The 118,086-nt window shown below is 46.7% G+C and overlaps 4 protein-coding genes, 1 long non-coding RNA gene and 1 other non-coding gene across 7 annotated transcripts; 2 read left to right on the top strand and 4 right to left on the bottom strand.

Moving 5' to 3' along the window:
* Positions 1-12,155: 12,155 nt before the first annotated feature.
* KCNJ4 (potassium inwardly rectifying channel subfamily J member 4) lies at positions 12,156-35,847 on the bottom strand. The gene is made up of 2 exons (XM_019734565.3): positions 34,830-35,847; positions 12,156-14,317 (listed from the first exon to the last, which is right to left on the bottom strand). The coding sequence occupies exon 2, from the start codon at positions 14,276-14,278 to the stop codon at positions 12,953-12,955; it is 1,326 nt and encodes a 441-aa protein (XP_019590124.1). The 5' UTR covers positions 14,279-14,317; positions 34,830-35,847; the 3' UTR covers positions 12,156-12,952.
* A 6,583-nt stretch (positions 35,848-42,430) lies between these two features.
* On the bottom strand, positions 42,431-44,165 carry LOC109448790 (uncharacterized). Its single transcript, XR_002137598.3, has 3 exons — positions 44,034-44,165; positions 43,675-43,739; positions 42,431-42,535 (listed from the first exon to the last, which is right to left on the bottom strand). It is a non-coding gene; the product is annotated as an uncharacterized LOC109448790 (long non-coding RNA).
* A 1,002-nt stretch (positions 44,166-45,167) lies between these two features.
* Positions 45,168-54,379, top strand: KDELR3 (KDEL endoplasmic reticulum protein retention receptor 3). The gene is made up of 5 exons (XM_019734476.3): positions 45,168-45,436; positions 49,695-49,795; positions 51,712-51,870; positions 52,491-52,743; positions 53,578-54,379. Exons 1-5 carry the CDS (start codon positions 45,346-45,348, stop codon positions 53,616-53,618), a joined length of 645 nt encoding a protein of 214 aa, XP_019590035.1. The 5' UTR covers positions 45,168-45,345; the 3' UTR covers positions 53,619-54,379.
* DDX17 (DEAD-box helicase 17) lies at positions 54,377-73,417 on the bottom strand. Of its 2 annotated transcripts, none has more exons than XM_019734475.3 (13): positions 73,042-73,417; positions 68,600-68,750; positions 67,837-67,936; positions 67,496-67,629; positions 67,161-67,226; positions 65,281-65,422; positions 64,745-64,905; positions 64,489-64,661; positions 64,063-64,173; positions 63,754-63,815; positions 62,455-62,514; positions 58,324-58,566; positions 54,377-57,384 (listed from the first exon to the last, which is right to left on the bottom strand). In XM_019734475.3, the coding sequence occupies exons 1-13, from the start codon at positions 73,089-73,091 to the stop codon at positions 56,879-56,881; spliced, it is 1,959 nt and encodes a 652-aa protein (XP_019590034.1). In that variant the 5' UTR covers positions 73,092-73,417; the 3' UTR covers positions 54,377-56,878. The 2 variants fall into 2 exon arrangements, with proteins under 2 accessions (XP_019590034.1, XP_019590033.1); XM_019734474.3 differs by having other exon boundaries at positions 58,330-58,566.
* A 13,637-nt stretch (positions 73,418-87,054) lies between these two features.
* DMC1 (DNA meiotic recombinase 1) lies at positions 87,055-117,801 on the bottom strand. Its single transcript, XM_019734560.3, has 14 exons — positions 117,632-117,801; positions 116,148-116,231; positions 115,509-115,553; positions 114,445-114,591; positions 113,443-113,525; positions 112,684-112,736; positions 111,588-111,629; positions 110,403-110,475; positions 106,755-106,846; positions 106,271-106,344; positions 106,031-106,145; positions 105,615-105,675; positions 94,334-94,450; positions 87,055-88,602 (listed from the first exon to the last, which is right to left on the bottom strand). The coding sequence occupies exons 2-14, from the start codon at positions 116,196-116,198 to the stop codon at positions 88,533-88,535; spliced, it is 1,023 nt and encodes a 340-aa protein (XP_019590119.1). The 5' UTR covers positions 116,199-116,231; positions 117,632-117,801; the 3' UTR covers positions 87,055-88,532.
* On the top strand, positions 89,319-89,419 carry LOC148759010 (small nucleolar RNA SNORA21). The gene has a single exon (XR_016019595.1). It is a non-coding gene; the product is annotated as a small nucleolar RNA SNORA21 (small nucleolar RNA).
* Positions 117,802-118,086: the final 285 nt, after the last annotated feature.

Genomic DNA, 118,086 nt, shown 5'->3' with positions numbered 1-118,086 from the left:
CTTATCTGGGTCAAATCACTTCCAAACTACCAGTTGGCCTTCGTGAGAGGTGACTTGATTTATTATTTTAAAAATATTTATGTTATGGAAACTTTTTAACATATACAAAAGTACAGAATCATATAAAATGGACCCCCATGAACCCATCAACCAGCTTAGATATATACTAAAGCAGCGTGTTTGTCCCCACAGGCTCCCCATCCCATATTATTTTGAAGCAAATCCTATATGTCATAGGAATTAATCCCTAAATATTAAAATATGTGTATCTAAAAGAAGATGGCAAACAATCTTATTACCAGCCTATAACAGCAACTCTCTAACATCATCAAATGTCATTTTTCACAATTTGTTTGAATCAGGATCTAAATAAGGCCTATGAGAGTAAATGGTCAATTTTCTTTTAAGTCTCATTCAATTTATAGGTTCCCACTTTATCTCTTTTATTTTCCTTGTAAGTTATTTGTTGAAGGAACCAGGTCATTTGTCCTTTATATAAAAATATTGTTTGATGTGATTATTGAGATAATGTTCTTTAACAGTAAATTGGACATCTTTCCTCTCCTTAGTGATTCTTTTAGCTTTTTGATATATCGGTCATTGAAAAAGTTGTGATAAAATCTCTAATTATGACCATGGATTTGTTCATTTCTCCTTGTTTTGTTTTCTATATTGAGGTCATATTAAAGGACATAAAGGTCAATTTGGGTTTTCAGCTGGTGCACAAAAACTCCGTAGTTACTATTAATATTTTTTAAAATGTCTTATCTTCTCTACTTACTTACCATGAGCTTTGGATGAGATCATTCATTCAGCAAATATTTAAGGAGCACCTACTTTGTGCCAGGCCCCATGCCAGATCCTGAGAACGATAATCGTGAACAAGCCAGACACAGTCCTGGAGCTTAAACCAGACCTTGGTGGTCCGCAGAATCCCTGAAGAGACCTTGTTAAAATGCAGGTCCTTGGGCCTCACCTCAGGCAGACTGTAAGGGGTCTCGGGTGGGGCTCAGGATTGGGGACTTTGGGTCAGTTTAGTCCAATGCTGTCCTGTGAGCACTGAACTATGTGAGCCCCATTTGTCAATTAAAATTTGCTAGGAATTACATGAAAAGGTAAAAAGAAACAGGTGAAATGTTCCTTCTAGAAATTTAAATTATATCTTTATATATTTTAAGATATAGAATACATATATATTTAATAAATAGATTGAATATATAAATAAAATGTGTTTAATTATACATTTTACTTAACCCAATCTATCAAAAATCCTTTAAATGTATAATCGATAATAAAAATATTAATAAGGTATTTTGTATTCTTTTTTACTAAGCCTTTGAAATCCGGTGTGTGTTTTACATTTACCGCGCATCTCAACTTGGACCAGCTACGTGTCAAGGGGCTCAGTGTGGGTAGTGGCCAATGCACTGGACGGCGCGGTCTGTGAGTAGGCTCTGGGTGGACTGGGGGCCACAGGGGAGCAACACTGGGCTGGGTAATGCCTGTGAAAAGCACTTCACAAACTCCGATGCTCCTCCAACATATGGGGACGACGTCACACCTGGACTCAAATCCTGCCTCCAACCCTTCTGTCTTGTCCTGGCTGCACGTGACCTTGGAAGTCACTTCACTTTCCGAGCTTGGATCTCCGCATGAGCGGGTGAGTCCTGCCTGGAGGTGGTGAAGGAGCCCTCTGGATGTTTGCGCTGGAGAGGAAGAAGGATGTGGGCAGGTATGGACACAGAGATAGGGCCGGGCAGGGCGCAAGCCTCAGAGACCAAGAGAGCAGAGGGGCAGGGGCCACGCCCGCAGCCTGCGGTCCCCAAGGCCGCCACGGGGCGGCGCTGTGGGAGCTCCCTGCACCCCACCCTGGGGACGTTGCAGAACCCTGAGGACCGCACCAGGCGGAGGAGGCGAGGCGAGAAGTTCACTTGTCTGGCGTGGACTTCCCTGGGAAGGGGAGAGTGAGAGCATTGTGGTGCTCTCTGCGGCAGGAGGGGAAATGGAGGCCAGGAACTGTCCCCTCCCCCGCCTTCATCCAATTCAACCAGCAGCTGCTGTGGTGGAAGGAACTCAAGCCTCAGGGTCCAGGTGAGGGCCTGCGCTGATCAGCTGAGGGGCCTCGGACAGGCCGTTCACGCTGCGAGCCTATTTTCTCACTTGTCAAACTGGGTCCCAGTACCTCCCAGGGCAAGAGCTGGGCCACTACAGGTGATGAGTAGAAAGGGGCTTTGCCAACTGTCTGGTGAGGACAACATGTGCACAGCACTGAAAGGAGAACTGAGAAGGATGTGGATAAAAATAACAACTGCCATTAGCTAAGCTGAGTGCTACTATTGCCGCATCCTACAGATAAGAAAGCTGAGACTCAGAGATGTGGGTGGTTTGCCTGAGGTCACACAGCCTCAGCAGAGCCCGAGTTCTGTGCTTGCATCTGACGAGAAGTTGGCGGAGGTTGGAGAGGGTGGACCTTTTCCTCCCCGGGCGCCTTCTCCCACGCCTGGTTCCCGGTTTCCTCCCTCCCTTCTCCCTTCTTTCTTCTCAGCCCCTCTGGACTTCCACCTGCCCCCCCGCCCCCACCGCCCACCTCCCACCCATCTCCACCCCTCCCCACCACCAACTCACCAGACCTAGGATCTGAGGATTGAAGGGTCCCAAGATGTGGGCTTCCCCAACCCCTGGGGAAGTTCTCAGCTCCACTGGGACAGGTGAGGCAGCCATACTGAGCGAGGGGATTTGCGCCACGATGCACAGCTGGTGAGCAGTGGGCGGGCAGGCGAGACTCCCATCCGTTCATTTATTGAACTCTCATCCCGCAAACCTCTTCTGAGCCCCTGCCCAGAGGCCAGCTATGAGGGTGCAGGTATGGACTCTGGACGCAGAACCCCTAGGGCTCAAATTCCAGCTGTCTCACTCACTGGTGTATAATCTCAGGCAAGTGATTTCACTTTCCTGGGCCTGTTTCTTATCTGTAAAACGGGAAAGAGTGAAGTCCCCTAGTGTCTTTGGAAACCAAAAACCTGCCCGGTGATAGCCGCCCCCTCTTTCGTAATGCCATGTTTTGCACACACCATCCCTCCGTTTGGATGTCAGTGACCACAGAGTGGTTAAGATCATGGGCTCTGGATCCAGGCCATCTGGGTTCCAGTCCTAGCTGGAGATGGAGAAGAGCGTTCCAGGGGATCCACGGGTGCAAAGGCACTGAGGTAGCCAGCAGTGGGTAGCACTCGGGAGAAGGTTCTGTGGGGCTGAGTGAATAAGCTGGCTGCACCCCTTGTCTAGCAGTCCTGTCTCCCTCCTTCTGCCTCTGGGAGGACTTCTGTTCTCTCTGGGACGGGGCTATGGAAACACGGACTGGCTCGAAGGCCCAGGGGACTTCATTTGAATAATACAATAAAGAATTTGGGGATCCTGATTAAGATGATGGTCCTGGGCCCTATGGGAGAAACGGTGTCCAGGTGGCACTGAGACCCTCAATTGGAACTGGGCCAAGACGGGCAGGCAGCCTAGCCTCGGTGGAAGGCCTTGGGTGCCCAGGACGGGAAACAGTTACCAGAAAGCAGGAGAGGCCCAAGGTTAGCGCCTGGCAGAATGCGGGAGGGAAAGAGAGGGCTTGGTGCAGACCCTCAGCAGTCACATGCCCTCGAACTGCGCTCTGGGCCTGTCCATAGAGAAGCGGGAAGCTCAAATAGGGCTCTATTTGGGGGGCCTGAGGTGAGCTAGAGTCATATCCCTGCCAGGTGGGAGAGATTGCCTCAGTCTCTTTAGGGCCAGGCTCTCCAGCATGCAGGAGTGGCAAGATGTGGGCATGGATGGTGGGGTTCAAGGCTGAGGGAGAGGACAGCAGCTGCCCAGGGGGCGGGGGGCCTGATGCTGCATACATTCCCCTCTATCCTCGCAGCCGCCCTGTGAGGTGGGAGCTTGAGCTTCCCCGGGTGTACGGAACAGACCCAGGTTCAGAGAGGCCAAGTCACATGTCCAAAGTCACTCAGCAGCAACGGCAGAGCCCGGATTCAGCCTGGGTTGGATGACACCCGAGACTGCTCCTAACCACTGCAGTGTAGGTGAGTGCAACCTCAGTAAGTAGAAGGTACACTGTTTCTGGAGCACCTACTGTGTGCCGAGCCCTCTCACATATTAGTTCAGCGAGCCCCTGTGGCCCTGCAAGAAGCTATCGTCATCCCCACCTCCCAGATGGGCCTGAGGTGAAGAAAGGTCAGACCTGGGATATTCTGGCCTTGGCTGGTCATCCAAATTACCGCAGGACTAAGGCACATCCCTTCCCCTTTCCAGGCCTTGGTCTCCCCATCTATAAATTCGAGGAGATGGGGTCAGGTCTCAAAGGGTCTGTCCAATCTTGACGCTGTGTTACATGTCTCCTGGGGAGACTGACAGAGTTGGGGGTGGGGAGATGGCGAGGGTGACAGAGGGAGTGTTCCAAGCCTGCCTTCCCCTGCCGGCTGCCTCCCTCAGACCTATTCTCCAGGTCAAGTGAGGCCCGCCTATCTCCAAGGGAAGGGAAGGAGTGCGTGTTTACTGAGCCCAGACTCTGTGCCTGACACCATGTGGCGGGCTTGACATACACTATGCCTGTCCACTCGTCATCGTCGTCATGGCTGTCCCTGTGACAGAGGGACTGTGATTATTCTGTTGTTCTCACAGAAGCCCAGAGAGGGAAGAGTCTCACCGGGGACAACCCAGACTGAGGCCGTGGGCTCGAGTCCTGCCCTTTCTGCTGCCTGCTTCCTGATGCAACAGTCAGCCGGGGCATTCCTTAGCCAAAGACCGAAGCCTCATTCCTTTCCCTCTGCGCCTGGGTTCTAGGCTGCCAGGGGTTGGTGGCAAGGCCATTGGCAGCCCCTCCTTACTCACTCCTCTCCTGTAGGAACTGGGCCATAAATAGCCGCGTCCATCCTCTCGGGTTTCCGCTTTTGGCATTCACTGTACTCAATTGCCCGTGTCCTCCCTCCTCCTCGCACCTGTCATGGAGAAGACAGGAGCCAGTCCATCCCTTCCATTTTCCTGTCACTAATCTGTCCCGCTGCCCCCCACCCTGCCCCCCACCCTGCCCCACTCCTCTGGCAGCGTCCTGTGCCTGCTGCCCCATCCAGCTTCCTTCAGAGACCCCAGAGGAGGCTCAAAGACTACATGGAGGCCGGACCCCATCCGGGCTGCCACTCTGCCTGCCCTGGACTGCCAGCCTCCCATCCCTGCCCACCTCCCACTGCAGCCCACTCAGCTCACACACAGCTTCCTGCATGCCTCTCCGTCACTGGCTCCAAGACGGGCCACGGCTCCCCACCGCCTGCAGGGAGAGGCCCCCGATCTTCAGTCTGTTGCCCTCACCTTCTTGCCTGGCCCAGCCCCACAGTAGCAACTGTCTTCCCACCACTTGCACCCCCTTCGCCCACCTTACTGTCCTATCAGCCCCCCACTTCCCCATGGCTCAGGGGCTGAAATGCCACCAACTCCAGGACAGAAAGCCCAGGTAGAGTACCAAGGTGTGCGTAACCTTGGGATGCCTCTCCGAGCCTCCTCATCTGTAAAGTGGGGATAAGTAAGAGAATCCCCTTCACAGGGCTGCTGGGGAGTGTCAAAAAAATAAAATAAATAAAAGATTCGGGGGTTGTGATTGTGATGGTGACCACGTAAGGAACAGTGAGATTAACCTCCAACTGTAGCAGGAGGCTGGTTGGGTGTACACGATGGGATGGGGGTGAGTTGCTGCCTGTCTCTGCCCCACATGGCCTTGAACCCTTGAATGTGGCTCCAGGGGCCACTGTCAGTATCCCCATCTCACAGGTAAGGAAAGAGGTTCAGGTGGCACAGCTGCTGAGCCAGGATAGGCCTGTCCCCTGTCCCCAACACACGAAGCTGGGGCGTGGGCTTCTTTGTCCCTGCTGGTCTCTGGGATGTTCCGCTCCAACTTGGGTTTTAGTGGGCTTCGTGGTCCAGGCCCTGTAAGGCCTCCGCAGGGAGCCCAGCACTGCAGGACCCCACCCCCACCCGGCCCACACTGCCCTGGGACTCAGGGCTGTGCTCCATGGGCAAGGTGCCCTGGCCTCTCCGGTTTTTCCGTGGAGCACCCACCACCACTCAGCACCTCCAAGGAGTCTCCTCAGGGACACCCCTCACTGAGCGACAGCCCACAGGAAGGGGTCTCCCCTTCTCTCTGCCTGGCTGGATGCAGGCCTCAGGTTTCTCCGTCCTTGGGCCCCCAGAGCATGCAGCTGCTTCCCTGGATGCAGGCCGTAGTGGGGTGGGAGGCCACCAACCATCTTCCCCTCCAAATCCATGTGCCCCAACCCCAAGGCCCTCTTGCTCTCCATGCCGACTTAGTGAGCGGGTGTCTCCCTCCCTTCCAACTGCGAGCAGCACTTGTCTTGGTCAGTTAGCACTCACTCTGCCTCCCCTGCCTGCTGCTCTGTTCTTCCCTGGCCTCCCTCTCACAGCCATTGTCTCTCTCCATTTTTCTGTCTCTAACTCTATAACTGTCTCAGCCTCTCTGTCTGAATCTCTCTCTCTCCCCCATCTCTGTCACCTGCTCCCACATCCGTGTATAACATCCCCTCCATTCTGTCACCACTCCCTGAGCCCTCTCTCACGTCCATGGACTCACCCTGAGCCCCCAGACCAGGTGTCGACAGGGAGGCCCAGGAGGGGAGGAAGGAGGGGGCTCAGACAGGCCTGGGAAGGTCGTAGAGCTGAGAAGGGGAGGACAGTGATCTGAGCCTCTGCTCTGCTAGGCAGGGAAGGCCCCAGAAACACGAGGGGCAGGTGTTGGCCTCCAGACCCTCATTCCACGGGACCACATCCAGGAAGACTGGATCTTAGTGACAGGCAGGGAGTCAGGAGCCTGGTTCTGGATGGGGCTCTGCACCTGCGCCGCAGCGTCACGTCTCAAACCCCGTCCCTGGGCCTGTCTTTCCTCTATCCATGGGGTCCCCAAGGGTCCCCTCTTGGCCTGCTTCCCACTATGGGAACTGCGAGAGCTGACAACAGCTTCCATCCAGCAGGGACTCCAGCCTACCTGCCCCATTGCCATAGCACCTGCAGCTGCAGTGGACAGCTATGGTGACAGTACCCAGGGAGCCCTAGCCGCTAGCCCAAGCTTGAGCAGGGAGTGGCAGGGATTGTCCACGGTCCCACCTGGGGCCTCAGGGCCCAGCCCAGGGCTCCTTCCCAGCACCACAGCCCAGGGTTCAAGGGCTGGGGGCCCAGGCCCCAGCCACATCTTTGCCTGTTTGGTTCAGCGCTGAATCCCCTCTCCTAGACCAGGGTCTTCCCTTGCTCATAGCAGGTACTCAGCAAATATTTGTTGAATGAAGAAATGAATGAATGACCCAGAAGCCCTCTGAAATCTGTAATGGGTGTGCTGATGAACATGACCCAGGCAAAATGCCTCTGGTTGGGGGCCTCCCACTGGGGCATGTGTAGGGGTTTTTATACCAGATTTGAAGCAGTCAATGAATGGAGTGAGGGGTGGGTCCTGGGGGTTGCCAGTGATTCCAAGAGGGAGCAGAGATAGACGGGCATCCTCCTAGTTTTGCCAAGTGCCAGTTCTGTCCTCTCCTACCCTCTCCCCAGACCGCCTGCCATCTTCTAAAGGACACAGGAATAGAACCCCCGGTTGTCTGACATGTCAGGGCCCGAGGAGTCATTAGGTCCAATGTCTAACTTTGAAGGTGGGGAAAATGAAGATCAGAGAAGGGATGAGATTACCCAGGACCACACAGTAAGTCAGAACCCAAGCTCCGTCTCTAGCCTTCCAGTCCCCATACCTGGGAGCTAAGTGATCTATCACGTTTCCTTTTTTGCATGGCTGCCAGGAACTCAGAGGTCAGTTTTCAAACTGTGTCTCATATTGTAAATCCATCAGAATCCTTTCTGGAAGGCTTTTTATTTGGGTCCCCTAATATACCCAACACCATGCCATGACTGGTCACATGTGAGATCTCATTCAATTCACAAAACCAAGCCTGTGACATAGATATGAATGGCCCTTTTTAACAGATGAGGAAACAGGTACAGAGACAAATCAACTTGCCCGAAGTCACATAGCTAGTAAGTGGTAGCGGCAGAATTCAAACCTAGGACCCCTGGGCTCTCACATCCATGATCTTTCCTCTGTGTAATTAGGCACATAAATGCCAGCGCTCTTGGCTCTGTGCCCTGGTGCCACCGCTATGCTCCATTGCCAGCCATTCCTCCTCATCTGTGCTCACCCTCTCAGCCCGCAGCCTCCTTGAGAAGCTGTGGAGGAGGAGCTGGGTTTGAAACTTCTCCCCTTTCCCGTCCTTGGACCCAGGGCTACACTGTTCTGTGGAGAGATTCAAATGCTGCAGCCAGCAGAGCTCATCAGAGGGCCCGCTTCATGGGAGGGACCCAGGCTGGCTTTACCGCTCTGTGGTCTCTGCCTTGAAATTCTTTATTTTCTCTTGGAACTTGTGTTTTGTAGGCGAAGTCCAGTGGGACAATGCAGCAGGCACATATGAGTAAGCAGAAGAGGTAATCTGAAGAAAGGAAAAACTATATTTTAGTGCCTTAATGGCACACTTTTCCCGACTTTTGAACAAGGGGCACACATTTTCATTTTGCAACGGACCCCCACAAATTATGTAGCTGGTTCTGTGTGTGGTTGTGGGAAGGGCTGGGATCCAGCAGAGGGGGTTCCAGGTTATTTCCCTCTAGGCCTCAGTTTCCCCACCTGTAAATGAGGGGTTGGCCCTCTGAGCTCTATGATTTTATGAACATTGTGTTGTCATTAAAAATGGAAAATACGTAGAATCGATCAATACCAAGAGAAGTCAGTACCCAGAAATAAACTACAGTAAGAAAAGCCAGACGTAGGAAGAAAGGCTCAATCACAGCCGCGCGATCTAATTAAGGACTAACAAACAGAAGACGGGAGTTTGACCAGATGAAACAGCTGAGTTGAATGCCGTCTAGGTTCTTTTCTGTTTCTTTAAGCAATTTGAGTTCATAGGGAAAATAAGGTTTTCAGAAGCTGGCGGGAAGGAAGCAAAGGTGAACATCCAAGCACTAAATGGTGGGATTTTCCACAAGACGAGGGCGAGGTTTGCAGCTTCATTAGACCAAGCCCTCTTACTCTCTCTACCACCCCTTTCCTCCCTTTCTCTTACCTGTTATCCCCTTCCTTCTTTCCCTGCTGCCCACCACTCCCCTGGGCTGTGGGGTGGGGTGAGGGAGGGCTCTGCAGCACCTCCAAGACCCCCTCAGCCAGCCCATTTCCGTGATTCCACGCTCCGTGATGTCTAAGGTTCTTACACCCCCAGATGCAGTGATCCCGTTCTTTCAGTGCTGCCAGGAGCCTAGAGCGAAGTGAGGGAGATGAGCAGAGCTGCCAGCCAGCGAGCAGGGGTGGGGGAAGGCAGGTGGGAGGGCGCTGGAAGGGGGACAGGTGGGAGCGGAAGGTGAGTCAGCGCAGAGCAGCCGAGCAGGAGTTTGCTGTGGAAACTCCCAGCCCCCCCCCCCCCCCCCCGCAGCTGTGTGCTCACCTCTCCACACCCCTGTGGCCCCGGTCCCCGTGCCCTCCCTGTGCCCACCCCCAGTGCCCGCAATGGCAGTCCACTCTAGCACCCCAGAAAGTCCTTGCTTTGGACTCTTGTCAAAACTTGCCTCTCCTGTGTCCCCCAGGTCACCCTCACGTGTTAACAAAGGGACGGGCCCTCCTAGAGGAGTCGCTGTCACCAGTGTCTGAGCAAGAGGGAAACTGGTGACGGTGAAAGTGTTCGGGAGGGACCGTGAGTGCTCCCACACCGCTCTGGATGGGAGGCCCTCTTAGGGTGGGCCCTGCCTGTTCCTCTTTACCCCTTTGCCCTCTTGGGTGGGGCGCTGGGCAACCTCTAAGATGTATTCCAGGTTGAAGGCTCTGCGGCTAAGGGTGCATAAGCCTGAGGTCCTATTCAGTTACTGCTGCTTACCCAGGGAGCCAAAGCATCAGTGAGAACGAAGCAGGCAGGAAAGCATGCGACTTGGTGAGGTCCTTCCAGGGCCTGCAAGGCTGGGTGGAGTGACATCTCTGATGAGTCCGTGGGGTTGGGGGTGAGACCCCGGGGTGCTCTCACCTGGCAGAAGGCTGTCAGGGGCTCTTCTGAGAGTATAGGCACCTGGACAGCTGAGCTTTTCTCTTGCTGAGTAGCCTCTGGAGGCCCTCAGAGGTGTACTCTGGAAGACCTGGATGGGGCAAGGGAGGAAAGGAGGCAGCCCCCCCCCGATTTAGCCCTTGCCTGAGGGAGGATGGCAGTGAAGGGGGATGCAAGCCCCTCAGCTTCTGACAGTCCTGACCTGGGGTCAAGCCAGTCCCTTAGATCTGGGCCTCCATTTCTTCATCTGAGGCCAAGTCCATGTCCTACCTATCTCTTGGGGTTTGGTAGGTGTTCAGTGAACTAAAGGATATGAAAGGTGTTATGCAGATGAGAGACATTATAAGTTATTTTGGGAGGACTTGGATCCTAGGTAGTCTCTATCTCCAGGAAAGACAACTCAGGTTCTCTTACTAAACTGTGAAAGCACATGGGATGCACAATGATTTACCCAAATGGCAGCTGTGTTGCCAGTGCTGGCGAAATGTGGTCATTCACAAAGCAGCCCACAGTACTTCACAGTGAGTGAGCGTGGCTGCTGGTTCCCTGTGTTTCCTGAGGTAGCTGGCAGCTTTGCGTAGAGGATTCCTGGGAATGAGGACGGTGCCTTGCCTTCTGTTTCCTTATACACCGAATGTTGGGTAACCAGTTGACATGTAGAATAGAGTTGGAGCTGGAACGACCCCTCAGACTCAAAGATTCTGTGATAGATTACCAAGTTATGGGCACCATTCCACCCTGGTGCCTATGTCCTTTGCACTGTGACTTGACCATGTTCCCAAGAGGTAGAGCCTAATTTCCTGCCCTTTGAATGTGGGCTGGCCTGTGACTTGGATTGGCCAATAGAATGCAGTAGACGTGATGTTATACAAGTTCAAGGCTAGGCTCGAGAGACCTTGCAGCTTCTGCCTACATGCTCTTAGAGGTTGCTGCCCCAAGACACCATGCAGGAATTTGGTGTCAACTATTGGAGAAAGAAAGGCCTCTGGAGGAGAACCGAGGCCCCCTGACCAACAGCCAGACCAAATGCCCGACATGTGGGTGAGGCCATCTTGAACCTTACAGCTGAGCTGACATTCCAGCTGAGCATAGCTGCTGGAGTGAGCCCAGAAGAAACCAAACCAGAAACAACCCATAGAATCTTAAGAAAGAATAAATTCTTGTTGTCTAAGTTTTGGGGTGGCTTGTTATTCAGCACAGGCTAACTGAAGCCCAGAGACAGGAAGGGACTTACCCAAGATCCCACAGCAAGGCAGAGCCCAAGTCTGACTATGCCCAGGTTCCAGGCTGCCCGCCCCCAGAGCCCTTCCCATCACATGGTCCTAAGGCCAACCTGACCAGTCCACCCCAATGTCTGTATGTGCCTGTGTGTGTGTGTGGGGGGGGTAAGCCATATGGGCCCTACCCACTTTCCCTGAGTTATAAAGTGTTGGCTGACATCCATGCAGGGCTTTCCTGTCCATCATCTTTTGGGAGAGACGTATGGTTCATCCCATCCTACAGATGATGAAACTGAGGCCAAGTTGATGGGCAGCTTGCTGACAGCCTCACAGCTAGAAAGTAGCAAAGCTCTGACTCGAACCTACTCAAACCTCTGAGGCTCACTCAGGATCCTTCCCATTGGCTACTGGGAAGGATAATGGCAGGTGATAAAGTCCCCTCCAAGGGTCAGTGTCTCAGAAAGGGGCGCACAGACACACACACACACACACACCCCGTGTTTCCCCGAAAATAAGACCTAGCCAGACAATCAGCTCTAATGCGTCTTTTGGAGCAAAAATTAATATAAGACCCGGTCTTATTTCACTATAAGACTGAGTCTTGTATAATATAATATAATATAATACAATACAATACAATATCATCCCAGATCATATTAATTTTTGTTCCAAAAGATGCATTAGAGCTGATTGTCCGGCCAGGTCTTATTTTAAGGGAACAGGGTACGTACCAGACACATACCACATGCAGACATATTCACATCATATTTCTCGCTCTCTCTCTCTCTCTCTCTCTCTCTTCTCAACCCTCCATCTTCAACCAGCCTACCCCAATGGACCATATACTTTATTAAAAATATATAGTTACAAACTCCATTGTCAATCTGGGCTGGGCATGGGGGCCAGAGGGACCACAGGGAGGGATGGCCCTTGTCGTGCTCCTTGGGGTCCCACCTCTGCACCCAAACACAACACCATCCAGGGCCAAGATGTCTGGCCTTGAGGACCTCAAGGGACCAGCCAGCTGGGCAGGGGAAGGGGCTGGGCATGATGGGCAGGGTGGGGAGGGGTGCAGAGGGTCTCTACCTCCTTGTCCTGCAGGTACAAATGGCAGCAGGTGGATCGGGTGCCTCCATCTGTCTCCATTTATATATATTTACAAAAGAATGTCATGAGCAACAGGCCACAGTCATGCAAAAAAAAACCAAAACAAAACAAAAAAAAACGCACCCCTCCCTACCTCCCCCCAAACTAACCCCCTGCCCACCCCAGAACCCCATGATGCCCACCCCCCAGCAGTCCAGCCGCCTTCCCCAAGGTTCTGAGAACAAAAAGGGCACGTCCTTGAAGGGTCTGTGGGGAAAAGGTGGTGAGTCTGGGGTCCCTGAGCTGCCAGCAGGTAGGCGCTGGTGAACCCAGGCTGATAGCGCCGAAGGTTTCCTGGGTCCTTCCCAGGCCTGGGCTCTGGAGTCAGCAGGAAGGGGTCCCCCAGCTTTGAAGCCCCCACCTCCTTCCAGAAGGTCCGTGGAGCCAGGGTCAGCTCTGTCCTGAGTGTGGAGGGGGTGTTCCGACATCCCACCCCCCGCAGAGGCTCTTGTGGGAGGTGACGAGGGCAGGGCCGGAAGGTCAGATGGCCGACTCCCTGCGATAGGAGATGTTGTCCAGCGGGAGGGTGGCTTGCATGCGTTCCAGATCCAGGTGGCTGCCAAACTCCAGCATTCGAATGATGCCCGCCTCCTCCTTGGAGCCCGCCTCCAGGCCCAGGCCCGCAGCCACAGCCGCAGCGGCGGCTGCCGCTTCCTCCTCCATCTCCTCTTCCTCCTGGCTCATGAGGGCCAGCTCATTCTCGTAGCAGAAGGCACTGGGCGGGGGCGGCGGGGCGGGCAGCACGGTGATCTTGCTCTCCTGCAGTTCCCGGGCGGAGCAGCAGGGCGTGCCGGCCACCTCGTAGGTCTTGTGGAAGCGCGAGTAGTCCACCTTGTAGTGGCTCTTCTCCTCAAAGACCACGGGCTCGAAGCGGTGGCCCCACAGGATCTCGCTGGCCAGGTAGGAGCTGCGGGCCTGCGTGGTCATGGCGGTGGCCTCCACCATGCCCTCGAGGATGACCACAATCTCGAAGTCCTCAGACTCCAGCTCCTCCTTGCCCATGCCATAGAGCGGGCTGTCCTCGTCAATCTCGTGGACGATGATGATGGGCGACACCAGGAAGATGCGGTCCAGGCCGATGTCATAGCCCACGTTGAGGTCCCGCTGGTCCAGCGGCAGGTACTCGCCCTCCTGGGTCATGTAGGGCTTGATGAGCTGGGCCCGCACGTGGGCCTCCACGATGTGGCTCTTGCGCAGGTTGCCCACCCGCCACATCAGGCAGAGCTTGCCGTCGCGCACCGAGATGACCGCGTGGTGGCTGAACAGCAGCGTCTGCGCCCGCTTCTTGGGCCGCGCCATCTTGGCCATGATCGTGCCGATCATGAAGGAGTCGATGACGCAGCCCACGATGGACTGGACCACCACGGCGATGACCGCCAGGGGGCACTCCTCCGTCACGCACCGGAACCCATAGCCGATGGTTGTCTGCGTCTCCACCGAGAACAGGAAGGCGCCCAGGAAGCCGTTCACGTGCATGATGCACGGCTTGGGGCTCACCGGAGCTGCCCCACTGCTGCCCGCCGGGGCCCCCGCGGGGCCAGCCTCCAGGTCACCGTGGAAGAAGGCGATGCACCAGAAGAGGAGGCCAAAAAAGAGCCAGGAGACGAGGAAGGCCGCAGAAAAGATCATGAGCATGTAGCGCCAGCGCGTGTCCACGCAGGTGGTGAAGATGTCCGCCATGTAGCGCTGCGACTTATTGCTCAGGTTGGCGAAGTACACGTTGCATTGGCCGTTCTTCTTGACGAAGCGGTTGCGGCGTTTCCGCCGGGGCACGTGGGCCTGCCCGTTCCGGCTGTGCCCGTGCATGTCCTGACGCCGACGTGGTCACCTGGGAAGACGCAGGGCCTGGGGACAGAAGCCAGACGTGAGAGGGGCCGAGGACCGAGTGGCTGCCGTGGGCGCCGCCTCTCCGAGGGCTCCGGGGAGCCCGGGCTGGGGTGGCAAGGCGTCCGCCCAAAGACGCTCAGAAGGGGAACAGCCCGGACTAGCACCCCAAGACCGCCTCTGTCCCAGGGGGCAGAATGTGACAGTGAAGGTGGTTCTGAAGACAGAGAGGGGGTGTCGTCACCTGAGCCAGTGCCTCCGTGGCCAGCCTAGCTCCGGAATTGGGGTCTCCAGGCTAGAAGCTGAGGCCACTAGTATCCAGGTCTTAGTCCTAGACCCCTCATGCTGCCCCCTCCAACACTCCTTTGCCGCTGTTGCGGTTCCTGATGACAATCTTGGCTCCACCCTCCCACCATTTGTCCCTCTTGCCCTGAGCAGACGGAGCTGTAACTGCTCTGGCCCTTGCTCACTTGCCTAGGTTCAGCCTCTGCCTTATTGGATCTTTCTGGGGCTGGACATTCTGCTGTGCTGTCCAATATGGCAGCCCCTGGCCACCTGTGGCTCTTTACATTTACTTTAAATGAAAATTTAATTCAGTTTCCCAGTTGCACTAGCCACATTTCAAGTTTAAGTGCTCGTGGCTAATGGCTACCCTTCTGGACAGAGCTGACATAGGACATATCCATCATTGCAGAAAGTCCTACTGGATAATGCTGGGACCTGCACCCTCCCCTCAGTTCCTGTCCTGTCCCCAAACTTGTTGGGAGAAGTGGTGGGTGAAGACACCAATGGTGATCAAGATGGAGGAATGGTGGTTAGGACGGTGGTCAAGCCCTGAGCTTTGGCTCCTGTGCAGGCATCACTATTCCCATGTCACAGGTGAGAGAACCGGGGCTCAGAGAAGGGAAGTGACCTGCTTAAGGTCACACAGCTGGTAAGTGGATCCAAATCCAGGTGTGTCTAATTCTTAAGCCACCAGGTGCTGTCAACATTGATGAGTTTATGGTGTGGAGACCTGCAGTAGGGGAGTCTGACACACCCACTGCCTAGCTGTGTCACCTTCAGACAACCCATTTCACGTCTCTGAGCCTCACTTTCTTCATCTGTAAAATGGGGCTCAAAACGCTACCTCAAAGGACCCAAGGAGATAGTACTGCTCAGTTAGAGCCACTCACCCTCCTACCTTCCTTCCAGCCTCCCGGGAGCAGGAGAAAGCTGGTAAGAGGCAGGATTCGGCTGTCAGCATCCCCAGCTGTTTCAGTGGAGGCGGCCCCTCACCCCACTGGGTGGCGGGTGGCTGGTGCATCAGCTGGGCCCAAGGACCCTCCCTCCAAACCTCCCTTCCACTGGGGCCCCAGGAAAGAGATGGTGCTGCCCAGGGCCCCCGGTGACTGGCGGGGCTGGCCGGGCCTGGGTTCCCGTAACATTTTGGCCCAGAATTATATAAGGCTGGAAGTTTCTATTTTCTGTTCTATTCTTCTTCCTGATCTAATTGTGCATCTGTGGCAATGTTTATACACTTCCCGGGTTCAGGACAACTCGGTTGCCTCAGCAACCGGTGCGCGCCAACGCTGTAATTTAGAGATCAACAGCTTCAGAGTCTGCCTCTTCCAGGGAGAAACGCCCTCTCTCAGCCCAGGGAGAGTGAGCCGTGCACCCCTCCTCCCCCGCAGTCACCCACCCTGACTCTAGGTTCTGCTCCCTTCCCACCTTCAAAGAAGCTCCCGGGGTCCCACAGTCCTGGATGGAAGTCCGAGATCTACCATGTAACTTGTACAAGTTACTTCATTGCCCTGAAACTCAGTTTTCTCATCTGGAAAATGGGATCAGTGAGATCTATCAGTCTGAAGACCTAACAGGTAATGCGGGCATGTGATACTGGCCCTTAAGGGGTCCTAACTTTACCCGGGCCTCCCAGACCCTCCCTGCCACCTCCCCCAGAGTCTCAACACCCGGGGTGTCAGGTGCACATTCTAGGCTACAGTTTTCAGGGAGGTCTTCCTTCACTAAACATCTCGTCTCTGCTCTGTCCCATGGTCCTAAATGCTTGCATTAGCACCACAGAAGGAACCAGACCCGGAAGGAATGGATGACCACTCATTTCAAGATCCTCATTTTACATCTGAACTCGAGGAAGTCCAGAGCTGGGACGGACTTGCTAAGGGTCCCAGGTTGAGGCAGGGGGGCTAGCCATGAACCCGAGCTCCTGGAAGAAGGTCAGAGTGCCTCCAGGAAGAGAGGACTGGGGCGTTGGAGCTAGGGGAAGAAAGGGCATCAGCCTGGCCCCAGCAGACCCTGGAAACCATAGGCAGTAGGTCTCTAGGAGAGAGGCAGAGGGGACAAAGTGTGGTGACCTGCTCTTTGATGTGTGAGGACACTGAGACCCAGAGAGGGTGAGGGACTGGCCCAGGGCCAGGGGAACCCTGGTTCTCTGCCCACAGGGACTGACCATGACTTGGGGGCATTGATCTTACGCTGCGGGAGAGGGCTCTTCATGGGGCTCCCACTCTCTCGGAGGGCCCTGGGGGTAAGGGGATGAGGGAGACCTTCCCCCATGGCTACAGGCTGTTGGTCCTCCTCTTCCCAGCACTGCCCACTACTTCCCGTCTGTGAGTGGCAGTGACAGGAGTCTCAGCCAAACCCCATGCCCCTGGGTTGGCCCCAAGCCTCCACACATCCTGCACCCCCACACTCACCTCCCCAACTTCAGTACTCACCCCCCACCCTGCCCTCCGTCACTCCCGCCCCTGGCATGTCCTCCATAGTATCGCAGCCTGGCCAGGGCACAGCTTATCCCCAAGCCCTGCCTCCCCTCCTGGTCACAGCAACGTTTCTGAGTGCCTGCTCTGGGTCAGGCCCTGTGCCCACCCTTGGCCTGTGCTAACTTGGGTGGGGCTCAGAAATGTCCACTCTTGGGCCATGGGGAAAGCTGCCCCCAGACACAGGTGCTCTCCCAGACCCAGCCCCCTCCACCACAGAGGAGCCCATGTGTGGCCCGTCCTCCTAAAGCCCCTCATCTGCTGTGACCTGCTCAAATAAGCAAACGTGCCTGTCACCACAGACTCGGGCAGAAATGAGAGGTCCACCTGCCAGTGTGTGGGCTGACTGCACCGAGCCCGACCCAAAAGTGAAAAGCTTGAAGCTTGGCCTTGTGCCTTTCTGTGATAACTACCGGGAGAGGGTCAGGTTTTCTTTCCCTTGTTTGTCACATGGGACTTCCTGGCGAAGGCATAAAGGCCTGAGGGGAAAGTATGAAAGAGGAGGGGTACATATGGCAGAAGAGGGGCGACCATTCGGCACCATCCTCCTCTGAATATAGATGATTTATTAAAATAGGGAGAGTGCATCCTGGTTGTTTAGGGGCCTATATCATGTCTACAATAAACCATACTTTTCTGAAAGGCAGGGAGCTACGATGGGGACGGTGGAGGCACTGGGAGTTGGGGCCCCTCTCACTGCCTTAGGGGGTGACCTCGAGCAAGTCCTTCCCCTTATGGGCCTGGGTTCTTCCTCCAATCGATGTCCTTTAGCCTAAGTTTGCACGCTGGGACTCCTCCCATAGTAAACATTCTTTCTTTTGGGAAATGGTGGGGATGGGAGATGCTTTTTAAAACCTTAATGTCCTTTCTTTGCAAAGTGAAGGGTTGACGATGCTGTGTCAGTTATCAAATTAAAAATAATTTTTTTACTGTGCTATGAACACCCAATATCTGGAGCCCCTAGTCCAGACTTCACTGGACAACTAGGGAAACTGAGGCAGAGAGCAGGGATGTGGCACGGTGAGTCAGCAGCTGCCAAGGACACTTGGGCTTCAAGAAATAGTGAAGGTGACCAGCAGGGCTGTCAACTCACTGGCATCGACCCTGCTTCTGTTACTTCTTACATTCTCCCTCTGATTTGATGACACTGAATGGCCCCTCCTTTCCCACAACTCCCTTTGCAAAAGAAAAGCAGATAGAGTGGCAGCAGCCCCCATGGGTTCCAGCAACTCAGGAAAATCTCCCTGTGCGCACTCATACCACCCATGGGAAACGCGGGGAGGCTGCAGGGGCGTCTTACACGGGCCTTCCCTGAGACCAGGGCAGGTTTGTGGCCCCTAGAGGGCAGAAGCGAGGTGGCACTTAACCAGCCCGCAGGGCCTTACACACCTCCTTGTTATTGGGTGGGACAACTGGGGAGGTGAAGTGACTTGCCCGAGGTCACACAGTCCAGCTGTGGGGCCCTGCTGAACCCTCCTCCTCTGTGGCTGCGCCCAGGGAACGGACACTCTAGACCTGAAGCATCCCTGCAACCCTGTGTTTATTTAATAAGTATTTATTAAGCACCTATCACAGCACAGGCAGGGTTATTATTTCTCTTCCCAGTTGGAGAATCACAGGCTAAGGGTGGGGGGGAGTATGGATATAGATGGGGGGGTTCACACAGTAGAAGTGGCAAAGCTGGAATTCTGATTCAGTTCTAGCTGTCTCCAGGTCCCTGACTCACCCTGGTCCCCAGCCTCTGGCCTCAGGCTCCCTCTGCCTCCCACAATGCCCTGTTCAACTGGATCCCTTCATGCCTCTCCCCAGCCCCCCAAGCCCAGCCTGAGCCCCCTCCATTCTCCAAAGCCTTTCCTGCTGCATTGCCAGCTGCCAGCCCTGCCTCCTCTGAGCCCCGGGGCCCTCACTGTCTGTCTGCTCCCCGCGACTTCTTTCCTACTCTATGAAAGTAACATGCCAGTTGAACCCTCGTGTTTGGGGTGGCAAAACCTGGTTCTCAGTCTCAGTTCGGTCAACAGCTAGTATGTCCTCCTTGGACCTCAGTTTCCTCATCTGCAAAATGGAGATGTTGATAATGTTATCTACCGCACAAGGCCATTGTTGAGACAAACGGGATATCCACTCTGTAATAGACACATCGGCGGGAGGTTGAACAGGCATCGCAGGTAAAATGTAGAGCAGATGATGATGATGATGATGATGATGATGATGAAGATGAAGATGATGATGATGATACGGTGAAGATGAGGATGACGGAAGCACACTGGCTTGGGAGTCAGGAAACCCAGCTTCCAGTCTTGTTTCCACTACTAACTGCTCCAGCCAGGTGCTCCTCTCTGCCTGCAAAATAGGGGGCCGTAATTGGTCCCCGGCAGGAGAGTTGGGAAGACATAATGAAACAAGGCACCCGGCACAGAGTCTGAAATAAGGCGGGTGATGCAGGGGTACTCCTGAGTCTGATCAGCCCCACCCGTCCCTGAGCCTATCTTGAGTCTGGAGCGGGAGGCTGACTCTTCTACCATAGGGAGCAGGCACAGGGGTGGGGTGGGGCTGAGGGGCAACTCAGTGCCCCCAGGAGGGGTTCTAGAGGGTGGGAAGCTTTCCCTGGGGAAGTGAAAGGAATTCACACCACTGTCCCATTTCCCAGTCCGTGAGGGGCACAGAACCTGCCCCCTCCCTCCTCCAGCTCTGAAGGATGCTTCTCAGGCCTCCGTGGTTTGGGTGGAGGTCCTTTCAGGTCTAACAAATGGGGCTTTGCAGGGCAGGGAAAGGGCTCAAGGACCAGGCAGCTGAATTGTGCTTCTCAAAGAGTAAAAGGGAGCTGAGGATGGGTCTAGCCACAGGGGAAATGGTGGCAGGGTGTCCCCTCCTGCCCACAGCCCTCTGCAGGCTCCTGTTCTGCTTCTTGGATCCTGGGAGGTCTGACTCCCATCTGGTCAGGCATGTTGAGGGCCCACGTCTTCCCCCTCCCAGTGCAGCATCTTCAACTACAGAGTCGCTGTACCACTTTCTGCCTGTGTGACCTTGGGCAAGTTACTTAACCTCTCTGGTCCCTGCACACTTCATCTTTAGGTGGGGCTAATAATAGTCCTTACCTTATAAGGCTGTGATGAGGAATAAATGGGACCATGCATATCACGTACCTGGCACAGAATAAATAATTGATAAGTGGTCCGAATTACTCCCAAGGCTATTGATCTCCCCTGAATTTCAGATGCAGTACTCAGAGCCCACCTGGCACCTGGCACATGGCCCTGCCCAGTCTGTTCCAGCACCAGTGCCAGGGAGCAGATGAGTAACAGTTGTGGCCTCAGAGTCTCACGGAGCTGGGCCTGTCAAGCTCCAGCAGGTTTCTTGACCTCTCTGAACCTCTGTGACTTCATTTGGGAAGAAACACAGTAATGCCTACCTTGCAGGGTGTTCACGAGGGCCAGACATAGGTTCTCAATTGTCATAAAGGTGCAGGCCACACAGTGGGTGTTCAATTAACGCTGTTCCCCACACCTTCTTCTGTACCCTGAAACCCCACTGCACACCTAGCCCCTTCCCCACAGGCCAATGATGTGACATTGTCAAGTTTACATGGAGTACTTAGCACACACTTCCTCCGTGAGGACACTGTTCTGAGTGCCTTACGCGCATCAATTCCTGCATCCTCACCGTGACCTCAGAGGACGTTACCATTGTCATCTATACTTTCTAAGTCAGAAAAACCAAGACACAGACAGGTTCAGCCACTTGCCCATGGTCACACAGCTCCTAAGTGGTAGAGACAGGATCTGGCGCCGGGCAGTTAACACCAGAGCACATGCATTAGGCACTGTGCTCTCCTGCTTGAAGAAACACTGTCATATCACACATTTCTTCTACTTAGTAAACATTCATCCAGCCTACTATGTGCCAGATTCTGTCAAGTTAGTCCTATTGGGAAAGGAGAAACTGGGTCATACGGTAAGTTGGAGCCAGGATCTGGGTCCCTGATTTCAGGTCCAGCCAGAGCCTAGACACACAGGTGACTCTGGGCTCCAGAGGGGCTCTAACAGCATGGGGTGAACTGGCTCATCCCTCCAGCTCTGCACCCCACCTCTCCTTCCCAGCCACTCAGCGCTGTAGGTGAGCACGCTTAGAAAGCAAGTTCCCCAGAATGTCCAGACAGGCCTTCTGGTCATGGCCAAGTGACAGGAGCTGGTGGCTGGAGGACCCAAGCGCCACTGCTCCAACCTGCAGGTATGCCCTTTGTGGCATTTTCGACTCCTGGCCCCTGCCCTGATGAAGAACTCAACCCCACCCTCACCGCAGAGCCCCTTCTTATGGGCCAGCCCATCCCACCAAAGGGGTCGCCCCAAACACCTGCACCCCTCTTCCCTACCGGGATTTGAAGGCAAGAACGGCTCCCTAAGGCTTCTCTTTTCCAGGACAACCTCAGTCTCTCACTGGCGGTGAGATTCAGTCCCCACTACCTTGCTGTGCCTCCGGGTCTGGCCCCGCTGCACACTTGTCCTCCAAAGTCCTTCTTTCAGTGACTATTTATTGTTGCACACATGCTATGGGTCAGTCAGGGGCTGTGGACTCGCCCGGTGTACACATGAGCTGGGGACAGATGCTGTACACGTAACAAGCATGTCCTGGGTGGGCGGTCATCAACCGCGGTGAGCTGCTTAAAGAAGAATTCTCGTGATGTGAGAGAGAAGATGAGAGACTCTAGCTTGGTGGGGTCCCCAAAGGCCTCGTTGAAAAAGTGACATTTAAACTGAGACTTGAGTAATAAGTGGGAGTCGAGTCCGTCAGGAGAATTGTGTGTCTGCGTGAAGGGTGGGGTGTAGAAGATTCCAGAAAGAGTTCGGTGTGTCAAGAATCTGCTGCGAGAAGTGAACAAGAGGGAGAGCTGCCCAGGCTGAGCCCCAGAGGCGGGAGTGGGAAGGGTTGTGGGTTTCACCCTCCTGGCTGTGGGAAACAGGCAAGCAGGCGTGCGGTGTCACCTGCTTGGGTCTTTTAAGTTTTCATGTGAAATCTTTAAGACAAACAGGAATAAGAAGTCATGCAATACACTCCGGGCTTAAGAAAGAAAACTCCTCAACGTGGCCCCAGTGGCACCCCGGTCCTTGTCCGGCCTGGCAGGCATGGCACACGCACGGGGTACGACATGTCCGGTGCAGTCGAAGCAGGAGGCTGACGAGGACGCTCTTGCTGCTGCCCAGGCCAGCGATGGTGGTGGCTTGGAGCTGCCAGGGCGGTGGCAGCGGAACTCGAGAGAAGAAAACAGGTTCGGGACACATCCTGGACAAAGAGCCACAGGGTTGGGGTGGATTGGCTGGGCGGGTTGGGGAGGGGGCTGTCAGGAGCAGGTGACAATGGGACTCTGAAAGAGGACCAGGTTTAAGGAGAGGCATTTTCTAATGTGCGGCGGCCCTGGAATGTCCAGATGGAGATGTCAGGCATTTCAGGCCCTGAAGTCTGGGCAGTTAGACCCGTTAGACCTTGAGCACCTGCATGATGTTTTAAGCTGTGAGAGTGGACGGGGTCATGGGGCCGCAGACCCAGCCCCTCGTAACTGCACATGGAGGAGAGCCTGGCACAGCAGATGGAGGCCGAGTGGCAGAGAGAGGAGACATAGGACAGCAGGCCCCGAAGCCAGGGGGCAAGGACTTTTAGTGGAGGTGCCCAGTGGTCCTGACCAGTCCAGACCACCCCAGGCCAGCAGCCCCACCGCCCTTCTCCACTTGGATGCCCCCCTTCCCTGGCCCAACAGGGCAGAAACTCCTCATGGGCAGAGGGGAAGAGGAGGTGTGGCGGTGGGGGGATAGCCGGTGGGCAAGTGGCCAGAGCAGAGGTGACTTCCACATAGCCCCCGACGGCCCTCCCTGTCCTAGCACCCCAGTGAGGGACTGGGCATGGAAATACCTGTCCCCACCCACATTGCTTTGGCCTGGGCCTCTCAGCAAACAAGACTACAGGAGGTAGGGCTGCTGGTGGGGTGAGAGGGTCTCCCAGAGCTTTGGGGACTGGGGATGGATGCCCCTCACTCCACTTCCACAGGATTCCCTGGATTTACTGCTGGGCCCACAGGCTGCACCTAAGAAGAGGTGAGGGGAATGGAGGAAGTAAGGGGAAGGGGAGTCAGCTAAGTGCCAGGCACGCCCCCCCCCTTGTTCTGGGAGGCCCTGGGTGGCTTTGGAGAGCCATGGGCTTGCCTGTGACACCTGCATACGCTCCTGGGACCTCGGCCTGCAGACACCAGGAACCAGGTGCCTTGTTCGCCCAGCCTGACACCCGTCCCCAAATGGTTCAGCACGCAGCCAGAAAAAAGGAGGAGGGAGCCCTGTGAGGAGCAATGTGGGGCTTCAAGATGTGTTTTAAGTGAAAAAAGGCAACAGTCATGAGCGCCAAGTATAGTATTTACCGTTTGTGTAAAACAGGAGAGAAAGAAATTTATAGATACACAGATTTGCTTGTCTGTGCTTGTCTACGGATGGAGACCCAGGAAACTGGTGACACTGGCTGCCTCCGGGGAGGGGAAGCAGGTGGCTGGGGATAGGGTGGGAGGAAGAATTCTCACTGTATTCCCGTTGTGTCTTTTTAATTTTAGAACCATATGAATGTATTACCTACAGAAAGAAGACACATAGAAAGTTTTAAAATTAGTGTGTACATATGTGTATTTTTCTGAGAAAGATCATAGCATTCATAAGGTCCTCAAAAGGGACTGTGATCCCAGAAAGCTTAAAAATACTTTATTTTTGTGCTGTGCAGCCGTGGAAAAATGTCTTAACCTCTCTGAGTCACATCCCTAAAATGTAGAGAAATAACACTCACTTCATAGGCATGTTGAGAAGATGGACAGTGACACTGGAAGGTAAGGGTTTATAAACTGTAAAGTGCAGAAGCCCTCCTTGAAGGAGATGACTTAATGTCACCTCCCATTGTCCCTGCAGCCCCCTCCAGGGCTCCTCCGAGCCCACCATCCTCCCAGAAGCTCTAATGGAGGCCCTGGCTGGTCCTTGCCTTCCTCTGGGAGTCCTCCAGGCCTGAGGGGCCCTCTCCAGTTGCCCTCTCACTCTCCCTCCTCCAGCCTTTTGTGCACATGCCATGCACTGCTCAAGCTCGTCTTGGCTGAAAATACCACTGGCCCCTACCACCCTCCCAAGCAGCCACAAGCAGGTTTGGCTCCTTCCTGTTCCTGGTATCCGCTGGATGTCTAAGAAGCATCACAAACTCAGCATCGCCAAGACTGACCAGTCGTCCCTCCCTTGCCTTCTCCATCTCAGTCTGTGACTTCCCAGGGGGCCGCCCTGGACGTCATCCTTCAACCCTCCCCAAAGCCAATCGTCACAATAGTGGTCCGCATGTTAATAACTAACATTTAGTGTTTGCTGTGGGCCAAGCCCCGGCCACTCCTTTGATTCTCACGACACCCTGGAGGTGGGTGCTGTTATTTTCATCCTCACCGGGGGTTCAAGAGCTTCCCCAAGCAGGTGAACCCTCAGGACTGGACCCTGGATGCTGGCCCACACCCAGTCCCTCCAGCCTGCTGAGTGCTACCTGCTCCGAGCCAATCACTGCCAGACAACCCCATGGCCTCCTCCCTGCGCCTCCCTCCATCCTCTCCCTCTGCAGTTCCATCTCCACGGGCTGGGGACCCACGTCACCCCTCAGCTTAGAGCTCTCAGGGCTTTCCTGCCCTCTCCGACCTCAACCCCTCCACTCCCCACTCACAACCCCAGCCACTGGGGCCTTTCTTCTTATCCCTTGAACACGCCAAGTTTATTCCTCTCTCTGGCTCTTGCCGTTGGCTGTCCCTTCTAGCTGAAATCCTCCAAGACGACTGCTCCTACCTTCTTACCATTCTGGTTTGATTCAAAGGCTGCCTCCTCCACAAGGCCCCCCGGACACTCTCCGTCTGCATCCCGATCTCCTCGCAGCATTTATCCCATTCAAACCGATTTATTTTTCAGTCTCCTTAAGTGCAGGGACCTTGAGTCTCTGCCTCACCCCTGAACCCTAGCCACTTAATGAACAGCTGATGACTGACAAAGAAACAAGATAATTTCAGCCCATCATAATTCCCATAAAGGACCTCAGCAGGGTGATGTGACAGAATGTGACCAACGAGGAGCTATTTTTGCCACTGTAGTCAGGGAGAACCTCAACAAAGGTGGCCTCTGAGTGGAGACCAGAAGGAGACCTTCCGTGACACTGGAGTGGGAGCAGGACGTCTGAGGCCTCACCCTCCCACAGGACATTGGCTTCTCTGGATGCAGGTGTCACCCAGGGTCCTCGCAGGGGGGTGAATAGGGCATCCGGGCTTCACGCCCAGACTCCTTAGGCCCGAAAGAGAAGCTCCAAGGACTTGGGGGTGGGGGGTGGGGCGCGGGGCCTAGCAGGAGAAGGTGCAGCCCACAGGCCTTAGAAGGGGCCAGCCACAGCGTTGGGAATACTCCTCCCCCACACCCAGCTCATCCACAGCCATTAATGGCTATTGCTGTTGGAATGCCTACTATGCACAGGCCAAGTGCTAGGTGCTTACTCATCATTTCTGAGCATCTGCCCATCTGGCTCCTAAGGCCAGAGACTTAGGCTTCATTCATTCATTCATTCATTCATTCATTCATTCATTCATCACCCTAAATGGATGCTGAGCTGCAGTGCCATCTGCCCTCCTGCCTGGTGTGTCTCCAACACAGCACAGTGCCTTGCCTTAGAGGGCGCTCTATAAATCATCGTGGAATGAATGAATGTTTATTGAGCACCTACTATGTGCCAGGGGCAGAGAAGTGAGAAAGACACAGTATGTAAGCGTGTGAGTGTATGAGGACAGGAGACAAAGGGTCTGCACAGCCATCCGGCTTAGAGAGAAGGTCCCCAGGAAGATGTGGGCAAGTAGGGAGCGCAAAGACAAAGCAGGCCAGGGCTGGGCTGGGCAGAGCGGGAGCCAGGACCAGCGCTGGGATGGCTGGCTGTAAGGCTGGAGGCCTGGAGCTAAGTGAGCCGCTGGGCAAGGGAAGGGAGGTCTGAGGACAGAATGGTGGCCTCCTGGAACTCTGGGCACTTCTGTTGCTAGGAAGCGAGCATCCTGGAGAAAAGGAATATGCACACCTGAGCCTCTACCAGTGGCACCCCCAGGATTTCCATACAGGGTAGTAGCTTTCAAACTTTTTGACCAAGACCCAGAATAAAAACAAACACTGTGCATTGCTATTCATTATACCATATATATTTTAAAAACTGAAACAAAAGCCTCACAAAATATTTAATCCTCACTACTTGCAAAGTGCTTGCCATTTTAAAAATTTTGTTCTAAAAAAATAAGTAGTGAATGCACTAAATCAACTTCACAACCACTGATGGGTCAGGGTCTGCATGCAGTTTGAGAAACACTGACCTAGGGGGTGCCTGGTTGCTGTAGGCAGGTTGCAGTGGGGATCTAGGGCTTGTCTTGAAGCTGTGACTGACCGTGCGTGGACCATGGGCTTTTAGGGAGGCACAGCCATGGGGGAGCTGGAGGTCCTGCGGAATACTTGGAACAGGCTGTTAGACCCTTAGTGTCACAGGACTGCTGCGCTATAGCCCAAATAACAGGGACTCTGGGTTCTGGGTCCAATCCTTTCCCCTGGCCCTGTGTTAAAATCTCCTGCTATTCTCCTAACAGATGCTACTCAGCAGTTGCTTGCACACCTCCCATGACAGGGAGCTCACCCCTTCCTCAGGCAGCCCACTAGAATGTGCCTTCAAAGCAGCTGGTAACTATAACTCCCTCCATGGCTGGCTGTTCATTCCCCCCTCTGTCTCCAGGCCTGTCGTCCCAGCGACTCAGGCCAGCTCCAGCACGAGGCCATGGCCCACTCTGTACCCCATCCTGTTTCCTCTCTTCCCTGTTGCCCAGCTCTGGCCCCATGTCTGGGGGATGGCCCTGGAGCCCAGCCAGCGAGAGGCTCTTTCCCAGGTCAGGTGGCCTCAGGATCTGCAGCTGCACGGCCTGGCACTGGAGCTCAGCCAGCCCTACCCCCACCCAAGCAGGTCAGGAGGTCTGAGAGGGTGCAAGGGCAGGGCTTAGCATGAAGGTCAGGGGCTGACACCCAAGACAGCCAGAGAAGCAATATCTGAAGGTGATGGCTGCTGCGTGTGGGGGCTGGAGGCCTGGAAAACTGCCAGGAGTTACGACTGAGTGGTCGGGCCACACAGCAGCTCATGTCAACAACAGGCCATGTTACACTCACAGTCTCATGGGATCTTCCCAGCAATCACAGGGGCACAAGTTTACTCTATGGGTCAGGGGAGGAAGACTCAGAGAGGTGAAAAGACTGCCCAAGGCCACACAGCCACTTAAAGAGAGAGCTGGATTTGAACCCAGATCTTCTGTTTCCCATCTGCCGGCCTCAACTGGGACTACCGTGGATGGAGGAGATAAGCCTTGGGGTTGGGGGGCACACGGGGAAGTGGTCATCTCTCCCATAAGGAAGAGGCAGGGTCCCTCAGGCCCCAGAGTGCACAGCCAAGGCCAAAGTGGGAGGTAAGTACCAATTAGCAGAACCTTTTAGAGACAAGTGGGCTGCCCCTGGAGACGGTGAACCCTCTGTCAAGATGGGTGCGGAGGGCTGTGATGCTCATATGTCAGAGTGACAGCAGCCCTTTCTGTCCCCCATGTCATTCACGACAGGTCCCTCCAGCTCTGTGCCTGCCACCTCCCTGCATGGCCTCACGGGGGTTCCTTACTCACTGACCTCTATCCCATCTGTTCCCCCAGACTGAGTGGCACCTTAACCCTCACAGGGCAGAGGGGGTCTGGATTTCTCAGGCCTATAGTGGGAGGGAGGCTCCTACAGGGAGTTTGGGGTGGGGTTTGGGAGAGGAGCTGCAGAATGGGGTGGGGGAGAGACTTCCACGAGGAGTCCCAAGGCCAGCAGTGAAACCTGGTGTCAACTCTGCCACCAAGCCAAAGTTGAGCAGACTCCCTCCCCCAGGCCTCAATCTCTTCATCAGTAAAATGGAGTCAGTCCCTCACAGTGCATGTACCCCCTCCTCCCTGACCTAGCTCCCCTCCCATCCTTGCATTCCAGGTGGAGCCAGGGTGGGCTCTGAGAACAGAAGGGGCAACACCAGACAACAACCAGGCACCCCCCCCATCACCACAGGGTGCCCTGTTCCACAGAAGAGCAAAAACAGGTTCGCAGGGGTACAGTGACCTGGTCCAGGTCACATAGGATAAGTTTGTGGCTAAGCTAGGGTTCAATCCCAGGCCTGCCTGACTCGGGAGGCATTCCTCATTTAGCTGCACTGGCTGTTACAAGGGGCTGCTACCCCTTCCCCTCTCTCCAATCTGGGGATTTGCCCAGGAGAGGGGGTTTGTGATATCCAGCACTTCCCTTCTTCCTCCAAACCCTTTAGGTACAGGGAGTGTCAGAGGGGGAGGGGGAAGACGGGAGGGAGGGAGGAGGGAGGGAGGGAAGAAGGGAGGGAGGGAGGGAGGGAGGGAGGGAGGGAGGGAGGGAGAAAGAAAGTCTGGCAGCCCTGGGGGTGGGAGGCAGAGGAGTCAGGAGGAGCCCTAGGTCCCAGTTCAGCCCCAGTTCTGCCACCATTGCTGTGTGACCTTGGGCAAATCACTGTGATCTCTGGGCTCAGTTGCTCTATCTCCCATCAGAGTGCTGAAGAAAAAGCAGACATCGGAACAGACCAGGCCCACTGGGTAAAGCTGGGGAGAATTTTCTCCATTGTCCCAGGCCCAGGGGTGCCTCTGCCCAACTGCACCTCCTATGCCCTGCCCTGCCTACCCTCTGCCCTCCTGGAGCCCCAGCTGGGCCCACCTGAGCAGGCTTAGACCAAAGCTCCCAGCTGATAGGTCACCATGACAACGCCTTCTCCCTGCACAGGTGGAACGTAGAAGCCCACCTTTCTTAATAGCCCCTCTCCTTGACCTATCAATGCTCCTCATGGCACTTCACCTCCCCCTGCCCACTGAGGCCAGATGTTCCAGTCCTGACACTAGGGCTGGAAAATGACTGGCCAGGGAGCCACAGAAAGGAAGGGGAAACTCACAGGGAGAGAAAGGGGAGCCCCAGGCTAGAAGAGACGCACCCTCCCTCCTCCAGGAGGCCAAATGGAAGGGTCCCAGAATAACTAGCACCGGGTGCACAGAAAGGGCAATGGCTATATGGCCTCTGCCTCCCATATAGGGCCTTGGGCAAAACCTTGCTTCTTGCTGAGCCTCAGTTTTTTCATCTGAAAAGTGGGAGTGACAGTCCTCAGGGTGGCAGGAAGGATTAACTGAAGCCATGAATATAAAGCCCAGCTCAGAGCCTGGCACACCTGGGCTCGTCCCCCCTCTGCAGCAGGACCCCCGAGAAAACCTCTGTCACCCCAGCCATCAAGCAATAGTACCATCTACCTGAGCAGCTCGTGTGTGTATGTGTGTATGTGTAAGAGAGTGTGAGTGTGCGAGTGTGTGCGCTCGTGACTGTGTGTGTTTGCTGGGAGGAGGTGAGGCACAGGGATGCAAAGGGAGGGAGCAGGGGCCACACACCCCAGCGTTCCGCCTACCCACTTGCCTGGCCTGTGTGTCCTGAAAAGAACAGTGGTCTGAGAACCAGGCAAAACCCACCAGTTCAAATCTCGTCCCAGCCATCTTCTGCGTGTGTCCAGCCCGCCTCTCCTCCTGGCTGAACCTCAGTTTCCCCTTCTCTAAATGGAGAGAACCGCTGGTGCCTCAAGTCTTCAGATTCACCCCAGGGAAAGACAGCAGGCTGCAGGGACAGAACTGGCCCAGACGTTGGGGGTGTTGGGGGAGAGCAAGCTGGAGCGTGAGCCCACCCTGCCCCCGGCCCACCGCCCTGTGAGCCCATGTGCGCGCCTGCAGGAGCGCGCACGCGCGTGTGTGACTCAAAGTCTATTCATAGCTGAGCTCCACCAGCTGCAGCGTCACAAGCAGAGGGGCCTCAGCCCATATTATTATTTCAATTACCATCTGAATTAAAAGTTTGAGCAGCGATCAGCCCACGTAGAGAGGGGAAGAGGGAGCAGGAGAAAAATAAAGATGAAAAGGAGAAGAAGGGCTAGGCCTGGAGATCCCCCCAAACCCCGTGGAGGGCTGAGTCGCTGAGGACTTATGGCTTATGCCTGTCCCCAGGGTTCCTGGCCGCCCAGTACCCCAGGTCCAGGGAGGAGCACTTTGGGACAACAGCCCAACGGCAGCTACTTTATGAAAATAGTTCATTAAATCCAGATTCTTGGTCACACAGATGGGCGTACCAAGCTCAGAGAGGGTGAAGAACTGTCCTAGAGTCACACAGGAACCATACCAAGGCTGATGGCTCCAAGACCCTATCTCATCAGGTCCCACCCACAGTCTCCCCTGATCTCACAGGCTGTATGACACTGACATCTGTGGGTGGCCCTGGGGCAGGACCAGGGAGGACAGAGGTGGACCTGCTATCTATCCCTGCTGGTTTATCTTCTTGTTCCCAAGGCTGACTCCCCTACCCAAAGTCCTAGCCTAGAGCCAGCATCCTCTCAGCCCTGCCAAAACCACCCAGCAGTCGGCACCCATTCTAGACCTCATGCCACCACAAGCCCCAATGCCCCTCCTCATCCACTGGTGCAGGCGACAGAGCCCTGGCTCCAAATCTAACTCTCTGGGCACTTTTGGGCAGATAATTCTTTGTCTTTGAGCTTCAGTCTTTCTGTTTGTAGAATGAGTTCTCCCCCTTGGATGTGTGACTATATCTGTGTCTTCAGAAGGGAGCCCCAAGAAGGTTCCTGAGGGGCTGTCATGTTGTGGGGGTGACAGACTGTCTCCTGCCAGCCCCAGGCCAGGGGAGGGACGTTTTCCACTGTTCCCAAGGAAGTCCCAGGGACAGCCCCCAAGAATCAGATTTGCCAGGACTCAAATACAGGCTCCTCCACTTCCCTGCTGTGTGACCTTGGACAAGTAACATAGACTCTCTGAGCCATGGCTCCCCCATCTGGAACACTGGGACATCAATTCGACATTGTAGGGTTGCTGGCCTTGAGGATTAAATGAGAAAGCTCCTAACCCAACGCCTGGCAACAATGTGGGTTTCCTTGCTGGGAGACGGGTAAATGATGGGCGCTGCTTCCCAGCTCCTTCGGAGGGATATCAAAGCCTCCTGGGATTTTGGATGTGGGGATGTCATTCCACCCAGAAAACAGGAGTCACTGGGTCAGGATCCCTGGAAGATACTCATCTGGTTTGGCTTGAATCGCTCTGGGAGGGGGGTTGCAGAGCTCACTATTTCTCCACCTCCACTCCCCGGGGAATCTTCTAGAGGGGCCATAATCTCCCAGTGTAACCCCAACTCCAACCTGTCCCTGCCTGGGACTGCCTGAAACTGGCTTCTAAATGAGCCTGAAAGGCAGCTTTTCCAACAGACCAAATGAGGGACAGGCTTAATGCCCAGGGATGGCGAGAATGGGGCCGGGAGCAGGAAGGGCGATGGGAGGGGCCCAAGTGAGAGCTGGGGCCTCAAAGCTGCTGGGTCCTGTCCCAGCTGCCCACCCTCTTCCACAGGGTGTGCATCTGCCTGTCTACTTCCAGGCAGGGGTGGGAGCCAGGAGCCCTGGGTTCAGGCTCCAGCTCTGCTTCCTCTACCCCCCAACCATCACTGTGACCTTGGGGGGTCTACTTCCCATTCTGGTCCTTGATTTCTACGTTTCTAAAACGAGGGCCCCAGACCAGTGATTTAAGCTCCAGACCTTCTATTTGAATTCAGACATTGTCCCACTGCCCCCACCAATGGCCGGGTGGGCCTGCATGCTGGGAGCCATAGGGCCCCTGAGTGTCTGTGGCTTCTGGACCAGAGACTGTCTCTCTTCTCCTGTCCCCCACTTTCATGTCTAGTACCTTTGAAGGTTCTATTGTCCCCATTTCACAGGTGAGGAGATGGAGGCATAAGAAGGTAAAGCCTCTTTCTCAAGGTCACAGACAGCCATTCAAAATTCAGGACTCCTCTATGCCCAGGAGAGCAGCAGGACTCAAGGGCATATTTTTCCCCCAGGAGAGTCGCCAAGATCGTGAATGGTCAACTGTTCTTTATACAGATATAGACTGCACAGGATGGGGGTGGGGGCTGCCCAAGGTCACACAGCAAGGCAACGGCAGGCTGAGGTCCTGCACACAGGCTCCCTGCCTTCTAGGCTCCACCTAGCCAGGGGGACAAGCAACACAGTCTGACCTCGTGCCCTGGCCCTGGGATCTCCCCAAGATTGGATCCCTTGTCCTGCTTCTAGGCCCCACTTGGCTGCTCCCAGAAGCCCCCAACACCTGGGACAGGCGGGAAGAGTGATCAGGAAGATGAAAAAGAAAGTTGAGAGTTGGCCGCTTGTCCCTGGGCCCTCTGTCCCTCCCTCTCCTTCTCTCCTCGTGCAGGGGGAGCTGCGGTGATGTAATGCACTCGGCTTTGGTCCTGGTGCCAATCTCAGAAGAGAGACGACAGATTGCGTGAGCCAAATTTGGCATCCTAGGGGGAGAGGCACGAAAAGTGGAGATGTGGAGGAGAGGAGCGAGGAGCCTGGGGCGGTGCAGGAGAAGCCCCCCTGCCCAGCAGACCCCAGGGGGGCCTGTCCTCCTTCCGCTCCACCCCCACGGCCTCCCAGCCCACCTGGCCTTGAGGTCTCCCCTCACTCTGAGAGGCCAGCCTGGCTGCTCCCTGACCCCTCGATCCCCCCCCATACACCAGTCCTGCCCTCCCCCCCATACACCATTCCAGCTCCATTTCCCATTGCCTCTAGTCTCCTGGTTACCATGTTGCTGGTTGTCATGTCGCTTACATGTCCTCGTGACTCAGTGGTCCCCACAGAGGGGCCCCCTCCTCCTCACACCCCCCTCAGCTCTCGCCCCCGCCTCCCCCAGATCCACATTAAGAAGCAGCCCGCCCTGTAAGCCTACACTGTTCCTCCTCCCCTTCCCTCTTAGCCTAAGCTAAGAAATCTTTTCACAGCACCTAGAGTCACTTCATTCTCTGCTCCACAAAAGTCTCTTAAGAACCTACTATGCTCCAGGCTTGGGCAAGCTGATTTCAGAGACCTGGTATAATCTGCAAATCCCTGAGCAATTCAAGGAACTCAGTACCATCATCCCATTCTCCAGTCGAAGAAACTGAGGCTCAGAAAGGTCAAGCCAGCTACCCAAGGTCACTTAGCAGAAACACAAGGCCAGCTCTGTCTGTTCCCAGTCACCCTGAGGCTTTTTCTAGATGAGGGGCTTCCTTTTCAAGGGTAACCCAAGCGTTCCTAAGGACTAGCTCCCAAACCCCAGATCCCCCTTCTAATTCCTGGACACTCCTCTCCTTGGTCAGCCCTCTATTTCAAGCCATGCTCTCATCTCCCATTAGCTGTGCATCATCCCAAAGGTAAAATGAGTCCATACTCCCATCTGCCCAACACTTTCCCCAGCCTGTGAACAGCCCTCAGCTCCCTTAAGCCTGGGTGGTGGGGGCGGGGGGCACTCGGGAGGTCAGTGGGGCGAGGAAGGGTGTCCTTCCCACAGATATGGAAATCGAATGTCAGGGAGCGAGTGACTTGCTCTGGGTGCTGGACCCTCAGATAGCTAAGCTGATTTCTGGGAGCCTGAATGGAGCATATATGAGGACCACTGCCCAGGGTGGAAAAACCCAGAAAGAGCCCCTCTTCCCCATGGAGAACAGAGTCGAATGTTCTAGGCTCAGCCCTCCAGGCTCCAGTTTGGATGCGGGTCAGCTCAAAGGCCAGTGGCCACGTTGCACTCCAGCCCTTATCCCACTGCTTTCTTCCGCCTTTTGCTCTCCTCATCCCAGGCCAAACCAGGGTCACAGTGCGGCTCTCGGGCCCCCAAAGTCGTGGCAACAGCCCCCCCAAAATCCCAAAGCTCAGGAGGTCGTGGAACGGGATGTGGGGAGAAGCAGCATAGACATTTTACACATGCACACGCGCGCGCACACAGGGTCTGGTTCCTCTCTCGGCCTCACCTGTGTGGCCGTTGGCCTCTCTCCCTCAGCTTCCTGTCCCCACAATTCTACTGCTCCTGAGGCCTCAGCTGCCAACTTGGCCAGGCTGCCCAACCTCCAGTCCCTCCACCACACTCCTGTCTACCATGTCCCTGCACCCTCTCCCCACCCTGGGCCTGGGCACGGGGGCAGAAGTGTATGCTGATGCTGGTGGGGGGACCCTCAGCACAGTGCTGGGGAAGTTTCCCTCCTCCAGGGTTCATCCAGACCTCTCTTTCACTGGGGTTCTCCCCCTCCCCACAGCCTGTGTCTACCACTCTGAGATGACACGCCTTATTTACTGGATCCCTTGTCCCCTTACCCTGGGGTCACCTGGCCCAAAGTAGCTGCTCAAGACGTGAGAAGTGGAAATTTTTTTAAAACAATTAGTTTCAGGTAGGCAGTGGGATTGTTCTCAGGTGGCAGGGCCATTTGCAAACGGGCTGCAGCTGGGGAGGTGGAAAGGAGCGCCCCTCCCCCTTTTGCCACAAGTCACCTGCCTTGAAGCTCCTCGGAAACCTAGTGTGACAACCGGGGGTGGGTGGAGGTAGGGAAAGGTCGTGGCCGGGGCAGGAGGTCAAGGCCAGTTCCACCCTCCTCTCCTTCCTTCCTGGCATCAACCTAGACCTCGCTTCTCCGGAATGACGGACAGAGCTCGCCAGCTCCTGAGAAGTCGCAGGAACCCGGGTCAGGGATAAGGTGCCGAGCGGGCGGGGCCAAAGCAGCCGGTCCAGGACACACAGACACGCACGCGGCAGGACAGACCGACAGACAGCGCCAGCGGTGGGCGAGGGCCGAGCTTACCGCGGGGCAAAGGTCCGACGAGTGTCCTGGAGGAGGCGAGACGGCACTACATCCCACGGCGCGGTCAGGCGGGCGGCGTCCCCGCGGGGAGAGGGGAGTCCGGGCGCTCGCTCCTCGCCAGCCCAGCGGACTGGCCGCGCCCCCCTCCCCGGCTGCCGGTGGGTCTGTCCGTGGGTCTACGGGTCTCCGCGCCTCCGCGCCGTCCCGCGCCGCTACCCAGCAGCCGTCCAACTTTCAGCGCTGCCCCGCGCAGCGCCCTCGGCGCCGCCTGAGCGCCAGCATCGTCGGGCCCCGGGCCCGGGCTCAGAGCGCGGGGCTCCGGAGGCCCATGGCGCTCGCCGCCCGTGCTCGCGCCCCTCGCCTCCGCTGCAGGCGCCTTTCCTCCGCCGCCCCCCCACTGTTCTCTTGCTGTCACTCGGCGCTGTCCCCCGCCCTGAGCTCCGCTCCCTGCCCCGCTGCGCTCGCCGCCGGCCCCGAGCCGCCCCGCGCGGGCTCTGCGGCCACCTTCCCCGCCCCGCTTGTCCTCGGGTCTCTGCCCCTGTCTGGTCTCTGTCTCTCTAATGGTCTCTCCTGCCTCCCTCGCTCTCGCTGTCTCCCCCTGCTATGGTCTCTGTCTTCGCCTCGGTCTCCCTCCCAGTCTCTCCTCTGCCTCCCTCAGCCTCTGCCCTATCTCTTCCCTGCGCGTCTCCGTCTCCCGCCCGGTCTGTCCTCTGTCTCTCTCGCCTTTGCACTCTCGGTGCGGCCCCCACTGTCTCGGACCCAGGCCCCAGCCGCTGCCGCGTCCCCGGCTCGCCCGGGAGCCCGAGCTCCCGACGCCCGCGGCGCGCCGAGAACTCCCAACTCGCCGCACGCCGCCCCGCTTTGCGAGACTTTCGCCCCTCCTCACACGTGACCCGCGGCGCCCCGCTGCGGAGGCCCCCCCACCCCGGGAGCCCCCGGCTGCCCGCGGTGCCCGGCCCCGCGCCTTCCCCTCTGCCTAGCCGGACAGCAAACCCATTCCCACCCGCTCGCCTCGCGGGGCAGGGGCAGGGCCTGGGGGCTGCATGGGCCCGCTCCTGCCACAGATCCTGCCAGGGTTTTTCCTTCTACCTCCAGAAGCGCTCCTCCCAGAACCCATTCCGAAAAGCCGCCGCCGGGTTTTCAAGCCCCCCTTCCCCCCCCCCGCCCCCCCCCCAGGGCAGGTGGAAAGGGTTCCTCGTGCTAGGAAGGCAGTGGGTGGGAGAGGGTCCGTACTGGGTTCTCTGGCGCTGGGCCACTCCCATGAGCGGTCCCCTTTCCCTCCTGAAGTACCTGCAGTTTAGGACCCTACGCATCCCGCTCCGGAGACGGAGGTGGCCCTGCTAGAGGGACCCTCACAATCACTTAGGCAGCACCGCCCCATTTTACAGACTGGGAGACTGAGAACCAAAGGGTCACAAGCTTGCCCAAGGTCATTCAGAGGTGGCAACGGGACCAAACCCCAGTCTCTTGTTCTCTGCATTCCCATTACTCCAAAGTGTCTTTATTAGGGAGGATGGTGCCCTTCGTCTGCAGCCCTAACTGTGCCCCAGGTCTGGGCCCCACACTCTGGATTGTGGGGAGAAGTCCCCAGCACCCCACAGCCTCTGGCGAGCCAGTCACTTCCGTGGCCATTCTGCCACCTCACTCCAACCTTCTGAGGAAGCAGGTGGGAAAGTGCTCCTGCTCCAGCGTGGTAGGATGAGAGAACACCTTCAGATAGACAGCCAGAACTTCCTGGGGAGCCTGGAGATCTCTGACTAGTCCCAGTTAAGACAGGGAGAGACTGAGGCACCCCGAAGTCGGATTGAGAACTTCCTGAATATTAAGTTTCCTCCAGCTCCTTCAAGTTTGTTTATCCCCCAAAGATATGACTGGCACAGGTGCTACAACACACAAACCACATGACTGCTTCCCTTTCCCCGAGACCCTCCCCACTTGAAAGGATACTGTCCCAACTCCTGATGAGCAGTCAGGCCCCACCTTACCCCACACCCCATATACCCACACATACACCCTGATCCCCACAGATTCCAGAACACACCAGATGCTTCCACACCTCTCTGCCTTTGTACATGCTGTTCTTCCTGCCTGAAATGCCCTTCCTCCTTTTCTGCCCCAAGAATTCCTGCTGTTCTCCAAATCCAGCCTCCACACCACCTCCCCTGGGAAGGACTCCAGAAGTCCCTGGCAGAAGTCATTCATCACCCAATCATTCATTCATCCAGCACTGGGCACAGGTTTGGTTCTTTTAAATGGGCTTGGGAGTCAGGTCAACTTGGGCTCCAAAGCACTTAGGAGCTGCATGACCTTGAGCAATTTTTTATTTAACCTGTGTGTAAAACGGGCAGATCAAGTAAGGGAGATGCACAAGAATGCACAGCTCATACCGTGTTTCCCCGAAAATAAGACCTAGCCGGACCATCAGGGTTAATGTGTCTTTTGGAGCAAAAATTAATATAAGACCTGATATTATATTATATTATATTAGACCCGGTCTTATAGTAAAATAAGACTGGGCCTTATGTTAATTTTTGCTCCAAAAGATGCATTAGAGTTGATGGTCCGGCTAGGTCTTATTTTGGGGGAAACACGGTAGTAGGTGCTCAGTAAACGTGACCATGCCTTCGCAGTCCTCCCTTCACCACTGTGCAGATATCCATAGTGCATGTCCCATCCCATGCCTGTCTCCCTCATTGCGTGGCTGTGCCCTTGCAGGCAGGCAACAAGGACTGAAGTTCAGCTGCATGAATCTTGGTGTGTGAATGGATGGGGGAATTCGAGCCATCTGAATGCTGGCTCAGCGGCAGATGTGTGCTTGGAACCTATCACACCTTTCCATAGATTGAAAGTAGAAGGCTGCAGGTGAGGAAAATGACTTACGGTCTCCTTCACTTGGCCAGAGGCCTGGCCTAGTGGCAGCCCTGGAGTGTGGGGTGCAGGGGAAGGAGGAGGGACAGGAAGGAGTATGGAGATGGAGACAGGGATGTCTGTAGACCCAGAACATCTGTTGCTGTGGGATCAGACCTGATGCTAGGTCACTGGGCACACATTTAAGGAAGGGGTGGGGACTGGAGGGCAGTGCTTTCTGGGAGAGGGAAGGGGGAGGCCTGGTGGAGAGGAAACATCTGGTGATGGTCACCTTGCTAGGCCTGGGGCTGAAGCCTGGGGCCCCCATTGCTCATCTCCTGTAAGGAGAGTCCTATGGAGGCCGAGGGTCGACTGGGAGGAAGTGGGGAGAGGCAGAAAGGGCAGCTCCAGGCAGGGAGAAGTTCATGGGCCCCAGGAAAGAGTCCCTTTTCCACCATCCAGTCCTTGTGTGACTCTAGGCGGCTCACCTCTTCTCTCTGGCCTCAGTTTCCTCATATGTAAAGTGAGGAAGATAATACCCATTTTAAAGGACTGTTCTGAGGATGAGTAAAGTCTGAAAGAGGAATTCGCCATTGTCCATCCCATGCTTGAGGAGCTGCTAGTAAGGCAGGGGTGGGGAGGTGGGAGAGCGATGTGAAACAGGTGTGCAGAGGCTTTGGGGCGGGGGAGGGTAGGCTTGGTTGTCAGAACTCTGGGGACCCTGGGCAAGTTGCTTGTCCTCTCTGGACCTCGGAGGATCATCTAACACAGAAGCACCCCCTGGATGGAGTGAGGGGACCAAGTACCCTTTGAGTGCACATCATTAGCCTAGGATTTGTTTCCTTTAATCCTTACCAGAACTCCACGACAGAGGTACTGGGTCCTGATGGGGAAACTGAGGCACAGGTCCTATTGTTATGTGTGGCCTGGGCGGCCAAGGACAATTCTCTGGAAGGGTGAGACTTGCTCTGAAGTTTGATGGGGAGTGATGGTTAAACGCTTGTCTGTTTGGCCAGAGCTTCCAATGCCTCCTTACTTGATCCTCACAGTCCTATGAGGTAGAGACTAGGAGTATCCCTAGTTCACAGATGAGGAAACTGAACTGAGACATGGAGAGAGGATGTGGCTTGCTCAGGGTCACTCAGGAAGTAAGAACCTGTCTGAGCCAGGATCTGAGCCGGCTCCTAGCTTCTGGGGAAAGGTCATTTCAGGCCAGCAGAGCATTTCATAACAGGCTCACTCTAAGAGCCTAGTTAGGCCTCTCTGGTCCCGAAGGGGCCCTGAGAGGATGTACAGAGGGCTGGGAGGACTGAAGAGGAGGGGCACTTGAGCCAGGCAAGTGGGACAGCTGGGGAGAGAAGGGAAAGGGCCCCTTCAAAATGCGGGAGTCACAGAGTTGAGAGGTTTTTGGCCTAGAGAGTTCCTTAAAGTCCTCCAGCCCATTCTACAGATGAGACAAACTGAGGCAACACAGTTGCTTAGATTAGAAATCAGACCAGGACACAGCTGGCCTGTCTCAGAATTCTAAAGTCTGAGCCCTGAGGGGTGAGGACCAGAGGTGAGGAAAGGGGCTTTCGGCGCCCAGAAGTCCAGGACCCATGCCAGGCCGCTGTGCCCTGGGGATGGAGGACTGTAGGGGTCTCTCCCACCCTCTGCTCCCACCCTCGCCCACCCCCCACTACTCAGTAGTCACCAGGGTGGAATATTTTAGCACCTATAGAAAAACCGCCACAGACGGCCTGTGGCAGCTGTTGCTAAGGAGACGCTCCCAAAATAGCCCCCCTCCGCCAACCTTTCCCGCTGCTGCTCCTGCTGTGGGGAGGGGAGGAGGTTGGCACCCGTACTCTGGCCCCAGGTTCACCCGTCCGCCCTTGCTCCTGGTACCCACATGGGCCAACGACCTGGGCAGCCACAGGTCTGCAGAGGAGGCAGGAGCTAGACTGAGCATCCCTGTGGCCTCAGCCACCAGCCCTCAGCTGGGGGAAGAAGGTCATCCAGATGAGGGGAGATGGGGGAGAAAAGAACATGGCAGCCATGATCCACAGCACACTCCCACATATGCACAATCAGACCTCACCGTCTTACACATCAACTGTGGACACCACACGTACAAACCCACAAATGGCCACCTAGATCTGCATATACACCATCAAAGACAAATAGATGCTCGGGTAAACATATGCCACAAATACACAACACACACCTGCAAGTACATAACACACAGCCATAAATACACACATTTACATACACGTACACAAATATGTGTCTCAAGTACACACACACACAAATGCATACACAGCCTGACAGCACGTGAACACACAAATATCCAAACATGCCCAGCATGTGGCGTTCAAGGGCATTAAGTGGTATTACCCATGGGCTCGGTCCAGGGGCCATGCTTATCTTGGGACCTCCAGACATCCTTACGTAGTGGGGAACTTCTACAGTGCAGCCAAAGGCTGGGAGATTAGGAAGGGGTGTGCAGGAGGGTGGGTGGATGGTGATGTCTCTGTGAACCCCTCTAAGTGGGTGTTCTGGGGACCAAAGGATCCCTGGTACCCAGGAAACCTGCTTTGGGAACTGGTAAGTGAGGGGAGGGAACTCTTGCCTGCAGACTGGAAACCTCTGCGCTTGGAGAGTTCTGAGCCCCAGGTTCACTATGCAGCTGGTTGGCAAAGGTGCTGCAGTTGAGGCTGGGGTGCTGCTGAGGGCAAGAAAGCAACAGGGTGGCAACGGTGATGGTCTTGACAGGTGCAAAGCAGTTTATAAGCCACTTTTACATTCGTGATGTTGTATACTTTGGTAACAGCTACACTGAGTGGTGTCTCCATCTCTGAGACCCAGACAGGAGAGGGGATTTGAAGACCACACAGAAAGTTACTAGCAAAGGTGGAACCAGAGCCCAAGGAGGCTCCAGCTCCCAGCCCTACGTGCCTTCCTCTTGGCTGCGCTGAACACGCTGGAAAGGCCATCAGGTGCAGGCTTGGCTTTACCCCTGATTCGTCCTGTGATGTTGGCAGCCAAACCCTCCATCTCTCCACCTGGAAAGCTGAGAGTGAACCCCCAAGGGGTGTATTCAAGCAGCAGTTTGTGGCCACAGCCGGGGCTGGGGAGTGGTGACCGCTGGATGCTCTCGTATTGTCCGCGCAAGGACGAGGGACGCCGAGTCGCTCCCCTCCGCATTTGGCCAGCCGCGGTCTCTCTCCAGCCTTGCTGCGTGGCTCCGGTTCATGAATCCGGGCTCCGCGTCTTCGCTGGCGCCTCATCACTCGGGAGACACGGCGAGCGGCTTGCGGTTGCCTTGGGAACCTCGGTGGGGCCGTGGAGCGCGGCGCACGACTCCACGCTCAGGGCGCTGGGCGCCGGGCCTGCGCCGCGCACCGAGAGTAGCGTTTGGAGTCAGAGAGACACCTGTCGCCAGCGGTGAAGGAAGGGGCGTCGCGGCAAGGGTTGTTATTTTTTCTTTTACTTTTAATTAAGGTGTAACTTAATACATACATCTTAAGAGTACATACCGCTCGATGATTTTTACGTGTGTATAAAATCCGTGTAACCATCTCTCAGATCAAGATACAGAACACTTCCAGCGCCCTGGAAGGCTTCCTCCGGTTGCGATGTTATTTTTAATTGTATTTTTTACACTTCTCCGGGAATAAACCGGCGAGGGAGTAATGGCCTTCCGAGGACACAGAATTTCCGTGTCTTCTCCCGGCTCTGCTTTGCCTCCTTCGGGGCCCTCCTTGGGCCTCAGTGTCCTGTAAAAAGGAGCACGGGACTGGCATTTGTCGTGTGGTGTGCTCCTTACAAAGCGTTTAGATACCTACCTAGCTAACTTTGACCCTAATAACTGCCCTATCGAGTCAGTACTACTTGGTTTATACCCAGATCACCGATGAGAACGCTATGATTTAGAGAGAAGGAATAAATTGCCTAAATTCGGACAGCTCGCTGGTAGTGGAGCTAGAACTCCAACAAAGATCTGTCTAACCTTGACGTTTATCTCTCTTTCTCCACCCCACCCTCCTTTCCCCCCTGGTCGTTGGCCTCTTTTAAAGAGCGGTACAAATTACATGCGCTGGGAGAGCGGGTCGTTTCACATCTCTGCGCTGTTGCGCATGTGGTTCCTTCTACTTGGGACTCGCCTCTTCCCCAAGGTTTTGTCCTTGAGAGGAGCTCCTACTCGTCCTTCAAAACCCGCGAGGGCAATCTCTGAAGTCATCCTAACTGCAATCCTCCCTAGCGGCTCCCCACAGCCCAGGGTAAGACTCTGCTCTGCACAGGCACTCGCCACCCACAGTGCGCCCAAGGGCTTCTCCAGGCTTCGTCCAACTTCAACCTGCAGGGCGCCCGGCACACATCTGGTCTTCAATAAATATGCTTGGAACTGAAAGTGGAGAAGAGGTTTTGAAACCTTGTTTTCTCGCTCTGTAAAAATGGAGTCCACAGTAACCATGCCGCTCAAATATGTTGAGCCCAAAGAGAGCTTAGGGAACAGCTGGGGCAGAACCGCAGGAAGAGAAAGGCTGTCCACAGCCCACCCTGACTGGATTAGGGAATAGACTCGTCTGCGCCTCCCAGGCCAGACTGGGGTTGCCTGGGAAGATTTCATTCCTTCCACTGGGGAGCGTCTACTCGCCTAGGCCAGAGGGAAGTAAAGCGGCCTTCAGGGATCCGAAGGGAGCTCCAGGAGCCTGGACCCATAGCCCCTCCTTCCTTCCAGGGCCTTCCAGCGAGAGGCTTCCGATTAAGTAGTGGAATGTCCTTGGGCTGATTTTTCACTTTGTATCCACATTTTCCTTCACACAGAATTGGAGGCAGTTGGCAGGATATTCAATACAGTGGTGAAATATACCAAAGGGCTAGGACCAGGAAGGGAAGAAGATTATATATAACTTTTCTTTTCTATAGTTGAGTAAGTCCACCATTCTCTTTCCCATAAATCTGACTTCAACCATACATTTTGCTTTGTTAACGAGATAAAAACAATTCTTTGAACTGAAGGAAATTTCCCCCTCGGCTTCCTGTCAATCGCATTCCTACAGCAGACACATTTTGGGTGTCAGGAAAGTGAGGCATGGAGGGGTGAGGGACTTGCCTTGAACCCCGTGGCAAGAGGGACACATAATTTCTGATGGTGCAGATGCCAGCGTGCTGGCATGGGCCAGAGCCAGGGGTTTTAAATGAGGATTTTCCCTCTTCTCCAGAGGAAGTGTTTGAAAAATGCTCCACCTTGAAGATGAGGTAGGTATGAAAAAGGCAGTGCTGATTACTAAGGCTAGAGTGGTAGAACTTTGAGGAGAGGAAGTCTATGTGACCTGGGGGAGAAAGAGACAAATTTGGGCTTCAGTTTCCTCATATGTAAAGTGGGAGAGATGAGCTCCTGTCTTAAGACAGAGGAAGTATCAGTTTCTCAGTTTCATAGGGAAGACTATGAAGGAGGGCCAGATACAAGATACAAGGAGGGCCAAGTAACCAGTCAGCAATACTTCCATCTTCATTATCCCCATTAACAGATGGGAAAACTGAGCCCCAGAAACGGGACATGGCAGGCTCAAGACCACTGTGGCCATGACAAGATCTTGGCCCTGGGGCCACCCAGCTTGGGTTCTTTCCCCTCCACCACCACGGGGGTCATTCCTCAGACCTCCCCTGGCCTTGGGCAGTTCCTCTGGGGTCCCCCTTGAGAAATAGAGGGAAGAGCAGGATTCTAGCCTTGTTCCAGCCCCCTGCCCCCGGCAGTTGGAGTTGTTTCTCAGGAGGACAGATGTTTCACCAAATGGCAAATGCACGTGCTTTTCCCTGGCTTGGGGAGGAGGTGGGTGCTGAGAAGGAGATGCCAGCTGGTTGGGCAGAGAGAACTGTAGCCACACCTGAGGTATTTAAATAGCCACCGCCTTCTCTGGGCACCAGCTGGAGGGGAGGCATCTGGGCAGGAGGGGGGTGAGAACAGGGAACAGAGCAGCTCATTCAGAACCTGTCACAGCCTCAGGATGAGTACCTGGCTTCTCCTCCCAGGGGACTTGGACCACGCACCTCACCGCCCTGGGCCTCCGTCGCCATCACCTGCAAAGGGAGGATTTACAGCCTGCTTGGAGGGTGCCTGTTGAGGCTGAATGGAGAGAACCTGACTAACGTGTCTGACCCATGCCCAGTACCCAGTAGATGCTCACTGCTTGATGGCTATTGTTATCCCAACCTCCGTGTCAGGGCAGGAGGCCCCACCCATTGCAGTATCCCTGACAAATGGGCACCCACCCCCTGTTCACCCACCTCTCATGCCAGAGAGCTCATTACCTCCCATGACAATCCACAGTGAAATGGAATCAGAGAATCCCAAACTGAGAATAACAACAGTACCTCTCTTGTAGTATTACTTAGATCAGTGCCTCTCAAGCTTCCGGTGCACACGAATCACCCAGGGATCTTGTTTAAACACAGATTCGTGTTCAGTGGGTCTGCGTGGGGGGGCCCGGGTTTCCTCGTTCCCAGCAGGCGATGCACGTGCTGCTCCTCCTTGGGTCACATTTTGAGTCTCAAAGGACTGCCTTGCCCTGGAAATCATGGCGAGGGGCCCACGGAGGGTCACGAGTAGGGGCGTGGGGTGGGAGCAGGCCAGCAGTTTAGGGAGACATAAAAGTCCTTCATGGGAGAAGGGAAAGGGGGGTGTGGTAAGACCCCTTGGCTCATGCGGGCCACTCCTACAGATGCAGAAACCAAGGCCCACATAGGGTGGCTGACCTGCTCAGGCCACACGACACTGGGAGGATGTCTGCTTACCTGTGGCGCTCCACCCTTCACCCTTCCTGCTTCCCAGCTTTCAGGCCAACACCCCCTACCCCCTGGAGTCTCTCCTGGCCTGTGCTCCTGTTTTACATCTTGTAATACTAGGAAGAGAGAGACAGACATTAGTGAAGTCAGCCTTACCCCAAACCTGAGAGTCTGGGTACCACTGTTCCCCCCCAACAGGTCATGTCAGGTCAGGAAAAGGTGGCTATTCAAATAAAGATGGGGCTGCGGGAAATCAGTCTCCCTCTCTTCTCCTCACCCCACCCCACCCCACCCAAGGAGGTGTTCAAACCCCAGTAGGATGATGACAATAGCAGTGGGTCACCATGTATGGGGTGCTTCCAACCTGCTAGGTTCACTCCAGCACTGGCATACAGGACCCCACTTCACGGTGGCACCGGTATTATTAGCACTGTGTACAGATGAGGGAACTGAGGCAGAGACAGGGGCCCAATGGCTTGCCCAAGGTCACGTGCGGGAGGACTCCGGGTTCCGAGGAGGGAGGCAGAGCCCGGACTCCGGGCATCAGAGGTGCGGGACGTGGCGGCCCCCCGCCGGCACAGAGCCGCCTGGGTGGCGGGCGGCGGGCCCGAGCCGGAAGCCCCCAGCCTGGCCAGGCCGCCCCGCCCGCCCGGTAGCCGAGGCGCTGGGATGGGCCGGGGGCGGGACATCGGGCGAAGGCGCTTCCTGGCTCCTTGGCGCTGGGGCTGGCCTGGCCACGTCACCGCCGGGCCGAGAGAGCGCTGGCGGAGCGGCGGCGCCCGGGCGGAGTGCGGGGCGCTCCGGACCCACAGGCCGGGCGGTGGACGTGGCAGCCGCCTTGCCCGACAGAAAGTTTCCCTGGAGTTGGCTGCGCGAGGGCGCAGGGCGGGCGGGCTGGAACATGAACGTGTTCCGCATCCTCGGCGACCTGAGCCACCTCCTCGCCATGATCTTGCTCCTGGGGAAGATCTGGAGATCCAAGTGCTGCAAGGGTGAGGGGCGCCCCGGCGGGCGGTGGGGGACCCGGGAGCCAGCCTGCAGAGTTTGGGGGCGTCTGCTGATGTCTGTTCAGGATGGAGACTTGGGCTTGAGCGTGACTGAAACAGTTTTTGCAAAGCTCAGCTTTCAGAGAAAATGGAAAGTTGTACCATTATCAGAGGGGGAGGACCCTGGAGATTATGGAGGGAGGGTGGGCTTGTGCTTTCAATCAACTGCCTCACCCCCATTGCCACTGCTAGTTGGAAGAGGACGGCTGTAAAGGGGAGGCGACACCCGCGTCCTGCCGTCATTCCCTTTGCTCCGTGGAGCGGCAGCGGTTGAGGCCCATTGTTCTCTCTGCCCCAGTCAGGCTCAGGCTGGGGAATAGGAGGTGGAGGGACAGAGGAGGTAGGAACACAGTGGCCCCCAACTTTCAGTCTTCTTTCCTTCCCCTCACCGCTTTCTCCTGCCCCGTCTCAGACGTCCCCCAAAGCTGGGCCCTCTTCCCTCTCCTGCCTGGGCCAGGCGGCAGTGATGTGGCAGGAGGCGCCAAGCCCTGCCCAGGTGGACATGGAGCTGCCCCTGAGCAGAAGCCCAGGGAGCGCCCTGTTGCCCAGTAATCGCTGCCTTGCTGGGGGTTTGGATGAGTTTCAGGGCTGGCCTGGTGGTGGCCAAACAGACTCAGTGCATTAAGAGGCTGCCCAAGCCTCCTGCAGCCGTCTTTGTCCGCTAGTGTCCTGGAGATGCCCTTCCCTGTGCTTGGCACTGGGGTGAGGGGCTACAGAGATGAGCGCAGGCTCCTCGTAGGGGCCAAGGAGGCAGAGAGCCGACCCCTGAAGGCTTGCTCTGTGCTGGGTCCTGGAGGACGGGCAGGGTGTCACCCAGCAAGGGTGTGCTGTGGAGGACACTGGGGGTGCAAAAGCCCAGAGATCACAGAGGGCAGAGAATGCCCCAGGAAGGGTGAGCAGCCCAATTTGGGGGTGGTCTGGGAGGCAGATGAGTCTGGGGGGAGTGTGGTCCAAATGTGATAGGGCTTTGTCTGTCAACCTGGGAGTTAAGACTGGGGAGCCATGGAAGGTTTGGGAGTAAGAGAGAGGGCTTGGAAGGGGACCTGAAGCATGTCACTCTAGAAGCTGTGTGCAGGAGCCGAGGAAGGAGGCAGAGAGCGCAGCAGGGAGGCCGCCAGCCTGGGAGGTTTGGTGGGGGTGTGGGATGGGTGCTGATGTGACGGTCATTGCAGAGGGAGTGATTCTAGACCTGGAGACCATTTGGGTTGGGGGTCCCTGGAGAGATAGGCACTCACTGTTCCCACTCAAGGGGATGAGAGCCACTGAGGGGGTGACAGGGGGCAGCAGGCTCCTGTGAGGGGAAGAACCCCGCTGGGACCTGTCCCTGCACTTCCACAGAGGACCTGGGAAGGGTGTACAGCCATGACTGGGAGGGGGCGCTGTTCCCCCACCCACTCTGCCAGGCCCTGTACTAGGCCCCTGGGATACAGCACAGGCAGTGGGCTTTCTAGCAGTGGGAGACCGCCAACAAGCAACAGTGGTAGCAACCAGGGAAATGATACGGTTTGTTAGAGGCGCTAAGGCTGTGGGAAGAGAAAGCACGGACCAGTGGTGGGGCCTGTGTGTGCGGAGAGGGACCAGCACAGGCCTGGATGAGGCCTGCGGAGGTGAGGCGCCTGGGTGCCAGCCGAGTCAGCCCCGAGGGGCAGGGCCTGGTGTGACCCCGCTGACTCAGCCATGAAGGCAGCAGGACACTGGGACTTTGTTCTTGCTCTGCCCCTGGCTCACTGTGTGCCCTTGGGCCTCAGTTTCCCCATCTATTTTTTTTGGGAGGGAGGACTGGACCTGGTCGGTGGTCCTACATGTGCCTGGGACCCCTCAAGGACTCTGGCCAGGTTACCGGCTCACGTTGTCTTCCATATTCTGGGTCTCCATGCACAGCTTGCTTTGGTGAAAATTATTCACTGCTTTCAAAAGAGTGGGCAAATCATTGTGCTCCAGGTCACCAGGGCTCCCAGGCACTGAGGAAGATATGAGCGAAGCACAGGGGTCTGACAGGCTGAGGATGGGGAGAGGGGAGGGGTGGGGGAAGGCTATGTGAAGGGGGTGGCCAGGCGTCCCCACCGGGGCTGCCTCCTGGACCTTCCCAGCCAGGCCTCTGTGAGGGCTCAGTGAGATGGTGTAGCAAGAGGCACAGCCCAGATCCGCTCAGTGTCGCCTCCCCCCAGGGGCTCCTTCCCCCACAGCCGGCCAGCCAAGGCCCCAGGGTGGTACTCACTGAATCGTCTTCAGTCCTCACAGCAGTCCTGCCCCAGATGTGTGAAGGTGCCCATTTCACAGATGAGGGTCAAGGTTGCCATGCAGGTAGGAAAGTCGGCACATGGACCCCACGCTCTCCAGAATGTTAGGTGTTCATCCTCTGTCATTAAAAATGCCCCCCTCCCCAAATGTCCATCACCAGAGGAACAGTTAGATAAGGCAGTTCAGGCGTATGAAAGAACTAGACCCTGAATCAGGTACCATCACTTCTCAGTGCCAAACTCCCCAGTTGTTCCATTACATTTAGAATAAAATCCAGACATGTCACCATGGCTGCAGGGAGGGAGTGAGGAGAAGAGTGACCAGATGTGGGGTAAGGGGAACAGCTGGGAGCCCTCATGAGCCATGAGAAGGATTTGGATCTTTATTTTAAGGGCATTTGGGAGCCACTTAAGGGCTTTAAGCAGAGTTTTGTTTTACAAATAGCCTTTTAGTTGCTGGGTGGAATTGGGGGAGGGGTGGGCAGCCAGGAAGGACTTGGGAAGACCAATTGGGCGTCACTGGGGTGGGGTGGCTGGGCTGAGTGAGGGGCACTAGAGTAGGAGCAGTGGAGCTGAGAAATAGGGAGGGGGTGGGACCAAGGGGAGAGAGACTCAAGGAGGGCTCTTGGTTTTCTGGATGGTGGTGGCATATGAAGTAGGGGAGACAGAAGTGGCGGGGTTCGAGGGGGAGATGATGAGTTTGTTCAGGCAGGAATATATAGGTCAGAACTCGGAGGAGAGTCCAGAGCAGGAGTGTCCCTGGTGTGTGGGGTGAGATGGCAAAGGGACAGAAGGAGAAGAGAGGTTTGGGTGGCGAGGACAGGAACAGAGAGAGGAGGTCTGGGCAGGGGTGCAGCATACACGCCGTTTGGGATGGATGGACTGCTCAGCAGGCTCTTGAGAGATTGGGTGAGTGGGGACAGAGATGACCTTTGGATGCAGATACGTGGGCACGTTGATGGGAGTGGTTTGGTGAAGTCTCCAGACTGGTGTGGGCTTGAGGGGGCACGAGAAAAGGGAGGCGGGGCATCTGCTTACCTCACTCTGGAACCGCCTCCATGACATAACAAAAGTGGCCAAAAGGAGACTAGGAAGCAAGCCAGCTACGTGCAGCATCAGTTCCTGGATTGGATCCTGGAACGGGAAAAGGGCGTCACTGGGAAAACTGGTGAAGTCCAAATAAAGCCTGGAGTGTAGTCAATAGTGCTGTACCACCAAATTAACGAAGTCGATTTCTTCGATATGGTCAATGTTCTGTGACTATGCAACATGACAACACTAGGGGAAGCGGGGTGAAGGCTGTACGGGAACTCCGTACTGTCTTTACAACACGTCTGTAAATCTAAAATTATTTCAAAATAAAAAGTTAAGAAAGAAAGAGTCCAAAACAGGTGAGGAAATAGCATGGGAAGTATGACCCCGGTTTTGTCATCTCGATGCATCTGTATGTAGCATATGTGTCCACATGTGTCATGTGTATGGATAAGCCAACAGATCTGGAAGGACGCACACTGAGGCTTTGGGATTCAGGTGATGGCTGCTTTTTAATTTAAAGCTTTGTGTATTATCTGATTCTTATAAAGTCAGTGAGTTCTCCAGAAGACAGAGCTTGGGGGATTGTTAGTGGAGCTCGGGCGGTGGAATGAAGAGAAGCCACTACCCCCCACCAGGCCCGATCATACCACCCCTGCCACCCTTTCCAGAGCACACGTGGGGCACTGGGAATTCATATTTATTTGGAGACTGGGAGACACATTACAGCCTAATGAGGGGAACAGAGACTCAAGGGATCCAGTGGGAAGGGGTGCTTCCTGTCCTGCGGAGCTGCAGTGCCTGGACAGGGTGTCGTCCTTAAGGGCAACTGGACACTCTGGAGGTCTTTCCAGCTCAGGCTCCGGGCTGCTCGAGCGTGTGTGGCCTGGGTGTCTGTGTTCTCATTGTCTCCTGTCCCCCTCTGGCCACAGGCATCTCTGGGAAGAGCCAGATCCTTTTCGCTCTCGTCTTCACCACCAGGTACCTGGACCTGTTCACCAACTTCATCTCCGTCTACAACACAGTCATGAAGGTGAGGGGGTTGGGTGGCTGTGGGGCGGCTGCCATCTCCCCCCACACCGTGAGACAGTACACACGGGAACTCAGGCCACGGAGCCAGGCAGACCTGGTTTGAGTTGGCTTTGCTGCTAGCAGCTGCGGGCCTGGGGCCTGGGCAAGGTCTCGGACCTCTGGGTAGCTCAGTTTCCTCCTCTGAGAAATGAAGGTACTAGTATTTACCTCAGAGGGTTGTGTTGTGAAAATTAAACGAGGTAATACATGGAAATACAAAATAACTGTCATATATTAAACATTCAATAAAGGTTAGCTATTATAATAGTTACAAAACAAGCAAAGAATCAAACATGGTACCCTGAGCTTTCAAAGAACTTATTCAACCATCCATTTGACAAATACAGAGGGTGCTAAAAAAAATGAAGACACATTTTTTGAAAGGAACACACTATTAAAATTGTAATACTCAACATATACCGATAATAAAAGATGAATACAAGTCATGTTTGACTCCTGCAATTACAAGAGGCGCTCAAAGTGGTTCCCATCAGCGTCCAGACACTTCTGATTACGGCGAACTACTGCTTGAGCAACGCTGACCAAAGTGTCCACTTGGATGCATTATTTTGGCACCCCTGGTATGTAAAGTGCCCAATACCCAGAAGATATTTAATCAAAGCGAGTTCTTTTTCTCCTCATCAGGGATGTCCCTGTGGGATTCCAGGCATCTTGTTCCTAGGATTGGTGGGAGGAGGCGCCTGTTACCTGGGGGGTGTTGAACTCAGTGTGAACTTTAGTCTGAGGTCCTGAAGTCACTGTCTACTTAAACTCAACACACAAGTAGCAAACACCATCTGCTTAGTTCATTCTCTGCCCAAGGGTCTGGCATGGGCAGTCCTGGCAGGGACTGCAGACACGGCCCTTGGCACGACAGGATGAAATCTGGGAACTGCAAAGACATGTTTCCACACTTTTGCGAGATGAAGAAGTGATCACCACTTCCTTCTCTTTCACTCGTTTTCTGCTGGGCCCTGAGTGAGGCGCTGGGAATTCAGAAGTGGACAGGATGTGAACCTTCTTACAGGAACCCCGTCACAGGGGAGACAGACCGTGACACGGACCTTTACAGAACATGTGATCATGGGCAGTGTGAATAATTTCACATGGGGCTGTGGTGACACTGAGTATGTGTGCCTCATTCTGGTGAGAAAAAGACTTCGAGGAAATAACTTCACCTGAGTTTTTACATACATAGTTCTTTAGGCCAATGTAGTCCTGGACCATCAGCATCACGTAGGAACTTGCTAGAAATTCAAGTCCTCAGGTCCACTCAGACCTGCTAAATCAGAAGCTGTGGGGGCAGGGGAAGGGGCAGCCATCAATGTGACTTTGATGCACATTCAAGTTTGAGAACCGCTGGCCTCTAGGTTTGAGAGGCCAGATCATAAAATCATTATATGCTGGAGGACAGCTAGTGTCGTTGGGAAAAGAGCTTTTCTGAAGGAGCAGTGATCAACTGACTCAAGGGGTGTTAGTCCTCGTGGAAGAATGTTCACAAAGTCACTGCTACACACCCAGGAAGTTGAGGTTTTAACTGCCCTGGACCGCCACTGCTAAATCCTCCGACGGAGACCAATTCCGGCTTCTTTTGCTTCACGCTTTGCAGTGAGGAGACAGACTCCTGGACACCTTTCGAGTCTTCATGGTAGCACAATCAGTCCCAGTCAGGAGCTCAGAGTCACTTCACAAAGGCTCATTAGCTTCGGGCTCTAGGCCACTGGGCCTAAGAGAAATTGCCAACCCGTTTCATCCCTTCCCTCTTGAGGCAGAGCACTAACGCTTAGGTTTCGCACGTCCCCACTCAGGGTGGCTTTGGAGCCCAGCACACAGGCAGGGAAATGACTTCACCAATCCCACGCCTCTCCCCCTTTGCAGGTGGTTTTCCTGCTCTGTGCTTATGCCACAGTGTACATGATCTACGGGAAATTTCGGAAAACGTTTGACAGTGAGAATGACACATTCCGCCTGGAGTTCCTGCTGGTCCCTGTCATTGGCCTCTCGTTCCTTGAGAATTATAATTTCACTCCCCTGGAGGTAAGGAAAGGGACCCCGAGTCCTAATTCTGAGGAAAACACGCTCCCTAACATCCTGCCCTCCTAACGTCCGGGCTTGCTTTCTGCTACAACCGCAACTGTGACTCATGTTAAGTTTAGCAATTAGCCACAAGCTACCCGTACCACTCCACCTGAAAATGGGCACATCTGGCGATGTTCATAAAGCAGGCATCACAGCACTTAGGGCTGTTGGGACCTTGTGGCCAATAGGTGATTCATGGCCATGAGGACGCAGTCCAGGTTGAGACTTCAACTCAGCAGATCTGGGGTGCAGGGCAAGAACCGCAGGAGATTCTAGTGTTCATGACTATATTTGGAGAAACATGGCCTCAATTAAGGCAAGTTTATACAAGAAAATTCTGCATTTAAAAAATTATGTGCTATAGAAATGTTCATGTGAAAAAAGCAGTATGCTTAAATCTTCAAAATTTTTTTTGTATTTAGAGAAAGGGGTCGAATGCTATGCTGATTAAAATGTTAAAAATTGTTAAGAACGTGACTTATTTACTGTATTCTCTCGAGTGAACATATTTTAGTAATTCTTTTAAAGTGACGGGCCCCTTCTGGGTTGTCATCAGCCTTCTCATCTCCTTGGCTCAGATCCTCTGGACTTTCTCTATCTACCTGGAGTCGGTGGCCATCCTGCCCCAGCTCTTCATGATCAGCAAGACTGGAGAGGCCGAGACCATTACTACCCACTACCTGTTCTTCCTGGGGCTATACCGGGCGCTCTACCTGGCTAACTGGATCAGGCGATACCAGACTGAGAATTTCTATGACCAAATTGCAGTGGTGTCTGGAGTGGTACAAACCATCTTCTACTGTGACTTCTTCTACTTGTATGTGACCAAAGGTAGGTGCTGGGAGTAGTGTTGCTGGCACTGGCCCCACGGGGTATTCATCCACTCAGGGTCTGAGGGCAGGAAGTGACAGAGGTTAAGTCTTTGGACCTCTCAGTGCTTATTCTAATGGGGCAAGACAAGTATTTTCAGGAAACACTAAGCGCCATGAAAAAAAAGACCGAATAGGATAGTTATGTACAGCGCAAAACGTATGCAGGGAAGACAGCTATGAAGTAACATGACAAAAGTTAGGAAAATACAGAAAACCATTCTGGAGAGAACAGCTTATGTATAAGCCCCAAGGCAAGAGCAGGCCTCGTGTGATCAAGGACAAAAAGGCTAGTGTGGTCATAAATTTATAAACCCAGAGGTATCAGAAGTCAAGCAAAACCAGTCACAGAAGGTCCTCACAGCCTGAGTAAGGGGTTTGTTTGCATTGCATTTTGATTGTAAAGGGCTGCTATTGGAGGGGTTGTTTAAACAACCAATCCACCAGGTGCTATGTAGGGAAAAAAAGCAGCCACAGCAGGAAACTAGTTATGGGGCAGCTGCAACCAGCCAGGAAGAGGTCATCAGTGGAAAGAGGGACATGGAGTTGGGGGTTGCTGATAGCCTGGGTGTGAAACGTGGGTCAGATGCTCAACTTCCAGCCTAACGGGGTGGCAGTGATGGTCAGTAAGCAAGACGGGGGTCAGTGAGTCTGTAGTTAACCTGGCAGGAAGGTTTCCCGTTGGCTTCAACCTCTGAATGCCTGTGAACAGGGCATTAGAGATACTAAGATCATGCAGAGATCTAGTCCTTTCATCAGGATGGTCAATTCTAATTTCATCTTCATTTTCTTCTAGTCCTTAAAGGAAAGAAGTTAAGTCTTCCGGTGCCAATTTGAGGTCCTCAGAGATGTCCTACAGCTCAAGGACGCAACGCCAACTATTTAAAATGTTCTACTGGGTGACTTATACATGACTCAGATGTTAAAATTAAAGCCAGAAAAATGAAAATAGTGTGGATTTCAGCAAAGCATTGATCCTTCTATCTAGAAGCCCTTCTCATCAATACATCCCTTATGAGGTAATGAAAACCTTGGCCAATTACACAAATACGGGACCGCACGTCAACTGGAACAAGAAACCCTGGGTGCCTCACCCATGAATGGATCAAATAAGCCATTGATCTCTAAACTCCGAGTGCAACACTCATGCCAAGAACAGTCCATCTCAACCAGGAAAGATGTCCGAGTACAAGGCAAGCCACATTTACCAGCTTTGGCAAGACTTCAGCACTTCTATGCCTCACCTTTAAAATCTACTTGAGTCCTATTGTAGTACAAGGTAGTCCCACACTCAGTACCGTAATCCCAAGTCACAACCCCCTGTGGGTACCATTAGCATGTATTTTACGGGAGTGGCGGGGGGGGGGGGGGGGGGGGGGGGGGAGGGACGACAATATACCCAAGCTTTTACCTGTCTTGTTGCTTTGTCACTCAAATTTTTGCATTAAGACCAATCAATCCCACCTCCCTTTCACATTTTTAGGTGCTAAGGTGATTTCCAACATCCCAACCTTGGCCTGAAGCAAATAAAAATTAAGAGGACTATCACTGGACTCTAGTCAGAGAATTTTTAAGCAATAAAACGCTCGGCACCGTAATTGTCAACAGTGTTTTATTTATACCTACAAAAGAAAACAAGATGGTATCAAAAGGACGATTTACAAACTAATAGCAACATAGTTTTTAGCATCCTGTGCCTGAACATCACACATCTACAAATCTTTCAAGTCTTAACGCAACAGGAATGTGTTCAGAGACCAGCAAGGACGTGAATAGAGCTCTGATCCCGAGCAAAAGCCACCAACCTTTTTAGATGAGAGCAGTCCACACACACAATGAGCTGTTAGGGAGGGACTGGGGAGAAGCAGCCCCAAAGCTTAATATTGAAATCCTTTCCCTAAATGGGTTTCCACCACGACCACATACCTAACATCAAATGAGATCTCTTCTGCTCAGGTTCTGAAAGCAAAGGCAGAACCTTATTATGAGTGACAGACACAGAGGCAGCAGTTTCTTTCGAGCTACAGGAAAAACTCTGCTCGATTCCAGCTGTACTCAGTCCACACTAGCTTTAAGATTTGGAATATGCTGTTATTTTGACTATATGATTACATCACTGGTGGGTAAAAGGGAAGCAAGCAGACCAAATACCACTTGCTTGCCCAGAAACCTCTCCCGAAAAGGGATGCTTATAAGACCTGTAAGAATAGGACACCCCCACCGGAGGCACCGGTTTTTAAAAAAAAACCCAAATTTTGGTGCAGAGATATCTCTAATGGACTGGTCAGTGCTTACACGAAAAACTTCTGTGTGTGTGTGTGGGGACACTTTGGTTTGAAAGCGCAGAGCAGTTTTGCCACGTTTTTCCTGTGCCTACTATTCCCCCCTCGGTCTAAACTTCTATAAGTGGAAAAAGAAGAAAAGTTAAGGAAGAAAACAGGGGGACAAAAAGATGTCCAAGTTCTTACATGCATATACTTCAGCTTATGCTGACAACCTACCTGTATGTTGCACATTCAAGCATACTTTCAGAACCCCTCAGAAATAATCCTTTCTCTCCCCCTGAAGAACTTAAAAAGGAAAACAAAAAACCTCAAGTATTTAGATATTTGGATCTTACAAACCAGCAAGCACTCTCAGGCCTTAGCCCAAGAATGCAGTGGAGCCTTCCCCCTTTAAGTACATTGTCAATGAACAATACTGATGACAGCACTGCAAAATGAAGTTTCACACTAGGTATGGAAGAGGTTTCTGGGGCTGTCTGATCTCCCTGTCCTGTTATGAGTGAACCCAAGAGCAGAAGATTCTTTCCAGGCCTGTCACAGGAAGTCTCGGTAAATCAATCAGTATTACTATGAAGGGGATGAACTCACCTACCTTTAGATGGAGGAAAAGTAAAAAGACTTAGGCTTTAGTTCTCTGTAACTTTTCTTAAGCACTACCTACCTGTAAAAAGCTGAGTGCAAAAGGATGCCGAGGAAAATTTGCATCCAAAAGCTGTTACAAAGCACTGCAGAGAACAGAGTATAAAGAGAGTAAGAGTTCTTTCTTAATAAACCCTTGAGATTCTTTAAGATAACTTGGCCAAAAGGGCTGAGGAGCTGGCCAAGAGCTGCTTTTATTTTAGCTCTAGAGTCTAAAATTTGCCCACTGAATATACTGTTTATAATTAAAGGTGTTTTTTACACTGCAAGTGAATGCATATTTAACTGGTTAATAAATTTCCAGTGAGCATTTATGTTCATTCTGCTCACAGCAGCTGTCTGGTTGGAAAATGAATTTCACAGATGGTCCCTGTTTATACGGGGAAGAATAGGCAGCTTCCACCCAGGTGCTGAGATGCTACATTTAACCAATGCAATAAACACTTGGGGTTTTTAATTTAAAAGATACACTTAAAAAATTCAGACTCGGGAATTCAATTTCTAACCTGACACTAAAATGGTTCCTTTTCAATAATTGGGAAGGGAGAAGGCAGAGTGTAAGGGAGACAAAACGAATTAGGAATTTTTAAACTGCTGAATGCACTTCTAACAAGCAACCAGCCAAAATGGCAATGGCAAAGAACTGTCTTAAAAACTCATCAGGCCTGAGGAAGCCTGCTCCAGCTTGAGAAACATTAAAAAGCATGACGGAAAATGTGCAGGGAACTCCCTCTTGATTTTCTAACTGAGTAATGAGAGCAATTTAAAGCACAGATGCCATCTTCTTCTGCAGAACTCAACCCTCTACCCTCCCCTACCCACCCCCCCAACTCAGGACAACAAAAAAGGGCTCCCACAAAAGGGCCTAATACCTTGCTTTTTCTTTTAAGATGAAAAATAGCTCAAATATCCTCAACATGCAAGAAGTTGGGGGGGAAAAAAAACTCTTCCAGTCAGCTATATATATATTTTTTTACAAAATCTGTTATTACAGACTGGATCAATTTGGCGGGCTGAAGAAACCTGGCAGTGAATTCTAACTAATCTGCAGGAAAGACAAACCACAATGGCTGGGATAAAAAATAAAAAAGAAAAGGGGAGAGGAAAAACAGGGAAAGACAGCGTTCCTTTAAATGTAGTAAGTCTGCATAAGTCATTACCACTCGAGTGGTTTCATTTACGTGAAGGAGGAGGGGGAGGAGGTGGGGGAGGGTATTGGTAGGCAGTCTGCCCCATGTAACCTATCATATTGGTAGCTCCCGGAGGCTGTGCAAACTGTTGTGACATCAGTGGCTGTGGTTGCTGCCCAGACCGGCCTATCCCACTAAACTGCTGGCTAGAGCTCTGTGAACTTCTCCCAGTTGAAGCGGTGGTACTAGCCCCGTAAGTGCCAGCGCCATATTCTGGGGCTGTATAGCCACTGGTGCCATAAGCAGCTGCCCCATAGGTGCCTTGACTATAGGTGTATTGGCCTGCTTGTGCTCCAAAGGCAGAATTGGGACTTCCATAGCCACTGCCGTTAGCGTAAGCGGCTCTATCGGTCTCACTACGATCCCGATAGCTCGCAGAGTCTCTCCGGCCACCATCCTTGACTCCTCGAAGCCTGCGGTCACACTCATCCTGATACATCAGATTGGGGTTGTTGGCTGAAGAAGCGGTCCGGTATCGAGAACGACCTCCTGATGGGAGGATACAAGGGATTTTTAATGCCAGACATACGAACCGAACATATTCTTCTACTAGGTACAAAGGTATTCAACATTTTTTACTGATCTTTAGTTAGGCGAGCTTCCAAATCAGTACTTAAAAAATATGCCATAATTTTCATCTTGAATGGGACACATTCAAAAGAATGGTAATCATTAAGGATATTCAACTTCTCACCCATTTAGGACTTTACTTGAGGATTACCAAGAAGCACAATCTTAAAAATGTAGGAACAATGATAAATAGAGGTTTAGGTAACTTACCATAGGTTTAAATAAAAAAAGAAAAAAAAAAGAAAGCTAAGCCCAAACCACCATGAAGGGGTTGAGCCTTTACCAGAGCACAGTGGTTCTGAAGTGTTGCTTTGTGGACCTAACTGCACCAGAATCATCTCATAAATCTTAGGAAAGAAGTTCAGGTTCCTAGCTCAATTCCAAACCCACTAAAAAAAAAAAAATCTTTACTTTTAAGACTGCTCAAGTAATTCTGATATAGAACTTAAACATGCAGTAAGTTGAGGCAAAAAAGACCAAACTTGTAGTCAGGAGGCCTAGGTCCGAGTGTATTTTGCAGCTAATATTCAGATCCAACAGCTATCTATGCCTGTTCTACTACCATAAAACGGTGTAAAATTCAGTATTAAAAGCAACCCTAATTCAGCTTAATTTTGAACATGCACCATGTACTTCAAAATACAAAGGCCAGTTTTATATCATCTATAGAAACATGCTGCAAAAGGACAATCAGGGCAGGCCCGAACTTTCCTTCGTCTTACTCAGGAGAGACTATGAAAACGACAGGCCCTGCCCTTTGCTCCTCAGCCACGTCCTCCGGCCGTCACAGGATGAAACACACAGGACACAGAGAACACAGAGATACCTTGGCAGTACCTGGACAACTCCAGGACTTACCCTTACCCCCTCCTCCGCCGCCGCCTCTGTGGTCCACCAGCTGCATCAGCTTTGGATTGATGGCCTGGTTGGCTTCTTCCAGCACCTTGATCAACTCCCTGGCCTGCTTTAGGTTTCCCGGGGTGAAGAAGGTGTAGGCGGTGCCCTTGTTGGTGCTGCGGGCGGTTCGGCCAATGCGGTGCACATAGTCCTCGGAGCTGTTTGGATAGTCGTAGTTGATCACAAACTTGACATCTTCCACATCTTCCAAGCCGACGGTGAGTCAGTGTGGAGGTTGACGTGGCAGGGAAAGAGAAGGACATGCCAACGACAGGTGGGAAGCACGAATGCAGATGACAGCAAGAGGAGAGAAGGTTAAGTTAGCAACCACTCTGAACAGGAACAAAAAAAGACTCATCCCAACAGAGTAAAAGAGGATTAATGATTCTCGGGACATGCATAGGCAGTGGCGTCTTGATCAGCTATAAAATCCTAAAGGAATCCCATTCAACCATCCCTACTCCTGCCTCTGCTGTAGTTTAACCAATAGAGAGACAGGAGTTACACCAAATTCCAGCTCTATCCTTTTCAAAACTGGAACATAGAAGACCACTATTAAGTCACAAGGCCGAATCACTTCTACTCTGTTGGGAGAAGCCTGGCAAAATCTACCAGTAATATACAAACTTACCTTTAAACCAGTCACAGAGCAAAATGAAAAAAGAAACTTCGTATACTGTATTACTACATTTTTAAGGAGACTTAATCAAAATACGTAATTTTTTGCTTTTGTATTTTTAAAAACTAATCAGAGTCCAAGTGAACATCTAGTTTCCTTTGCAGAAATATCCAAATTATCTTTCCCCTTTCAATTACAAAAGCACATTACACTAAAATTTCACTGTACTAACAAGCCCAGCTCTGCCAAATGAGGTTTTTTGCTCAACTCAAGGTTATTTTAACTCAGTACTTGCTTCAATTATTAAAGATTGTCTACGTAACCTGGGAAATTAAGTAGCCAGAGTGTGGGAAAAACCATGAAACCTTGAGACACAAGTTTAATGTTCTGTCCACTGCTGGGAATTGGGTTGAAAAACCTCCTAATGCTTCAAGTATGTAAATGTTAGTGTAATGCTTTCAGCTAAATGTATATTACTACCTACTTAAACAAACAAATTTAAGAATATAACAAAGAATCCTAATGTTTTGTGGAAAAAAAATCTGCATTTTACAAAGAATATTCAGAAAATATCCTAGATAAAACACAGATTTTTGTGATATAAATAATTAAAAAGCATTCTCTGTTTGTTACCAGACCGATGCACACTCCCTCCTCCTTTGGGAAACCGCTGCAGCCGATCCCGTCTCTTTGCCTTTTATTTTTGGCGGCCTCCTTTCGAAAACTCCGCCTTCTGACACGGGACCACTGGAGCGCGGGGAGCATGCATCAAGGGTCCGTGGCAGTGAGAAGTCCCCACACACGCTCGCTCTGTGAACTGGCTTAGATGCTTCTCTGTAGCCCCATTTGGTTGCCAAGCGCCGGAGAACCTGGGTTCGGGTAAAAATTTCAGGTCCTCCAACGCCTCCCCCAAGGATAATTGGGGTGATTGTAGAAAAAAATAATTAAAAAAATGTAAGTTACATCCAAAGGGTCAGACTGCATCTATTGCCCAGACTGGATTAATTTCAGGGGGAACGGGGTGATGATTAAAAAAAAAAAAAATTCAGCTATTGTTAAAGGGCCTGTGAAGAAAGGGGCATTATGTCTGTTTCTTATTACAATAAAGGCTCCTCAGTCTTTACTGACCCCTAAAGTCCTGAAATCACACCAGAAAGACGAGAAGGCAGTCATCACAGGGGGCAGCGTGAGTCTCCGGCTAGGGTCGTTGATGCAACAAGGGAAAAACAAAAATATGCAGGGCCGGGATGGATGTGAGATGGGGGTGGGGTGGGGTGGGAAATTATGCTCCATGATCACATCTTCAGAGCTAGGCAAGTGCTCCTCAGTCAATCCCACTGTGTGACCACGGGCACACGGGCACAGAGCAAGCTACATTACTGCACTGGATGCCCAGACGTGTGCTTTCCTAGCAGGAAGTCACCGGTTCACATACTACTACTTGGGGAGTATCTCTGGAGGGATTCAATAGAGGGCAGACATAGGGGTGCAAGTTCTTCAACTAGAAAGGTGTCCTGTGTGTGCACACAGAGCTGGCTGAGGACACTTAAGGGCAAGCGCAGAATTTGATTTTCTCCAGTCAAGCCTGCCCTGTTATTTGTGCACGGCCACAATATTCTCTTGCTGCCTTTAGAGAAGATGCTGTAGCAGGGTGAGAAAGTGCAAAGTTAATGCTTTGGCCAGCTGCCTAGAACAGCAACTTTTTGTCTGGCAAGCCCTACGACATGGCCTCAATCTTCCATCACTAACGGGGAAGGACTGAGACTGGCTAAGAGGCTCATCTAGAGCTGCTTCGGGCCAATGGAGATTTGTCTCGGCCATGTATTGAGTGATCTGCAGCTGATAGCAAAGCTTCTGTTAGAAAACAAAACAAAATAAATTCAATACTTTTAGCTTAACAGTGTGTAGTTTAAACCAAAAAAAAGGAAAAATCAAAAATATCCCAGTGGAAAGGGAGTAATAAAATAGTGGTTTCCTGAGGATGACTAGTGTTAACAGTATGGGAATCAAAGAACTTACCTGAAGGGAACATACAAGAAGCCATCGCTCGACAGGAAGTGAAAAAAGGCCTGGTGACTCAGCTGAAAATTGCACCCCTGTCTATGAGGTAGAAGCCTTCACTTTCCAGGATCTTGTAGGACCTTGGTCAGCATTCTGCCATTTTGGTGGGTTTTCCCCCTCCTTTTGATTTTTACAAGGCAGCAAACAAAGGGGCCCAAAACAAGCACTGATGTTGAGTAACAAGAAACAGACTCAGGTACCTTCCCTCTCCCCTCACTTGGATGAGTGGGGGTGGGATGAAGAGTCTAAGTTATTCTAATGGTAGCCAATTGATTTGGTTTAGAAATGCAGGGGGACATAAACAAATATTTTTAATTGTCTAGGCAAGATGCACAAAGAAGCTACCAGCACATAGCAAGCCTGTTTAAAAACCACCATCCCTGAAAGCTTTTATGTGAACTGCTTTCAGGCCTCAGCCTCTTCTCCCAACAGGCTCAAGTTCTAACCGCACAGATCCAGACATGACCTCAAGAGGGCAGAGACAACTTTCAGTCATGGCTGCCGGTCACCACCTCTGAAGGACGGAATGATGAGTGCAATGTATAAGAAATCTTCGTCACTTTTGTATTCCACTTTGAATACTTGTTCTCTTTATGTTAAATATTATAAGGGAATATGGTACTTCTCACCGTACTGGGCAAGATATTAAATACATACCAATAATTTAAAGATATCTTTGTGACAGAAATAATCTCGTTTTTTAAATATAAGTTTTGAGTTACCTCTGTTTAAGCTCAGAATAGGCTAAAGTACCACAAAGTAGCTCTACATTTAAATCGTAACAGATTGAAAACCCCAGAACACCAGCCTCAAATTAACTTCTTAAATTGGAAGACAGCACATGGATGATGAGTATGGGGGTGGGGGGGGTGACTGAGTGCCCATAATTTTACTTCAGTAAATAAAATTGGGCAATGCAGATTTAATTGCTGAATGACACTGTGTTTAGAGACTTATTAAATCCCAAGAATATGTTATGTTGGCATTCATGGACTTGGACCTCCATAAGGAGAGGAATCACTGAAAAAACGAGCTCTAACAGCTAGGTTCAATTAGCTCACCCTATCCAGCCAGAGAACAGATAAAACCAGGAAGAAGTTGAGCTGTTCAACTGAATGTCTCCTCTCCCTCTAACTGTTTGAATAGTCATGCCTAGGTCTTGCTGCAGTCCAAAGTCTGTTTGTTAGGAGCAGGAAGAGACTTCGAAAATAAAAGAAAAAAAACAAAACCCCCAAAACGCCAAGTTTAAAAAAAAAGAAATTGTGGGGGCGGGGGGAGAATCACACTTTGTATTCTTCTCTTTTAAATATTTATCCAAACACACATATATACAACTCTAATTTGAAACGACAAACAAATCCGTAAACCAAAAGATACATATACCATTGACAGAGACACCTATCTATACAAACCTAGCCCACGGGAGGCTACATCTGTGGCAATGAGGATGGGAGCCTTTCCAGAACGGAACTCTGCAGAACAAGAACGACATTATGAAAACCAAGCTATACATTGAAGGCTAAGTGATATCTTTAAAAAAACGATCAAATAAACATTCCTAGCTATATGACCCTTTTATCCTACCATGGTAAAATTTCAAGTAATGGTGTCAGAGTCTTTTAAATTTAAAGGAAATAGTCATTACTCTGCAAATCTTTATTGCACTCTCTTTCAGAGGGGCAATAAACAAAAAGTTACCTCTAATAATGAAATACTATTAGAACGGCGTGGCAGTTAGTAACAAAATTACATGATACAGAATTTTTTTCCTCTTAAATTATGACACCAAAGTTGCCTCCCAAATGAAATAAAACCAAATTTGGCAGGCGGGTGGGGGGAATTTAAAAAGATGTGGAATGAAAGGCAAAACCATAGTTTCCCATGAAATAATAGAAAAAAATATATATTGGTTTCTGTCCCCAGTTCTGACACAGAGCTCCTCAAACCCTTATAAATAGCGATGCTAGGAGAATCTTTTATTCTAATATTTAGTCATTGACCCAGGTTCCTGACAGGGTTCCTAAATCCCTCGCATCTCCTGGGTGAGAAGAGTGTGTTTTGTTCTGAAGAGGTGACACTTACTGGGCTCTAGAATAGCTCGATGGGGGCTAGTCACAAAAATAAACAAACAAATAAAACCAAGCCATGATCAAAGCTTGGTACTCTTAGCCCCACTCCCCATCCTCTCCCCTTCTCCGAGGATGGGGAGTGGGGCCATTGATCAAGTTAATGATCCATCATGCCTATTTTTATGAAGCCTCCATAAAAACCCCAAAGTATGGGCCTTGGAGAGCTTCTGGGCTGGTGAACATATTTATAAAGACAAGAACTTATTACATAAAGGAAGGGTGGTATAAGTTGTGAAAAATTGTGAAGACCCAGCATTACCGACCTAAAGGAAAGTGGAGATATGCCAAAAATGCCCCCAACAGTCAATTAATTAGAGCAGTGCTAGGCAAACTTGCCTGCAGGTCAAATCTGGCATAATGCCTATTTTTGCAAATGTCTTGTTGAAACGCAGCCAGGCTGTTTCTTTACTTATTGTCTTTGGTTATTTTTGTGCTACAACAGCACAAAACTGAATAGCTATGACACAAACTATGTTACCATCTGCAAAGCTGAAAATATTTACTACCGGGTCCTTTTACAGAAAGTTTGTCAATCCCTAAAACAAGAGCATGAAGAATGTTCAGTTTTGATTTTGAACTCACCATTAAGTACCCAATCTCTTTCTGGTTGACTCTTGTCTCCATGGATACACATAGCTGGCCAACTGTCAGAAGAAAAGTGATCAATATTTTAGAAGTCTTTAAAAAAAAAAAGAAGAAAACTAAGCTTAAACAAGAAGTGCAACATATTGAAATGTGAAGGTATGTTTCACTACGTAAACAGATGACTGTCCATTTAAAGAGTAAAATGCCCGACAGGCATGATTAGAATATTACACAACATTCACTACACCAATTTAGAAACGGCCACTGAACTATAAAACCTGAGGCTGAGTGACTGCCCGGACTTACCCATCTCTGCGCATCCTTCGAGTGAGATCATCACAGCGTCTCTTTGTCTCTACAAATATTATTGTCTTATTTTCCTTTTCAGCCATTATTTCCTCCATGAGTTGGATCAACCTGAAAACAAGACCAACAATGCAGTCACCCGGAGACCTCCCTGTACATGACACAAAAGCTGGATACACAGTATCAACACCCACAGCGAGTCCTTCTCACATTACTTTCTCTATAGCTGATAATGATCAGAGCGGGGGTTAAAATCCAAAGATCCAGAATCTCTGCCTTTAACCCCCGTGTTCTGATAAATGATATGAAGGATGGACTGATGCTTTTAGCGTTCTCAGGCCTCAAAAAGTTTTTGCTAGGACTTTAACTTCAGAGGATTATTAGGAAAGGTTTATCGGCTTATCACAACAGCGCAGTCTCCCGTACTTGTGGTCCTTTTCACTTTCCATGCAGACGTCCACAATCTGCAGGATGTTGTGGTTGGCGCTCAGCTCCAAATTGCCAACGTTGATTTGGGTGTAATCACGAAGGAAGTCCTCTGCGAGCTGTCTCACTTCCTTCGGCCAGGTTGCACTCCACATCAATGTCTGCCTATCAGGCTGTAAAGAAAGGAAAGACTTTCTTTTAGGCTAAGGAACTACGGCAAAGGGCACAGACAGAGCGCATGCCCAGCTTCACACACCCTGATTTGGTCCACGATTTTCCGGATCTGGGGTTCAAATCCCATATCAAGCATTCTGTCTGCCTCATCCAGTACAAGGTAAGTACATCGGCGAAGATTTGTCTTTCCTGACTCCAGGAAATCTATCAGGCGTCCAGGAGTAGCTATACAGATCTCAACACCTGTAAAACAAAAATCAAAGATCTAGCAACTCAGAATTCTTTAACGCCATCCAAGCCTCAGCAAACAAAGGGCCAGCCCTGGTGGTTGTACTCTGCTGCAGAGAACTAGCTAAATTTTAACACAATACTTGGAAAAGCATGATGTAAGGAGAATTTATGGATAGTCATCATATCTTCACAAAGTGTAAGTCTCTAGCCATGCTGGGTTTTCCCCAAATAGTATTTTAACCATACCTGAGACATTTTTAAGCTGCTGAAATACTGATCTTTTTTTTTTTCAAGAACCTATTATTTTCCTTTTCAACCGCATTCACAGAAATTGGCAAAGTGAGATAAACTAAAAATTCTTATGTGCTGAATTTTTAAATAAATTACCTCTCTCCAAGTCTCGAATCTGGGGACCTTTAGGAGCACCTCCATAAATGCAAGTACTCTTCAACCTGGAACACTTGCCATAGTCATCAGCCACCTGCTGTACCTGCTGGGCAAGCTCTCTGGTAGGAGCCAGAACTAGACACTGAAACAAACGCACACTTAAGAGACGTATCCCAAGTTAAAAAAAAAAAAAAAAAAGAAGTACAAAAAGTTATCTAGTTCTTTTCCTACTGTCCGTTTTGATACTTTCAAAGTATGTAATGAGGTGGGAGGATGGGAAGGCAGAGATACAAGAGACAGTGCATTGGAGTGTGGCAAAAAATTACGAGAATTGGTATTTAGCATGTGAGATGATGGTTTACTTCTGATACGACTCATTACCATCTATGCATACTATTTAAGTAGATTTACAGATTGTATCGCCTAGTTTTAACTAAACTGCCACAAAATCAACAACTGACTTAAAAATGTTCCTATAACAAAACTATGGATTAAATATTAGTGAGAAACAGATGAATAAGAAAAGGGTAGAGCTGACACTTTTCCCAATTCTAGTTTAAGCTCTTAGCCAGGCACATTAGGCAAAAACAATGAGTTATACACAATCTGACTGTTGGCCAAAAATATAAAATTTAAGACATTTTGAAATAGGTAACAAATACATTGTTAACAATGAATCCTGCTCTGTGTACTGATCCGTTAGATATTACCTAACGATAATAAAGCTAACTCAAACATATGAAATATACTACATAATACAAAGTAATACATAATACATAATTACTTTGTACATAATACAAAGTAATACATCACTTCTTTTTGTGAATATTGAGACATATCGTAGTAACATATAGATTTGTAAACATATCAAGGGCAGGCTCAATTAAAAAAAAACAAAAAGAAAAAAAACGGGTAAAAATGTACATTCAGGGCCGGTCCAGTGGCTCAGGTGATTGGAGCGCCGAGCTCCTAACTCCTAACGCCAAGGTTGCCGGTTCAATTCCCACATGGGCCAGTGAGATGTGTCCTCTACAGCTAAGATTGTGAACAACAGCTCTCCCTGGAGCTGGGCTGCCGTGAGCAGCCAGGGGTCAGCGTGAGCTGCCATTGGGCTGCTGAGTGCAGTTGCAGTCTGCTGTGTGCTGCCAGGAGCGGCCGGTGGCCAGCCTGAGTGGCCGGCAGCCTGTGAGAGCTGCCGTGAGTGGCCGATCAACAACCGATGACCAGTGACCGACTGCCTCAGCTGGGGGGGAACACAAGGCTCATAACACCAGCAGGGGCTAGGGAGCTGTGTCCTACACAACTAGACTGAGAAACAACAGCTTGAACCGTAGTGGGGGGGGGGGGGGGGGAGGCAAAAGAAGGGGGAGGAAAAAAAGTACGTTCGAAATGTTTAAAAGACCACTACTCAAATCTTACAGAAAGTAGCACAAGTGAAAATAATCAAATGAAAAAAATTATATTGCCCTATAAACATTTATAATATTATTTAACCATAGAGAATACACATCCTAAACCTGACTTAAACCCACAGGGCAGAAACCTCATTTCATACCTCTTTTGTATCCCTTCTAGAATCACTGAGCAATTAAGAACTGCACTGGAATTAATGCCTGTATATGAAGGTAGTATGTACAGTAGTTAAGAGTAAGACTGATTCAAATTCAAGCTCGGCTATTTAATAGCTGTATGGCCGTAGACAAGTCATTGAATTGCACTGTCTAAAATTTATCAGCAAGATGGGGATAATACCAATTCCAGATATGGAGGATGGGTTCAGAATGATATCTGAATACACATGTAAAGCACAGTACCTAAAACACAATAATCATTAAACTGTAGTTATTCTTAGAATTACAAACAAACCGAAACACACTTACAATTGGACCATCTCCCCTTTCCAAGTATGGCTGGTGGTTAATATGAACAATTGCAGGCAGCAAATACTACAAGAAAAAAGAACGACAGTCTTATCAGAAAAATAAGCCGTTATCTTAACAGTTCTAAATTATCACAATCGTTAAAGCCTAACTAGGGAAGTGAAAACAGTACTCACAACTGTTTCACACATGTGCAATGTAAATTTAAACACGAAATGGTTCCATATATTTCATATAGCAAGAAAAGCTAAAACATTACCTACACTATCTGAATTAAAGTTTTATAAAGAATCGAGAATGTATGGGATAATTAGAACAGCAAAATAAGTACGTACTGCTAATGTCTTCCCAGAGCCAGTCTGAGCAATGCCCACCATATCGCGGCCACTAAGGGCCAATGGAAATCCCTGGCACTGAATCGGGGTTGGTTCTGTGAAGTGCTGATCCATCAACACATCCATTACGTATTCTGTAAGAGGATAGATGTTACTCCTTTTAAGTAAAACTAAGAGCACAGCCGAGAAGTGTAACAGAAACCACTCTCTTTGTGAAAGGTATTCTACTTGGGTTTTCAACAAAATGCTCAGTATGGGTCAAAACCTTCAAATGCTCAATTACCCAAGTTTACCATTCAATCCAAACTAACAACTAAAACCCTGCTTTGATGCACACTTACGTGGGAAGTTAGCATGATGGAAGGCAAACACAGGTTTAGGACAGACGTCTCCCCCTCTCACTGTAATCTCCTTCTTACGGCGTAGTTCATCAACCTCATACTATGGAAGAAAAGGAAGACACATTAGTAAACAAGTTATTCTAAACATGCAAACCTTTATGTTCCAATCCAACTGAACAGTTACCATCCAATTCCAATTTAAAATGGAAAACATGTGAGAGGATCTCAAGTTTGCAGAGTCAATGAAGCAGGTGATAAAAGGTCCATTTTCCACCACAGGAAACATACACTCAGAAATATTAAGTGACTTGTCTGAGGTCAGAATTAGGAATAGGGAGAAAATGTGGAACTTGGGACCAAATGCTCTTTCCATTATACTTTCTTCTGAACAAGTAACCATAATGAGTAATCCCAAAACAATCATAATGAGGCCAAAAAGGCAAACAGGAACACATAATGCCAATGTTTAAATTTAACTTCATAGATGAGACACGACCTCATATACAGTTAAAATCACATTTGACAAATTGGTTGGAAGCATAACAAAATGAGAGCCAAGCAATCAATAACATTAGGTACATATTTAAACTGGTTCCTCCTATGAGTACTAAGTCTTAAGAATCTAAGGAAAAGTACCACTGCACTAGAATAAAACATGTAACAGCAACAGAAGTATGTGTAAATTCTGGCTAATGTCTACCTGGTTCATTACTGTGTATGAAAAAAGGGAAATAAATAAATAACCCCCCCGGCCCCAACTTACTGGAGTCAGCCTGGCCACTTCTGGATGTTCCACATAAAAATTCTTCTCAAACTTGGGGAGCTCACTCAAATCCCACTTCTTTTTACGTAAACGCTCCCCAGGATTACCAAATTTCTTCGGGGGAAGGCCACCACCACCTCTTGCTCCAAATCTAGAAATACGAAAATTATTACTTTATTAGTATTTTTGAAGGAATATACCTTAGGCTCCAAGAAAGCATGCAAAAAGATGGGGTTCTTAGGACACTACCAGCCCCCTCCAGAGAGAGTATTTTATTACTCTTGTATGAAGGTATGGAGAAGTTCGTACAACTTACGTTACTATCCAACATCGTTATGGGTATGATTACAACAAGGTGAAAAATTAGAAATTCTTACATTTAGAGAAATATATCAGGAATTATAACCAGATTCGGAATCTGAAGGTTTGAATTTTCATTCTGCAGCTTACAATATGATTTTGAGCAAATTATTTAATTCTGTCCCTCAATTTCTTCTGTACACATAATACTACCACCTATTTCAGAAGTTGCTATAAAGATGAAATGAATATGTGTAAAATGCTTTAAAAAGTATCTGATGTAGTAAACACTCAATACAAGTTAGTATTCAACAAATAGTTACTGGCTATCAACTAGGTATGTACCAGATGCTGTTTCAAGTGGTCAAGATACTAAAGTGAATAAAACAGAAGCCTCTACTCTTGTGTAATATTCAGACAAGTAGGTAAGGGAGGACGTTTAGTTTAAGCTTAAATTAAGGTTAAGTCTGTGAGAGGCAAAAAATATACTTCAAGTGAGAGTCGCCCCATACTTGGAATAGCTCCTTGGGCCCCTTGCCCCTTTGTACTGTAAAGGAGCACTCCTTTTGTCCGTTAATCTGCTGAAGAAAACTACTAGGATCTCCCCAAAAACCTGGTAGGCCAGTCTTCTCCTTTAGTTTACCCAAATAACCAGAACAAAGACTTACGACCTTTCCTTCCGGTTCATCTCCACCTTTACTCTGTATCTTTTTATTCTCAGGCAAATGGTACTATTCATTTAGCTATAAATTTACCGAAGAAATCACTAGTAAGTCTTAAGGTTTTAAAAACTCAGATTTAAAACCAATCTTTTTGCTTTATCTATCTTTCACACAGACAGGTTCAGTTGGAACACAAATACCGGTATGGTCACTAGCCAAACCTGCAATGTTCTTTTCCTTGAAGAATTCTAACATTAAGACGGTCTTTATTTCTGTATTTCAACCTATTCAGATACAGGGTACTGTTTGGTATACAAACAGTATACAGCATGTTTTCATCCCATTTCCTTACTTCTGAAAACACTATACTGAATTTAATTTCCCCTTTCCACTCTAACTCCAACTCACTCGTAACACCATCTTGCACATGGTTTTCACTTTATAATTAACGGCAGTAGTCGTACTATTTTAAAATGCCTCAATTTCCTGGAACTCAAGCCGTTCTTAAAACTGGCTTCAAGACCCAGCTAGACATTTCTCCAAATACAAACACACAAAGATTGATGGCAGGAAGTTTTCATGACACCACTGATTATCTACATTCAATAGGCAGAATTGGGTCAATTCTGATTCCACTTATACTGCTGCTGAACTGGTAAGCAAAGTCAGGAATCAGAACATGAAAAGCATATTGCACAGGGATATACTACCAAAGATAAAATATCAATGACATCTGCAATATGCTCTCATACTGACCACCTGGACACCCCCTCACTTGTATATGTGCTGCCGAAGCGAGCACCCCCCTCACTTGTAAATGAAGCAACCAACACAATTTTAAGTAACAAAAAAGCCAAGTCTCTAGATAGTCCTGCAGAGAAAATAAAAATGACCAAAGACCAATTTCTAGAGATTGTCTAGTTTATATCAATTTATGTGGTTCCTAGAAGGTGCCATTTCAACACTGCTACTGCATTCTAATGCTACCCAGACTTTAATAATGATCTAGAAGAAAACAGAACTTTTCAAAGGTTCCTCTTAAGACTTATTCAAAGCAGACCTTAATTTAAAAAAATTTTTTTCCCCTTTCTCTATGTTGCTTTGGCTGATTATCCAAGACATACTATCCTACACTAAAGATGTAGTTTGAAACACGGAGTTCTTTATAACTATGCTGACTTCAATATTCAAGAGTGCCTTTTACTCTTAGAAGTTTTGAGCACATTCGTGCCATCCTTTAAAGATGTGTGTATCCTAATCCCTAGCATATTAGGCTATCCATTAAAATATTTTTATTGAGTATTAAGTTTAATTTGGCTTTGCAATAAACACAGCTTTGAAGATTCATGTATTAACATGCAAAATCAGTTTAAATGAACAACGTACATTTTTGGACTATTGGTACATACACTGATCTCACTCCCTTTTCAAGATATTAATCCATTTCAGCTCTGTAACATTCAGTTAAGGACAAAACAATAGCAATTCAAAACGAAGTAAATTTCATAGTAGAGTCAGGGCACAGACCTTATGCAAGGGGGTCATTTTGTTTTAATAATTTTTAAAGTTTTCTAAAAAGTGTCATCTGGTACTAAAATCAATATGGGATAAACTAAGTATGGATCAGTAAAATTCACTTATTTCTCTCTTTAAAGTTTTATTATTAAAGCATATATTCTATGGAATATTAAATCGAACACCTGTGGTAAAGAAATAATTAGTATCTTAGTGGCCTCTACATACCTCGTTTACAACCCCCACTATAACTACCTCAAACTTGAACCACTCCCATGCTTTATTTAGTTTTATCACATTTGTAGGTATCCTCATATGCATTACCCCACCACAATTTGTTTTTTCATTCAATATTGTGAGTCATCCATGTTAACGCAAGTTTTTTTTTATTGCTGTACTGTATTCTACTGTATGAATATCCATAATTTATCCAGACATCTGGGTTGTTTCCAATATTGTCATGAACGATGCTGGTATAAACATCTCTGTATATGAATGTGGGGGCACAAGTCCAAGAGTTTCTCTAGGCCTTAGACTCTAGGGCATAAAGTTTAAGAGACGAATTACCGGGTCATTTTTGACTTTACTAGGTAACCTTAAGTTCTTTTCCCTAAGCAGTTGTATTGAAATTCACTTCTAAATTTGGCTATACTGTGAAACACTAAGCAAACATTCCACTTCCAGTCCTCCAAACTTAACACCAAGTTAAAACATTTTCCTTCCTACCAAGGTATAAATCAAAATAATTTTTTTTATTTTGTAAATTAAGTGATAATTGAGGTGCTTGTGACTAGTAGATTTGATACTTGTATACCTGAACAAAAGACAAAAATGTTTGGAGAAAATATTAACAGAGACAATTACATGCATTATCTCAATTCCCGAGAATACAAAGTACAGACAATTATTATCCCCATTTTCAGATGAGAAAATAGACTCACAACGGTTTAGGATTTTGCCCAAGGTCACACACATATTAATAAGTGGCGTCACATTACTTTTCATCCAAGAGATAAAACTTTTATTACAAAAAAAGTTAACAGCACAAATCGACATGAATCTGTATCATAAGCAACTTATTCATTTAACCGACATTAAGATTTGAATCTCCATATGTGGGAGGCCTTGTTTTAATGCTGTCAATTGCCAACCCTGTTAACCATGGCCTAACTGCATCAAAAACTTTCTAGATAGGCCGAGAAGTTAACGCTCCAGTGCGATTATAGAAAAAATAAAAAAAACCCGAAACTTGGGAAAAAACCCCAAAACCCTCCCTTCCCAAATACAGCCATTTAGATGCTCATTTCATTGCTTTATATTCCAATGTGCGTCCTTCCATTTAAATACGACTAAAGGAATTTAAAAATGTTTTTAAAACTAAAAGCCAGACTTCCAGTCTCCAGTTTCAGACGTGAAACTGGAGACTAACAGTGATCTCTGGCTATAGATAACGTAAGGGAAGCCATTTCGCGTTAAGATTTTGCTAGACTGAACTCAGAGACCTCCAACCTCTTCTCAACAAAAACACCCATGTTTCACAGATAAACGCTGAAGCCCGGAGAGATCAAATGAGTTGCTCAAATCCGCCAGGCTCGAAAGTCGCGAGGCGAGGCGAGGCGAGGCGAGGCCCGGATGGGGTCTGCGACGGCCGGGCCAGCCCCCTCCCGCTCCCCGCAAGGCAGGGGCCGTGCGGCGCTACGACCGCCGTCCGCAAGGAGGAGTTGGGGCGTCGCCAAGCTACCACCCCCTGCCAGGTCACCAGTGACTTCGGGGCCCAGGCCCACCCAAAGACCTGGGCTCTAAATCGCTATTATGTCCCGGGTCGCCTCGCCTCCCCGAGTCGGGAGCGCTGTTCGCAGGCCTGCGTTCTGCTCCAAGTCTCCCGCAGGCGGCGGTCTCCTCTTGAAGCAGCCACCCCACCCCCCATGCACACACAAGGCCTCTCCTCTCGCCCTCCTCCCTTACCCTCCACGGTCACGATCCCGGTCCCGGTCCCCAAAGCCGCCTCCGCGCATGGTCCCAAATGGATAGAGATCTGGGAGCGGGGCACGGATGGCCGGGCTCGGGAGGGCCTGCGGCTCCGGTCTGGTGACGACCGATGGCGGCGGCGCCTCCGCTGTTGTGGCGGCGGCAGGCGCGGCGCTCTCTCGCTCCGACGCGCTGTCTCCCGTCGCAGACGCCACCGTCGCCGCCTCTCTCGTCGGAGACGGGAGCAAAACACAGAGAATCGGGGTTATAAAATCAGTGGGCAGGTTTGGCTACGCTCAAACCCGGCAGTGCCGCGGTTCAGGCGTCTCCTTCCTTCCCAGCGACTGCACAAAATGGCGGCCGGAGCTGAGACTGCTCCAGCTTAACGCTGCGTACGTCGGAGACCATACGTAAACAGCGTGTCGGAATCGCCGGAGGGCTTTGCGGAGTACTACGGGTATTCTTGGAAGCATTTTTCGTCAGTTGCGGAGATGGACGCATTTTGCGGTTGGTAGAAGAAAAACAAAGTACGGATCGGGCGTAGTTCTCGCGTCACCTAAACTAGAACGTGGGGTGGGGGTGGGGGGGGTGAGCCTCCGGCGCGACGTAACATTCTTTGAGTCGTTAGCAGACCCGCTGTTGCGAAGATGCGCAGTGTGCGTAACGCATTCTGTTTGGAGAATAGAGGATTTTGCCGGGTTCGACCGCAGGACGGAACCCGGTCCTCTTGCACAAGTTGCATCGCCCAGACAATAACTGTCCTTCATAGTGCAGTCAAGTTTCAGGGTCTCCAGGTGCCAAAGGCCCAGCAGGGTCTTTAAGGCCCCTGGCGGGCGCTCTGGCCCCGCCGCCCTGGGCCTGCCTAGACTGGCCGCGCGCCCCGGCGCCATTTCTTTTCGGTTGCTTCTCGCTGTGCTGGCGCCGGCAGCCATGATAGATGTTCCTTGTCCGTTCTTTCGGGAGTTGGTCAGGGGGCGACGTCTCACCTGGGTTAAAACACTCTGCTACACTTAGCCACACTAAAGTGCATGTTCTCAACAGTATTTACACTGTCCGCGGCTGAGCACAGCTGGCTAACAAAGAACCAAAACGTGGGTGGAGCCCTTAAGGTAGACGCTGAGATCCCCTGACCACCCTTAAGCGGGCGCTGCCTCGTGAGGCCCATGGCAGCCCCTTCGCGCTCTCCCGAGAGGAACGGTTTAAGAGCGGTGGTCTGCAGACACAGAAAACGTGTAGGCATAAGTCATGTTTGTAACCAGCCTAGGCCGTGTTCTTAATTCCTTCTAATCTGGCTTCCGTCTCCCTGCCTGCTTCCTTCTCCCTCAAACTACACTTTAAAGTCTCAGAAGCTTGGCCTGATAGCCTGACGGAATTGTTGAGCTGAGCTGTTAGGACCTCAGAAGCGCAGCTGGTTTACCATGTCTTATTTATTTCTACAGATGGGTATAAGTGGGGAGGTTTGAGGTCCCTTATGGTAGGGGCTGACTGGTGTCTCTTACTCTGTGCTCTGAGTGTTTCCCAAATTACTACAAAAGTAGCATAAGGAAAGGATCTTCGTGACAAGCGTTCAGATGTCTCTTGGGCCATAGATGCCGATGAGGAATCAGGTTAATTGAACAAGTGTTGAATGCCTAATAGGCCCAAGCACTGTGCTGGGAACTGGTGCACAGCAGTGAACAAATGAGTTACTACACTCCTGGAGTTCACACTCTAGTGGGGAAGACAGATAATAAATGTTTATGTCAGGGTTGCTAACTGAAATAAAAAGCGGGGAAAAGGGATAGAGGTATGTGTACCTGTAGGGGGGGAGTGTATACCTGTGCCTCCCTGATCAAGTGACATCTGAGCAGAGACCTCAAGTGAGGGAGCTCGCCTTGCTGACATACAGAAATGAGCAAGTGCAAAGGCCCTGAGGCAGAATGTGGCTGGAGTAGAGCAAGGAGGAAAGAGCCAAATTTTAAAGGGCTTGTTGGCTGCTGTAAGGACTTCGTTTTTTCCTTTCAGTAAATTGGAAATGTCTAGAAAGTTTTAAGCAGGGTGACATAATAAATGGACCCCTATGGCTGCAGTACGGGGAATAAAGTGAGAGTGAGCTAGGACAGAAGCAGGCAGATTAATTAGGTTAGTGCAATAATCCAGCAAGGGATGATGGGGCTTGGCATGGGTTAATAGCAACCAGTAAGGGAGAAATGGCCTGACTGAAAATCAAGCTAATGATTTAATGATGGGCGGAGCATGAAAGAAAGAGGAGTCTAGGATGACTCTTGTAGGAATTGGCCAATAGTTACGCTCCTACTGGGATTTAGACTGTATAGCACTGATGGAGTTATTTGGTCTGGTTTGTCTACCCTATATGCTAAGTGATTAAATCTGAGGCTCGCTATATAATAATAAATAACATAAAGTAAATTAGGTCCATTGAAAACCCCCCTAAATTTTGCAGGGGAAAATAATGCATATATTGCTACTAGATCAGGTCCCTGTTTTATAGCATCTCATAACTCCTTTATCTTCATAAAGCTTCTCATAGTATATAACTATGTATTTATGTCATTATTTTTTTGCCCTCCAAAAAAAAAGTGAACTTACAGTCTTCCTCTGGCAGTAATGTTTCTGAATATAAAGTGAATCCATAGTATACATTTCTCATTCTTTGCTGTATCTCTGTGTTTTCCTACCAAAGATGGTTGAAACTTACTACATTTTTCTAAACATAGAGGAAGATTTTCATTAAATAGGGCAGCCAGAGAACCTAGGCATTTCATTAGTAACAGCTAAGACTTGGTAAAAAAGAAAATGTGGTTTGCTCAATTCATCCTTTTTTTGAAAACCTAACCATACCTTACCATATGATCCAGCAATCACACTCTTTGGTATTTACCAAAAGATGTGAAAACATGTCCACACAAAGACCTGCACAAAGATATTTATAGCAGTTTTACTCATAATTGCCAAAACTTGGAAGCACCAAGATGTCCTTCAGTAGGTGAATGGATAAATTGTGGTACATTCAGGCAATGAAATTTTAGTGTGGAAAAGAAATGAGCTATCAAGCCGTGAAAAGACATGGAGGAAATTTAAATGCACATGACTAAGTGAAAGAAACCAATCTGAAAAGGCTACATGTTGTAAAATTCCAACTATATGACATTCTGGAAAAGGCAAAACTATGGAGATGGTATAAACATCGGTGATTGCCAGGGGATGGACAAAGGACAGGATGAACAGGTGAAGCAGAGAGGACTTTAGGGCAGTGAGACTATTCTGTGTGGTACCATAATGGTAGGTACATGTCATTGCACATTTGTCCAAACCCATAGAATGTACACCACCAAGCGTCAACCCTAATGTAAACTATGGACTTGGGGTGATTATGTGTCAATATAGTTACATTGACTGAAACAGGATGTTGATAGTGGGGGAAGCTTTATGTATGTCGAGGCAGGGGATACAGGGAAACTCTGTATTTTCCACCCAATTTTGCTATGAACCTGAAACTGCTCTGAAAAAATATTTAAAAAATCTGTAAACGAGATAACAGTACCTCAGGGATTTTGGAAGGAGCAAATGAAACCCCACTCAGAGGGGTGCCTGGCACATACCACTCAACATGTTAGTGGTTAGTTATCATCTCTCCACTTTACAGATAAGAAAGCTGAGGCTTGGGGCGGCTGGATGGCTCAATTGTTTAGAGCGTGAGCTCTGAACAACAGGGTTGCTGGTTTGATTCCCACATGAGCCAGTGAGCTGTGCCCTCCACAACTACATTGAAGGACAACGACTTGGAGCTGATGGGCCCTGGAGAAACACACTGTTCCCCAATATTCCCCAATAAAATTTATTTTTAAAAAAATGTGAGGCTCAGATTAAGTGCTAACCCAGGATCACACAGCAATTAGCATAGGCTGGACTCAAACCTAGGTGCTCTGGCAAGGTTTTGACTTGGCACTATTTAGGGCCGGATAATTTATTGTGGGGGATTAGCCTATGCATTGTAGATGTTTAGCAGCATTCCTGGACTCCACCCACTAGATGCCAGTAGAATCGCCCTCCTCCTCCAAGTTGTGACAATAAAATGTTTCCAGACATTGCCCAATGTCTCCCAGGGGGCACTGAGAACCACCCCAGTTGAGAGCCACTACTCTGGGACCACTATGCTATGCTACCTCCCTGTGGGATCACAGGGTCAATATCATTCTCTTTCCGTTGTCCAGTTTTTCTGCAGATGTGGTTTCCTTTCTGCAGATTCCACCTGCCAACAATACCATTGCCATTTTTCATTTTATCTGTGTTTTATTGTTATTATAGCAGTACAATTTATACTCGACTCGATTTCCAACCACTAAGAGAATTTTTCCATTTGTTTAAAGTTTTAAAACTGTAGTTCTTTGTTTTTAAGCTACTTTTACTGTAAACCACCTGTATTATAATAAATTCTATACATACCTTCTCTTGTCGCATTGTCACAACTTTGCAATGTCATAGTCATTAAACTCGCCTAATGTGAAATATAATGCTTCTGCCTTCTATCTTGGTAGGACTCAGGTTGGTTCTTTGATAGCTTGGTTTATTGTACTTTAGATACAAGAGATTGAGAATACTGAGGTGCTTAAGTCAACAAGGTAACTTGAAGCAGTTACCTTTAAACTGTGGTACACAAGGGACACATAGGAGCAGAGACTTTTCAGGAAATCTATTTCCAGAACTTGAACGTTCATATATACTCCTTTCTAAAATTGAGATGACTGAGAAATTTGCTTAAAATTGCACCCTCTCACTTTATAAATGAAAGAATATTTCTCTTCTACCCAAAATTTTACTACGGACTTTGCCATGGAAGTAAAAATCTCAGAGGGGCCCAATACAGGGATAGTTAGAAATGCTGACATTGGTGACTTGAAAAAAGTAAATGATCCTAATACCTTGGTAACATGTCCATTTGCAAATTAGGAGAATTCCAGCTCTTTGCTTTCAACAAAATGGAAGGAGGACGATGTGGAATTTCTACCGACAGATACATTAAAAATAACTTCTTGAGATAATTACTGGATTTTTGGCATATAACTTGGAAGAAGATCAACAAGGAATTGAGTGACATTACTATAACAAGACTCCATTCTCACCTATTAAATTATGTGATCAAAATTTCTCAGCACTGACTATAAAAGGGAGAGAAAAAAAATAGCCAAAAATAACTATTCATAGACACATGATCTATTTTTTCTTAGTCTCCCTCTATCTTATTAAAAGATACATTTCCAATAAAAATTTTACTTTCTATGTTTAATAGTTATTAAGATTTGTAATATATTTATATTGCTTTGCTTAATTGTGTTCTAATAATATTTGTAATAACTTTCCAGAATAAATTTTAATACATAGATCCTTAGGGTCAAGGGAAATGAGAAAAAAACATTTTAATTTTGTGCCACAATTCCATTGTGTATAAATAAAATTAAGTGATGAATAAGACATTTGATACACAAATATTCTGGAAAGTAAGAGTTCCAAGAAAAAAAGGAACAACATAAAACATCCAACTCTTAAAGAAGAGTTTATTCATGTATTTTTAAAGGATGATATTGGACGTGAAACTGATAGGGTATTTAAATTCCATTGGGATGCATTTAAAAGAGTGATGTGGGGAGGCCGGATGGCTCAGTTAGTTAGAGCACGAGCTCTGAACGGCAGGGTTGCTGGTTCGATTCCCACATGGGTCAGTGAGCTGCGCCCTCCACAACTAGATTGAAGGACAATGACTTGGAGCTGATGGGCCCTGGAGAAACACACTGTTCCCCAATATTCCCCAATAAAACAAAATAAAAAGTGATGTGACAGTTTCACTTAAAATGTCAATATTTCAGCATATCATAAATTATATCCTTTAAAACAACTTAAACTTACAGTGAAAAAGTTTAGGAATTAACCTAAACTATGTTTTCTTAGGGGGAATATTTGAAGGCCACTAATCTAAAGAGGTGAACCCAGACCAGGTAGGGAGGGCCTGAGGGAGCTGGAGAGCCATGTTACATCTAAAGTATCTCATTGTCTATCCAATTGTTGCCAGGAAGAAATTTAGGCCCAGAGGTGTTAACTAACTCTAACTGAATGTGTGTGTTAGTGACTTTTGTATTAGAGCAGGGGTGTCCAAACTTTTTTCAACGTTTTTTACCAAGGGCCATATGCGGTAAAATACACAAACAGCCGGGCCACTCAAGTACGTATTGCCTCACCTGGTTTATTTAAGTAAACTAAATATGTGTTTGGAATTTGCTGCAGGCCAATTCACAATGGATTGCTGACCTACCGCAGTTGGCCCAAGGGCCGCAGTTTTGACACCCCTGTATTAGAGAGTGGAGGAATGGAATCCCGTCCTCACTAAGCATTTTTCAACTTTGCTATTCTGTGTAAGTCTCTTGATTACACTTTCTGTGGCTCCCCATGACCTAAACACCCAGTGTTAGCTCCACAGGCTGACATTCAAGGCCTTCCAAATCTGTCCCCAGCTTCTCACCACCCCCTTGCTTTGGCAAATCTCTATTCTCTGTTCTTCACTTACTTTTTTTTTCTCTCAACCTCTGTGATTTTTGTTAATCCCTCTTGGTACCTGCAAATAGAGAAATTCAAAGTCCACTTCTGGCCTCTCCCCGGGTTAGAACGTTACGGAAGTGATCTCCTGTTCTCTGGTATTTAGAGGCATTAATCACTGGATTAACTACGTGAAAACGATATTTTTTCTGCTCTCTTTTAGGTAACAGGGACAGCTGTTCAGTTGCTCCCCTCAACAAATAGCACACAAGCGAGCTTAGGAAGAAAAGAGTTCAGACATACAGTCAGCTCACTACGGGGGAGAGCGTCAGAATTAAAGAGGCAGAATAATTCACAAGCCTAGAGATTAACACTGTTAATGCATTTTAAAGACTCTAAATCAGAGGGTGGGGATGATGATTATCAAGATGTGACAGATACTACACTCACGTACATAAATGCTTAGCACTTCCCTTGTGGACTGCACAGGATAATTCATCCACCCTACTCTTCGCCTCAGCAAATGGACCTTTCTAATTAGGCTGGGACAAGAAAAACTTTTTTGGTGACAGAAAAAGTTGCTATAATTCCTTAGCAGCCTTCTAAATCAAGGGACTGTAGTAGCTGAAGGCTCTTTGGTTTGTTGACTATAAATGAATTTAAAGACAGTATTAAATGATGAGTACGGGAGTGCAAAATCTGAGAAGCCAGATAAAGTCAAAAAGCTTTGCATGGGGGTAGGGTGGGGAGGCAATGATTTTACCTTCAATAAAATCAGTAATGCTCACTAGTGCTTAGTAGAGGGTGTTTGTTTGACGGAAGTGTCACTAAGATGCCATGGTGTGCTGAGTTCCACTTCAAAATAGATGCCAGTTGGGAACAGAGCCTGTCAGTGGGGACGCAGCCACATGTGAGGTAACTCGTTCTCAGTCCAAAGAGAAGATTCAGAGATATTCCAGTAGATTGTAAGGCACAGGGATACAATTTGTTCCTGTTCCTTCACCCTCCATGCATACTGTTGCAAAGGCTGCAGCCAATCCCAAGGTTTTCAGCGGTTGAAGTCCAGATGCAGCTGAATTTACTGGTGCCTCCTTACTTGCTACCAGTAGGAAAACAACCATTACAGGTTTGGACGGACCACAGGCTGAGTAACCAAGGCCATTTCAGTGTCAGCTTTTCAGTTCTGGAGAAGCCACAAGACAGGCCCAAGCAATCTCCTAGGTCACTGTGGTCAAGGACCATCTGCCGTGTCACCTGCTGGGCCCCAGTCTCTTAGCAATCCTTCTGGGTGTTAAAGATTAGACCCGCCAGGACTGTGTGCCTATGACTGCTGGTGCTTGGGAGGCCCTAAGAGTCTCCTGAACTACAGCAGGGCCTTGTCTTAGCTGGGGATACAAACAACTCTTTTCTTCTTTCCTGAGGAACAGGTGAGTGGGATTCTCTGTCTGCTTTTGACAAACAAAGAGGAAAAGTCAGCCCTCATAGGCTGGAGGGGTGGGGGTAGGGATATGCTAAAATCGAGATGAATCTCCTTAGTAGCTAAGCAAGAGTTAGAGGGCAGGTTCATGTTTTTAAATATCCTTCTGTGTTCCCGAGCCAGACATAGGGGTGTTGATTATATAGGGAATGAGCAGAGAGTGAGAGACGAAAGTTGCTAATATCCTGCTGAGGAACAGAATGGAAAGGAGGAGCATCGATCACCAAGTACATAATTATGTTACCGTCAGTTGTACTTTAGAAATACATAGACTTAACAATGTGAAGAAAACAGGCTGGCAGCAAAAATCAGAGCATAAGGACAAAATTAGTGAAAGCAGCAATAGCTTGGTTAAACACCAACAGGTGTCTTTAAGATATTATATAATAAGAAGGAAAACACTGGTATTTATTAATTTGATCACAGAGACAAAATATAGTTTGCCCACACTTGGAGGAAAACCAACTAGCATTAGTGTTATCTCTGAGGAAGACTGTACCAGTCTCTCTCTGTCTCTGTCTCTCTCACGTGTGCTTAGACTAAGGTGTCTTTCTAGAAATTAATCAACACTGGGGCACTAAGCACATTGAAGCTTAAGGCTGAAGGCCTGGCCCTGAGCATGGAACATTCTCCACCATATGAAACCTCTTGGGAAAAATCCAATTAGCCTTCTCATGTTGAAACCCCTCTCTTTGTGCCTGCCTTCAGACTTACACAGTCTTAAAAATGTTATTGACATATTTAAATTCTGTGTTGTTATTTAACTTATCAAGAGTCTGTGTCTCGTGTCCCTGACCATATTGTAGCTTTTGCAGATAAAATCTCCCTACCCCCCAATGGCCCAACATAGTTCCCCGTAGAAGATGGTTACACTGATGACCTCTAAAGAACCATGTCACTGGTATTCAAGCCCCTGTGTAATCCCCTCCTACAATGGCTCTGGGATTGGTGCGTGACTTGCTTTGACCAATGGGACATTAGCAAGTGTAAAGCAAGTAGAGGCGTGATAGGCACTTGCCCTCTTGGAACCCAGCTGCCATTTAAAGCAGCTCAGGCTAGTCCTGCCCTTTCAATAATCATCCCTGCCAAGACCCCACAAAAATGGCTGAGGCCATCTTAGACCCTCCCGCCAACCCACAAGCTACGTGACTGAGCTATTTTCTTGCTCCTAAAAGAATGTCTTTTTTTTCTAGATGTTGTCATGTTAGGATATGAAGGTAGGACTGCTGTACCCATATTTTGACCATGAGGGAGCTTTTGGAGAACAAAACCAGCACACTGAGGATGGGGAAGTGGAGAGAAAGAAAGAACCTGGGCCCTTGATAACATTAGAGAGTGGCAAAATTAACTATGAAGCTAGCTGCCTTCTGGACTTTTTATTATATGAGATACATATTTCCTCATTGTTTATGTTACTTTGAGTTTGGTTTTCTGTTACTTGAAGCTGAAGGCCTTCTAACCAGCTCTAACTCCTCAACCAGCTCTACTGGTACAAGAACAAAATTCTAGAAATGTCCTGCATAGTATATAATAGGCATTCAATAAATTTGTGATTGCTGAGGAAATAAAAGAAGATTTTGTGGTAAAGACTAATTGCTGACCCAACAACCATTCTCCCTTCCCTCCTTAATTACAGAACTCTGAACTATAGCTGAACTATGTTGCTGTCTAGAACAAAAGACTATTTCGCTATCTTTGTGTGTATACATATGGCCATGTGACTGAGTTCAGGCAAATGAGTGTAAGTGGAAGTGTTGTGTTGGAGGGCTGATTCACAGGAGCTAATTCAGCTGGAAGGAACCTTTTTTCTGTCTTTCTGCATTTCATCTTGCTTCTCTCAACCTGGTTTTTCTGACTAGAGTTCAAGGGACCATCTTGGGCCATGAGCTGGCCTTGAGGATATAAGGCAAAAGCTAGAATGGCCAAGGAGAAAGACAGAAGCCTGGGGTCCTGATGAGAGAGTAGAACCACCATAATAGCTCTGAACTGCCTGGTTTCAGATTTCTTGTCTATGAGAGAAAAATAAACCTCAATTTTATTTAAGATACTATTATTTTGAGTTTTCCTTATATTCAGACAAATAAAATCCTAACTAATACAGTCTGTTTATAACTTTCCTTTTAAAATATTGAAGACTGGTATAGAAGAGTATATGAAGAGTCTGAATAATGAGGAACCTCTCACCAGAGATGTTAGGCAAGCCCTTCCTGGCTTCCTTTTTCCCAGTTCCCTGAAGCAGCATTTGGGAGTCCCTTTTCTGTGCCTCGATTGAAGTTCTAGATTGTAAGTAACAGAATCCAACACTGGCTAACTGAAGCAAAGGAAAATTTCTTGAAAGGACATTAGGAGTCATTGAGTTGGCAGGAGGCTGGAGAACCACCCTGGGAATGGACAGGAGTTTGGGCAACGCTGCAGGTTAGGAGTCAGAAACCTACAGGCTAGTAGCAAGAAGAGCCTGCTCAGGTCACTGCCAATGCTGCTACCCCGCTGCCCTTGCTGTCATTGCATCAATGAGTGGCCTCTAACCCATGTTCTCATCCTTGCAACTGTCACTCAGTATCCAATGTCTCAGGATAGACTACATGAATTGAGGAGAGGTAATTTTTTAAAAGAAAACCAGGGTAGGGGCGGCTGGATGGTTCAGTTGGTTAGAGCGCGAGCTCTGAACAACAGGGTTGCCGGTTTGTTTCCCACACGGGGCAGTGAGCTGCACCCTCCACAACTAGATTGAAGACAACAAGCTGCCACTGAGCTGCTGGTGGGGCGGCCGGATGGCTCAGTTGGTTAGAATGCGAGCTCTCAACAACAAGGTTGCCGGTTCAATTCCTGCATGGGATGAGGGGCTGCACCCCCTGCAACTAGACTGAAAACAGTAACTGAACTTGGAGCTGAGCTGTGCCCTCCACAACTACATTGAAGGACAATGACTTGACTTGGAGCTGATGGGCCCTGGAAAAACACACTGTTCCCCAACATTCCCCAATTGAAAAAAGAAAACGAAAACTAGGGTATTATTATGATGGAGAAATGGAAATAGTGCAATAAAAACATAAACATTCACCATGTCCAACAAGCCAGAGTCAGGTGAAGGACACTTGACTGACAGCAGCTTGGTAGCTAAGGTCTCAATCCTTCTCTCCATGAAAGATGCCAGTTTTCTGAGTCTAGTCTATTGTATTACCCACTTTTGTCTTGGCCACCCTATGTTGATCTCTTGGCTTTCTGTCCTTGTTTTTGTTTGTTTGTTTGTTTGTTTGTTTGTTTTTGTTCTTTAAGGAATGATTGAACAGGAAAGTTAGAAAGGGAAGGGAGAGATCATCTATTTTCAACCTCTTCCTTTTCTAAGAAGCTGCTAGGTTTCCCCACATCTTGACTTCCATGTTTCCGACTGTAACCAGTATTGGGTTCAGGTTGTGTCATCCTGGTGTTTGACCCTTGCCTGTACCTGATTCTTACTAACTGGGGATTGTGTCCGCCCCTCCAACCTCCTGAAATTCATATGTTGAAGTCCTAACCTCCAATACCTCAGAATTTCACCTTATTTGAAAATACGGTCATTGTAGATGTAATCAGTTAAGCTGGAGTCATATTGGAGGAGGGTCGGCCTCTAACCCAATATAACTGGTATGCTTAAAAAAAGGGGGAAATTTGGACACAAAGACACACACTCAGGGAAAAAGCTATGTGAAGATGTGGGCAGAGATCAGGGTGATCTTTCTACAAGCCAAGGAATGCTGAAGATTACCAGCAAACCATCAGAAACTAGGGGAGAGACATGGAACAGACTCTTCCTCGTAGCCCTCAGAAGGAACCAACCTTGATCTTGGACATCTAGCTTCCAGAACTGTGAGACAATAAACTTCTGTTGTTTAAGTCATCCATTTGTGGTACTTTATTATGGCAGCCCTACCAAACTAATACACTAACTTTCCCAGGTAAAATATCTAATCTCTATTTGACACTTCTTCATTCCTGTTGATGAAACAAACATAATTTTTTCTCATAGGTTAGAGAACTTTGTCAGTCACCTGTGACTCTGCCTTCTCTTCCTTTCTTTACATTCAGTCTCACACCAAATCTTAACTACTTTTTTAAAATGTCTATATTGTTGCTACCACCTCAGTACCGTTCTTCAACATCTCACAATTGAATTATTGTAACTGTCCCCTAAATTCTCTCCCGATGCCAGCGTTATTTCCTTTGTTTTTCTGTCTCTACCAGATTAATCCTCCAGCTTCCCATGCCAGCAACCTCCAATCAGAGCCTTGCCTGAAGCCTTTCCTTATTTTTCCACTATAAGCTTTCCCATTACTCTGCCTGCCTTTGAGTCTCTACCAAAAGCAAATGAAGGTCACTAACTCTCTTACTGTAGCAAACGCTGAATAAATAGCCTTGGTTCTTATTTGGTGGTCTACTTTTATTTCCACAGAATGAATAATCTATGGAGGAAAAAGGCATGCTTTCTCTAGTGCATTTTCTAACGTGGTGGGATGTGGACCTAAAGCTGCAAGCAGCATCTTGGCTGCTGTGTAGGGTCAGCCTGTCTAAGAACAATTGCAACATGGAGATAAGCAGAGCAAGACATAGAGGCAGGGAGAACAACTCATGATTCTGTTTGGGATCTTGGCTCCAGCTGTGACTAAAGTCAGCTCTACTTCCGGACTTTGCAGTTTCCTGAGCCAATGAATTTCTGTCTTGCATTTGTTAATTTGAGTTTCTGTAGCTCGCAATGAAAAGAGTCATGACCAATAAAACCTATTTTTTTGAGCCCTTCTGACCCCTTAGAATAAGGGGCCAGAGCTATTTCTACAATCAGGTGGAGAGGGAGGACTGCAAAACCCTGATGCTTTGGTCACTGGTGACAAATTGAACCTTGGCCTAGAAAAGTTCATTGGGCCATGCACAATCTGCTGTGCGATCCCGAAGTTGGGCCCCAAGGTTATAGCTTTTTAGTTCACATTCTCATGCTCAGTTACTGTTCTCTAAAGCAGGACACATTAGAGTGGCTGGACCCAGGGAGGTTTCCAGCCTTGGCCACACACCAGCCCTCCCCACAGAACTGTAGTCCCTTGTGATGAGACCTGGTTTATGACCTACTGCCCACCTCTTGGTAATTTCTCCTGGTCAGGGGTACTCAGCTTAAACCAGAAAGATTTTCTGAATTTCAAATCTTGGGAGTTTTATTTCCTCCCCTATCAAAAGATTCTGGGTTCCTATACCTTGTTTCCCCGAAAATAACACTGGGTCTTATATTAAGTTCTGCTCCAAAAGACGCATTAGGGCTTATGTTCAGGGGATGTCATCCTGAAAAATCATGCTAAGGCTTATTTTCCTGTTAGGTCTTATTTTCAGGGAAACATGGTACAAATTAGTCCATTCCCTCTCCAAGCCTTGGCATACCAGAAAATCTCCACAAGACGCTTTTTTTTTTTTTTTTTAAGAGTTTATTGGGGAAGGGGAACAGGACTTTATTGGGGAACAGTGTGTACTTCCAGGACTTTTTTCCAAGTCAAGTTGTTGTCCTTTCAATCTTAGTTGTGGAGGGTGCTGTTCAGCTTCAAGTTGTTGTCCTTTCGATCTTAGTTGTGGAGGGCACAGCTCAGCTCCAGGTCCAGTTGCCGTTTTCTAGTTGCAGGGGGCGCAGCCCACCATCCCTTGCGGGACTCGAGGAATTGAACCAGCAACCTTCGGAGTTAGGAGCATGGAGCTCCAACTGCCTGAGCCACCGGGCTGGCCCCCACAAGATGCTGTTTTTATCAAGTAACAAAACTTTCCCTTCTCTAGAACAAAAGGTATTCATTTTTATTTGCATCCTTAAATAAGCCATTTCTTAAATGGCTTTGCAGAATATAGAAAATCTGCTCCTAGATGATTGTATCTGTTTATTCAGAGAAACAGTTGCTGAGGTTTTAAAAAAAGTAAAATGGAAAAAAAAAAATGGGGGGGCGGCCCAGTGGCTCAGGCAGCTGAGGTCGCCGGTTCGATTCCCACATGGGCCAGTGAGCTGCGCCCTCTACAGCTAAGATAGTGAACAACAGCTCTCCCTGGAGTTGGGCTGCCATGAGCAGCCAAAGGTTGGTGTGAGCTGCCCTGTGCTGCTGTGAGCTGCTGTGAGCAGCCGACCAACGACCAGTGATCAGGCTCATAATACCAGCATGGGCCAGGGAGCTGTGTCCTGTACAACTAGACCGAGAAACAATGGCTTGAACCAGAGTGGGGGCAGGGAGACAGAAGAAGGTGGAGGGAAACAACTCTCATTTCCCAGTACCCCATGCTGTAAACAATTCTGCTTATCTGGTTGGTCTCCTCGTTTCCAAGTCTCAGCTTCTATATTTTGCACATGCTGTCTGCAGCTTAAGCTTTCCTCTTCCATTTTTGGAACCCTACAGTCCAAGACCACATTACTGACTATATAATCATTTCCTCTCTCATTCTTTCGTAACTATTAGTCTTTTCTCTTAACTAGTGTACACGTATTTTGAAGGCAGGAACCATACTTTCCCTAAATATTCTTTAGCATTAGTATTAACTACACAATTGGTGACTAATGACCATGAATAACCAAATATATTTTGTAACAAATGGTACTTTCAATACTTGAATTTTCATACAAGTTGTTGCAATGTAAGAGATTAAATCTTTTTGAAGTTCATAAAAATTGTCATAAGTATTCTTAGTATTTTAATTTTTAAATATTTTTATCATACATACATTTTGAAAACTAGATTTTATTTTTGTTTAACAATTAGAAAAAAACAACACACTTTCACACATTTCTAAATTCTTATTCAAAAATTTTACATTTAAATTAACTTTAATATTTAAAAAGATTTTGAATTCTCTACCTAAAACTTAAGAAAAGTCATGCTACCTTTGTGATCCAAAATTGTACAGTTCCTTATTACCTTCCTCTTTATCTTCCCAATAAAATACATATAAATCAGAAGCACATTTTTAAAAAGTAACTTTAACTGGTCAAAAAGTCAAATGATTTAAAATTTATCTTAATTTAATGTTTCTTTTCTGTTGTTATACAATGTGAACGTGCAGTTTGATAATGTAAGTAAAAAAAAAAAAAGCTTTTTTGTGTGTCCTCTAAACATTCGTTCCTTAAATGTCTTCCTCCTTTGGAAGTGTATCTATCTCTGTGTTTGAGGGGAAATCTGTAAGAGAGTGGGACATTTCTGAACTCTTGGATTTTCCTTCTGCTTAGTGGCTCACTTTAAAAAGCTAAAGTGAGAGAATCCCTACTAGTTTTCAATAGGTTTATTCATTTATATATAGTATATATTCCTGAATTGACATAAACTATATAGTTATAAAACAGGGACTTTTACGATTTAAATCAAACCTCTTGCCGACTTTCCTTTAATAACATGTGAAAAAAAACAAACTCTTACTTCAAGATAGGAAATTGGAGACTGTTTTTCCATTTCTTCAGCTCCTAATAAGCACTAAGAAGCAATTTGCATCAATCCGCCACCTACTCCTTGGCGTCCCCAATTCCTCCAGCAGTTATTGCGAAGGTGGCTTCATTTTCAGGCATCTCAGGGCTAACAGAATACAAGGGAACAGAAGTTTATAAAAAGCTCTATTTCTATAAATACTCTACTCATGTCAGCAGCATCATACTCCTTTATGTCTGAGTCTCCAGAGACATTTCAGGGTCGGTACAGCTAAATGTGGACTATGGAATGTACCTATGGATACTGACTGGTTTTTGATCAATTCATAATTAATTCCAGCATTCCTTATCCGGCTATGTATGTGTGGTAATTTGATTTTTCTTTTGATCTGGTTATAAAATCTTATTGGTTCCTGTATTACTTCACATATGCAGCCAGCATTCCTTTGACTGACTATATAAATCTCTGTTCCTCAAATTATCCCTTGAATCAATGGTCTCCTCATTAATTACGGAGTTGAATAAAACTTTGACACACGTTCATTTTATATTTATTTGCAAGAAAGTCATGTTTTTAACTTTTTGAAAATCATGCTAGAATCTGTAGATTTTACAAAAATGAGACTTAGTCCTTATGAAACACGTTAGCTAGTATGTTGTTAGGTAGACAGGGGGGTCCCTGGTGGAATAAACAAAAAGCAGCCATATCCTGAAACTCCGGGTTCTGGACTGTCTCCTTCACTCTAGGACAAAGATATGAGACTATCCTTTTTGGCCAGACAAAGGAGCAGATCTGATAGATAGGAATGGGTTATTTCGTTAATCCCTTCAGGATGAGCAAACAGGACAAACCTGATAGATGAATTCCATTAGAAGCCTCCATCAAGAAAGGGCAAAGTAAAAACACCACTTTTGGGTGAAGCGGCAACATGTGTTGTTTTGCTTCAATCGGTGGTGTGACAATTGGGGGAAAAAAAAAAAAAAGAAGCCTCCAGCCCCCTTCCCCAAGCAGGCAAGGGAAGGTATAAAAGTAAGAACTTTTGCCTCAGTCACTGGGCACCCCCATTTGGGACCCCCTCCCGCTCAGGAGCTCTGACCCTTTGCTTTCAATAAACTATCCTTTTTAAAACTCTTTGCCTCTCCTGGGTCTGTTTCCATTCTTTGGTCTCATGAGACACGATCCTGGCCCTCACACAAAATTCCCCTACATCATTTGGGTACTCACAGAGACATATCCCTACAACACTTACTCTCAAGAAGTCTAAGACGTGATTTATGACATATGACAAATATTCAAAGTAAGCTAAGTTTCATAAAGTCAGTCTACATGTACTAGAATTCTAAAGGAAGGAGACTATGCCAGGTAGGTTGATTAGGAAAGGCTTTATAGATAACATCTGAATGGCCTTTGAGACAGAAATGGGAGTAATCCAGGCAGAGGTAATGGCATAAACAGACAAACAAACAAAAATGGCAATAGAGAAGCTTGTTTTGTATATAAGAAAGACGGGAAGAATAGAAGTTAGGTTTGGATGTGTTGCATTTGAGGTACCTCTGGGATATCCATGTAGAGGAGTTCTGCAAGCAGTTGGAAAAGGACATCTGAAGCTTGAGCAAAAGATTAGACTAGAAATAGAAATTTGAAAATCACTGACCATGAGAGAAAGAGCTTACTGCTACTTTGTGCTGTTATTATATCCAGGGTATGGAGACTGTATTAATATTAATAGCTTCCACTTATTAAGTATTTACTGTGTGTCAGGCTCCCTTATGTTATTTCATTTAAACTTTATGATAGCCCCATTGGCTGAAGACTGAGATTCAGAGAGAAGTAATTTGCCCAAGGTCACACTGCTAGTAAGTGACCGACATCAGGATTAGAGACTAAGGTAACGACTAAGGTAGAGACAAAAGCTTTTGACTCCAAAGCTCATGTTCTTAACCACTAGGCATGTTGCCTCTCAAAGTCGGTTTTGTTTTTTGATTTTGTTTGGTTATTTTGTTTTGTTGGGAGGTGGAGATTAGGCAGTATACTTTGAGCATGCTGTTTGTGTGGTTACTTCCCTTAGGGTCTCCCCTGAGGATAGCAAATGGGTTATAGATAAGGTAGGTCTTGCTAGATTAAACTGGAGTCCAGTAAGAAGCCCTGAGTGGAATTAGAAAATAACATTTGGCCTTGATGAAAAATACTCAGTTGGCCACTTACAAAAGGCAGGAAGACAAGGAGCTGAGAAAGAGGGAAGCCAAACAAGGTATCTGCAAAGTTGAACCAGAGATTTTGTTTGTTTTGTTCTAGAAACAGAATCAAAACAATTATTTCAGAAATGACCATTTGTATGCCTTTTCATTTTTTTGTAATTATTTAAAATGTATTTTTCCTCTGAATTCAGTAGAGTTCTTTGTTTTTAATATCCACTGAACTCAGATATGCTAAGTGGCTTAAATAGGGTTTTTATTCAGTCATTTAAAAGTTTTAAAGAGAGAAAAATGTACACTTGGGGGCCAGCTCTAGTTATTCATGGGAGCAATAATTATGATGACATTCTAGGAAAAGGGCTCAGTTCCTTTTTGTAGTCACTCCTATACACCTGGGAATTCTTCTGAGAACCCCTTTCTGCTCAATTCTTGGGGAATTCTTCATTTTCTTTGAACAAGAAATGTCTTTCTCTTACATCTGTATAAGGTGGTAGTTGAAGCCATGGGAGTAGCTGTAGCAGATTAACTATGACTACTCTAAACAGATCATCTCTAATAAGCTAAGAACTAGTGTAATGATTAAAAGTGCAGGCCCTTGATTCAGACAGCATAGATTCTAATCCTGATTCCATCCTTTACTGGTGGTGTGATTTGGAGCAACACATTCATTTACTTATTAAGAAAATACTTATTAAGAAAATATTGGGGGCGGGCGGATGGCTCAGTGGGTTAGAGCGCGAGCTCTCAACAACAAGGTTGACGGTTCAATTCCCTACAACTAAAGATTGAAAACCACAACTGGACTTGGAGCTGAGCTGCACCCTCCACAACTAGATTGAAGGACAACAACTTGGAGCTGATGGGCCTGGAGAAATATACTGTTCCCCAATATTCCCCAATTACAAAAAACACACAAAAAAAACCACCGAAGACTATAAAAGGAATTAAAAAAGAAAATATTTATTGAGCATCTGCTATATCCTTGTTGTAGTCACTTGAGATTTTTAAGTGGGAAGAAAACAAATATCCCTGCCCTTGCAGAACTTATATTTGGGAGAAGGAGAGACAGACAATAACTAATGGACATAATAAATAAATATATTAGGTGATATGTTAGGAAATGACAAATGTTGTAGGAAAATAAAAAGTAGAGCTAGGAACAACTCTGAATTCTCAAAAAAAAAAAAAAAAAAGAAAAAAGCTAGGCAAGGAAGATTGGAAGTGTGGAAATTGGGAGTAGGCTAATTGCAATTTAAAATAGGGCAATCAAGACAGGCATTGTTGAAAAGGTAACATTTGATCAAAGACTTGAAGGAGGTGAGGGAGATAAACAGAAAGAGGGCTACGTGGGGCAAGTTTATTCCAGGCAAGGAGCACAGTAAGTGTGCACAGGCCCTAAGGTAGGAGTGTGGCTGGCACGTGTATGGAACATTAAAATGCCCACTGAGGTTGAGGCACTGAGCAAGGAGGAGAGCAGGAGGAACAGGACTAGGGCTCTGTGAACCATTGTAGAGATTTGGGCTTTTACTCTGAGTTAAGATGAGGAGCCTTTGGAGGGCTATAAACAGAAGATATGACTTGACTTAGTTTTACAAAGGACCACTCTGGCTTCTGCATTTAAAATAGATTGTAGGGGCCGGCCCGGTGGCTCAGGCGGTTGGAGCTCCGTGCTCCTAACTCCAGAGGCTGCCGGTTCGATTCCCACATGGGCCAGTGGGCTCTCAACCACAAGGTTGCCAGGTTCAACTCCCGCAAGGGATGGTGGGCTGCGCCCCCTGCAACTAGCAACAGCAACTGGACCTGGAGCTGAGCTGCGCCCTCCACAACTAAGATTGAAAGGACAACAACTTGACTTGGAAAAAAGGCCTGGAAGTACGCACTGTTCCCTAATAAAGTCCTGTTCCCCTTCCCCAATAAAATCTCTTAAAAAAAAATAGATTATAGGGGGCAATGGTTACCTAAGTGCTTGGGGCTTTGGTTTCCTCCTGTGGGGAGTATGACCTCTATCTCTTAGGTTTGTTGTTATAAACAATGAAATATATATAAAGCGCTTGGTGAAAGGCCTAGCACACAGTAGCCACTCAATAAGTGTTACCCATCATTATTAGCAGCAGCATCTTCTCTACCTCAAAGTTCTAAAGTCAAGGAGAATTCTTTGTGAGAAATCATTAGGGACCAGAAAGAAGGGAGTATCGGCTGCACAGAAAAATAAGTTTTGCCATTTTAAGCTCTGATCTAGTTTTGTTTTTATTCAAATTTATGGAAACTTGACATAACTAACCTCTGTGATAACTTTAATGATCCTTTATTGAGTCTGCAGAACCCTAGTATTCTTAGGACTGTAAGAACTGCAGGAGTTGTTTGTTCCTGCATGTTTGGAGGACTTGATGAAATACACAAATGATTGAACATGTAGATGGAATTCATTCATTTGTTAATTAAAAAAATAGTTGAGTTCCTACTATGTGCCAAGTACCCTGCTAGGTGCTGGGAGCATTAAAAACCAGACTCAGTCCCTGTTGTGAGGGAGATGTACATGTAATCAGTTGATTACAATTCAAAGTGAAAAGTGTTTGGAAAGTTCTAAGCACAGAAATCTATCCAAGATATAGAGCAAGAAATTTTAGTAAAAACATGGGACAATCCTACTATCTATTCAATTCACAACAAAAAAACATTTGTAGCAAATTTCTAGAGATTGCTGAAGCTCCACAAAACACAGCATTTGTGTATTACAGTCTTTCATAGGGATAGGCGATGAAAGGCAAAATGGTCTGAATAAAAACTATACAGATATAGAAACTTATTATTTAATATTTATTCAATGACAATACATACTAAGTACTGTGATTCAGAGCAAAACCAGATGAAGAGCTCATCTGATTTCTTTTTGGCTGATTTTACCCTCCCTAGGGTAAGGAGTTATTACAAATCTTTGCCTTATTGCTCAGACAAATCAGTCAGTGACAAATAGTGTACACCTGTTATGTCCCAGGAATAGTGTCCCTATCCTCAAGGTATTTAATGTCTAGCAGGGATGACATATGCTATAGTATAAATCACTACCAGTGGAATGTAAGCTCCATGAGAGCAGGACCTTGTCTTTTTGTTTTGTTCTCTGATCCATCCCCAGAACCTAGAATAGCTGATATGTAGTAGGTTTCTCTTTAAAATTTATTGTTTATAATTCTTAATGAAAGAAGTAAAGTACTGTGAAACAATATAAGGTGTAATATATGGTGTAGCCTTGATTGCAAGGGTCAGGGAAAGGTTCCCTGATGAAGTGATGTTTAAATTGAAACCTGAAAATAAAACTGGCAGAAAGAAAGGAGAAGAATATATTCTTGTCATATGAGTACCCTGTACTTCTCCTGCACTTACGACACTTCAATTGGAATTGATTATTTCATTATCTAGCTTCACTGTAAGCTTTGGCAGGTCAAGGACCAAATACATTTGTCAATAGAATCCCTGAATCCCTAGAACCTAGTACATAGTAGGGACTTCCCAATGAATTGAATAATTTTTGAAAAGGAAATTAAAACATGCTGTGTCTTCCAGTGATATACTTACAGCCTCTCAGGAGAGGCAATTTTATTCAATAAAATTGAATTTTATTCAATTGAATTTTATTCAATTTTATTCATGCACAAGAATCTGATTAAGAATAAGATAATATTTACCTGTCATAAATCTTGGCAATTCTCAGTTCTCCTCTTCCCTTTCGCAAGCTTATTCTTGTTGTTGAAGCATGAGCCAGAATGTGTCCCCCAATGGGTTTTTTGGGGTCTGCCTGAAAACTGAATTAAAAACAGCTTTTCAGGTTCCATTACACGGACTACATAGAGTAAGATCTACAATTTCAAGACAACTTTTCTGTGGAGGATGGCAGGCGGTGGGGTAGTGTGTGTTCTGAATAAGCACATGCTTGTTCATTAACGACGGAGTGGGGTTGGGTTTGGAGCTGCTATATACTCCACTGCCATCCAGTTCAGGCTTCTGAGATTCCTGTGATAAATAGTTCGTGTTTTATTTGATGTTTTAAAAAGGAAAAACACAAGTAAAACATTATTCACTGTCTTAGGATAACTCTTGGGGTAAGCGATCTTTCTTCTTTATAAAATACAAAGATTGAATTTATTTATTCATGCGTTCATTTATCAGAAATATGTATTAACAGCCTACTATGTGCTAAGCACTATTCTAGTCTAATAAATAAGAAATACCCAACCTTCCTCCATGATGCTATGATGTAAATGACAGCAGATTGAGAACCTTTTTTTTTTTTAAATTTATTGGGGCGACAATTGTTAGTAAAATTACATAGATTTCAGGTGTACAATTCTGTATTACATCATCTATAAATCCCATTGTATGTTCACCACCCAGAGTCAGTTCTCCTTCCATCACCATATATTTGATCCCCCTTACCCTCTGGTAACCACTGAACTATTGTCTGTGTCTATGAGTTTTTGTTTCTCATTTGTTTGTCTTGTTCTTTTATTGTTTTTGGTTTATATACCACATATCAGTGAAATCATATGGTTCTCTGCTTTTTCTGTCTGACTTATTTCACTTAGCATTATACTCTCAAGATCCATCCATGTTGTCACAAATGGTCCTATATCATCTTTTCTTACCGCCGAATAGTATTCCATTGTGTATATATACCACAACTTCTTTATCCATTCATCTATCGAAGGACATTTTGGTTGTTTCCATGTCTTGGCCACCGTAAACAAAGCTGCAATGAACATTGGAGCACACGTGTCTTTATGGATGTTTTCAGATTTTTTGGGTAGATACCCAGGAGAGCGATTGCTGGGTCATATGGTAATTCTATTCGTAATTTTTTGAGGAACCTCCACACTGCCTTCCATAGTGGCTGCACCAGTCTGCATTCTCACCAACAGTGTATGAGGGTTCCTTTTTCTCCACAGCCTCTCCAACACTTGTTACTATTTGTCTTGTTGATGATAGCCATTCTGACTGGGGTGAGGTGATATCTCATTGTGGTTTTTATTTGCATTTCTCTGATGATTAGTGATGTTGAGCATTTTTTCATATGTCTATTTGCCATTTGTATGTCCTCTTTGGAGAAATGTCTCTTCAGGTCCTCTGCCCATTTTTCAATTGGGTTGTTTGTTTTTTGTTGTTGAGTTGCATGAGTTCCTCGTATATTTTGGATATTAGCCCTTATCGGAGGCACTGTTTGCAAAAATCTTTTCCCATTCAGTTGGTTGCCTCTTTATTTTGTCGATGGTTTCTTTTGCTGTGCAGAAGCTTTTAAGTTTCATATAGTCCCATTCGTTTATTTTAGCTTTTACTTCCACTGCCTTTAGAGTCAAATTCGTAAAATGTTCTTTGAACCCAAGGTCCATAAGTTTAGTACCCATATTTTCTTCTATGCAGTTTATTGTATCAGGTCTTATGCTTAAGTCTTTGATCCATTTTGAATTAATGTTGGTACATGGTGACAGATAGCAGTCCAGTTTCATTCTTTTGCACGTGGCTATCCAATTCTCCCAGCACCATTTATTGAAGAGGCTGTCTTTCCTCCATTGTATGTTTTTAGCTTCTTTGTCAAAAATTATCTGTCCATATTTACGTGGTTTTATTTCTGGGTTCTCAATTGTATTCCATTGGTCTATGTGTCTGTTTTTCTGCCAATACCATGCTGTTTTGATTATTGTAGGCTTGTAGTACAAGCTAAAGTCAGGGAGTGTGATACCTCCAGTATTGCTCTTTTTTCTTAAGATTGCTTTGGCTATTCGGGGTCTTTTGTGGTTCCAAACAAATCTGATGATTTTTTGTTCTATTTCTTTAAAAAATGCCATTGGGATTTTGATGGGGATTGCATTAAATCTGTATATTGCTTTGGGTAATATGGTGAGAGCCTTCTTATATGTTAACTCTATGTTGGAAGCCTTCAGTGTTGTACAGGTTTTGAATTTGCAGTGAGAATAATCTCAGAAATGTCTTTATCTTTATCACTGATGCCTAAAGTTCATTCTTCTAAAATATGATACAGTAAAGATAAGCTGTTACTACGGCTGATCATATGGATTCAAAAATATATTGTGATTTTTAAGGTAGTTTACACATATTGTTGACACTAATCTTGATAGACAGACTCACTAGGGGACTAACACTCACTTGACAAGATGTGAAAGCCTCTTAATAACCCTAATAGTGAGCCCTTTAAAAAAGCGTAGGTGCAACAATCCTCAACAAAATACGTACTAGTAAACCAAATCCAGCAGCATATTAAAAGGATTATACACCACGACCAAGTGGAACTTATTCTAGGAATGCAGGAGTGGTTCACCATAGGAAACCATCAATGTAATATACCATATCAATACAATGAAGGAAAAAGCCCATATGATCATCTCAACTGATTAAGACGAAACCTGGGCTTTGAAATCATCAATAAAGGGAACTGAACGTAAATTAACAAATTGTACTTGATGAAAATAAACTGTGCTATAGCATAATAGCCTCAGTTCTGGGAGAATAGTGTTACAAGTAAATTCAAATTCTGCTCGCTCCAAGGAGGTGTTCAGGATTCTGGTTACTCTAAGCAGAAGGCTTGGGGCAGTGAGGATGTGGCTGAGTGGCAGGAGGTTAAACAGATTGTAAGTTCCGTGGGGATAAGAAGCTCTCTGGTAAGGGAGTCTGCTGGTATAAACAGCTGCTTGATTGAGTGGCTCAGAGGCTAGGACCATAAGATCCCTGGCTGGGGCTGGATAGGACTCGTTAAGATTCAGAAGTGTCAGGCATGGGAGACATCGTCACCACCAGGACACAGGAGGCCCGAATGGGCCAACCCTCTGTTCCGAGAGCCCACTTTTTTTTTTAATAAAAGTTGTTTTAATAATAATAAAAAAAAAGATTCAGCATGTCCAAAGTGGGAACATAAATACAGAGTTAGTTTTGGAACCAACCACTATCAAGAAGTAGCAGCCAAACAGTTGACACAGACAGCAGTTAAGAGGTCAGAAGACTGGGTTGCTCTATGCAGGCAGCTGAATGGGGCAGTAAAGCGATGTGATCTCACTTGGATGAAATAGCTACAGGTGAGTTATCTCTGTAATGTTTATAGATCAATGCCACTCTTTGTAACGGAATGGCTCTAAACTTTCCAGGTCACCCTATGTTATCAGTGGTTCTTCAAGGTCTTAAAAGAGTCCTGTGTTATATAGAGATGGACTGCTTGAGGCCCTGATGTGGGCTGTGAACTCTGAACTTACCAACACTACATTTATGCTTCTCTACTGCACTTCTCATGTTTTATCTTTAATGCTATTATTATTCCTATATTAAATTCCCCCTCAATCCCTCTTCTATTACCTATCATTAAGCTCCGTAAGGGCTGACAATATTGTATTTAGCTGTGTAGCAACCAGCTACCCAGTGGGTACTCAAAAATATTTTTTTGCATTTAAGATATGGAAGTTATAAAAATACCAAGGAGAATATTGGACTGTAGAAAGATTGGTGCTTCCAGAGAAGGTAGACTGGTTAGAAGTTTCTATCAAGAGGACACAAGAAAGACTAGCTAGAGTTAGCTAAATGAGCAGGGAGAAGTTTTAGCCGCTGTGTTACAGATGGTCTCTCCTGCTGCCCAGTAGTTCTCCTATATGAGCGTGGTCAGCTTCACCTCCGCTTTTCCAAACCTTCAGTAATCTTGAGTCTCCTCATCTCGGACAACACTGCCTACTTCTTCCCAAAGAAAACCAGGGCTTTCAGAAAGAAGCTCCCTCAACACCCCATTCTTTCTATCTGTCATCTACATACTTCTCTACAGTTATAGTCATTCTTTCTTCTTCCCTCTCAAACTTCTTTTCTTTTTTCTTATTTCAGCAATTCCTCTTATGCTTTGAGGCCTTTGCACACACAATTCCCTCTGAAACGAAAGCCCCTTTTCCACTGTGTTTATTCATTTAGTTCTCACTCATCCATCAAGCGTCATCCCTTCTTGGGAGCCTTGCCTGATATACTGAAACAGAGTAGAACGTGCCTTCTCTGTGCTCTCAAACCACTGTGTGTATTCCTCCATTAAAGCACACTACATTATACTTTTTAATTCACGGGTCTCACTCTCCCACTATACTCTAAATCCTGTTCATCTTTGTAACTCCAGCGCTTAGAAAAGTGCCTGTAATATAAAAGGCACTCAGTATTGTTGAATGAATACAGAGGAGAAGACAATTTGGGTCTCCCTGGTCTAGATCCTTTTGGACACAGACTTGTGACATATCTTTGAAGAAGCTATAATTCAAGGAAGTTTTGAAGGGTGTTCTGACAGATAGGCAAATATAAAAGATAAAATTTCTTCCTAATCGAGGTAATCCTCTCCCAACCTCATTACAGATAATCTAAAGAAGAGCAGGAAGCTGGAGCTTCTAGATATATAGCCACGGTGTTTCCTTAGCACATTATTGTTTATTGTTACCAATGTGGTACCCTATGCACAAAAGATAATAAGTATTACTGTTTGTTACTGACTATTCTAGGTGGAGAGCCTGAATGTTAAGAATGTCATCTTTAAAGAGATGATTTTGAGTGAACTAAATGAGGGAAATTATAGGATTTGCAGAAACATATAGGAAAGATATCAGCATGGGGAGAAAAATGTCCTTAAAAAGACTCATAAACTAACAGATTATACTTAATCAAAATAGATTGCAACATAGCATAACAGCCTTAGCTCTGGGAGAATATCAAGCCAATTCTAATTTTACTTGCTCCATCAAGGTATTCAGGATTCTGTATAGAATTTTGGGTAGAATTTATGGCTCTTAATCTCTCTTGTAGGTCACTAACACTTTATTAATTTAAGAAAAGATATAAACTCTCCCCCAGAAAAATGTACATATGTACATATATAAGAATTTGCATGTAAATTTAGGAGATTCATGGTTTCTTCCCCCTCTGGTGTAGACAGGTATTAATAATAATAAGAGCAACCAAGATTTATGGAGTCCTTACTATGTGGCAGTCCTTACTCTTCTAACTCATCTAATTGTTTCCCTTTTTTTGGATTCCATATTTAGTAAATACTTTGGACTGAAATTTGGGTTCCTATAAAGGTTTACCTATAGGGAGAGAATGCACTGGTCACGAGAACCTCAAACGTAGTTACGTTTTTCATTATCAGTAAACGGTCCCTGTTATCTTTCATTGAGTCTCATGAGCTTGATTAATGCGAGTCTGCCCGGAGAGACGGATTGGTTCTCAGTAGGCTGACCAAATCAAATCTCTGCCTGCAAGGCCGAGGGCCCTGAACTCTGGTCAATTCACCAGGGCAATGGATACATCCCTGCACAGCCTCTCAAATGACAGCATGCCAAGCTTTCCCCAGGCCTATACAACCCTGGTGTACTGCTGTGTGGTACAGGAGCTTTGGAGTGAGACCTGGGTTCCAATTTTGGCTTATCAGCCAGACATGTGACCTCAGGAGAGTTCTTTAACCATTCAAAGTGTCTGTTTCTTCATTTTCAATGGGGGATAGTAACTGTAGCTCACTGGGAGGGTACTTGTGAGAATAAAATAAAATAATTTAGGTGAGGCAGTAGCCTAGTGACTACAGGCATTATCATCTGCTTTCATAATCCTGACTCAACACTTGTTATCTATGTTACCTTGGGCTAGTTGCTTACCTTTATGAATCTCAGTTTCTTTAACTATAAAATGGGAACAAAAAGCCCTTATCTCTTAGTGCTGTTGTGAGGATTCAAGATATATTTAGTATAACTTGCTGGGAGCCTACTGTGTGCCAGGAACTATGCCAGATCATTGATACACATTAGCTCTACCTTTATAGAAATCTTGTCACGTAAGAAATACTCAATAAATGGTAACTATTATCATTTAACTAAAGGATTCAGATAAAACACACTCTTTCAGTGACATGTAGACCAAGAAACTTTTCTTTGAACTGTATTTGAACCAAGTCTCGAGGTAAAGTATAAGAAGGTATAATAGCATTCCACATTCTTTTAAAGGGCTTTAATTTATTTCTATTTCTGATGAAGTAAAAACAGCTTCAGAAAACCACCCACAGCCTTTCTTTAGTCTATTCTCTTATTTCCCCTTCTTTGGTATTTTTTTCTCCTCTTCTTTCCTCCTTTTCTTAAGGGATTGGGGAGTATGATGAGAAGGAGAAAGAGATGGGGGTGGATATTAGAAATAAAGAGGGACCAGGAAAGATTGCTTCATTTCTTCCCCTCTGGTTGAACAGAAGACGGCCCATTATATCATTGAGGGTAAAACCCAGAACAGCCTGACTACCCAACTTCAAATTAGGGTAATGGGGTCATAAAGTACAGGATTATGGTGATGGTAGGGCAGGTGATATCTTTCTTGGAATGGGAGGAGGAGGGTAGCACAGTGAGGCTAAAATAGCATCAATTTTGAAGTCAAAGATACCTGGGTTCAAATTCAAACCCTGGCTCTATTTTTTAATTGTGTGATTGAGCAAGTACTAAGTACTCTGAGCCTCTGTTTCCTCCTTTATCAATTGTGAATAATAATAGCATCTACCTCAAACACTGGTTGGAATAGGGACCTTGAGGGGGACTAGGCAAGGGTAAGTTTGAGGGACAATGGGTACTCCTGGTACTTTTCACTTGCTAAGGGGTAAGCTTACAGATAGAGTTTTTGAAAAGGGGTCCATTGCGGAGAGAACGACTGAGTGAGCATGCCCAAGAATGAGGAGGCTGCTTTGAGGTTAGGAATGATAGGGAGAGAAGAATACTGCCAAAAGATAAAAATTTGGGGGAAAACAACAAAGAGATCGTTTCAAAAACGGAGTATGTTTAACAAGTTTTGTTAAGTAATCCTTCGCCCCCAAAGTATGCAGAAAAATCTATACTTTTTCAACATTTTGAAGGTGGAATTCTAGGGTTGTTTGGCAGCAGGGGAAAGATGGAGTAACATACTGAGATTGGCTTCACAGAAAGAACATGGAGGCCCAAGGAGGCTGAATTATGCAGAGGTGACATAGAATTACATAAGATGATGCATGAAAGCATCTGGCACATGGTAAGCAATCAATAAATATAAGTTCTCTTAATTTTGACGGGGAAGAAAACAAGTTCAAGTAGTTTAAATGACTTGCACAAGGTCACCATGCTAGTGACCCTAGTTAAATGTTTTTTCTCTAACCAAATTGCCTCTTAATTTACGCTAAAGGTGTTGAATCAGTAGGCGACATCCTTAGAGAATAAACTGACTAAACATTTACAAGACCGCAAATGTTCTAAGATGACTTTTTGTTTGAGCAAAACAAATACACAAACAAAGTAGATGGTATCATCATCTTATTTTTTGTCCTGGTGTGGAGCTTTACAGGTTGATACTATGACTTTTTATCTCCAGACCTTCATCAGCTGGATCATTCTAGTTCTAAAATTTGTATGTGTAAGCCTCGTCTAGGAGCTACTGCTCTGCTGCATCATACGGCAGCTCCCTGCCTCTATAATTTTGTTCCTTTTTAATACAATGTGCCATCAAGCGCTCGTATAATGCATGGGACATAAGCCTCAATTATTGTCAGTGTGCTTGGGGACTCATACCAATTATAGTGGTATTTCTCTGACAGGCCCCAGACGAGCTGCAGCTTGGAGTTCCTCAACACTGAGAAACAAAGACATTTTCTTTATGGGAAGTTTTCTACTGCATCTGAAATCCTTTAGGTTAAAACTGTCCTGGCTTTTTTCATTTAGTGGCAGCAATATATGTGCTTTATATGAAGACATGCGTTTAATTTGTATTGTGATAATTTTAAATACTTTGGAATGTACTCATTATGGTGAACCTGTTTCCTTACAACTTGGTGAGATGGAGGAGATGATGTGTCGAAGCTGATTCACCCAGCAAAAATATTAGCCTTTGTTACCTTCTTGGGCTCTTTACTTAGCTCACTTCGTTATAAATCTCCTCCCCTCTCCAACTCCTACAATTATTTCCTTCTATCACCTCTCTAGTTCTCATTTCATTGTCTTGTTGGAGTCAATTCAAAATGGTTTTACTCTTTTTGAAACTTTCTACAAATATATAAAAAAAGAACCCCTAACTGACCTAATTTCCACCGATTTCCTTTACCTTCCTTCTAACTCTCTTCAATGTTCCCTCTCCACACCTGAAGAAAGAACATTGCTCTTTAACTTGTACTGTTTTATTTGAATGCAACCCACTTCCTCCCTCTGAACCAATGAGTCATTTTCTCTTTTTAAAGCAGGCCTTAAAAATCTTCCATTTCTGTTCAGTTTAAAATTATTCTTTTTCTGAAGTACTTCATGTCCTGTGTTTGAAAGATACCCTATAAAACAGAGAAGATTGCCTTGACCACTCAAAGGCTACAGACAATTGCATGCCCTACCAAAACTTTAAAATTTTGAATTAAATGGACATTATTTATTTTTCTTTTTTGTGGAGGCAAGGCACATAGTTTCTTTTGATGACTAGTGAATTCCCAGAATCTTAATACATAGTAGATTTTCAATAAATATATGTTGAGTGAATTAAATGATTGATTTCCCCTCCTCAATCTTTTCAACTTGCTTAATATCATTTGTGTAGTTAATATTTTCACACTGGAATCTCCCATGATTAAGTAGAAAATACTCATAAAAAGGTATTGAAAAGTGAGAGAGATATCAAACTGCAGAAAATGCAGCAATACTCTTAGGGTTAATTTAGAAAATGCCTAAAGAGAGACACATTTGTTTCAGTACAATTTACAGAATTTACACTAGCATATCAAGTATCTTCTAATATATATATCAATCTCCATGACTTATTTATTTTATAATTGGAAGTTTGGGGATTAATGTACAGCAGGTGACTATAGTTAATAATAATAAGAAAACAACATATGCCAATGACTTATTTATGTACTGCTATACAATGTAGTGACTCAGTTTTAAAGGAATACCACTTTGTAATATAACCATCAGAGTAATAATTGATGGAAGGAAGAATAATCAATAGATGTTAAAACCAACGGGTAAAGCTTATCATAGAACAAGGTATTTACACCAGTCTCAACGTATCACTCCACAAATTACTTACTGATTACAAAGGGAAAGGCTTTTTATGATGCAGAAATCTTGTGAACACTATCTTAATCACATGATCAAACTTAACATCATTAATAATGGGACAAACTGCCCGACAGTTTTCCTGCTAAAAGTGTTTAACATTTTAAGTAACGAGGAAAAATCAACTCCAAATTGAGGAACATTCAGAAAAACAGTTGGCCTATGCTCTTCAAAAATGTCAGGGTCATAAAAGTCTGACAAAGTCTGAGAAGCTGATTAAAGGAGCCTGAAGAGATATGACAACTACATGCAATGCATGATCCTCCGTGGATTCTGAATCTAAAACAAAACAAAAAATGCCAACACTTATAAAGGAAATTATTGGGACAATTGGAGGCACTTGAATACAACTGTATATTAGATAACACTAGTGCCCAATGTTAAATTTCCTGAGTGTGGTCATTATATTGTGGTGATACAGGAGAATGTTGTTGTTCATAGAAGAGATATGCTGAAGTATTAAGAGGTGAAGTATCCTGATGTCTGCAAATAATTCTCAGTGGTTCAGGGAAAAAAACCCTCAAATGGTTCACCAAAACACACATACGCACGCGCATATGTGTGTATGTATGGAGAAAGAAATTTTACATACATGTGCATGCACACACGAGAGAGAAAAAAATGTGGCAAAATGTTAATAACTGATGAACCTAGGTGGATGATATACGTGTATTGATTACACTAGTCTTGCAACTTTGGTTAAAAAAAATTTCTAGGGGTGGCCAGATGGCTCAGTTGGTTTGAGCACAAACTCTGAACAACAGGGTTGCTGGTTCGATTCCCATATGGGATAGTGAGCTGCACCCTCCACAACTAGATTGAAGACAACCAGCTGCAGCTGAGCTTCTGGAGGGTCAGCTGGATGGCTCAGTTGGTTAGAGTGCGAGCTCTCAACAACAAGTTTGCCGGTTCAAGTCCCACATGGGATGGTGGGCTATGCCCCCTGCAACTAAGATTCAAAACGGTGACTGGACTTGGAGCTGAGCTGCGCCCTCCACAACTAGATTGAAGGACAATGACTTGGAGCTGATGGGCCCTGGAGAAACACACTGTTCCCCAATATTCCCCAATAAAATTTTTAAAAAAAGACAATCATTAAAAAAATTTTCTAAATAAAAAGTTGTTGAAAAGATCTTTTAAAAAGCAGTATCATGGATTCAGGATAATTTTGATAGCTTATTCAGATACATAGTTTCCAGAATTTTTGATGGTAGCAACTAACCTTTCTTTAAATGTTCTGTTTTTATTACCCTCTTTTAGCTCTTCTTGCCTTTCCATTCACTGCCATCTTTCAAACAGAGCCATCAATCGGTGTGTTACATACATAAATACTTCAACAAATTCTGCATATGCCTAGTATGCACTAAAATTGTTTCTTCCAACAGAAGACTTCCCTCACAGGACCTCTTATAAATATATCACACACACACACACACACACACACACACACACACACACACACACATATATCCTGTAAAGAACCTCCTTTTTTTTTCAGGCTAACAGCTTAGTGCAATAGAAGGCATTCGTGTATTTGGAATATAAGTTTTTATTTCCCTGGGATCTTTTTCTTACTGTCCTCCAATATACTTCTAGTCCTAGACAAAAGAGGAGCGAGTATCTGAAAATAGTTAAACTACTGCTTTATTTTATAAAGGACTAGATAAAAATAGGTCCTGGATAACAAATAAGTGATATTTGCAATTAGAAAGTAATAGGTGCTGTGAAATAAAATAATTTGTGATAAATCTGTGCCCACATCAAGATTGATTATATTGGAATTATTTTCTATCTATATTCCAATCCTCTTGATATTAACCTTCGCGAAATACAAAAGCAGAATGTTGGGACTTACGTCATAGTTGCTCCTGGATCGGCAGTCATTTGATTGGTCACAAACACAGCCACATTATATTCTGCATCAAGAAATAAAATTAAAGAAACTCAGATAATGGCAATGTAAATATAAAAAGTTCATTGTTTAGGAATCAGAGTTTAGGAATTATTGTGCCATGAATTTATTTTATAAACAAGATTATATTCCTAGTTTTTCTTTGATCACATAATTCATTTAAAGCTATTATTGTTATCATTATTTAGATACCTTATTGTAAGAATCAATCATTTTTATTTAAAAAACAGTGGTATTCCCAAGAAGGTAATTTTATTTTTTAAAAATGTATCACCTCCTGACATCCTGAGCTTCTCTGCAGTCTACTCAGCAGTCACAGATGCTATTCTTATAGTGCCATTTTATCTCTAAAAATCTACCTTCTGAGATTTTTTGGAGTCGTGACAACATCTGGGCCAGTTTTTGCTGTCGTTCAGCCAACTCCCCACGACCGCTGAAATCCACTCGAAAAAGTGCCATTATCGAATCAATGATCTGCACAGTTAATGTAAAAATAAATTACGATTTGGAAAGGAAGAAGTTAATCTGAATCGGAATCAATAGAAGAAAACCAAGATGTTAAATAACTCTGTGAGTGAGCAATATTTAAAAGCTTGTACCAATAGCTTGAAGATGCCAGCTTCTTCATGGAACTTTGCTGCTACATAGTCAAGTAGCTCCATCTGATGTTCACCTGGTGGGAAATGCAGTGAGAAAATACTACAAAAGCTGGAAGAAGCAGAGGCTAAGATCAAGTATGTCCTTGGGAGTCAGTCAAAAGAGAATCCTTGAAGGATTTTCTTAATTATTTGTAACTTTATGAAATATGGTTTCATATTCTACCTTAGCATACACGCCAAATGCTACATTATCCAAAAAGAATGTGATTCTCCATTTCAAAGACAAAGAATAAGAAATAATTTGAGGACATTTAATATGTAAGAACTTACCAGATGATAAAATTTGTAGACTAAATTAATTTGGAGAAAAGTAAAATAAAAAGAGAAAAGAACAGTGTCAAAATGTTGTAAGTATCACTCAAATTGTAAATCAGTGCTGCCAACCTTAAAACTGCCCAAGCGTCCAAGTGCAAGGGGCTCTTACTAGTATATGCACGAGCATAGAGGACATTGTCTAGTACTGCGTCATGGTCCACATTGAAGCGATCGGCAATATCCCGGAGGCGATCTGGACGGCTGACGTGTCCCAACATTAAGGAGCCAATAAATCAATTCCAAAAAAGTTTAGACAACAACTACAGAAAATAATACTGTAAGTAAATTAACAGAGAGTCAAAACAATGTACCTGCAAAGGTATTCTGGAGGATGCTAATAATCACTTCAAATCTACCAGATTTTATTTTTCTTAAGTGCCTCAATTAACGAATACTTTAGGTAGTGATAATGGTGATAGGAATGAGGAGGCAGTAATGCATTTAAATGTTAAATGATCTAATCTTTACAATAACCTTAGAAGTTAGTTGTTACAGCCTATATTATATTTTATAAATGAGGACACTGGCAAACAGATTAGGCAAATAACTCAGGATTAGGCAGAAAATCAATTACAAGAGAAAAACTAGAAACTAAGATTTGTGAATCTCTTGTTCTCAGTTCTATAAAAACAGGTCTATTTTAGGAAGATAATATCACTGAATTATAACTCAAGTCACTTCAAAGTGAATTAATTCACTCTCTTCATACTCCTCGCTTGTTCAATATGAAATAGTTTAATATACGAATGATAAATTTGACTACATGCACCAAAGGATCAGAAGGAAATTAGCAATTTTTTTATTTATTTAGGGTTTAAAATCCACCTTCTTTTAAAGGAGTTGTGTTTTCTGGAATTAGTAAATTCATAGGGAGGCATAAATTCAGTGTACCTGCAAAGGTGTTCTGGAAGATGCTAATAAACACGTTATCTAAACTATAAAAGGGTAAAAACATTTTTAGGGTTTTGGTGATCCCACCAATATGTCTACAGTATATTCTCCAAAGTGAAGTAAAACAAAATGCATGTCTGTGGTCTCATTTCACTTTGTATATTACTGATCATACTGTAAGTAACTGTAAAGCAAGGACCATTTCTAATCTTATTTGTGACACTTGCAACTGGTTTTGTAAATGTTAAATTGAATTGTCTTTAGGCTTTCCCAGCCATCTATATCCTAAAGCCCTACATATGTTCTTTTCTTCAGAGCTTCAGTAACAGCCATTAAAATCTTCCACTGCTACTGAGTATACCCAGTAGATGTTTTTGGTGGACAAGTCAAAGAAGACAAGGAATTAAAAGAGGCAGTAAAAATATTTTTCACCATGTCAGTTTTTATAAAACTTGGTTACTACGTGACCAGAAGTGAAAAGGTTGGGCTTATGCTGAAGGGAAGTTCAAATCAATTTATAAATATTTATTAACTGAATACCCTATGGAATCAATCATACGTGTATTAACCAATTACCAGTGCAAGGCATTGTGGGGGATATAAAGAGTCATAAGACAATCCATGCCATGGTAAGCACAAAACACAATTAAGTAGGCAAAATATATAAAAAGAAAAATTCAAGAGAGAACAGTGTATGTGTAAGACACTGAAAGAATGAGAACATCGTACTGGGGCCCTTGCATGTCCTTGTTCCTCCCTACTCTCTCTCGTGTATGAATTGGCTAACTGTTTACCATTCTTGAAAAAATTCAAATTACCCAAACAGTGGCTGATAATCTGTGAGAACAATTCCTCCCTCTCTAAGAACCATCTGTCAACAGCTATTTCTGAAACTAGCTCAACTCCAGCTGAGCTCCACTTGCCATAACCTATACAACATTTCACCCTCCTTCCCCAAGTTAGAAGTTTCCTTCAGAGTCTTCTCATGCCTGGTATGTCCAAATAAGGTCTTCTGCAAACTGTTCTCTGGCTGTTTTTCTTCTACTAAAGTGTTTTGGATAGTAAATTCTGTAACAGATCAAGGAGGACAAGGTTTTCTAAGTTGGGCAATTAGAAGTTAGAAAAGGCAGGCCTTCAAATGAGAGCCCTGGAGGATTTGTATGACTAAGAAAGACTGTGAGGTAGGGAAAGAGGGAACAAATACCCAATAGGATAGAAATATACCATGCAAATTTGCTATGACTGGTCAAATTAACATTCAAGAGTGAGAGCAAAATAAAGACATTTCAGACATGCCAGAGCTCAAAGTTTACCATCTGGATTACTTTTCTGAAAAAAATAAGACTTGAGTAGGTACTCCAGCAAAACAAAAATACAGGAAAGAAGATTTGGGATTCAAGAAACTATAATGAATAAAAAAAAGGAGAATCTTTATATTGAAGTCTAAATAATTGCTGATGTACAATGTCTTCAAATTTTAATAGCAAAGCATGTTTTAGAGGCAGTAAGATTGGACCAGAAGACTGATCTCTTTGCCTAGTGGCAATAATGAGTAATGATCTTGGGGAGCTAGGGCTGGGGCTTCTTTGTGAATGACCTTATGAACTTATGCAGGTCTCCCTCCCGACTGTTAATAATTTACTATGAACCTAATACCTCCTCAAATTACTGTATTTCTTCTTCTCTTCAGTAGTTAATAACACACTGTCTCAATTCCTTACTGTTTCTTAGCAACAAGCTTCCATCAACACATTTTTCTGCAAATGCCCTCTTGGACTCCTGATTTCAAACCTCAGTGATCTTTCTCAGTTTGCACCTTTGGTCTGTCTGTCATCTCTCTCTTTGTAGAACATTGCTGATTGCCCTTTTCTTCTTGAAACTCTCCTTTTGCTCACCTTCCACAACCAGATTTCCTTCTACTTCCTCTATCTCTATGGGCTCCTCTTTTTAGTCCTTCTTTCTAAACACTGTCACACCCCAAAGTTATGTCCTCTCTTCTCTCTAAGTTCTCTTACCCCCTTGGCGAGTCCATCCATATTTCTGGCCCTCCCCCTTCTCAAGCTGAGCCTAACATTTCCAACTGCCATATGGATGTCTTCCTGTACCTCATATTTAACACATTAAAATGAAACATCACTGTTTCGATGAAGTATGATCTTCCTCATTCTGTTATTAGCATCATTATTCCCCCAGCATTTAGACAACAAATTTGAGTGATTTCTCAAACCTCTTTTCTTTGTCTACAAAATACATTCATCAAGTCCTATCAATTTTCCTCCCTAATATTTCTTGTCCTTTTCTTTTTATCCCTACTGCCTACTGCTTCCAATCTAGATCAAGTTCTCATTACTTGCCTCGAATATTGTAAAAGTATCTGATTTACACGCATCACCTGGTTTTAAAGCCCTTCATGTCTGAGACCCAAATCACCTTACCAGCCTTGCATACTGGAATATCTTACACTTCAATTAAACTGCAATTCTTTCTGTTACCCAAACAGGTTCTGCCATTTTCCCTTCTGTGCTTTTGTTCTATTCATACCTTTCGCTTTATTTTGGACCATGACTTTGAGTGAGTCAATAGTCTTCTTTCTAACTTTAAGTAAAATCTTTGGAGATTAAAAACGAGTTTCCTTTCATGTATTTGTTTTGTCAATTTCACACCAAATCCATAAATCCATTCAGAGAAACAAAACCTTTTTAAATAAAAGTGCTTTGAGATCTCATTGTTTTCCCCTTGGTTATTCTCACTATTGCTGGTTTACAAGATGATTATAAAAATGATATATTTCAAACAAACTCTCTTTTATAGTATCATTACCATATTACACTACTATATTAGCAACTTGTTTAAATAAAAAGGTTACAAAGTATTTTCTGTATCGATGAAGATAATCTTTCCTCCTGAGTAGCCACCAGCTCCTGGAAGCTGAGCTGTCACTAGGAAGCAATTAAAAGTTAATTAATATTAATAGGAGTGAATAAACTTTGTACAAATGAATGTATAAATTAACATGGGATTTATGCTGGTTGCAACTCTTTAATCAATCTAGCAAAGAATCATGATCCTTTAGTTTCTAAATGGCATATTTTTATATTACTAACCAATGGGCAACATTGCAAGTACTCTGACAGCATAGTAGTAATTTAACAGAGAATGTCAGTATCCTTACAATGGGAGCTAGTCATGAAAGCTAGCTCTTGTAAAGAATAGAAGTCAAATTTAAATATTACTTTCTTCCTATAAGAAATTATCACAAATATAATTTATGCTATATAACTCATTTAAGTAAACTTTGGTGAATGGATGCCAAATTTTCAAATACATTTTCTTTATATGTAGTGGTAGTTCCCACTAAGGAATTACTTTACATCTGGTACATGCATATCTCATTTGTTTTTCAAAACAACCCTAAATTTGGCACTATCATTATTCCTATTTTACAGATGGGGAAAATTAGAAAGGTGAAGAGCAACTTGCCTACGTTACACAGGTATTAACGGTACAGCCAAGACTAGAGTCAGGTATTTTGGTTCCAGAATCCCTTTCTTAACCACTTTGCCATGCTCCTTCTACTTAGGTCAAAGAAATGCAGAGTAATGTCTTTGTGCAAAAGGAGGTCTTTACTTTGTTTTAGAAAACGTTGTTTTTAAGTTTTTCTAAGGGGCAACCCTACTCCATGGAAAATAAGGAATTCTAGGCCTTAATAGATTTGTGACATTCTTGTTGATAGGACACAGACAATATGGAATGGGAAAAACTGAGACAGTGAATTCCTCTCCCCACTTACACACTCATATACCCATTTCCATCATCCCTATTTCCATTGAGGTGTTCAGAGAGCAGCACACCACCTCAAGCACCACACATTCAAAGACCAGGTCTGGTATCTGTGTAACCATGGGCAGTTTACTTAACCTCTCTGAGATTTAGTTTCTTTGTAAATTTGTTCAGATTACAGGAGATGACATAAACCAGGCACAAAGTAGGTTAGTAAGTCATAACTACAATTATTATTGTTATTGTTATTATTGTTGTTATGTACCCTTACCACAGAGGGTATGAGAGAGCTGGGTTTTTCCAGTACGAAATTCTGTGAAATATAGGGAAAAAAAACAAAAAAACCGCAGTTAATTTTTAGATATTTTCATAAAGAATAAAATATGTCCTCAGAGTATGGTTTTCTGTTCCAACTGTCAAATCTTACCCATAAAGTACCACCACGTCATGAATGGATCCTGCATATATGAATACCAGTACTAAAAATAACTTTTTAAAGTTATTTTTTCACTGAACTGTCCTTTAGATAAAAATTAAGTTAAACCAAGTTTTCCTTAGTCATATAAATGAGAGTTTAATATCCTCCTATAGGAAGGAGAGCCTGGGATTCTCTCACTGAACTGAAGTACTCAGAGGGGAGCTGACGTGGTCTCCAACTGGTGGCATGCCCTTGCTAGCAACAAAAGCAAATTCTCTCTGGGAGAAAACTTGCCCACTCACCAGTTTAGGCCCACTGAACTCCCACAGATTAAAATCAAGCAATAAACTCACAAATATCAATAAATACACAAGACGATAGCCACAAGACTGAGAGTCACCAGAAATAATGAAAAACAGATTTATTTCTCCAAATCACCAGGAACATCAACAAAACAACAGATTTAGTTTCCCGAAGACTGCAAGTACTGAAATTGCCAGGCACGGTGTAGAATAGTTATGTATGAATTGTTTTGAAGAAAAATAAAGGATATAAACAGGGAAGAAAAAAAATCTACTCTCCTTGTTCATGGAACGTGCATTTCCTAGAAATAAGATGTCTAATTATTCAACTACCTTTTGAAGGAATGAGAGTAAAAAATTCTATTCTCTTCTGTAGCAGTCAGAGATAAAAAGATGAAAAATGACAATAAGATCCATCTGTTAATGTTGGAATATATTTTAACTGCAGCTTAGAATAATCCTGTATTATGATAACTGAGATTTCATTGTATGTCCCAAAATAGACACAATTAACTATTGGTTGTTTATTTAATTATATATGTATGTGTTTATATGTATGTGTGTGTGTATATATATATATATATATATATATATATATATATATATATAATTTTTTTCATATAACAAACTATCAAGGTTCTATTTACCTCCAAAAGCTTCTGTGATTGCCATGCTTTCAATTCCACCTCCTAGCAACTTACTGGAAACAGAAAGTAAGCATTAATAACAGGAACAGAAATAGAGATATCAAGAAAGGAGAAAGTGTTACTATCATTCATATCATTTCTTTCGATATCTATCTATCTATCCATCCATCCAACATGAACAGGAATTCTGGGCTGAACAAATGGCATTCCACCGGTTTAGATCACAGGTTCTACTGTGTATGAGCCAGTCGATCAACAAAACAACTTGTAAGCCCTGCTATTCTTACTTCTGGGTACCAATAGGAAACAGGCAATATAGGCCTTATGTCTCAGTTCTGTTCTTTAGATCTGAATTGGAGTTTGAACAAATGGTCTTATTATTAGCTGGGCTTTTCATTTTGTGCTGTTTTTAAAAGTCAACTGAATATTCAATTTTAAAAAATATACTGAGAAACATGAAAAATAGATATTAGGAGAGAGGAAATGAAAAGTTAAACTAATTTTTAAAATTATTTGTAGATTAATACAGGTTGATTCAGAAACTATATTTTGGGTCTGAATTTCTTGTAAGAAATTTAATCTTGTTTCTACAAGTAGTTTCAAATGTATTTTCTTCAGTTGCCTTTGGGAAAAAAAAACTATTTCAAAAGAAGAAGATATTACTAATACTAATAGTAGAAACAAAAGCCAGGTAGAGGAAAAGAAATATAGTATTTCAAAGACTGTGCTCAGTGGTTATAAAATATATGAGATACACACTCAAATTCCTGGCTCCCAGTGGTGATATGGAAAACCATCTTCCTCTTCTCACTATATTCAAAGGCAGTCAAGAATCCTGGTTCCTACAGAAAGACAAAAGGAAAGTTTCAAAAAGGGTATAAGATAATGGTTTTAATTTCAAATGTTGCCGAAAAGTATATACTTGATTATCAGGGTCATCATTTGATATGAACTACAGTTCATTTGTCTTTGAAGGCAGCACAAAATCATGGTTAAGAACGCAGGCTCTTGAGCCACCCTACTTAGGTTCAGGGGTACCCAAAAGCTCTACGCAAAAGCTTGGGTTAAAGGCATATGTTTTTGCTTGGAGCCTCTCAGCTGTATGGGCCTCTCATAGTCTGTGGGCCCAGCTACAAGGTATGGGTTTGGCGTAACTTTAGCTCACTTGCCTTAGTGAGCATATTCTTGGATATTTATTCATTCATTTATTTCAGTTACAGTTGACATTTAATATTATTTAGTTTCAAGTATACAACATAATGGTTAGTAGGTTCATACATTTTTCAACTGCACACATGTAGACCTAACTACTGTTAGTCTTTTTCTAACCCATGCTCTTTTATCAATTGGCCTATATACACCAGGAGAGAGCAACTTCTTTGGTGCTAACCACTTTGCAACGGCCATAGATATCATACTTGAGGAGACAAAACAAAAACAAGGTAAAAAACAAAAATGAAAAGGAGAAGGAAAGGCAGAGAAAAAGAAAGAAAAAGTAATATAAAAGGAAACAAAAGAAGTTTTGGTAAAAATAATTATCTTCAGAGTGTTCCAGGTGAAGACCCCTGCCTCAATCTTTAAAAAATTAATTGCTGTTGCTTTGAAACTGAAGGAATAAAACGTTAACATGGGGAGAATAATATCCGGTGATCTACAGGAATGCAGAGTTTGCATAATAGTTTCTCGTGTTCATAATGAGAAAGACTACAGAGACTCAGGGTCCCTTCTAAGCTAAAACAACAAAGAATGGATTTTGCTTACAATAAGTTTGTTGGCAGCCTCTTTAATCTTGTCCACTTTTGCTTCTGAGAGCCCTTTGACATTGCACAGGGCTCTTCTTGTTGTCATTTGTATCCCTTTAATGGTACAGATTCCTACTGACTTCAGTTTCTTAATGTCAGCCACATTCTGTAAATAAAAGAATGGAGCAGATTGATGAAATACCAGCCTGAAAAACTCCCATACTATGTCATGCGCTTTTGTGTCCATATCCTTCCACCATGATGCCAATTTTATACAAGTAGCCAGGTGGAACCCACCCACCATGTAGCCAAATGTTCTAGAAATATCTGAGTAGAACACACCCAGCACGCTGCCAAATGTTCTGGCTGTGCCCTGTTTTCCCAAGAATGTTAGTGAGACCATGGCAATGTAACAAGGAATTCAAAAGAAAAGTCTGTTAGTAGAAAAGCTAGCAAATTTATCACACATTCACCCACTCAGTTCAGCTCCTTCCTTCTACAGAACTTCATTACCAATATGTTCTTTCAAAATTTTTAAAGATTTTTTTTCCCTCTCCCCTTGGAGAATGCAAAGAACTACATCACCAAAGGGCCAGGATTTTCTTTTGCTCTTATTTTCTAAATCCAACTGGAAGAGATTAAATGTGAGCCTTCAAAAGATAATGTCAGAGAAGTTTTACTATCAACTGATTGCTGTTGAAATTCATCTAGTTTGTTATTCAAAGTCTGGATTTCTGTCAACATCACTTACTCTGATCACTGCAAAAATTCCGACAGAACTGAATTTTCTGTTGATGAGGACAGCTGATGTAGATAGATCTGAATATCTCTACTTGAACAAGTGGTTCTCAACCAGGGGCAATTTTGCTCCATGGGGACACTTGACAATGTCTGGAGAAATTTTTGGTTATCACAACTAGAGGGGTACTACTGGCATATAGTGAGTGGTTAGGAGCCAGGGATGCTGCTAAACACTCCACAGTGCACAGGACAGACCCCCACAACAGTCCCGAATGTCAATAGGGTCAAGGCCAAGAAACCCTGAATTGGACAATTTCACACAACATTGAAAAAAATACTTACAATTCCATGTTTTTGTAACAGATCAATGTCTTGAAACAAAGATTCCTAAAGGAGATGGAACAGGAAAAAATGGAGTTTTGATTCTTCATAGTCAACACTTTCACATCTTTTAAAGAGTTAATTCAATATTATGGTCATTCCAAATGCCTCAAATTCCATTTCTCTAGACAGATAGATGTAGGATCAATAATGCATTTACAAACACATTGTTACATACTTAGAAGAAGAGCCAACATTGAAAGGGCTGGGAAATTCAATACTTTTGTCATGGCCTCTTCAAATTTTTAAGACCTTAACCCAAAAGAGTGGAACATTTAAATCTATTTTAAAATATGTGTTCTCAACCTTCTTCCCCACCAGATCTTGCCCCCCTTCCTCTGCTATTTGGTATCAGTACGCATAGGTACCAATATGGCCACACCAGTTGTTAAATTATTAAAATACTTTCATGCCAGTTGCTAGGTAGCTAATCTTAGCACTTCTTGCCAAACAAGTTGTTACATATTTGTAATATTGCCTCTCTCTAGAACTATGTTTTATTTCTACTCTCAGTTTCTAAAAATAGTAGCTAACAGAGAAGAAGCTTCATTTTTGTGGAATGACTGAATGTCTACCTATCTTCCAATATTCCTGCAATACCTCTTCATCTTGGAATCCTGGTTCTTCCAGCACAACTTGATCTTCCTTCATATTGAAAGGTGAGCAGCAGAAAAATCACCAACTCTGGGAAAATAATATTATTTAAAAAGCAGTCAGATTATATAGTACAAACTCCTTTGCCCAGAGACCTCCTAGATTTCATTTCGAAGTCACCAAGGACCAGGACAATTAGAGAAACATTTAGTTTGGAATGACTGGGCTGGCCTATCTTCTTTCTGCTGGGCATGTGGCATTATTTATTTTAGGGGTGTATGTATGTGGGGGTGGGGGACTTAGCTGCTTCTCTCTTTTCTTAAAACTGGTCACTTTTATCATTTTTTGATTTCCTATAGCAGTTAATCATGGCTGCCTGATAATATCTTTTTATTATCTTGGAAGGTTATTTAGAATTGCATATTGCTGTTTAGTCTTTCGTGTTTGTTAACACCACTCTAAGAACTTTGACCTTATGTCATTCTTCCTGTACCCTCCCTGGCTCCTAAACTTAGTCTGCCGTCAATAAATATGTTTTATTTTTCTCACATCTGATGAATGCCTTCCTGCTTGCTAATTATGAATGGGCTCTCTTGTAACATATATCTTTTTGCTTCATAAAACTTTAGATGTATTTTGTATTTACTAGTATTTACTAATTTCATGGGGCTTTCTTTTCTCCTTGTTTTTTTAAGATTTAAAATTATAGTGGACACTCAGTGCAATACTAAAGCCAACCAATAAGCAGAGTCTTTGATTTAACACTGTAGCAGTTGTTTTAAGATCTCAGTAATCTACAAGGTATGGCTGTGTTCATTAGAATAAAATATCCAAGGAATCCATTTTCTCGGTCTCTTCCGTCTCCTCACTTAATACCAAAATAAGGGGTTGGGGCCCAGCGGAAGACGAACAAACTGCTAGACCTCTACAGCAAATTAACCCAGGGAAAAGAGAAAACAGTGTTAATGGTATCTTCTGGAATACTGTCCCTTCTTTAATCATATATGATTACACAAAATTCCACACTATCTTCATTGAAGAAAAAAAAATCATTTCTACTCCCCTTGATAAAACAAAAGGATTGTTCTCTGTCGTTCTGGAGCAGCAACTGACGGGCTGAACAGTTAGAGGGCTCCCAGACACCTCGGTTTAAGGCGCCGGAAGCTGTGCCCCACCGTCGGGGAGTGTGGTCCAGGTCACCCTCAACAGAAGGCCTGGGCCGCACCCGCGGCCCGACATTTTAACACTTGGTTCCCTCATAAGGAGGCCAAGGGGGCCCCTTCAAGACCTAGGTCCGATTTGATTTAAAATTAAGATGCTGGAAGTCCCTCGAGATCACTGAGATTCCTTTCCGGAGGTGAGGGAGGGATGCACGACGCCACCACGCAGGGACCAGCAACGACCACCAACTATTACCAAAGAACGGAACCCTGGCGTTTCCCCTCAGATTCTTCACACGTTTCCCTTTCTGCCACAAACCCCGCTCGTACCCACAGTCTCCCCGAGATTTTCCTTTCCGCCCCCTCGCCCGGGCTTCCCAGTCCTCAGGGATTCCAACTCAGAACCAGAACGCGGAGACCGCCGGCCCGCGCGTCGTGGACCAGCAGCTTTGGTGCCAACCGGCGCGAGTTTAGGTGCGCGCGGGACGTGCAGACGTCGAGGACCGAGGGGGCGGGGCCACCGTGGGCGGGGCGGAGGGAGAGGGAGGGGCACGTGTGGGCGGGGCTCTGGGCGGGGCCGAGAGCGGGACCTGGTCCGAGGGGAGAGGAAGCTAAGAATTGTCGCCGAGAGAGCTCTGAGGGCTGCGCGCTGGGGTGAGTGGCAACAGGTGATGTGCAGAAGGCTTATCTCCTTGAGGACCTTCGGGTTAGGAGGTCGAATATGGGAGTCTTTTCCTCCAAGAGGGGAAAAGGCCTTTCTTTTCACGAACAGCTTTTCATGACTG

This window comes from Rhinolophus sinicus, chromosome 1 (assembly GCF_057876585.1).
Source record: "Rhinolophus sinicus isolate RSI-liver-muscle chromosome 1, RSI-T2T, whole genome shotgun sequence".
Classification (NCBI taxonomy): domain Eukaryota; kingdom Metazoa; phylum Chordata; class Mammalia; order Chiroptera; family Rhinolophidae; genus Rhinolophus; species Rhinolophus sinicus.
This window is presented reverse-complemented; position numbering and strand designations above follow the sequence as displayed.

Bases quoted from the DNA above. Each gene is read 5' to 3' on its own strand.
- KCNJ4 (XM_019734565.3), bottom strand. From the start codon at position 14,278: ATGCACGGGCACAGCCGGAACGGGCAGGCCCACGTGCCCCGGCGGAAA.
- KDELR3 (XM_019734476.3), top strand. From the start codon at position 45,346: ATGAACGTGTTCCGCATCCTCGGCGACCTGAGCCACCTCCTCGCCATG. The intron at 45,437-49,694 runs GTGAGGGGCGCC...CTCTGGCCACAG, and splicing joins GAGATCCAAGTGCTGCAAGG to GCATCTCTGGGAAGAGCCAG. The intron at 51,871-52,490 runs GTAAGGAAAGGG...TCCTTGGCTCAG, and splicing joins ATAATTTCACTCCCCTGGAG to ATCCTCTGGACTTTCTCTAT.
- DDX17 (XM_019734475.3), bottom strand. From the start codon at position 73,091: ATGCGCGGAGGCGGCTTTGGGGACCGGGACCGGGATCGTGACCGTGGA. The intron at 67,227-67,495 runs GTACGTACTTAT...TTTTTCTTGTAG, and splicing joins GCTCTGGGAAGACATTAGCA to TATTTGCTGCCTGCAATTGT. The intron at 65,423-67,160 runs GTAAGTGTGTTT...CGTTTGTTTCAG, and splicing joins AAAGGGGAGATGGTCCAATT to TGTCTAGTTCTGGCTCCTAC.
- DMC1 (XM_019734560.3), bottom strand. From the start codon at position 116,198: ATGAAGGAAGATCAAGTTGTGCTGGAAGAACCAGGATTCCAAGATGAA. The intron at 112,737-113,442 runs GTGTGTATCTCA...TTCTGTTTCCAG, and splicing joins ACTGGGAGCCAGGAATTTGA to TAAGTTGCTAGGAGGTGGAA. The intron at 111,630-112,683 runs GTAAATAGAACC...TATATTTCACAG, and splicing joins AATCACAGAAGCTTTTGGAG to AATTTCGTACTGGAAAAACC.